Source organism: Psammomys obesus, unplaced genomic scaffold (genome assembly GCF_907164565.1).
Source record: "Psammomys obesus unplaced genomic scaffold, mPsaObe1.curated_primary_1811, whole genome shotgun sequence".
Taxonomy (NCBI): domain Eukaryota; kingdom Metazoa; phylum Chordata; class Mammalia; order Rodentia; family Muridae; genus Psammomys; species Psammomys obesus.
The window spans coordinates 6,575,282-6,703,701 of NW_026592548.1; the positions used below are offsets into that span (position 1 = coordinate 6,575,282).

Here is a 128,420-nt window from a genome sequence, read left to right on the forward strand (position 1 = left end):
CAGTGCACACCCAGAACCTCAGTCAGTCCTGGGGAAACACGGGCAGGAGGGCCCCGGGGCAGTCAGTCTAGCCAAACCTGTGAGCTCAGGTTCACTGAGAGACCCTGCCTCAAAGCTGAGGTGGAGAAGGACAGTAAAGGCCTTCAGCACTGACCTCTGGCCTCTGAACAAACATGCATGTGTACCAGCACTCACTTGTGCACATAAGTACACATACATGAACATGTGCACGCACAACGACAATCACGAATTTCCGTCCCACAACACACATAAGAAGCCAGGCTCAGGATCTGTGGTGGACACTAGGCGGCTCTGCCCACATTCTCTCCTTAAGCCATGCCCCCAACACATACGTGCGCACACACACACACATATGTGGTGGTGCATGCCTTTAACCCCAGCACGTGGGAGGTAGAAGGGGGGTAAGGGTTCAGTCTCTGTGAGTTCCAAGACAGCCAGGACAACATAATGAAAGCCCATTTCAAAGGAGGAAAAAGAAAAAAAAAAAAAAAGAAGGAATTCTGGTTCCTGAGTGGTCTCCACTACCCTACCCCTCCTGTGAAATCACCTTGGCTTTTGGAACAGCCTCACACCTCACCCAGTGGTTGGTCTGTAGGCAATTCCTAACTGATAAAATGTAAATCCCACTGTTCTGCCTTAAATTGGGGCAACAGTCAGGGGCCACGGTGTCAGAGCTGTCCCAAGGCTGGCTGGTTCCCTGGTGCACCAGTTTCAAGGACCAGCTTTCTCTGCCCAGTACTGTCTCCTTTACTGCTTACATGAGTGTCTCTCCAGCACAGTCCCCCGTTGTTGTGCCCGAATCGTGATACCCTAAAAGACCACCACCAGGAGCCAAGGCCATTGCAAACCACATGAGGATCTTTTTATTACAAATTATAAGCTGCAGCTTGGGCCCACACACCCCACTGCCAAAGTGGTGAGAGCCGAGAGCCCTGTGTTCAGGATAGGTAGGGGATTTAAAGATTCTGGTCTATCCCAGCATGCCCAAGGCAGGGGCAATTCCTGCCTGACAAGCATCTATTGGTCAAAATGCTACATTTTTAATTGGCTATAGGAAGGTCCCCAGACCTTTAATATCCTGGTGTCCCTCCCTAGGGGGATGGGCCAGTTTCCTAGCAACTGCATCTCTAGCGGGTGGGGAAAGAATGCAGTAAGGCTGTCCTTCCCCTCAGGGCATTACTAGACTTCTCCACCCACCTAGTTCAGGCCTTAATTAATAATAGCTGCTAATTTTTAATCTTTTGGTCTCTCACCCGTAAACAACCGACCAAGTCCCCACTTGTAGAAGGCCAGAGTAGGACATGAGTGTGTGTTACATCATATCATAACTTATCAGTGCTTTTTCTCTGTTCAGCCTGGTTGGTTTGGAGACAGGGTCTCATTAGTGCAGAATGGAACTCTAGGGAACTCCTGATTCTCCTTCCTCCACCTCCTGAGCATGGAAATCCCAGGCACGAATGGTCATGCCTGGTTCACACAGTGCCAGGCCCCATGTGTGCTAGGCAATCATTCTACCAGAGCTGTATCCTCAGCCTTCCCACAAAGATTTTACAAGAGACCTAGAGATGGAGGACTGAAGGAAGAAGACCTGGGAATGGCGTAAAGGACAGTGTGGGGATCAGGAAAAGAATACTGATGTGAGAGCCAGTGAAACAGTCAATTTTAAGAGGAGGGGCTGGTTAGCAGTGTTGAGTACCCACAGACATTAGACAAGAAGGAGGCCTATCAATTAGGCTCTATCTTCTCAATAGTCTCTCTGTTTTCTTAGCTTGATGATTCCCTTGGAATCATAAGTGCCTTGGATCCTTTGGATTGGTAGGACGAATTACCATAGATGCTTTAACAGTAAACATTAATTTTTTTTACAATTCTGAAGGCTATAAACCCAAGAGTAGGACACCAGCAGGATTGAATTCCATTGCAATGCATCTTGATCCCTTTTTCTCTCATAAACCTAAAATAAAAGCCACATCTGTAGCTGCTCTTTACAAAGAGCAGAAGCTAAAATACATCTGGAGAATAACAAAGGGCTGTAGAGGGACTTTAATCCAGCAACATGAGTACTCTGGCTGGAATAGAGACACACCCTTAGCATACACCTTTAATACCTGTGGCTGGATGCAGACAGAAGCAGTCTGCAAAAACAAGGAGCATTTACTCTCCAGAAATTTCCCAGCATGCTAGGGCCACCATTCCTTAGAATGGGACCATAAAGTGAGCACACAGGCTCAAGTTAGAGGCAATTAGGGAGGTTTCCAGAAGGAGTGAGGTAATCTTCATTTGTTTGGGTGACTCAGGAGGTATGGGGGTTGGGTTAAGATTGGCTAAACATTTAGAAACTTTGAGAGTTGCTAAGAACTTTTCCTCAGGTTGGCTAAATCATTATACTTAGCTCAAGCTCATGTGCTGACCTTTAAGCTCACTGGCTGCCTAAGAGCTTCGGTTTTTTTTCCAGAAATTGTTTTTCTACGTTCCAAGCATGAAGTGAGATTAGCCAAACAGACTGGGGTCTCCTGGAGGCTTCAGGGAGGCAGAGGCAGGAGGATGTACTGAGTCCAGCAGTCCTGAGCGGTACACATTATGACAACTGGGCACATGCTCAAATTCTGCATCAATATGGTGACCTCCAAGGGGAAGTAGAAGAAAGGAGGTGGCCAGGTAGACAAATGGCATTTGCTGAAAGGACTAGGCCATCTCTCTGAAATCCCCTCAGAAGAAAGTCCCTGGCTAAGGCATTAGGTAGAGGGAAACAGCTCTTCAGGCGCCTGTTCTTGTATAACCTTACAGCAGAAAGAATCAAAGTATAATCTCATAACAGTTTAGCGCCATACACAGAAAATTCTTCGCTTTCCTCAGGTTCTGCCTGTGGAAGAAGACTACATCCTAGAGGAGTTACACCCAGATGGTGAATGTTAGTCACTTAGTGAGTTTCAAAATTATCAAAGTCTAGCTGCTCAGGCCAGGAGCAAGCGTCTGTGCAAAGTCAAGCTCAATTAAAGTTTTTTGTTTTGGTTTTGTTCTGTTGTTTTGTCATTCGTGTTGAGACAAGGTCTTGCTCTATAGCTCAGGCTGGCCTCAAGCTTGCAATTCTTGGGGACTGGGGAGACGGCTCAGTCAGTAAAGTCTTTGCCATACAACCATGAGGGCCTAAGTCTGGATCTGGGCACCCATATGAAAAGCTGAGTGCACATGTTTCTGTCTGTAAATGCAGTGTGGGGGTGGAACAAGGACAGGAGGAACCCTGGACCTCACTGGCCAGGAAGGCTAGCTGAATCAGTGAACTCTACATCCAGTGAAGGTCCCTGTCCCCAAACATATGGCAGAGAACAAATTAGGGGTCACACCTGATGTCAACCTCTGGCCTATTCGGGCTCATACACCCACATGCACAAGAGCACATATACAGATATATAACACATACTCACACACACGAATGTGTGCAATCCTGCCTCAGTTTCCTAGGTGCTGAGATCAAATGTCTGTACCCCTGCTCTCAGCACACTTGGGTCTGAACCCAGAGCCTTGCATATGCTAGGCAAATGTTCTGCTCCAGAGCTATATGCCCAGCCCTCTGTCATTTCACAGAAGACTACTTAATGCCCCTGGCAGAGGAGAAAGCCACAATGGCAAGTGTTTGAGTTACTTGATATCATGGTACCAAATGCCTGGCAAAGACAACTGGAAAGAGGGAAGGCTTACTTAGATCATGGTTTCAGAGAGCCTCCATCCGTCACAGTGGGGAGGGCATGGCACAGCAGTTCAGTCATGGTGTCCAAGAGCAGGAACATGTGACAGAGGACATATGCATGCAGGACTGGAGGCAGAGAGCGGGGGAGGGCCTGGGGCTGAGTACACCCTTCACAGGCCTATACCTAGGGACCGACCTCTACCAGCCTGGCCCCATCTTCTTCTTTTTAATTAATTTTTTATATTAATTACAGTTTTTTCGTTTTGTATCCCAGCTGTAGCCCCCTCCCTCACTCCCTCCCAATCCCACCCTCCCTCCCTTATTTCCTCCCCTGCCCCTCTCCAAGTCCACTGATAGGAAAGGTTCTCCTCCCCTTCCCTCTGACCCTAGTCTATCAGGTCTCCTCAGGACTGGCTGTACTGTCCTCCTCTGTGGCCTGGCAAGGCTGCTCCCCGCTCGGGGGAGGTGATCAAAGAACCAGCCACCGAGTTCATGTCAGAGACAGTCCTTGTTCCACTTACTAGGAGACCACTTCAGGCCTCACCTTCTAAAGACCCCCAACTTCCCACGTTAGCACCACCAGCTGGGAAACCAGCACTCATACCATGAGCCTGCATGAGCCATTTCAGATTAAAAACCACACAAGCAGGACAAATCACATAAAACATTACACAAATATTCATGAGATTTCAGCTTAGAGCTTCAGCTTGTGGCAACACCTTGATGTTTTGTAATTATAATGCAAGAAAGAGCCATAAAGTCCAGACAATGCTCTAAAGACCTCCAGGATCATCTAAACATGTAAACATGGGCATTTGGGGACTCAAGTTCACAGAGTTGAACTGTCTAGACTGTCATCTTCTGGTTAGGTTATAATTTTCTCACAAAAGTCTTCGTTCCCTAAGTGTGACAATGAAAACGTTCCCATGCTTCACTAGGCAAGTTGCAGCAAAGTCTTCCAGTAATGGTGGGACTCAGAGCCAGAACGCTGGAGGAATAGTATGAGATTCCCCTTTCGAGCAGGAGTGTTCTCACCTGAACAAAACGCTGCCCCGGGGAATGGAGAAACAGCTCAACAATTTCTCCACAGAATACACACTGTTCTTTAAGTTCAGTTCCTTCAGCCACATCCCGCAGCGGATGACTGCTTGTAACTCTTGCTCCACTGATCCGACACCCTCTTCCAGACTCTAAGTGCTCTGCACTGCCACACAGACACAAGAATATACACATAACTACAGGCAACCCAGCACAACACACTCACATATGTACACAATTAAAAATAAAATATTGTAAAAAAAATAATAATCCTGCGCTGGCTGTGATGACATATGCTCAGAATCTCAGCGTAGAAGAGGCTGAGGCAGGAGAATGACAAACTTGAAACCATCCTTGGAAATGTGTGTGCTCATGCACTCGTGTGTGTGTGTGTGTGTGTGTGCGCGCGCGCGCGCGCGCACTCGGGAGTGCACACACAAGTGTCTGGAGGGCAGAGGTTGGCATCTGAAGTTTTTCACCACTGTTTCCACTGGATCCTTTGAGACAGGACAGCTCCTGAACCCTGAGCTTACTGACTGGCTCCTCTGAAATCCAGTCCTGTGTCCTTGCTGGTGCAACAGGCTCTTCACCAACTGGGGTCTCCCCAGCATGCCCTCGACCTGGATACCTCCCACCTCAACCTTCCAGGTGATGGGATTACAGGGAAGAGCTACACAGCCAGTTTCTGCAGTGCTGGGGCCTGAACTCAGAGCCTGCTGCACCACAGTGAGCACTCTACCAACTGCACTCATCCTGTGCTCCTTTCCTCCGGTTCCTACTCATCCTGTGCTCCTTTACTTCTGGTTCCTAATGTCCTTATTACAATTTCTTGTTGCATTCGATAATGTGTGATTTCTCAAACCCAAACAGAATTTACAGCAGGTAACTTTTTTTTTAAATTTTTTATTAATTACACTTTATTCATTTTGTATCCCCCCATAAGCCCCTCCCTCCTCCCCTCCCGATCCCACCCTCCCTCCCCTTTCTGCATGCATGCCACTCCCCAAGTCCACTGATAGGGGAGGTTCTCCTCTTCTTTCTGATCTTAGTCTATCAGTTCTCATCAAAAGTACAGCAGGTAACTTTACCTCAGACTCATATGGCAATGTTTCCATTTCATCAGTGTTTCAAATTTGCCACCCATTTTGGGTTTGGGTAGGAAACTTTGTTTTCCTAGTTGCTAAGACTTGAGTATTAGCTTTCATGAGTCACCTGTACATGGTGTATGTTCTATGGATGATGAATATTAAGCTACATTTAATCTGATCATGTAGACATGGTTACATTCATGGATTTGTGTGGAGGGGTCTTAACAGATTTGGGTAGTTTAATCATTTCTGCATTACTGTGGTAAATGCTAGTTAGTCATCGACATCTTATTTGCTGAATTTAATTCCTTCAGGAGGGAGGTGGAAACAGGGTCTCACGTAGCCCACACTAGCCTCAAATCTGCTTTGGACTGAGGATGAACTGGAATGTCTGATCATGCTTCCTCAGGAGTGACTGGATCACAGATCTCTCAGCAATTCCCAAAGTCTAGTCCTTTCTCTCCAGTTCTGAATGCGTTCTAGACTTAACCTCTGAAGGTCGATTCCATGGGAAGGTGGTATTTGCTAAGCAAAGTGTGTCTGATCTGACCCTACATACACTCTTTCTTTCCTTCAGTTCTCAGAACCCAAGATCCCCACTTCCACCTTAATGTGTTTTCTGGCTTTAGAGATTACACTGAACAGTGACATCTGTTTTCTCTCCTGATGGCTTCTCAGCTCCTTTACCCAGTGTGGTCGAAACTGAACTCTGAATTCATATTTCAGTCTGACCTGGGGAAACCAATGATTTCAAATTTTTGTTCCTGCAATGGTTTTTAAAATGAGAGTTAAACCAGGTGTAGGACATAGAGGCCTACGATCCTAGCAGCCAGGAGGCAGCGGCTGCAGAATCAGTTGTTCAAAACCAGCCTTGGCTACATGGCACCCTATCTCAACAAAACAAAACAAAACAAAGGAGCAAGAGCCAATGTGCGGTCTCAAGGTGATTATACTCACCATCCCAGCTAAAAAGGAATGTATATCCCTTACACCTACGTGAGGTTGCTGGTGTTTTGTTTTTGCCAGGCGCCAAACTCAGAATCTTGTGAGTGCTGAGTAAAAACAGAGCAGGAGGAGGGGGAAAGGTCACTAAGTATCATTTCCCGGGATTAGGGCCAAACTGGCTAAATCTAGAGCACAAAGTACAGCCAACAATTTCTAAGTGTGACTTTTGCTCTACAGACAGTGTGACTGAACGTGAGCCTGGGTTTTCATTGGCAAGGCCAACTGACAAAAACCACTGGAGGCTAGACTGAGGTATAACCAGTTCCCCCTTTCCTCTCTTTTCTTCCTTTCCTTTGAGCTCTACGGGGAACTGAACTGAGGTCTGCATTCATGTTAGGCACACACTCTACCAGGGAGCCATGTCCCTTGACCTGTCTTGCAGTTTTCACTTTTGACACACGGGTTTTGTCAAGTGGCAGAGACTTTCCTTCAACTTCCTTTGTCGCCAGACCTTGAACTTTCCACGCCCTACCTCATCCCCCGCACTACCTGCTGCCTTTGAACCATTGGTCCTCCTGTCCATGCCTCCGAGTGCTAGGGTCATAGGCATGGGTCACCAGGCCCATTTTGAACAGTCATTCTTAACCATCCCACCACTGAGGGGGTCTTTTCCTTCTGAGTTTCTGCAGACACACACAAGTTAGATCTAGCTGGGCATAAAAATTACTCCTGCTGAGGACACAGCTCTGTGGTTACTTCTGACTAGCCAAGGGGAAACTAAATCTTTGCCATAGAAAGAATTGTCTGTCATCACTTTTATCAAATAACCAAACAGCATCAGGAGACAAAAGTGACATTAATGGCTTCCTAATGTGAAGCAATACGAATGACACAGGAAGGGCTCAAGCCTCTAGCATCTTGCAACTTAAAGAGAATTCAAGATCTAGACAACAAAATCAATGCACAACACAGCCCATTCTTCATCGCAAGTGGCTTGGCCTCTTAAAGGAAAACAGAAGGGCTGAAGAGATGGCTCAGCAGTCAAGAGAAGAGGACCTGAGTTTGGTTTGAACACACATGTCCAGAGGCTTACAATCACCTGTAATTCCAGGGAATCAGTTCCAGGGAATCTGAGATCGTCTTTTGGCCTCAATGCACACAGAGACACACAGATATGCACATAGTTTTTTGAAAGATCGTATTGTTGAGAGAAGATTAATTAGATTTTTAAAAAAAGAAATTAAAACCAACCTTACATGGGACAATATTCTGGCTTGAAAACAAACGTAAAAGGCATGGAGAAATATGTGTATTGCCAGTGACTGGCTGATAAGTGACAGTAGGGAGTAACTGTGCAGACAGGTGTGATAATGGGCCTCACAAGTCCACATGTCATGTAAACACTTAGAATTGGAATGCATTATGTTCAAATTAGTTTTGAGACTAATCAAACTTTTAGAAACTGCTGTTGCCCAAAAGCTCCAACTCTTGGCTTGGGCCCAGAAGGTTACTGAAAAGGACAAAAGTCTGGTACCTTCATTTGCATCTGTCTCCTGACCGACTACACAAGCATGTTAATCTCTCAAATGCTGTATGATATTAACCCATGTTATTCCTGTTTGAGGATGACTAAGCAGAGTGAAGTGAGACACTGTACCAGAGACAGAAGGACATCCTTTCTAAAACATCTATCCAGGTTACCCCAAAGTCCATGTTCCAGTGAAGTGGCAGTATGAAGAAGTTTAACAGAAACAGAACAAAGAAAGACATACATATATCAACATGCTGTTCAAATACATTGGTGGAAACATTACAGAACAGGGGAAGTCTCAGCTACAGGCTTCAGATGCTATCTGACAGCATTAGCCTTTGGGTAGGTGTGTATGTCTGTACTTTCTAAAGGATCTACTTCACAGTCACAAAGCCCACATAGAGGAAGGCAATACATGGCTACCAAGGGGGTTAAACATGGCCCAGATAATGTTGACTGAGGACCTGGGATGTTCCAGTCTCTCCACACTTAGAGATCTAAATAGCTAGCCATTCAGAGGGAGGCCCTCTTTCCCGGAGCTGTGTCTCAGGAAAGACTATTATTACTGTTGTTGTTAAAAGATTAATCTTATAGACCTGACCATTTATGTCATAGTGAAATCCACACACTATCTCCAGGCTCTGCTGTGTGTGACAATGCTACAGGCACGGAAGAGAGAAACTGAGAATGTTTCCTTGTTCATTAGTGGCTCTGAAATAAGTTCTTGTGCCCCAGCTGTTTGAGGAAGGGGACTGACAGCAAATTTCACTTAAGCTTTGGCAACTGAGATGCCTGACCCCTTCATAACAGCCCAGCCACCATATCAGGCAGTAGGTCTAACTGGAAGACAATTTGATTTTAAAGCAAAATTTAAGAACTAGTGAGCAAAATGTTTACTCCCAGTGTTCACAGGCTGGGGAGCTTTTGGATACGCCCAGCTTGCGTTCCCAAGGACGCTTTCCACATCCACACGGGTGGATAAGTAACCTTGAAAATGTTGAGAAAAATAGAAGTCACGAAAGCTCTTTTGCTTTGGTTTGCTTAGGAGTTAGGTCTTGCAACTTAGCTCTGACTGGCCGCAAACTCTCAGTAATCTTTGTTCTCGGTCACCTGGCTTATGCCCTGCTGCGCAAGCAGTTAAATTCCTGCTCAAAATTTCAGAAGCACCGGCACTCTTTCGCTCTCAAGCAACGTTTGACGCTCAGTGTATACTGAAGCCATACGGATCTGACTCTCCGAGTAAAGGTCACAGCTGACTGCGGGGAAACGTCCGCTGCGCCCTCTGGCCTGGATTCGGGTCCAGCTCCCCCGTGGAGCCCTCCCTACAGACCTTTGGAGCTCGAGTGGCGCAGGCCGGCCAGCTATCCCAGGATGCCCAGGCTCCCGCCAGGATTGGGTCCCTCAGTCTCCTGGGCGGGGTCAGAGCCGGGACTTCCCTCCGCGGACACTGCCCCAGCCCACGCCCCCCGTGGGCGGGGCCGGGATGCACAAGGCGGGCTGCCTGGCGGAGAGCGGAGCTAGCGCAGCGGAGAGTCATCATGGCAGCGGCGTTTCGCAGAGGCTGCGGGGTGAGCGGGTGCCGGCCGGGCGGGAGCGGGGGGACGTGGATCCGCGCTGCCCTCCGGCCGCTGGCCCCTGCAGGCGTGGTCCTGAGGACCTGCTCCGCCCTCGGCCGGGGGTCCCTGTTATCCACCCTTCCGGACTCCGGTGGGAACCCGGCGTCAGAACCCTGCTCCAGCAGAGGGGAGTACTCGCAGCAAACTTTCAATACAGCCCCACCCCAGGAAGGCATCAGGGTGTCCTTCGGCAGCTACGGGTGTGAACAGGCTGTGGTCCTGGGTGTGCGCAAGCCAGGTTTAGGGTGCCCGCGTTTTGTAATGTGCGGGCACCCTTCCAGAAAACGGAAGGGAAGAGAACGCACCCAAGGACTTTTGTGAAGTTTGTCTGTACACTGCAGCATTTCGTCTTCTAAGCTCTGTTGTGCCACTAGATTCTTGATACCCTACAGGTTATCGATATATTCAAACAAGCATTCCATTCATGCCACCTAAAACTGGATTAAAATTGCCTTAGAGCCCCAAAGCAGTAGTTTTAGGATTTACAATTATTTTATTGTCTTGATTGACTCTTTTCCCCCATTGCTTTACAATAAGGAGAAATTGAAAGGTTTTTAAGTTTATGTTTAATTGTGACAACAGAACGAAAGGTTTCTTGGTACCTCCAAGGACAGGTGAAGGAAGCCTAGCCCCATAACTAATCAGAAAATGCGTATTCCTTTCTCTGTTTTTGCTATAAAGCTAAGACTTTATTTCTAAGGAAAGTGTTTAGTTGTGTTGTTGTTGCAGATTTGAGGACTAAAGTCAGTGTTGTTTCCATATTGGAAGTCTGTTGTTTTGGCAGACAGCCAGGAAGAATAATAGGCAGTACTTTTATGATTACAGAATGTCATCTTTACTGCCTGTTTATATCGGATCTCACCTTGTAGATCAGGCTGGTCCAGAGTTTACAGCTTTCCCTCTGCCTTCCAAGAGCTGCTACTTTGGCCTGGATATCTTATTTTAATAATATCTGAATTATCCACTAGGATTAGTGAGCCCTATTATTCAGGTGTGTATTCAGAACTGTTCTGAGATGGGTGTTTGCAGAAACTAGGACTAAATGTTGCAGCCCTAGTTTCTTTTTATTTTTTGGCATTTATTTTATTAATTACAGTTTGTTCACTTTGTATCCCAGCTTTAGCCCCCTCCCTCGTCTCCTCCAATCCTTCCCTCCCCCTTCCACTGATAGGGGAGGTACCATACAATGGAAAAAAGACAGCATCTTCAACAATGGTGGTGTTCTAACTGGATGTCTACATATAGAAAAATGCACGTAGATACATACTTATCACCCTGTACAAAACTAAAGTCTTAACTGGATCAAAAACTCAATATAAAACGAGACACACTGAACCTGTTAGAAGAAAAAGTGGGGAAGAGCCTACAACTCATTGGTACAGGAGACAACTTCCTGAACAGAACAGCAACAGCACAGGCTCTAAGGCTCTAACAATCAACAAATGGGACCTCATGAAACTGAAAAGCTTCTGTAAAGCCAAGGACACTGTTGTCAGAACAATGCTAACTTCTTAACCATGTGCTGTTTCTTTATTATTTCTATTAAGCCATCTCTACCCACACACTTGCACATGCATGCGCGCACACACACACATCAGGCGAGGGTTTCCAGTGAGCAACTGATTATGGTTTGTTCTTGTCGTTCAGTTTTTGCTACTCTTGCGGAGGGCCCAGTTTGCTTCCCAGTACTGAAGTTCCCAGCTCACAACTATCTAACTCCAGCTCCAGGCAATCCCACACCTTCTGGCTTTTTTGGGCACTCTACGCATATATGTAGACACATACAAATGACAATAAAATAGGAAGTTAAATAACAGTTCCTTCATGGATAGATGTCTGTCTAGCTGCTAATTGACATTTGAATTCTAATTTATGTAGCATTGACTTTATAAACAGAGCTCTTGAATAAAAGCAGCCGTACCAATGCCTAGCTCACTTGTGATGGACACTATAGGTAATAATTTGGGTGTGGGTGTGTCTGTGTGGACCTCTAAGTACATAAAGCAGGAGTGGTGGCTAGAAGACAGCAGTGTCAGGCGTTTTCCTCCCACTGCGTGGGTTCCAGAGCTGAAGCCAGGTCCTTGTCTACACAGTGAGCAATTTATCCACGGAGCCACCTCGGTGGCCTAGCCAGTGTTCTTTATTTTGGTATGAAGTTTATCAAATTTACTTGTGTGTATTTTTTCCAGGTCCTGAGAAGCGTTTCCTACTTTGAGCGCCGAGCACAGCACAGGAAAGCATCACTGAAGCAGGAGCCGGGAGTGGGGTTTAGTTTTGGTCCGCGCTCCATCCCATCCTTTGACTTGGAAATCTGTGTCTGGAATGTTTGTCTGTTAGTGAGTAGAGCCAGTCGCCGCCCACAGGTGGCGCTTGGTTGTGGCTCTTGGTTCTTCTGTTTATAGCATTCTTTCCTACAGCGCCTGTGCGTTCAGGAGTGTTGGCTGTATCTATAGTATTCCTCCTCTTTTTGCTCTTCATCTGGATAGCCCAGATAAATGAATATCTATCTATGAATATCTGTGCCTTGTCTTCAACTTACAAGTTAAATGTAGCCAATACTTTCTTTTTCTTTGGAGGTAGACTCACTGTATAGCTCTGCGGGGCTGGAGCTCTGTGAAGAGAGGCAGGCCAGGAACTCACAGATCAGGCAACCCCTCCCTCCCTAGTCCTGAGATTAAAGGTGTGAGTAGTCAGGCCGGCCTCAACAAATGCTTCTCTAAGCACGGTTTCAATTCAGTTATGTAACAAGATTAAAAAAAAAAAAGGCTCAATTTATCCAATTTATCAGCAGCTGATAGCATTAGTTTCTCGGGCCTGCAGCCAGGGAGAGTGTGGAGCTGCAGGAAGAGGCGACATTTGTCTTCCCTTTTATAAGCTGAAGCATTCAGGTTGAAAATGTGATGTAAATCCTTGTTTTGCTGTCCTTCACACCCTAAAGGGTTTTTGTTTTGTTTTGTTTTGTTTTTGTTTCAAATGTTTACCTTTCCTCTAGCCAGGAAATCATTTTGTCTGCTCACTTCATCTCTGAAAAGTTATAAGGCTGAGCTGGCCCCTTGGCAGTCTGAAGGCTGTCCAGGGTTATTGGATTATTTCAAGTATACTTGAGTAAAAATACATCTTAGATAGATATAATGTATACACACACGTGTATAAACCCAGGGAGTCACCTCCTCCCTCTGCCTTTGTCTCCTGCTCTTTTGCTCCTTCTTTGGTATTTGTACTCACTTTTACTAGCAGTGTACTGAAACAGCAACAACAACAAAAGCGCATGCCAGTCTTAAAGGAAGACTTTACGTTTTCGAGGTGTCTGGCTGTGTGAACAGCTGGCTGGAGCACACAGAGTGCCACCCTAGTCTCCTTGTCTTCCCGATGATGAGGGACCTGATCCTCCTTTTTACCTCCCGTGGCCCTACAAATGATAACTGCAGTCATAAATATTCCCCCTTTTTTTTAATTTTTTTTTTTTTTAAGATAGGGTGTATCCCTCTCTGGCTTGGAACTCACATGGTAAACCAGGCTGGCCTTGAACTCACAGAGATCCTCCTGCCTTTGCAGTCTGGGCACTGGGTATAAAGGTGCGTGCCACCCCACCTGGCTCATTCTTATATGCTTTGGCTCTTACTCTAATTGTCTGAAATACCCAATACGACCTTCAACTGCCCCCACCCTCGTGCAGGGAATGGAATCCAGGGCCTCGCACAGGATAGGTAGGCAGGTGCTTCAGCACTGAGCTTTATTCCAGCCTTACTTTTCACACACATGCACCCGCGTTGAAACGCTAGATAGCACAGCTCTACAAAAGTGCCCTTGGCAACCTACATTTACCCCAGGGGTCTACACAACATAGTCACCCCACTAATTTTACAATAACTAGTTTTATTTTGTATAAATGAATTGTTTGAATATGGCCTGTTGGTAATACAGAAGGTTTTTTAATGTGGTTATTATTTTTGGAGAAATTTCTCATTGATTTTACCAGTTTATGTGTGAGAACTTATATTCTTAAATCTGTTGGGGTTGAAAAGCAAAGTGAAACTTAAATTATGCTGCTGATGTTCTTCTGTAACTCTCTGAGACAAGTTTTATTACTGCGTGCTGACTGGGTGTGTCCCATTTCTTTAGACGCGCCCTGAGGTCAGAAGCGATCAGAAGCGTATCTCACGATGAATACAAACCTCCACATCCCAGCCTCGAGGGCTTGTTTCTTCAACCTGATTTCCTCTTTTTGATGTTCTCAAAATAATTTTCCCTTAGAGTTGACTGAACAGCAGAAGGAATTTCAAATAACTGCTCGAAAGTTTGCCAGAGAGGAAATAATCCCAGTGGCTGCCGAATACGACAGAACTGGTGAAGTAGGTATCACCGCGCAGGGAGAACCCGGGCACCGCGAGATCGTGTGACCAGCGGGGTTGCCGGTGCAGTATAACCGTGTTCCTTCTCCCTTCAGTACCCGTTCCCTCTAATTAAGAGAGCCTGGGAGCTTGGCTTGATCAACACACACATTCCGGAGAGTTGTGGTAAGCCCCCTTTACATGGTTAGTCCTAAAATTAAAGACCCCTCATTCTCTGAAATGCTGTCGCCGGTCAGTGCCCTCTGCCTCTGTTTCCCTCTTTGGAGAGCACAGTGCTTGCCTGCTTGGGAGCCTGGTCCTCGGTTCAGAGCACAGGCATCTTCCCCGCATCTGGCTGGTTTTGAGTGTGCTGAGTGTTTGTTCTTCACATTGTAACACTCGGCGCCGTAGGTGGTCTCGGACTGGGAACTTTCGATGCGTGTTTAATTACCGAAGAGCTGGCGTATGGGTGTACAGGGGTGCAAACTGCCATTGAAGCGAATTCTCTGGGGGTAAGTTACTAAGAAAATAATTAACCTGGGGCTGGTGAGGCCACTCAGTGGCTCAAGGCTCCGCCCCGGGAACCGTGTGATGGGAGGGGACAGCGGACTCCCCCCAGTTGTCATCTGGCCTCCATAATGAAGCTTGTGCACACATATATGTACACACGTGCACACATGTACAAAGTAAGTAAAATTACAGTTTAAGAAGATGTTAACGAGACACTAACAGTGAAGTTGGGTTCATCGCCATAAAAAAACGATAAGGAAGAATTGCTACCTAGCCTGGAGTTGTGATTGCACAGCTTTATCTCTGTGGCTTTGTTGTCACAAATGAGTTCCGGGTCCTTGGGAGGAAGCTGTACACTTTGGCTAAGTCCATGGAAATTCTCGGGCAAGGGCGAGGCCTGGGGCAGCCCAGATGCCATCCTGTGGGCCTGCTGCTCAGTTGCCATGCTGAAATGTACCAAGCATTGCAGGAGGTGTGCCATACATACGAAGGCACATAAGTTAATCTGTGAGCATCTTATGTCACCAGTCTTTGGATACAGCAAGCCACACCTGTAACTTTAGGAGGAGTGTATGATAGTAACTGTGTCTTCTTGCAAATGCAAGGCTTTGAATTTACTCCTTTCGGGGAGGCAGGTAGTTCTTTTTTACTTGTTGAACTGTGTTTCTGTAACTAATAAAATATCTTGCTCTTTTCATGTTGATTCTCCTTGGTAGCAAATGCCTGTGATTATTGCTGGAAATGATGAACAAAAGAAGAAGTATTTGGGGAGGATGACGGAGCAGCCAATGATGTGTGTGAGTATGCTCCACCGGGCTTCGCTCCCCTTTCCCAGTGAGTGGACCAGGAGCTGCTGGCTCTGATCTTCAGGGAAGACAGAAGTCAGCAGGCACTTAGGGCTGTCAAGAAAGTGTCTCTGCAATCCCCATAAGGGAGAATCCACTTGTTTGTGGATTCCAGAATGGTGTCGTGCTTGTCCTGCTGCTTGCTTTCAGAATGTGGTGGTGGCTGCAGCTCCAGAAGCGAGCAGTTGTGTGGGCTCCTTGTTTGCTTGCAGCTCAGGCTGTCCTTCAACTCTCCCAGAGAGAAACTGCTTCATTTATCATTCACAATGCCCTTGTCTGGGCAGGGTGGTGCACACCTTTGATCCCAGCACGTGGGAGACCGGAAGAACTCTGCCCCATCTCTGTGCTGTCACTCTGACTCCCCCACTCTCTCTTTCTTCAGTGCATCCCACTATCCTTGAAATCACTGTGTAGCCAAGATGACCTTGAACTCCTGTTAGTGCTGGGATCACAGATGGGTACTACTGCCCATATCCAGTTATGTTGTGCTGGGACTGAACCAGGGTCTCATGTGTGCTAGGCTATGTCCCAGCCCTATCCTGTTTCTTATCCTCATCTCATGCAGTTATTTCTAAAGAGAATACTTAGTTTCTCACTTTTTTTCTTTTTCTACAGAATATTCTTTCTGTTTGAGATTTGACTTAAGCATCAGCTCAGGGACGCGGTTTCTCAAATCCTGGGGTTTAATGCCTACACTTAGCACAGTTACCCTGTCACCCTGTGAAAATCTCAAGTGCAGGCTGCCTTTCAGCTCTGGTTTTCCTATCTTGTTTTAAAGCCTACTACACAGGAGATACTCAGCAAATATGCAAATAAATCAGCATATATTAAGTTGAATTTAATTATTTTGTTTAACTATTTTCTATAGTTCATTGGTATCCCATGAAGTTAAAATGTTTTAAAATATTAAATGTTTTAACATTTGAGCAATTTTTTGATTTTCTAAGAACATTGTGATTTTAGGCATTCATTTATAATACTGCCTTCAAAGACAAAATGCAGGGGCCAGGGTATAGCTCACCGGTAGAACATTTGCTTAGCACACTTGAGAACTGGAGTTCTATCCTAGAACCACAAAACAAATGAAATAATACTATTGCCAGATAGTCACAGTTTAATAAGTAACATTGAATTGTTTTTCTTTTGTCTGTGTATCCAAGGCCTACTGTGTTACGGAGCCCTCAGCAGGCTCTGATGTGGCTGGCATTAAGACCAGAGCAGAGAAGAAGGGAGATGAGTACGTCATCAACGGCCAGAAGATGTGGATAACCAACGGCGGGAAGGCTAACTGGTATGCTGCTTCCCGACGGCGCGTCTCCCAGGCTCCCTTTCTTGTTTTCTGTTTAAGCCTTCTCAGGTAAGGCAAGCTGTAGTGTTGAGACTGGAAGGTCCATCCGAGGTTATGAATGTCTCAGTGACTCAGGCTCTATTTTAAGACCTAGAGCTATTTCTTCCAGATTAACTTAAGTCTAACGTGTAAAGTGCAGTAAAAATAGCTAGTCTTCCGGACTGTGTCAGGCAGGCCCCGCTGCCCATCCTGCACTAGCCCTTCCTCACTCGAAGGGAAGCAGAAAGTGCAGTAGGGTGTTGTTCTGATTCTGGGTGGATTTGCAGCTCTGGGATTGAACCTGCAGCTCTGCATGCCAGGCAAGCCCTGTGCCGTAGTACCCATCCCCAGCAGAGGCTCGGGGTTCTGAAAACCCGGGCCACAGGGCTGGGGGTTAGCTCTGCGGTCACGTGCTTTTCTAGCATGCAAAGCCCTGGATTTGATCCCAGCATCATACAGAAATAAAAAAGCAAGCCATTGATGGTAGTGCACACCTGTAATTCTAGCACTTGGAGCAAAGGTAGAAGGAGCAGGAAGTTGAAGGTTATCTTCAGTTACATAGCAAGTTCAAGCCAGCCTGGGCCACATGAGACCGTCTCAAAAAAAAAAAAAAAAAAAAAAAAGACAAAAACATCAGTTTATATGCAAAAGAGGGCAGTGTTTGATGTTGGTAAAATCTAAAACTTGCAGATGTGTAGGTCTAAACATAACGATATAATGTTCCATTAAACATCAAAAGCCATTTACATAAATACAGAATTTTGAGAAAACTACTTGATCATTTGTTAAAGAGGAACGCTTAATAAGCCGCTATAAATTTTGTGGGAAGGCAGAAGTAGGGCGGAGATGCATGCATGGACGGTGATTTCAGGCTGAGGAAACAGAAGCACAACCCCAGCCAGGAGTGAACACAGTTGAGACCAAGGACAGTCCAGAAGCTGCTAAGTGATCTGTTAGGGGAAGCCTCTGGAACATGCGTAGACACATTTTGTCTGGGTCAATTTGAAATAAGCTTAGAATGTAATTATTGAAATAGTTTGTGTAAAGAGGAGCAGAGCTGGGGCAGTGGCACGTGCCTTGGAGCATCAGCACTTGGGAGACAGGTAGGGATATCAGAAGTTCAAGGCCACACTGAGAGATTGACAGGTCGGTAGGCAGATAGACAGACAGACAGATAAACAGGTGGATAGACAGAGCGATGGACAGATATATGATAGACAGACGGTTAGATAAACAGGTGGGTAGATAGGCTGAAGGAAAGATAGGGGATGGATAGGTGATAGGTTCCATTTGACTAAGATCAAATGGAGTACACTTGAATGGTTACTTCAGAAAGATGGTTTAGAATTAATTTAGAATGAAAGTTAGAAAAATGTAAGCCCTGACTAATTATAAGGACAGTCATTCCAGTAATAGGACCCACATGCATTGTCTTAGAAAATAGTGTTTTTACCTACTGTTATAAGTACATGACACAGACCTACGAGGGTCAGGGGCTGACTTAGTTGCCTCCATTCCTGTGAGGAGACCATTACCAAGACAACTCTCAGGAAAAAGCATTTCACTGGAGGCTTGCTCACAGCTTTAGAGGCTAGTCCACAGCCATCATGGCAGAAAGCAGACAGGCACAGTGCCGGAGCTTAGCTGAGAGCTTTACAACCTGATCTCAGGCAGCAGGAAGACAGAGAGAGGCTGGACCTGGCTTGGGCTTCTGAACCCTCAAAGCCCATTCCCAATGACACGCTTTCTCCAGCAAGCCAGCCCACCAATAAGGAAGACCTTTTAATACTTCTCACTCAAACAGTTCCACTCCCTGCTGGCTAAACATTCAGATATGTACGCCGATGGGACCGTTCTCACTAAAACTACCGTAGGAGATTACGGTACTAATTTTCCTGTCTGAAAAGAAAGATTGTCTTTTGTTTGTTTTTGTTTTGTTTTGTTTTGTTTTGTTTGATAGTTTCACTCTGTAGCTCAGGTTAGTCTGAAAATCACTGTGGAGCATAGGTTGGCCTCACACTCATGGTGATCTTGCCTTACCCTCCCAAATGCTAGCATCATAGGTGTGACCAGCACAGCTGTGACCCAGCACAGCTGCCTCTGAAGAAGTTCTCCATCTGTATGTTTCTGTGACGTGCAGTGGGAAAGGCATCCCACCTTGGGGGAAGAAGTTCTCCATCTGTATGTTTCTGTGACGTGCAGTGTGGAAAGGCATCCCACCTTGGGGGACTGCACAGCTCACCAAATGGTAGCTCATGGTGCAGAGACACAAAGGCTGGGGATGGGATTAACAGAATTACTTAGTATCCTCACATCAGCAAGTAATAAGCAAGTAAAAAAGCCATGACAATTGAACAAGACAAATATAACAATGCAACTAAATAATAATAGTTTTAAGAACTGACTATAATTCTTCCCAAAAAAGACAAGTTCAGTGATTCATGAAATTAGAAAATAAATTTCTGTCTTTCTCTATCACTAAATAAAACCATAGTCGATGATAAACTAATAAATTACTGGGGTTTTTAGCATAAAAATAAATTCATTGCATAAGAAAGAATAAAATACTCAGTCTCTCTCTCTTTTTCAGTACTAGCACGGACACAAGGCTCACTGTGGATTCTACCTCTAAGCCATTTGGCTTTTTTGTCCTTTTTTATTTAGTTTTATTTATATATTTATTTATTACAATTTATTTACTTTGTATCCTGGCTGTGACCCCCTCCCTCATCTCCTCCCAGTCCCACCCACCCTCCTCCCCCTATGCCCCTTCCCTAGTCCACTGTTAGGAGAGGACCTCCTCCCCTTTTATCTGACCCTAGCCTATATGGTCTCATCAGGATTGGCTGCATTGTCTTCCTCTGTTGCCTGGCAAGGCTGCAACCCCCAGGAGAGGTGATCAAAGACCCAGCCACTGAGTCTATGTCAGAGACAGCTTCTGTATCCATTACTAGGGAACCCACTTGGAGACTGAGCAGCCTATGGGCTTCCTTTGAACAGGGAGTCTAGGTCCTCTCCATGCATGGTCCTTAGTTGGAGTATCAGTCTCTGCAGGGCCCCCTGGACCCAGGTATTTTGGTTCTGTTGTTCTCCTTGTGGAGTTCCTGTCCCCTCCAGGCCTTTCTATCTCCTTCTTCCATCAGGATTCCAGCACTCTGCCCAAAGTTTGGCTATGAGTCTCAGTATCTCCTTCGATACCCTGGTGGGTAGAGTCTTGAAGAGGTCCTCTGTGGAAGGGTCCTGTCCTGTTCCTTGTCTTCTCCTACTTCCAATGTCTATCCTGTTTGCCCTTCTAAAGGAGGATTAAGCATCTTCCCTAGGGTCCTACTTGTTGTTTACTTTCTTTAGGGCTATGGATTTTAGTACATTTATCCTTTTATAAGGGCTCCCAAAAACTCAGTCTGTATCAGGATATAAAGAAAAGTAGTTTGGATATGGTGGTTCAGAAAAGGAACTTGCTTTTTTTTTCTCCCTCATACTTCATTTCTTCTAAATCTTTCTGGGAAAAGTCTTTCTGCGGGAGAGCCAGTAAATATTGCTAATAATTGAGGCAGAGCTTGAACACTGCTGTGCTGCCAGCCCTCACAGCAGCAGGAGTGACGTCTGTGCTCGGCTTGCTGTTTGCTTGTCCTGTGGGACCTAAGACTGGCCCAGAGAGGAACATTCCAGCTCCAACACACAGTTTACTGCTACATTGTCTCTGCAGAAGGAATTTTTACGAATAACTCTCCCAGACCCCAAAGTTAAGAACCACGTTAGTTGGGGAATAGATGTTTGAGTGCTCTGGTAAAACTGGTACCTGTGCAAGTTTAGAAGACCATCTAACTCTTCATCCTCTCTTCTGTCAAGTGGGGATAGTGACACCGGGGTTTGGGGGTGGGGGAGTACTGAGAGAGCAGTTACCGTGTGGTGTGCCTTATTATAATTGCCTTCATTGTGGGTTTGTGTGCATTAGGTATTTTCTTTTGGCACGCTCAAACCCAGATCCTAAAGCACCTGCTAGTAAAGCCTTCACTGGGTTCATTGTGGAAGGTGACACCCCAGGGATACACATTGGAAAGAAGGTAAGCAGTCCGTTTCTTAACGGTTACCTCCATAAGTACAATTTCAGCTGTGTCAAAATTGTTTCCGTTAATGAGAATGTTTTTAAGTTGGAATATGAATCCAGTTGCATCTTGATGATATCGGGACATAATTTCTATGTCACTGAGAAATCTTTGAAGTCATTTAGAAAGATGAGCTCTCTAGAGGCAGACCACGTTCATGTCGGCTGTAGGTGTGCATGGAAGCCAGGGTGCCATGACACTGCCCCATGGTGGAGGGTAGAACCCGGAGGACTCCTCCCTCCTTCCCACTGCATCGGCACAAGCTTTGGCTAGAACAGGTAGAGCCATGGGATATAGGTGGATTACTCACTATCCCACAGCCTTAACAGAAGCGTCTGTAGTTTGAAAGCACGTGAGGGTGTCTGTCAATGGCATGGGATGTGGGAGGGAGAGAGTGTTAAATAACCCACTGAGCATCCAGTCTCATGGGAGCAGAGGGTAAAAGATGTCCCAACAAGTGAAAGAAATGGCCTAAGTCGTCCTGCTGAGAGCTCACAGACGCGGCTTAAGATTGAAACGGGGAACGAAGTGCTTTCGCAAAATGAAGTTTTCAGAAAAAAATATCAGTGATGAACAATGTCTGCGTCTATGGCAAAGAGGAAATTGTAGAAATCAAGCCAGAGTCCCAAAGGTTACTGGAACAAATTGTCTTCCTCCTCCATATGGAAAGGTGAACTACCTGGTCAGATGCTGGAGCTGGTCTCCTCAGGCCGAACTGGAAAGACAAACTTTAGTTGCTAGTTAATATGAAACAGATTTCTAAGGAAACGTCGATGTTTACAGAACCCTCTGTTGTGACTAGATCTCTTTAGAAATGTGTTGCTTTGGTTTGTAAAATGTGTATTCGCTTCTGCCAGGCATGGTAGTGCCCACTCTTTGTCCCAGTACTCCAGAGGCTGATGCAGGAGGATCACAAATTCTAGGCCAGCCTGGACTAGGTACTGAGAGTGTCTCAGGAAGGGAGGCTGGGGCAGGACTTCGTTAGGTCACAGCAGTGTAAAGGCTGGACGCCAGGTGCTGTTTACTTCAGTCTGATGGTCACCGACTACAGAGACCGAGATCTAAATAAATGATTTACCGAGTCCCAAAGGCAGGAGGCAGCCTGAGATCAATGCTGGGGTGTGTTACTGACAGACTCTTGTAGGACTGTGGCCTGGGCAACTTCTGGTGCCACAGCATGCTTTATTTTAAGGAGAAAATGTTGAAGGCAGACTTCACCTTACAAATAGAGTACTGACTCCCACGTATATACAGAGTAGAGTGCTGTGGGCAGTCACTCTTCTCCCAGAGACTGGTGTTCGTGTGTTTGTGTGGCAGATCGTGTGCTCCCCCTTAAGAATGGTTCCTGGCAGCCTCAGGCCCCACCTGTGCCCGTCTTCCCTAAGTGGAAGGAACCTCGGAGCTTGTGCTTCACCAGTGGCAAACTGGTGACAACTAATGTTGTCTTGCTGTTTCGAATCTCATTTGCACTTAGGAAAGCCTATCTGAATCAATATTTATTACTGAGTGCACACTGTATGCTGGGTAATGATAAAAATTTCTACCCCTGCGGACTTACTTTCCAGTGGGAGGGGGTCGCAGATATTTTATTAGCCACTTAGCCTCCTAAAGTGTTCTTTTAAACAAATGGCTATTTGTAAATCTGTGAGATTTGGTTTGTCAAAAGGTTTTGTGTCTTCGAAACTATATGCTTTGAGATGAGTCTAAGAAGCATTTTGGGTTTTTTGGTTTGTTTGTTTTAGTTATTTGGTTTTGTACTTTTAGCCTATTTGAGATAGGGTCTCGTTGTGTAGTTCTGGCTGTCCTGGACTCACTGTAGACCAGGCTGGCTGGAACTCACAGAGATCCTGCTTACCTCTGCCTCAAGAGCACTGGGATTAATTAATGAGCCGGGTATATATATATATATATGCATTGCATGTAAAAGACCCGGCACTATGCACAGTTTCCAGGGTCCACTAAAAATCTTAGAACACACCCCTCAGAGGGTGCCTACACAAAACAGGGCAGGGTTGGAGTGTGTAAGGGCGCTTCTCATCAAATGTGATGCCTTGGCTTCTGTTCCCAAACCCACATGGTAGGAGGAGAGAAGCAGCTCCCATAAGACATCCCTTGATGTCCACACGTGTTCTGTGCCAGGATTATGCCCCCCCCATACCATAAAAAGTAAATACATGTCCCCGCAAAAGTGGGAAAGCAAAATCCATAATTTTCTCAGTACATCATTTTGCTGAAGATTACATTCTCTAAGCTTGTTCACAAAATGACGTGACATTCCACTAAGCAAAGGCAGCCTTCAGACCTCGACAAAGTACAGTCGTCATACAGAGCTTTAGGTTAGTGCTGTTCCAGTGTGTGAGATACTCTTTTGATCAGGGGCTGGCACATACTTCTAGAAAGATCCTGTTTAGAAACCTACCAGGCTTTGCAGGCCTGCGATCTCCCACACAGCTCAGCTCTGCCACTCTAGTCGAAGGGCGGCTGCAGAAGATGGGCAGAGACAGGAGTATTTGGAGTCTGTGGAAGCTCAATTCACCGAGCAGGTACTACAGGCTCAGCTTTGCGGCCCTGCTTTAGGTAACTGCAAAAAGGCACAAAGGAATCTCTGCTTGAGTCCCCTCAAGTCCTCCCAGGAGCCTGCCCTGACTTAGGTCTCCAGTTTGTTACAGAGACGCCTCCACCCTCAATCTTTCTTTTCTCTGCAGGCCTTCTGTCCTCTCACCCTTGCACTCCTCAGCCTTGTTCTCCACCCTCTTAACTCTTTGTGCCCCTTCTCCTATCTTGTTCCCTTTCTTCAGCTACTGTCTCTGTCTATTCTGGATAAAGATAGAGCAGAGATTGAGGGAATGCCCGCCCAATGCCTGGCCCAGCCAAAGGCCCACTGTATCGGAGAGTGCCAACCCCTGAAACTATGAATGATACTCTGCTAAGCTTACAGACAGAAGCCTTACAGAGTTGTCCTTTGAGAGAATCTACCCAGCAGTGCCTCAAAGGAGATGCTGAGACTCACAGCCAAACATTGGGTGATGCATAGGGAGGCTTGTGGAAAAGTGGGAGGAAAAAGAAAAGGATGTGGAGGTGACAGGAGCTCTACAAGAAAACCAACAGAGCCAACTAACCAGGGCCCAGAAGGGTTTGCTGAGACTGAAGCATCAACCAAGGATCGTGCAGGAACTGGGCCTAGGCCCCCTACAAAGATATAGCAGATGGAAAGCTTAGGCCTCATGTGGGTCCTCTAGTAGGGGAAGTGGGGACTGCATCGGCCAGGGTCTCACTTACCAGTTACCAGCTTTTTGATCACTTCCTCCTGGTGGGACAGCCTTGCCAGGCCACAGGGGAAAGGACAAGATCAATCCTGATGCAACCTGATGAGGTGGGGTGGATGGGAGAGGGGGAGGATAGGAGGGTGGAACTGGGAGGGGTAGAGGATAGGGCTACAGGAAGGATATAAAGTGAATTTTTTACAAAAAATTTTTAAAGACCCAAAGGAATGATCAACACTAACAGTTTCTTATGTGATCTTCCTAGGAATTAAACATGGGCCAGCGATGCTCCGACACAAGAGGAATCACCTTTGAAGATGTCAGAGTACCTAAGGAAAATGTGTTAATCGGTGAAGGAGCTGGTTTCAAGATTGCCATGGGGGCTTTTGATAGAACCAGACCTACAGTAAGCTGATCATGTTGGTAGGAGCTTTGGTTTGTAGTTTTCAGCGAGTAGATTCATTCTGACATTGTATGTATGGTGTTGCTGCTTTTTTAGTAACAGTGGAGAGGTTATCACTTGTCCTATGTATAGTTCAACTTCTTTTGCTGCTCAGAGTGGAAACTTTTTTAGCAGATGCTAAAAGGTTCTCTGCTAGATTTCTAGGAAGTTCACCCCTACCTTGACTGTTCCTGTTGATTGTGGGTCGCTGTGTATTCTGCTGCACACTTAGCATGTGTGCGTGGAAGGCTCCCTGGTTAAACAGAAAGAACTTGTCTAGGCTGTGAGCCCGTTTATTTGTTCACTTACTTATTGCATGGGGCAAACCCAGGGTCTGCTGAAGACCAAGCATGCGCTCTATACTGAGCTGCGCTCCCAGCCAGGTTCTCTCTCCCACTTGCGTGACACTACTGCCTGTTTGTGTTGTCCTTCACCACACAGAGAGTCAAGCCGTGTGGCTGATGACAATGTTTGCTTCACACAATATTAATATTGTAGGTAGCAGCTGGCGCTGTTGGGCTGGCCCAGAGAGCTCTGGATGAGGCTACAAAGTATGCCCTGGAGAGGAAAACATTCGGAAAGCTGCTCGTAGAGGTAATAGTTTGTTCTCTCGATTTCTCTCTGTGAGAGTGTGTGTGTGTGTGTGTGTGTGTGTGTGTGTGTGTGTGTGTGTGTGTGTGTGTTCACCAGAGAGTGTGCCCTGCATCGAGACCAGATTATTATCCTGGGTGTCCTTCTGCTGTCACTGCCCTGGGGCTCACAGGTTTGGTTAGGTGAGCTCTGGGATCTTCCTGTGTCTGCGGCTGGTGCCAGGATTCCTGGCTGGCGCCTCTGAACCCAGGTTTTTCATAACAGGTTCTGGGGAGCTGAACTCCGGTCCTCATGCTTCTATAGTAAGCATGTTGCTGACAGCTACCGACCCTGCTCGAGGAGGAAATCTTATCAGTGTGCTTGCTTGGTTGAAATTTGAAGACACTCATTTCATCTAAATATTTAGAAATTATCTTCAAAGAATAAAATCTTCTTCTCCTTTTTGTTGGGAAGAAGATTCTATGGTCTCGTCACTCTTGCCTGTGAGGGTAGATTTCTTTTGGCGGCAGCTCACAGTTGTTCACCCTATAAATTATATTAGGAAAAGCTTTTATCTAAGAAGTGCCTTCTGTATAACTGAACTATGTGATATATTTTAATATATGTTCTCAGTAAACATGGCTTTGTTAGGCCAGGCAGGCCTGTGTATAGACCAGGCTGCCCTCAAACTCACTTGAGATCCACCTGTCTCTGCTTCCCGGGTGCTGGGCTAAGGCGTGTACCATGTACCTGGCTCCATGATTATTTCCCTTAGTAGTGACTGACCTTCCCTTCACTTCTTTCTGCCTCAGCTCTCTCTTCAGTGAAGTTGGAGTGGTGAAAGATGATGTTGTCTGATTTCATCCGGTCCTGTGGCTCTGAGCATTTCTTTGTGTTCTCTCTCTAGCTTTGGCTTCCGCACTGGGCACCATGCTAGGATTTAAAGATGGCTCCTTAACTTTTGTTGGTGATTCTCAAACCTAAGCTCACTTCCAGTCCCTCTTCTCTTTCCTTCTTCATTAACATTTTATTCTCAAAATTCAGGAGGCAGGTGGGATTCATTTTACCTTTTGTTTGTTTGTTTGTTTGTTTGTTTTTTGAAACAGGGTTTCTCCATGTAGCCTTGGCTGTCCTGGACTCACTTTGTAGACCAGGCCGTCTCAAACTCACAGAGATCCTCCTGCCTTAGCCTCCTAGGATGCTGGGATTACAGGTGTGCGCCACCATGCCCAGCTGCAGGTGGGATTCTTAAGCCTGCATAGTGGTCTTCTATCAACATTTTGCTGTCCTCTCTACCTTATTCTTTCCCCAAATCTGCTCTTTCATCTCTTTTACCTCCTCATGGATTTCAATCAAACACCTCCCTCCATTTGTTCTACGCTGTGACACCTCCAACGTACAGCCTCCCCAGCGTTACATTGTACATGGGCTGTTGCCCTTACTGTCTCATCAGAAGCTGTTCCGTGTGACATGCAGTTTCTGTTTTTAGCTTTAGTCTTATTTAACAAGTGGTCACTGAATATCTACTATATTAACACTTTGGGTGCTTTCTTCATTGCAGGCATGGAAAAAGTGTGGTGCATGTACCTACCAGCTCATTTCACTGCCCCCCAGTACAGTGGGGTAGATACTGTCATTTCCCTTTATCACATGTGAGAACATTAGGCTCAACTAATAAATGACAGAACCAAGAGTGTAATCCCGGCACTTGGGCAGAGGCAGGCAAATCTCCTAAGTTTGAGGCCAGCCTGGTCTATAAAATGATTCCACAATATTCAGGGCTACACAGGAAAGCCCTGTCTCAAAAGACCCAAAAGAGAAAAAAGAAAAAAAATAGATACAGAAACAGATAACAGGGTATTGGTGGGAAACTTGGCCAATTTGCTCAGGGTCTGTTAGTTTTGCAGATTCATGCTGATTGTCCTGATCACAAATTGGTGGCCATATATTGTGTTAACGTTAGGGAAAGCTAGCTGCAACTTTTCTCCAAGTTCATAAGTAGTGCAAAATAAAATGTAAAAAAAGTTTCAGAAAACAATTACAAATACTGCCAATAGATACCCTTTAACTGTTTTTCCCCCTTAATTCTAGCACCAAGGAGTTTCATTTCTGCTCGCAGAAATGGCGATGAAAGTTGAACTCGCTAGACTCAGTTACCAGAGGGCAGCTTGGGAGGTTGACGCCGGTCGCCGGAACACATACTATGCATCTATTGCGAAGGCCTTTGCCGGAGACATCGCCAACCAGTTAGCTACGGATGCTGTGCAGATTTTCGGAGGCTACGGATTCAACACAGAATACCCTGTGGAAAAGCTGATGAGGGATGCCAAGATCTATCAGGTGAGCTCTACAATGTTGTTTCTGAGGCAACAGATATTCACAAATGACAACAGTAGACTTCAAGCCATTGGTAATAGTGACATTTGGACCTGCGAAATGGCTCAGGGGGGAAAGGCACTTGCCACCAGCCTGACAACCTGGGTTGGATTCCTAGAATCCACATGGTTCAAGAAGAGAACTGACTCCTAAAAGTTGTTCTGTGAGCTTCACATGAATGCTTAGCATGTATTCACCTAAACAATACATGTAAAAGTACTTAAATAAGGGCTAGAGAGAAGGCTCAGCGGTTTAGAGCACTGGCTGCTCTTCCAGAGTTCCTGAGTCAATTCCCAGCAGCCACATAGTGGTTCCAAACCATCTATAGTGAGATCCGGTGCCCTCTGCTGGCCTGCAGGCAGAACTATGTATATATAATGAATAAATAAATCTTTTTTAAAAACAAAATCATTCTCAAAACAATATTTAAGTGTGATAAATGATAGTTATAGATTGGTGTGAGTCACATTTTATAACTAATCAACACATAAAAAGAATGTTGTTTCTTATTAATTGTAGCTGCTAAGAGGGAAAGGGCTGGACCAGTAAATGACAGTGTATCACACAGGCGTGTATCGCCAGTGTAATGCTACCTTCTTGGAGTCTTCAGATTTCAGCCAATACAATCTACATTTTTTGTCTCTGAGAAGTCTACATGCTTGTATTGTCTTGTGTGTTGGTCTGACATCTCTTGAATTAATTGAAACTGTACTTACAGTCAGAAGTTGATACTGATACTTGACTCTGAAATTAAATTGGCCATGAGAAAACCTGAGGGTGACTCTGTAAGAAAGACAGAGATGTGCACCTTCTCTTGTGGTTAGTTGTGGCCCAGAATTCCCGATACCCCACCTTGTCCTGCGCACCCTGGCAGATGATCTGACAGATTTGCTCATTGGAAGTCTGAGGAAGAGGCAAAATGCTGGAGTGAGGCATGTGGGCAACTGGTCAGTTTTTTGCTGCTGTTTTAATTCTGTTTTTTTGTTTGTTTGTTTTGATTTTAATCAGGATTATCCAATATTTTACCTTTTCTTTTCATGTCTGCCTTTTCTGGATGTCTATGACCTAATTTTCATACAACAGAAAAGCCTGTGTCATTAGCCCTAGAAAAGGAAAGCCCAAGAACAGTAACTATCAACACGGAAGACTATAGGGCTGGCCAGGCACTTTGGCAATTATGAGCACTGGCTGCTCTTGCAGAGGACCTGGGAGTATTCCCAGCAGCCACATGGGAGCTCACAACCATCTATAACAACAGTTCCAGGGGACCCGAGGCTTACAGGCACCAGACATGCATGTGGGCCACATCCATCCATGGAAGCAGAACATTGACATACGAAAATTAAAATACGTCACTCACAGTCTTGTCTTCCGAGTGGTCTGTCTCTACAGTCTAGTCCTTATTCAAGCACAGGAAAGCTGAGCACTGCGTTTGCACCCTATCCCACCTCGCCAGCCTTTCTTGAGCATTTTGCCTCTCCCAGAGGCTGAGGCTGTCTCTGTAAACCACTGGCTTGCCTCTACCACCCAAGAGTGAATGAACAAGCGAGGCTGAAAGGTTACAGCAGGAATGAGAGTGGGATACCAAGAATGAAAGCTGGCAGCCTCCAGTGTCTTGATTTCTTTAACAGTTCGTTAGGCAGCAGGGGAAAATCTTGTTTAATATGAAGAACAGAGAATGACTAAAGCAGATACGGCTAGAAACAGCTCAGAAAAGTTAGATAATAAATACTCTGGTAACACTAAACTTTAGATTTCCCAAACATTTTAAAATGAATACCTTTCTTTGATGTCTTAAGTCTGCCTCCTGACTTTGTAAAATAAAGTTTTATGACTTAATCTGTCCTCATAAAAGAACATTTTGCTTGTCAGCAGTGGTGCACACCTTTAATACCAGCACTGGGAAGTCGGAGCAGGCTTAGCTCTGTGAGTGTGAGGCCAACATGGTCAATAGAGTGCATTCCAAGACAGCCTGGGCTTCACAAAGAGAAATGCTGTCTAGAAAAAGAAAGAAATAAACAGATGCATGAATAAATAAATATATTACTTAAGCCGGGCAGTGGTGGCACACACCTTTAATCCCAGCGCTTGGGAGGCAGAGGCAGGCCTCTGAGTTTAAAAAAAAAAAAAAAAGTGAGTGAGTCCAGGACAGTCAGTGCTACACAGAGAAACCCTACCTCAAGAAATAGATAAATAACTTAAATAACATTTAAGTTTGGTGCAACCATAGGGCTGAAACATCAAATTAGTCCAGGTGTTTAAACTATTTTGTGTTTTTCTTGCAGATTTATGAAGGTACTGCACAAATTCAGAGGCTGATCATAGCCCGTGAGCACGTTGAAAAGTATAAAAAGTAAAGGAAAATTGCCACTGAAAGATGCTTCGTTCTCAGTAACTAAAGCTCAAGCACTGTTTATGCTTCAGAGAAAAACTAAGGCTTTTCTGTCTCCCCGAGGAAATCAGAAGAAAGATGAGTATTATGGGTCTGTACAATTTATTCCACTGGTGGAGTACTCCTCTCTTGAAGTTGGAGACTCTCTCCCGATGGCTTGGGCCTGTTGAGCGGCGAGTTGTCCCCAGTGCCGCTACCCCTCAGTTGTGTTCATTGGCTGTGTGATCTCCTAAGCACAGTGGAACATTCATGCTCATGCATGTGACAGGACTCTAACACACACTGAGACGTGGGGCAGATTTGGACCCATCAGACTCCAAAGACTAAGCAACATGTCCATGCTGATGTGTTCATTTTATAATGATTTAAAGTAGATTTACTTGGTTTTGCACAGAAGAGTAAAGAATCATATATTCATTTTCTTCCATTATAAAACTAAAAAATTTTCTGGAAAATCTTAATACTGAATCAACATTTCACCTGTCCTGTTTAAAATAAAGCTAACCTTAAATTATTTTTCTGTGACTCTTCAGGTTTATGCAAACCCTTGGGCTGTTGTACACAGTTGGGCTTCCCACACATGACTTTAAAAAGGAGCTGAAATAAAACAGTCATGTGTATGTGTTGTGTGTATGGTGCCATGTATGTGTGTGCAGTTTTATTCGATCTTACTATTAAAGACCACAGAAGATATAGACAGGAAATAATGGCCACAATTTGTGAGTATGGTATTGAGTGCTACAGTGGTATTAAGCTAAGTAGGGATGTTCTCTGATTCTTCTGTTCTTTGATGTCACCATGCATGGCGGCATCCCATATAGCAGAATACCTCCAACTTGCTATGTAGCCTAGGACAACCTTGAACCCCAATCCTTCTACCCACCCATACCTTCCAAGCACTGGGGAAGACTGTATTTTTAAAATGTTTTTCTTACTCCCAATTTCACCTTTAAAAGTATTAATGGAGTTAGAATTTTACTTCATCCTGAAGCATGAAGTCCTACACTAGCTAAGGTTTCATTCCTGGGCTGGTAAGATGCATTTGTGGGTAGGGAGGGCACTTGCCACTGTGCCTGGAAACCTGAGTTCAGTCCTGAATCCCATATGGTAGAAGGAGAGGAGAGACTCATTCAGATTGTCCTCTGACCTCCACAAGCACACTATGGCCTGCACAAGTGCACATACACACCACAAAATAAACAAATGTTAGAGACAACGACATCGTGGGCTGCAGAGATGGCTGAGTTTATAAAGTACTTGCTGCATAGCCAAGAGGAGCCAAGTGGATCCTTAGTTCCCACAGAGAAGGATGGTTTGGCTGTGTGTGTGTGTGTGTGTGTGTGTGTGTGTGTTCCTAGAGTTAGGGAGGCAGAGAAAGGTATATCCCTGGCGATGGCTGATGTAACATCTACTCCAGCAAAATCTATGAGGTATAGGTTTAGTGAGAGACTGTCACAAAAAAATAAGGTGGCATTACTGAAGAAGACACCCAGTGTTGATCCCTGACCCTTACACATGCATATAAATGTATGTGCATTCACATACAATGTACACATGTAGACACACATACACAAAAGGATTTTTGTATTAATCAAGGTTCTTTAGAGGAGCTGAACAAATATGATGAATACATATTAAAAGGAGTTATCAGGCTGGCTTACATGATATGGTCTGGGTAGTCCAGCAATGGCTTCTTCAGCATGAAGAACCCAGCAGCTGCTTACTCTACAAAGCAGGATGCCTCAGCATTTCAACCTGGTGCTGGAGTCCTGCTGATCCTGGAGATCAGTGGTCTTCAGTCTTAGAAGCCTGAAGAAGCTGGACTGTGGTATCAGTGGACTGTGGCAGCTGCAGGTGCCAGCGGCTGTGACAAATAGCAAGATAAGGCATTGAGCCAAAGAGCAGAGCTGACCCTCTTTTGTCTTGTGCTACCACTGAAAGGTGCCTCCATGTTTAGTGTGGTCCTTTCCACTTCCAATAATTCAATTAAGAAAATCCTCTCAGGAGTGACCAGGGCTTGTCTCTTAGTTGATTTCTGATCCAGTCAAACAAGATTTTCACAGTCTCCCTCTGTTTAAAATGAATGAAAAATGAGGGGATAAAGAAATCAGAAATCATAAACTATTAGCCAGTGCCTTTTTTTTTTTTTTTTAAGTACTGGAGATTGTACCCAGGGTCTCACACAGGCCAAGGAAGCATCTTCTTTTGAGCTATCTACTCCAAACCCCAAAGAGCAGTTTTGAATGTACTGCTTCAGAAACCATGCCATATTTATTCCATTTCATCAATTCAGAAACACAGTTCTTCATAATAGCATCCCAGAAGTCTGGATAATTAATAGATACTGGCTACTCTTCCCATATTTCTCATCTTTGCAGCTCACTGTGCAATCGGTGGCATCGTAGATGAAGTATTCTTGCCCATAGCAACGCTGTTCCACAATACAGTCAACATGCCAACTAGGCGCAGCCTGTGTACTAAACGCTAGTGAGGCAGGTTTACCGTTCCAGCAGTTCACAACATGAACTGTTAACACTAGGGTCTGGACAGGTGGTTCAGTGGCTAAGAGCAGCAATGTGCAGGTACAGAGGACCTGGCTCCAGTTCCTAGCACCCACATGGCAGCTCACAACTGTGTTACAAGTTAACAAAATGCGTGACTCCAGATCCTGGAGACCCTACATTGTCTTTTGCCCTTTTCAGGCACCAGGAACACGCACATATATGCTGGCAAACTGTCAATACTAAATAAAAATTAAAAGATCTTTAAAAGTGTTGTTAATTAAAAAAAAACGTTTCCTCCTTTGTTTTGAGTGGCAGAGGCAAGCTATATAGCCCAACTTGGCCTTGAACCTACCAAACAGCCCAGGCTGGCATCCAATTTATGATCCTCTTGTCTCAGCTTTCTGGGTGCTGTGGTTATAGACATTTTCTACCACTTACAAAGTGGCAGGTGCTTCTCTGGGCATGCCAAAGTAGATCTCCATTAAACAAGGACAACATAATATGAACCCTGCAAATCGTTTAAATTTTTTAAATTACATTTTAAAAGTGAAACAGATTAAATTTTAAAATATAGTTTAACCCAAAATATCATTGCAGCCAACAATGCTTCTTTATCTTGTTCTTTGACCATTTCATACACGTATATGATGCATCCTGATTATTCTCTCCGTCGACCCTTTCGTATCTCCATCCTCCTTACAACTCTGTTCTCACATTCATATCTTTTGTGGCCTACTGAGTTTAACCGGGTGGGTTTCAGCAGTCCACTGAGGCCTGGTCAGCTTACAGCAGGCCCGCGACAGAAGATGGTGACTTCCCCTTTCCCACCACGTGTGTGTACCCAATAGGTCAGCAGAGAGGGCTCAAAGCGCCCGCCCCATCTTTGAGTGACTGTTGATAAGGCCAGTTGTGAACAAAAATACCAGTGATAATACAGCTGCTCTGAGGTCAAGGCGGCAATGGCTGTTGTACCGTCTTCCATTATCCTCCCTAAGGTTGTGTGCCCCTCTTCTGTGAGGGCCATTAAAGCTTTATGTTTTTAGAGCTCAGCCCTCAACATCATATTCTCCTCCGAACCTTGGGCAGTCTAGAGTCTTTACATTCCCCATTGTTCACTGTATAGAAAGGCTTCCCTGGTTAAGGCTGGGAGTAGCTTTAGTACTTGGGTGTAAGCAAAGAGATTTGGAAGGCAATCAATCAACAAACAAACTGCAAAACAAGCATTATGTTACACAATTGGTATTTTACAACTATGGCATTTTCCAGTATAGACTTGCCACATTCAAATCTCTCACGTGGCTGTACCTGACATTTTGGCTAAGGGGGGTGGGGGGACGAACTTATAAATTAGTATTGTTCCAGCTACGGTTCTCTGAGGTGGGGGGCATGTTTTATTCTTTGAAGAGGCAGACTGGGCAGTGGAGACCGCTTGGTGACAGATCACTTGCCTACCATTTTCGAAGCTGAGTTCAATCCTAGGACCTTTAAAAAAAAAAAAAAAAGTTAAAAGTGAAGGGGTTAAATAGTACTAACATACCAATACAGACTGAAAACTAAGCGTTATTTTAGTGGTCTGAAGAATCAGGAACAGGGACTAGGCCATGCTAAATATGCATTTTCATATATCTTTTGAGGATCTTTCCATAGCAACATATCGTGGAGCCTTCAGTTCTTTTCAATAGCTGAGTAACAGATGTACTATAATTTTATAAAGCTTTTTTCTTTCTTTCTTTCTTTGGTAGGGACTCTGGCCCAGGATGGCCTCCAAATGCTGTTTGGACTGATCCTCCTGCCTCCACTTCCCCAGTCCTAGGACTACAGGGCCGCACCACCACTCTGGATTCTTCCGCAACGACTGAAATCAATTCCCAGACTCCATAGACGCTGGGCAAGCACTTAAACTGAGCGATATGGGGTCCTTCAGGCAGAAACGTGGACCACTACACCGTGACCGCAGAGTCCTTCAGGCGGAAGTGCGGCCGCTAAATCGGGAGCGCGGGGTCCTTCGGGCGGAGCGCGGTCGGCTGCGTAGGGCGTGGGCCGGCTAGTGCGCATGCGCGCGGACCTTGACTCCCGCTCGCCCTGGGACTTTCTGTCTTTCGGCTGTTGGCCATGGTGAGCGCGGCAGCTCTGCGGTGAGGGCCGGGGAGGCCTGGGTGGCGGCGGGGCAGCGCTCGGGTCTGCAAGGCTAGCAGTCTCCTGAGGCCTCGGCTGGCCGGGAGCGCCCAGCAGTGGCCTTCCTCTCGCCTCCTGAGGCCCTGTACGGACGGATTCTTGAGCGATTGCTCAGCGCTTTCTGCAGTTCCCGAGGCGTGATTGGGCCGCTTGATTTTTTTTTTTTTTCTTTAACCCCCGTCCGTCTCTCTCTAAATCAGGGACTCGGGCGAGAGGAGGAAAACAGGCATGCCCAAGTCGCTGATGTTTAAGGATATTGTTTCAAAGTTAAAAATTTGAACGGGATGGAAGAAAGTCGGCCTTTGCCCACGCCTTCGATCTTGTCACTCCCTAGGCAGAAGCAGGCAGATCTCTTGAGAGCAGCCTGGGTTACACTGGCAGTTCCAGGCCAGACTGGGCTTTATAACTGAGACTCTGAATCTAAAATTTAGTAAATTACAGTACAATGCTTATTTTGATAATAATAGCTTTTACCCACTTACGGGGTGATTGGTACGGTCGTAGATATGAAGGTGGGATTTGGAGCATATGGGGACTGATTACTTGGTAATGGGAATAATATTAGAACTGTAGGAGGTGCTCAGAAATCTCAACTTATTTAGCAAAAATGTGTCCATTGCAGTCGTCATAGGTGAGTGATGACAAAGGTGATTTCAGGTCAATGATGAACCGGCATGTATTCTGAATCTAAAGTTGATTATTAACCACTTTAGCTCTAGAATTACTCTGAGACCTGAAAAAAATACCGGGATCTGGTCATATAGATTTCTCATGTGTATATTGGCAGGCAGGCCACGTAAGTAACTGGTCTTTGCTTCACTTCTGCAAGGGCACACCACAGAAGGACGTGACTATCAAGGCTGATGCTCCTGGCACCCTGCTGCTGGAGAAACATGCTGACTATATTGCCTCCTACGGGTCAAAGAAAGATGACTATGTGCGTATGGCTGTCCAAGACAACGGGCTAAGTAGATTCTAACTTCGGGGGCTTAGGGTGCCCTTTGAAGTTCATTGTGATAGGCGTACCTTGTGTGTCAGAGGTTCATAAAGGGCTAAGCCTGAAGGGTTTTTGCTCCTTTCTCGCTGGGGTATAACCTTGAAGGTCAGTGATGTGTTGGCATGTATTATCTGAGTTTGCTGATGTGTAACACTTTAGCTCTAGAATTACGCTGAGACCTTGAAAAGGTTTTACCTAAACGTGATGTACCTGATGAAATTCTGCCAGGAAGGTACTAAGTTGGGGGCAAGTAGGCTCTCTTTGAGTATGGGAAGACCCTCCCCAAAGAGGGATCACTGTAAATTCTTTGCATGTCCCAGCTGCCTTTCTGGGTTTTAGAACATGTGATATTGGGAGACACTTGGCATTTTCTCTACTTTTATAACTTTAGACTCTCCTTAGTTTAGGGGGAGCCATAATTTTGCTGTTATCAGATCTGTTTCCCAATGGACTTAGGAAGCCTGTGGTATTCAGAACCTACCCCCTTCTCCCAGAACTTTCTGAGGTTAACAACCACTGCTCTAAAAGCCAAAAAAAATAAGGTGGGTGGGAGTTCAGCTTGACATTTAAGAAACTTCTCCCAGGAATACTGCATGTCTGAGTACTTGAGAATGAGCGGCATCTATTGGGGCCTGACAGTGATGGACCTCATGGGACAGCTTCATCGCATGGACAGAGAAGAAATACTGGTGTTCATCAAGTCGTGCCAGCATGAGTGTGGGGGGGTGAGTGCCAGCATTGGGCACGATCCCCATCTGCTGTACACACTCAGTGCTGTCCAGGTAAATGTTTGGGGGGTCACTGTGCTCTTGCCCAGATCCAAAAGAGACAGTCTTTGGGAGTGAAGCCTATCCTACAGGGTCAATGATGTCATGGCATGTATTAGCTGATGCTAACAGGATGAGTGTTCTCATGATACTGAGACCTTGGAGGGTAGTGAGGAGCCAGAGGATGTAAATCCTGCCTCTGTTAGACTGTCAAGGGTTCATGTAGTAGAATTACATTATGTTCTGATTACTAATTCAAGTGTTAACAAACTGTGCCTTTGAGTGTAGTCAGGTGAAAGGTCATAATTGGTGGCATTGAGCAGATCTAGAACAACTCTTCGCTGCCCACCTGTCTTTCAGATTCTTACTCTGTACGATAGTATCCATGTTATCGATGTAGACAAAGTTGTGGCGTATGTACAAAGTCTACAGAAGGAAGATGGTTCATTTGCTGGAGACATTTGGGGTAAGGCCAGTTTTAGTCAGCTACTCCTTACTCAGAACATCTTTGTCTTGGTAGTAATGAGAAGATCTCAAGTTGTTCCATCTTTTCAGGTCCCACTAAGCAGTTGGTCTAACTGGAATAAATGGCCTGCTGGAAGCCCCAGCATGCCCTGTGCTGGTTTGTCAGCACACCACACTCTAAAAGATAAGGTAGGTTCAATTTTTATCCCCAATATTTAGCTTTGAAGGTCTGACCTCCCTGAGGAGAGGACATCTTTAAAATATCTCTTAAAAGACGGAAATTTTTTTTCATTTGATTGATGTAGATAATCTATTTTGGGGTGGAACAAAATGCAGGCCTAAGACCAGCTGCTTTGTGGGATGTGAACCTTTTTATAAAGTAGGGAGCTTGATTGCATTCTAAGTTATTAACTAGAATCCTTGCCATATAATCCATGTGTAGTTTCCCTGTGTTTGTGGGCTCCCTGTAAGCTACTAAGAAAGGCTCCTTCCTGCTTTATAATTTTCTAGCTGCTTTCCTTGGATGTTTGGGAGGGCTGCCTCCTGGCTGTAAAGCTAGCCTGGGCTGTGGGAAATTTAATGTGTACTGGGGTTTTGTTCTTAGGTCAGTTGTAGCATTTACATGACTGCCTTTGCTTTTTTTGTCTTTTAGGAGAAATTGATACAAGATTCTCATTTTGTGCAGTGGCAACTTTGGCTCTATTGGTAAGCTTTGAATGTTATGTTGAAGGGCCTGATTAAACATTTGTGAGTGCTGTAGGTAGTTGTAATAGTTTTATTTCCTTTTATAGGGCAAGCTTGATGCTATTAATGTGGAAAAGGCGATTGAGTTTGTTTTGTCCTGTATGAACTTTGATGGTGGATTTGGGTGCAGGCCAGGCTCTGAATCTCATGCTGGACAGGTAATTTTGCAATTAAAGTTCAGTAAAATTTAGAGGGGATAGCTGCTATGGAAGAAGTTTTACAGTTTTTTGTTGTGAATGGCCACACCGTAGTAGCTGAGGAAGGAAAATGGGTTTTGTATACACTGCTATGTACAGAGCTTCAGTCCTCATAAGTAATGATCACTGGCGTTTATATGGGGTGTACATTCTGTACTGTTACTATGTAGTCCAGGCTGCCCTTAATTACGTGTGCTGGGATGGCAGGCATGAATCTCTAGGTGTATGCAAGTAAACACATTTATGCTTGTCCTAGAGAACACTAAGTTGTAAATGAATAGATTCTAAGCTACAAGATGGAGTTTTCATAATTCTGGTGGTATTTGTCACTATTGAATTACACCTGTGTACTTTATGTCTGTAATTTTAGATCTATTGTTGCACAGGATTCCTGGCGATAACTAGTCAGTTGCATCAAGTGAACTCTGACTTACTTGGTTGGTGGCTTTGTGAACGACAGTTGCCCTCAGGTGGACTCAATGGAAGACCTGAGAAGGTATTGTAGTGGTTCTTTATGCTACACCCTTGGGTGTCTGGTACTTCGCTTAAAACTGAGCTGTTTTTCTTGTGCAGTCTTAAGATATCTTAGGAGAGAACTTAGAATTCTCATTGACCATGGGAAATGTGGGTGGTATCTTTCTAGCATTTAAGTGATGCATAGAAAGAGATCTTTTTGAGTTTGAAGCCAGCCTGGTCTCCTTAGTGAGACCAGGGAAAGTAAATGTGCCTGTGGTCATCCTTGGAGCTCAGTGAATGTAGATTGTTCAGACCAAAGGGGGAATGTAGGGTCTGCGGCTTTTGAATTCTCAGCAGGTGAGTTGAAATGGTCTGCCTAGAAGCTCTTCTCTCCTGGGTTTCACCAATAACAGCTGAGGACCAGTAGGATGTTGTTTATTGTAGATGAGTAAGTGTATCTTTGCTGACTATACTGAAGTGGTATGAGTGCCAATGTGGGAGATGGTCTTTTTCATTGTTACCATGTGTACATGGCTGAAGTGAGCCTAAAATGTAGCAGTTTGCTGCCTCTGTCTATATTGTGTCCACTATACCCTGACACACTTTTTGCTTCCTTACTGTTGTGACATGAGATTAGACATTAAAATTTTCCATCAAATCTAATGAAATAGAGCAGTAAATCGTGCCAATGTCCTCCCTGATTTCTACACCTCCCCCCCCCCTTTCTAGTTACCAGATGTGTGCTATTCCTGGTGGGTTTTGGCCTCCCTAAAGATAATTGGGAGACTTCATTGGATTGACAGAGAAAAGCTTCGGAGTTTCATCTTAGCTTGTCAAGATGAAGAGACTGGAGGATTTGCAGACAGGCCAGGAGACATGGCAAGTACAGTTATTTCTGTGGTTTTGCAAATTTTCACTGTTGGCTGACATTCGTGCTTAACCCAGGCATTTTCCATGTGGTGGGAATAGTGCCTTGTTAGTAATAGTCCAAAGGTTGCTCTGAACCTTTTTATAAAAAAGGCTAGAGTGTATAGAGGTTTCTCACAATACTACTGTTAGTGAGGTTGGACAGGTGTTTTGGATTTCTATCTTAACTGTTAATTAATTTCCTGCAGGTGGATCCTTTTCACACCTTGTTTGGCATTGCTGGACTGTCACTTCTGGGAGAAGAGCAGATCAAACCTGTTAGCCCTGTGTTCTGCATGCCTGAAGAAGTGCTTGAGAGGGTGAATGTGCAGCCTGAACTAGTGAGCTAGAGTCATATGGGAAGATGTCCAAATGTGTTTGAACTTTATCAAACCTAAAAGTGACTTAATATTTTATATGTTAATGATAAGTTATACAAGTATTGTAAAATGTTGTATTTAGATGTTCTGTGGTGTTCTTAGTACAGTTTTTGTCTATATTTGAAGTTTGTTTTTGATGTCTCTAACAACAAACTTGGAGCTGTTACTGATCCCTTCCTCTGTCCTGTTGACCTTTAACAATGATGGGAAATGATTTAAGTGAGGAAAACTCATGATTTAAATAAAAGATACATGAAAGTGGAGTGGCTGTCCAGCTGTGCATTCCCCTTGGAGACAAGATTCAAGAGGATTTCCCTGGAGGCCGCAAGCCCTAAACAACTGAGGAAAGGTGCAGACTGGGGCCAGGTAGAGCCGAATCACGAGTCACCGGAATCCTGGAAGTCACTCAGTGGATGGGTTTGCTTGAGATGGGTTTAGGTGGGATTGTTTGAGTCTGTTAGGGTCTCGCCTGAGGGTTTGAATGTGGGTTGGCTTCAGACTGGGTGAATAGTAATAGTAAATTTACACTGTTGGTGTTAATTTGTAATTTGAACTTACTTTTTTATGTAGTTGCTTGTGGGTAAGAATTCTTTTCCTATTCCTGAGGAAACCTTAACATGCAAAGGGAGGAAACAACGCGCAATATTTAAGATAACTCTCACATTGCACTAGAATTCCGTATCACAAAGTGCTACGATTCTGGGCACCTGCCTCCATACCATGCAAGCAGTTGGTGTGTCCCCAGATAAGCATATCTGATCTTTCTACAGGTTAGTATCAAAGGCTGTAAAAACAAATCTCTTAAATCCTTACTAAGAACAATGGCGTGAGCATTTCAGCCACAGATACTGAGACACCACACACCTGGTATAGCTGGCATGCTTTAGTGCTCTTTGAAGAGGTACCATGACCAACAAAGCGCTTAGCAGGGGCTTGCTTACATACAGTTTCAGAGGTGTGCTCCAACAAGCAGTGACCCACCCTAAGCATTCAGACCTGAGTGTGGGGTCATTTTTACTCAAACTAGCACAGGACATGAATGTCCAAATACATGGAGAACACTTATCCCCAGTTCTGCCACCTGGAAGTAAATATATTTTAAGGATTGTAAAGAGCTACAAGACTGTATGTTTCTACCCTGAGTATGAAAGTACAATTCTAAAGTAGGATGGTTCTAGCTGCTGGTTTTCACTCCATGCTATCTCACCGGCTGGTATGTGCCGTGTATGCAGCTGTGAGCACAGACTCACAGCTAGGCACTTCAGGGCTAAGTGTATTGGGGATGTAACTAGGACATGTTAAAGTATTGCAAGACGCGGGGGTCAGTGCCCCGCGAGGTCCCTCCCTCCTTCAAAATGAGCTGAGACAGCTGACATTCCAAGTTGTTGGTGCTCCTTGATTCCTAAGGAGTGAGAAGGCTTACACAGGCTCCCGAATGACCGGAACAAAACTGCTCATCCCTAGGGTCAAATGTGTGAAACTTTAGCGGCCTGGGCCTTCGCATTGTCCGCAGCCGTGTCCGTGCGCCGTAAGGGCACTGCGCCTGCGCAGGGCCTCCCTCCTGCTCCGTGAACACACTGCGCCTGCGCAGGGCCTCCGGCCGTTCCGCTGCCTTGCCTTAGTGTGGTGGAAGCCGCCCTTGCGCGCAGTCAGCACAGCCTGAGGGATGCTGAGGCAGGAAGCCATGTCCGTCTCCAGTTCGCCTTCGGGGAGGGAGGCCCAACGTGGGCCCTGGGCCTCTGCGTCCAGGCCCAGCACGGAGGGCGTTGCTGCAGACAGGAGCAGCAGCAGCAGCCTCGCGCGGCCCACACCAGGCAAGGCGCCTGTGACAGTCCATGGTGGGAGTGGTTCGTGCCATTAATTCGAACACTGGCCACTACAGCTCAAGGCTAGCCTGGGCTACAGAACGAGCAGGTCTCACAATTTCAAACAAAACAGGCGGGAAAGCCTTGACTCTTCACAACAGTATCATTACGACACTGAACGGAAGGGTCCCCTCCCCTCCCCCGCTCTGCTAATATTCCTATGTAAAGCTGAAACGTGAGTTAACACAGGCCCTCTATGGCCCAGACTGCCCTGAAATTCATTGCTAGGAAATCCTGCCTGCCTTTAACTTTTCTCCTTACAATTTTGTTTCACATTTTCCCCGCTCTGTGAGTATGAGTGTGGGTCAGCATTCAAGGTATGGGTGTGGAGTTCCAAGGATGACTTTCTGGGAACAGTTCCCTCCAGAACTGGAGAATTAAGTCTCAGGTAGCCATCGCGTCGTCTCACTGGCCCCCCACTTCTTAAAGTATGTGGTGAATGGGAGATTGCGTTGCGTTTTCTGATAGTGGAGGTCTGCTAGCTTTGGCTAGCAGATTTTAGTCTTCAGGTTCTAGAACGGAATGAAGATAGGTTGAAGTGAACACCCCATCTAATTCAGATGCTTACCATATTAAGTCCTGGGGCCGGAGAGAGACGCCTCATTGGTTAAGGGCGCTAGCTGCTTTTTCGAGGTCCAGTTTCAATTCCCAGCACCCAATGGGGGGCTCACAACTGTCTGTAACTGACGCCACAAGATCTGATGCCCCCTTCTGGCCTCTGGTGTACAAGTCGGCAAAACACCCACATACTTAAAGGGGTAAAAAAAAGTCCTTCAGGATGAGTTCAACTCATTCAAAGGATAAAGACAGAATCGATTGACCCGATTTTATGAGTGAAGAAATATTTCAATTGTTGAAGTCTTCTATGTTTGTTATTAGATAAAAAGTGGTTGAGAAAAACAGGCTTGAGAGTCATGAGTATGCCCTATCTGTCTGACATTCCGAATGGGGACCCAGCAGAGACCTGAGCCACTTCGAATGTATCTGTCTGTGTGTCATGTGTGTTTGTGTGCATGCATGTTTGAGTGTGTGGAAGAGCCTGAAAAGGCCCCAGGTTGACGTTAGTTTGCCTGACGTTAGTTAGTCAGGCTCACTGAGGTAAGGTCTTTCAGTTGATTCCTGAGTTCACTGACATGGCTAATCTAGCCAGGCAGTTTGCTCCTAAACTCTAAGAACTAGAGTTACAGAGGGATGGCCATACCCATCTGCCATTTATGTACATTCTGGGAGTCAGAACTCTGGTGTGTGTACACCAAGTGTGTCACCTCTGACCATCTTTCCAGCCTCAGAAACGTTTTAAAAACTTTTTTTTTTTTTTTAAATGTGGGGTGCACCTGTGATCTCAGTGTTCTGTATTTAAGAGGCCAAGGCCAGGAGGTTTTGAGGCCAAACTGGGCCACAGATAAAGACCCTGTAAAAAAGAGTACTATCTGATGCATTTATAAAATTTCCAGAGAGAAGTAAAGTGGGTGAATAAAAAGCTCAACTTGGCTGGTAATACAGTGAACACTGGGGAAAAGAGTTTACCCTTTGATATTTAGAAGTTCTAGGAAGGGATATAAAAGTTTATGTCCAAGAAGTAGCAAGATACAGTGACATTCTTTATTTGTTTCTACTTTACTGAGTTATTTACTTTTAGTGTATGTTCTCTGTGTGTAGCCCAGGAGCCTGGTCTCACCTCAGGCCCTTGAAGTTGTGATCCTTCTTCAGACCCTCAGCCCACAAACTGCACACAGGGGCAGATATTACCCCGATGGTACATGGTCTTGAATGTTTAGCATGGGTGTGTGCTGTTTTCCAGATGGAGACAAGGACTCCTCCTTTACTGCTCTCTGCCTTATCCTTTTGAGGCAGACTGTGGCAGGCGAGACCTGAGCCCTGCTTGTTAGCTGGGTAACAGCTGGGATCTGAGCTCGGTGCATGGCAGGCCTGGCTTGCTGCATGTGCTCTTAAGCACTGAGCCTTATCTCCGACCTCTAATTTCTGCACTTTTCTTTGAGATTGGTCTCTGCATGCAGCCCTTACTGACCTGGTGCTGGCTATGTCAACCAGCCTGGCGTTAAGCTCACTGAGTTTATTTTGTTTTTGTTGTTTTGGGGCGTTTGTTTTGTTTTTCCAAGACAGTTTATTCTGTAGCCCTGGCTGTCTTGGAACTCAGAGAGTTGCCTTATTTCTACCTCCCACATGCTGGGATTAATAGTATGAGCAACTGAGTCCAGATACTTTTGATTGAATTTTTAAAGGGCTTAAAATATTTATTTGTTTGTTAATAAATAAACATTTATTGAAAATATAAACATTATATATTTGTGGTTTTCTGAGACGGGGGGGGGGGGGGGTGTTCTGTGTAGCCTTGGCTGTCCTGGACTCACTTTGTAGACCAGGCTGGCCTCAAACTCACAGAGGACCGCTTGCCTCTTCCTTATGCCCCACTGCACCTGGCTTGAAAAACTTTAAAAGACAATGTTATTTTTGCCATATGGAATTACATGACGTTCAAATTTCAATATGTAGAAATTATTTTGAAAAAGATATAGCCATGTTTGTTTCACTTAATATAGTACCTAGGCTGCACCTCTACTCTACTGCCAGAGTTGAATATGTAACAGTGACCATGCGGTACACAAAGCCTCAGACATTTGCCCTCTGCTCCATCCCTGGCAATCTTAACAGCCATGCTGTGTGGTGTGGGAGGCGAGGCAAGGCTATAAATGAAAATCTGAAAGTTGTCAGGAAATGGATGTCAGTAGAAAACAAGAGGACAGATGAGATGCCTAGAGAAAACAAAATGTTGATTTAGTAGTGAGATTTTAAAAGTATGGAGGCCAACAGTTAACAGGAAGGCAGCAGACAGGGACGTGGTACAGAAAGTTATACAGGCGCAGGCGGAGAGCAAAGACTCGTGTGTGGAAGTCAAAGGGTGCAGAAGAGCCTGGTTTTCTCATTTGCTTGTTTGTCTCATTTGCTTGTTTGGAACTTCTTTCTGTGTTATCAGACACTGCTAGACTATGTACACTGTGAAATGTTCTGACATGACTGTAAAATAGGTAACATGCTGCTAAGCAAGTGTCTGAAAAGTACTGAAACCAAGTGAGTCTGAACCAACTTTATAATACTGCACAGGGGAGACATTCAGGTGAGGAAGCTAATGAAGGAAAAGACACTTAATTATAAACTGTTCCTCGTGACTGAAAGGAGACTTCTGATTTTAGTTAAAGTAGTCTTGAGGAAATCATACTCAAGAGCTATATCAGAATATTTCTTAATTTGTTTTCAAATCCCATGTAGCTCAGGCAGGCTGACCTCAGCTCACTCTGGCTGAGGATAACCTTGAGCTCCTGAAATCCTTTCCTCCACCTCTCAAGTGCTGAAAGTACAGGTATGTGTCAGCAGGCTTGGTTTATGCATGCTGGAGATGAAAACCAGGCCCTTAGCAGTGCTAGGCAAGCACTGTACCCACTAAGCCACGCTCAGCTCTATATCCCCATCAATAGTGCATGATTATCAAGCCAGGTATGCTGGTACATGCTCCTGAGTCAACCTCTCAGGAGGCTGAGGCAGGAGAATCATAAACTGGAGGTTAGTAAGTTCAACTACAGCCAGCCTGAGATAAAACAACAAACAAAAATTATCACTAGTCAAAAACGACCTGAAAGTAGGAGGGGAACTGATTGGAAAGAGGAAGGGGTCAATAAGAACAGGAGAGGCACAAGAGAGGATACTGACAAAGGATGAGTATGATCAAAACACAATGTATACATGTATGAAGATGTCATAATGGAGCCCATTATGATAATGCAGACTAATAAAGACATTGTAAACAGAACTGTTGATAATTATTTAACTTATTTGTTATAAGTTTTCAACTATCATATTTAAAAAAAAAATTAAGGGAGGATTTCCTTTGTGTAACAGACCCCTGGCTGTCATGGACTCAGTAGACCAAGCTGACCTGCTTCTGCCTCTCAAGTGCTGGGATTAAAGACATGTGCCACCACATCCAGCCTACCACATTAAATTTTATAGAAAGTAGATATGTTGGAAATTTTAGGGGAATTAATGCATAATTCTGGATTGCTAATAATCTAGAATTAATAATAATTTTTTAAATTTAGGTTCATCATTTGAAAAAAAGAGATCTTATGCCACACACAAAGTTGCATCCAACTTTCCTGTTGGTACAAGCTCGTCTTCTGCAGGAAATTTCAGTTATCCACAAATATTTAGAACTCCGTTATCTGCTGGAAATCCCCAGAGATCAGGTTGTAAAAGCAGGACACCGCAAATAGGATATTCAGGTAAAACTGGTGAAAGATTAACCCTGATGATGTTTTGAAAAATTTAAAGTTTTGTGAACTATAAATTGGGTTAACTCATTTGACATTTATCTGTCGCTGAATCAGAGGACTAAAAAATGCACCTGTGCACCTCAGGGTAGGCTCACATGACTAGGTACTTTATCATTGTTTTTAAATAAAGCAAACTTGCATCGTTTGAACCACTATGACACAAAAGGAAAAAATCTCATAGGATTTAGGTGAAAACCTTGATCCTAATAGTACTTTCTTTTTTTTTTCTTTTCTTTTCTTTTCTTTTTTTTTTTCTCAGACAGGGTTTCTCTGTGTAGCCTTGGCTGTCCTGTCTTGATTTGCTTTTTTAGACCAGGCTGGGCTTGAACTCACAGAGATCCACATGCCTCTGCCTCCCTGAGTGTTGGGATTACAGGAGTGTTTTTTCAATTCTGTGATGTGTGTGTGTGTGTTTGAGAGAAAGAGAGAGGATCTCTGTGTGTGATGTGTCTTTCTCTTTTTTTGGTGGAGCTCCCTACTCCACAGCAGGCAGCTGCACCTCATGTAGCCTCCTCCCACAGGAACTGCTTGATCCTGCTTATACCACCTGAGAAGAAATGGAGCCTCCAGGAGGGAATGCTTCATCTAGAAAAAACAAATACAGCGCATATGTGCATACAATTTAAGATGCTACTTTTTGTTGTTGTTTCTGTTTTTGAGACACCGCCTTTCTGTGTAGTCTTGGCTCTATGGACCAGGAATTTGCTCTATGGACCAGGCTGGCCTCAGAGTTCCACCTGTCTCTGCCTGGAAAATGCTGGGCTTGAAGGCATGCACCATTATGCCTGGCTGCTACATTGCTTTTGAAAGCACATAGTGATACGTAATGGCATTTCAGTGGGACACGCTGCATATGTGGTGGTTGCCCCACCATGTTATAAAGGAGGTGAAGGTTCCTGTTGCCTAGTGTTGTCATTACCTTTTGAAATATTTAGATGTGTTTAGAAAGCAAACCCAGCCAGCATCTCAGTAGTACTACCTGCTGGGGCCAACTCATCCACTCATGGCTGGGGATCATTTCACATCCAACCCGCAGTCTTATGATATTTATATTTTTTGTACTTTCTTCTAGAAAATATGTGTGGGTTTGATTTTTCCACTTTGTGTTTATTCATTACATTCAATTTTCTGGGCCTTTTACAACAAATACTACAAGTTGATTGTCTTAAACAGCAAACATTTATTTTCTTATCTGAAGCCTCTCTACTTGTCTCAGTCTTGGCCATTTTTTCTGGTCTGTTCCCCAGTTCTTGTATGTCCTAAACTTCTCACATTTGTATCGTAGTGGACCAAATCCACTCAGTTGGCCCCACTTAATACTAATTACCCCTGTAAAGGGCAAATATGGTTTTCAGATCCAGGAAAATAAAGTCACATTCTTAGCTGCTGGGGATCAGAACTTTAGCATGTGAATGCTGAGGGTTCCATGAAGCCCATAGGACACCCCCCCCCGCCACACACACAAACACACACTCAGTGTTTCTAATGGTTTTGCTTCTCCATTGCTGTCAGATGGAGTGTAACTGTGTGGCCATCATCACAAGGGCTGCTTGACATTCCCCTAGCCACTGCTTCCAACATCTCCCAGTGTCTTCTCACTGTCCCTTTGCATTCCTGCCATCCAAAATACTTGTCTGTACACCAAACGTAGACATGTTTGTTTTACACTTGAAATTTTATACATGCTATTCATTTGTTCCTTCACTCCCTCATTCATATATTTACTAATGCTGGTGATCAAACCCAAGTTCTCACACATGGTAGACACTACCACTGAACTAATCCTTCGGTCTCCTTTAAAGTAAATTGAGTAAAGAGAAGTACCTATTTGATAGAATTTTATAACGACTAGATTAACATAAGTAACTTAAGATGTCCTTGACACATGAGAAGCACACACATGGTGAATGTTGGTGCTCGTAGCTACCACTGTGATAGTTGCACAGTGCACTTATGTGCATGCACTTCCATCTGCTGCTTGTAGCCAGCTCATGAGTTAGACAGGAAATTATAGTTGCTTTTTAGGAAATAATTTTAGCACTTCAGGCTGAAAAGATGGCTCAGTGATTAAGAGCACTGTCTGCTCTTCCAGAGGTCCTGAATTCAATTCCCAGCAACCACATGGTGGCTCACAACCATCTATACTCTCTACTTCCCTCTTCTGGTGTGCAGGTGTACACTAATATGCATAAAATAAATACATAAAATCTTTTTAAAATTTTTAGTACTTATATGGTAGAGTAGGTGAGCAATATGTATTTTAACCCCAAATTCAAATTTTCCTTAATATCTTTATTCCAATAAAATTCAAAATAAAAGTCAGGTGGTGGTGGCATATGTCTTTAATCCTAGCAGCTAAGAGGCAGGGGATCTCTGAGTTTGAGACAAGCCTGGTCTACAGAAAAAAAAAAAAATCAATCAAAACAAAGAAAAACAAAATTCAAAATAAAACAATGTATAAATGTATTATCTATGTGTAAAATTAAGGCGTGGCATGCAAGCTTAGCGCAGGAATTACAAACCTGTAGCCAGATTTAGGGACAAGTTATCTCTGCTTTTGCCAAGACCTCATAAGGGAGCAGGCAGCAGTTGGTAGTTAATGTCTGTAATCTTAGCACTTCTTGAGAGGCAGAGGCAGGAAGACTGCCAAAGTTGGAGGTCAGCCTGATCTCCCCAGAAAGTCCTAGGAAGTCAGGAATATGCACCCTATCTCAAAATCAAGGCAAACAAACAAAAAAATCTTAATGTAAAGTTAAGTTTGACATAATACTTGAACTTTAATAATTTTTTGTTATTGTTTTGGTAGTGAAGCTTTTACTTTTGAAAATAAAGGTTCCGGTTTGGTATGTCATTAACTAGCCATGGTGCCTGAACAAGACCTGCACAGGTTAAGGCAACAGATCAGCTGCCACTCCTGCAGGCAGCACTAGCTGTACTCAGTAGGAAAAAAAGGGGATAACATGAATGTGAAAGGAGACATAAGGGAGGGGGGCATGACCAGTGATCAGTACATATTGTGTACATGTATGAAATTACCAAAGAATAGGTAAAAGATACAAAATAACTAGACTTAGGACTCTGAGGTCTTCTAGAAGGAACTGTAAACAACCCAACATTTGTATGTTTCTGCATTGCAAACTATTGCCAGCCACCTCCTCAGCAGTGTCTGCACATGCCCCCTCGGTCATTGTGGCAGTGGTGGAAGGAAGAGGGCTGGCCAGAGGTGAGATAGGAATGGCAAGCATCGATTTAAAAAGCCCTCAGATTATGCTGTCACAGTTTGCAGACAATACCACATATGCAAAGGTAAGTTTTTTACAACTTGTAGATTTGAAGTAATTCTAGATCCATACTGTAAATGTTTTAATTTCTTCTGATGGGATGATGTACCAGCTTTTGTATCCATTCTTCAGTTGTTTCTTATTTCTGGCTATTATGATTAAAGCTGCTATGAATAAGGTTGAGCAAATATCCTTGTTTTATGATGGAACAACATACAACAAGGTATATGCCCAATAGTGGTATAGCTGGGTCTTGAGGTATGGCTATTCCCCTTCTGAGGGGATGAAATGATCCATACCGAAGCTTTACTAATACATGGCTTGGGATGAATCTAGGGCATTTCTGTCTCTTTTTCATCTGTCCCTACACCTAGGCCTGAAATCTTCAAGCCTCTGTATAATCTAATCCTCTGTAAGCCTGGACCTTAAGGGCTTCAGCTAACTTCTGCTAACCTAGGCCTAGAGTGTTTTCAGCCTCCAAGACTTACTGCTGAATAAGCTCACCCTTTCTGGTTCTTTCTGAACTCTGGTTGGCTGGTTCAACTCAGCTGCGTAGCTCAAAATGTCTCTACAAGTTGACTGATTCAATCTGGCTTCTCACTGAATTGTTCTGCATGAAAAAAAAAAAAAACTGCCTCTGAACTCCATGAACTGAACTGCACAAACCCAGCTGAACTGCACTGAACCTACAGACTCACTCTCTCTGCTCTGCTCTTAAGTAGCCTCTCCTTCCCGTCCTGAGAGTTGGGGCATCCTATCTCATTCTGTCAAATCTCTCTCTGATTTGTCACTTTGCCTGCTTCTCAGTTAGACATCATTTTCAAACATGAATGCTTCCTTCTTTAAACTAATCTTACTTTTATTGTTTGGGATTAAAAGTGTGTACTAAAGGCATGTCTGAGTTCCAGCCAGATTATACTGTAATCCAGGGCATTGTCTACATTCCAGCTGGGTCACAAAGACCTAGAAGGGATTTGGATGTGACCCCTTGCCAGAGCAGTCATGTTGCTGGATTAAAATATCTCTACACATATACACACAAATTCATTAATTGAAAAAAATCTTGTATTGGGAATAAATATTTGGTAAACTCAGGTTAATTTTGAGTTTAGACTGCCAAAAACCAGCGAGTAAAATATGGTCTATGTTTTTGATATTTTATATTTGTATTTAGGTATAGATGTTTAATATATGAGCATTTGAAATACATTTTAACTGAAACATTCAATTAAGAGTATAGGATTTTATCTATGCACTGTAATGATTTACTTCTTAACACTAATATACAATTGCTTTGGAAACTGCTTATGTTTAGAAAATTATTATTTCAACAATTTCAGGTGATCACTAAACTCAAAGTTTTATCACCCTTGGAGATAATAATGTCAAATACTGCTTGTGTTGTGGGAAATTCAACGAAGTTGTTTACTCTGATCACAGAAAATTTCAAGGTAAGAGATTTTATTTCTGGTAACATTCAAAATGTAATTCTTTTTTAAAACTCATAATATAAAAAACAATTATTTGACTAAGTATTTAAGGTCTTAAGGTAGTTAATTCATGTAAATTGTAGTCTAAAATATTATTAAAACATCATAAAATGACTAAGAATACCCTTGATTTGACATCCATGTTCTACTTTAAGCAAAAAAGAAAAATGTATCAGGCAGTTAAGAGGTGTTGTAGTTTGAGTTCTTCTGCTGTGATATAAAACTTTGGCCAAAAAGCAGCTTAGGGAAAGAAAGGGTTTATTCAACAATTGTAAGGTACAGAATGGGTGAGGTGGCACACACCTTTAATCCCAGGGTAGCAGAAGCAGGTAGATGTCTGAGTTTTAGGACAGCGTGGTCATAGTGAGTCCGATGACATCCAGGGCTATGTCTCAGAACTAACAAAATCTAAAACCACTGCAGAGGACAGTCCATGATTGCAGGGACATAAAGGCAGGAACGTAAGCAAGTAGTCGTATTATATCTACAGTCAGGAGCAGAGTGCAGTGAGTGGGTCCGTGCTTCATGCTTGCTTGTTCCCATCTGGCTTCTCCTGTCCTTTGGAGTTCATGAACCACTGCCTAGGGGATGGTGTCACCCAAAATGGGCTGGATTTTCTCACATTAGCAGTCAGGATAGTCTCCCTGTAGACATGTCCACAGGCCAACCTAATAAAGACAGTTCTTCAATTGAGCTCTCTGCCCAGATGATTCTAAGTTGTGGAAAGTTGGAATTTAGACTCAAACAGCACAGGAGATTTCTCAGAATATACAAGGGGAGACTCTTGGAGACAGCCCTACTTCCTTGGAACTGATGAGTATGCTGTCAGGTGAGCTGAAACTGGTGTTCTCGTGGTTTCAAGGGGTAGCAGCTGTTGGCGAGTGCTCTTTCCTCCGCACAAGGTAGTCTGCTCGGGAATTATGTTAGCTTGCTCTAGTGGCGCATTCACCTTCACAGCCTGCCATTCCAGCCTCCCTCTGTGGGACTGTGACAGCTAAGCACTAAGGACAGCTCAGTTAGAGCCTTTTAAGGTGTGGTTTGCCTCTTCCCTTGGTCATCTGTTTGTCAATTGTGGTTGTGCTTCTAAACAACAGGCAGCATTGTAGGTAGAATAATCCCTAATGGTGCAACTTATTGTCCAAATGCAGTGTTTTGTTATATTTGCAGATTTCCCACACTGAGGCTTTGGTCTGCTCTGCTCACCCAGCACCTGCAGTCCCAAGCACCCTTGGAGCTCTTAAAGCTCTAATATGGCTCAGTTGTGTCGCCGGATGCTGTTGTTGTTGTTGTTGTTGTTGTTGTTGTTGTGAGACAGGGTCTCACTATGTAGCCTGGCTGGCCTGGACCTTGCTTTATATTCCAGGTTGGCCTCAAATTTGCAAATCTGTCAGTCTCTGCCTGTAGTGGGATTAAAGGCATATGCAGCTACGTACAGCTTGTTTTGATTAGGCCTTCCAAGTCTTGGCTGTAAGTAGCAGAAATCCAACTTAAGCTAATATAATCAAGAAAGAACATTATTAGTCTTCTTACCTGGAGTCATTGGTCAGACAGATCTTTCCCCTGTTGTCAAAGATAAGGCAGACCCATGTTAGGGACAGACTCTCCATCAGTGATAGACTGTTAGATTAGGAGGAGGAGCCCAGTTTAAACCAAACTCAACTGTTTTTGTTTTGTTTTGTTTTGTTTTGATGTGCAGAGGTGAATGGGAATTTTAATAGGAAAATAAAGAACCCAAAGAGGATAGTGAACATGGATAACAAGAATCAAGAAGTTAAACAGAGACAGCAGAGGCTTGATTCCTGTGAAATACCTGGTAGCTGGAGAACCATTGACTTGATCGTGGCTGTTGAAGTTAGACTCTGCTCTTAGAGACAACAGGAGACAAGGACTTCTGAATGAGATCTGAAATAGTGAATGCTGGGGACAGGCTTGAGTGTTAGTCATTGTTGGATAAAGATGAGGCCTACTAGAGTAGGGTCCTCAGAGGAGCCTAGTATTTGGTAAAGAAATCTTTATTACCATCTTACTCCAAACATCTTTTTCTGTTATGGATAGGTGACTTTCGTGAGGTTTAGGAGCATGAGTATTGATGACTTTAGCCTGCTGTTACCAACAGAAAAGATACTTTTGTCCAGGGAAGGGTGCTGACTGGCCCTGCTTTGTTTACCCTCACTGCACCCCGAAGCTGCTAGAGTGGCTCACCACTGTGATTTAGTGCTCATGGGTCTTGCTTTTTCCTATAGAATAGTATGCTCTAACCAACAGGCTTCCTGTAGTCACATGGAGTGTGGAATAGCTATAGCAAATCTCCAAAGAACAATGCAACATATACACAGCACATTTGAGACAGGTCAAGAACAAAGGAGACAGACTGCCCTGTTTACAAGACTATGGTCTAGAGACTTAGTACAAGTGAATTTGCTGACCTCTGTGAGCTTCAGGGTTTTCTATCAGCATATGAATTGGTATTTCATGTCAAGTATTTGGGGATAGTATCAGGGATGTGATTACATACTAACAAAATCCTGAATGGAGTAAAGGAGCCAGCCACGAAAATATTTCAGCCAAAAGTATTACAAGAGAGAAAAGTCAATGTGTATTACTGTTTCTATTATGACCTCTTAGCAAACAGAGTGCCTCTTAAGTCAGAAGCAGTGTGGAGAGGGAGGAGCACGAACCTCAGAACAGAAGTCTAACTAAATCATATGACAGGTGAACAGTTGCTTGCCTTTTCAGAATTTTACTTGCAGAACATTGGAATAAAAAGACTTGTGCTGTGGAGTTATTGTGAAGATTAAATGAGACACTTAAACAAGCTCTGGCTTATGTGTTCCTACCTGCTGAAGGAAAATAATAAATAAATTGTTTATTTTGCTGAAGACAAAATAAACAATAAAATACTCAGGAGCTACTATCTCGCTTTTGAGTGAGTTTGCCCATATAAGCCCAGCTCCTGGACTTGACTGTGGAGTTGCTGTGTTTCTACCATTGCACTACCTAGATCTAGAGGCGTGCCTTCACTCAGTTCCTCTAACTTACAGAGGACCTGAGAAACCTGTGTGATGTTTTCCTGGAATACAGTTCCTAGATGCCAGAGACTCTCATGCTTATTATTTTATTATTGTCCTTAACATATTCAGTTAAATTCATGAAAGTAATTTCTAATTGAGAACTCTAGATTGTACTGTAATTCACACAGAATGGAGAGTCATTTTCTTTCTTTCTTCCTTTTTTTCTTTTTTCTTTTTTTCAAGATAGTGTCTCATGGCATTAGTTCTAACTGTCCTTGAATTCACTATGGACCAAGCTGGCCTTGAACTCACAAAGACTTACCTGCTTTTGCCTCCCAAGTGCTGGGATTAAAAGTATATGCCATTACTTTGGGCTTCCATTTTCATTTTATAAATGGAAAAAAAACTTTAATTATTGGAAAGAGTAAAAATAACTTTCTACAATATTTAATATACATACTTATATACTATGATGTGTTTAAGAAATCAGAGTTATTTTTGTGCAGGTTATGTTGTTCTTAAGACAAGTTGTTATTCTACTTTGAACTCATGAAAATCCTCCAGCCCCAGCTTCTTAAGTGTTGAGATTATTGGTATGTTCTGGTAGGCTTAGATAAGAGATCAGTATTGAATGACAGCATGACATTTAATAATTTACTTTAAAATTAAAATCTTTTTTCAGAATGTTAATTTCACTACAGTCCAGAGGAAATACTTCAATGAAACAAAGGGCTTAGAGTACATTGAACAGTTATGCACAGCCGAGTTCAGCTCTGTCCTGATGGAGGTTCAGTCCAGGTGAGAGACAGCAGCTCCCTCAAGGCTGGCTCCTCAAGGGGAGATCTTTTCTCTGTCTCCTCTTTGCTCTATTCTGCCTACCATCTAGGAAAGTACTTGGCCCAAAGTACACATCCAGTTACCACTGAAACTTACATACAGGTGTGTGCTTCTGATTTACTTTATATTTTCTCCAATTGAATTCTCATTTATTGCTTTGATAGTAGCTTCTCATTTACCCCATAGTGAAAAATCTTGATTAGCTATGTACCCTGGCTGGGCTGGAACTTGTGTAGATTTGGTTGACCCCTGCCTTTTAAGTGCTGGAATTGAAGGCATGCACCACCCTACCTGGCTGAATGTTGTCTTCTAATAAGCAGCTGTTGAAGTGGTGGGAAGTGACAGACTTCAGAAAACTGCCTTTCATAGCCAGTGTGACCACATCTGTAATCTCAGCACGTGGAAAAATGATGCTGAAGATCACAGAGGATTCTAGGCAGCCCTAGGCTGGAGAAGACTGCTTCAAAAACAAAAATTTATCCATTGTTAAATCAGTTTTATAAGATTATTCACTTAGTTTCCAAAATTGGCATTATCAATCTCTGTTTCCCTTTGGATTTAAGAAACGCTGTCTAAGTGGTTCTAATTTTTCAGATATTCGAGTGAGTTAAATGTCTCTTTCTGAGTAGCAGCTGCCTGTTTGTCCTGAGTTCCACCACTGAACCGTGCTCCTTCACAGGTATTACTGCCTTGCAGCTGCTGCAGCCTTGTTAAAATATGTCGAATTCATTCAAAATTCAGTCTATGCACCAAAATCGCTGAAGATTTATTTCCAAGGTAGTGAGCAGACAGCCATGATAGATTTGTCATCAGCCCAAAACCTTGAATTGTTAGTTAATAACCAGGACTACAGGTAAGACAATCTGAGTTTTTCTTGTAAGATGGCTTATTAAATTTCACATCATCAATTTCTATGATTAGTTACTTGAAAGTTCTTTAAATTATTAGTGGAGAAACAGTAAATGAACTGTTCATTTAAATCACTGCCGTGTTGCTGTTGAACCCAGATTTTTTACAAAATCAGGTTTTCAAAAGAATTGTATGAACTAAACAACAACAAAAAAACAAAACTTCAATTGCTAAATTGGGGGAAGGACCATAAGCAAAGAAGGTAAGCAGATATGCTGTGTGAGCCCAAGTCCCCAGGAAGACACTGTACCTTCTGCTGTGCTGGCTGATCGACTGATCAGGCAGCAGCGGCAGTGGAGAGCCAGGGCTATTACAAGTGCAGAGGCTGATTACAGTTTATCTTGGGTTATCTTTGGCCTTTAACAGCCATTCCATGCCCACTTTTGTACCATACCTAACACCCTGTGACGAACAGATAAAAACGTTTGTAATGTATTAACAGACCCTCATTTTTCTACCAATGGAAAGGCCAAGAGTCATCAGATAGCCTCTGGGGCCTGTAGATGAGATTGCCGTGCTCTACTGTTACTCCCATGTTAAGGTTCCACCAGCGTATTACACAGTGCACACTTTCGCTGTTCTGCTACAATAAACATTTTATGAAGCCGTGTCCATGTCGCGGTTAACCTAACCTGCATTCCTAACCTAAATCTGGGCTAACCTAAATCTGCATTCCTGGGCCATGGTCTCTCACATTTGGTAAGGGTGTGTTTTTGTGTGGACACCAGTAAGCTGGTGGATAGCTCACTGTCAGCAATCATTTACATTTACATTAACCTGCACTGGCACATCTGTTGAAATTGCTCCACAATTGATTTTCTGTTACCCTCATTACATTATAAGAGATAGAAAGTCAAAGACCAATTCTGGTAATTGTTTAAAATTTTTTAGTTTATCATTGATTTAATTGTATTTGAGGTCGTGCCTGCTGACGCGCATGCTAGAGTATATGTGTAGCAGTCAGAGAACGTCTGCAAGAGTTGGTTCTCTCCTTTTTCTGTGTGGGTTTCAGGGATCAAACTCAGGTCACCATTCTTGGTGGCAGGCACCCGTACCCATGAGTCATCACGCCAGACCAAGATCATTTCTTTTTGTTTTCTTTTCTTTTTTAGAGTTTTGAGACAGGGTTTCTCTGTGTTGTCCTAGCTGTTCTGAACTCAATTTGTAGACCAGGCTGGCCTTGAACTCACAGAGATCCACCTGCCTCTGCCTCCAAGGTCATGTGTACCATCACTGCCCAGCCTCCAAGATCATGGCTTATATGATTAAGATTATTGTCTGTTTCTCCTACTCTGTGTTTTGTCCTTAGTCATGACCAGTAGATTCATAAAAATTATTGACTATCAGTAATTGTCCTGTAAACCACAGAAACTTGTCTGCATAGCCTACAGATACGCTTGATCCTTTCTAACCCTTGTGGTTCAGTGATGTCATATTTGGGATCTAGCAAGAAGGCTTTCAAACCAGGCATGGCTGCACACCAGCCCCCTGATACCAGCATTTAGGAGATGGAGTTAGGAGGATCCTGGGTTCAAGGTCATGCTAAGGTATGAAACAAGTTCGAGGACAACCTGTGCCACAGGAGACTGTCTAAAATAATCAACCAAACATAAACATAGGTTTTAGGCCTTATCTCAGACTTGTTGAATTAGGACCCACATGTGATTTGTCTGTATAGGAAAGTTCGTGAATCACTGATGTAGATGATAAAATATTTATTTTCCAAGTTAAGAGAAAAGTCTTGGATTTTTCTTTTTCTCCTTAATGAAACTTCCAACTTGTGTTTTGGAAGGAATAATCACACTCTCTTTGGAGTTTTAAATTACACCAAGACTGTGGGAGGGAGCAGAAGGCTGCGCTCCAACATCCTAGAGCCACTGGTTGATGTGGAGACCATCAACATGAGGCTGGACTGTGTCCAGGAGCTACTTCAGGATGAGGAGCTGTTCTTTGGACTCCAGTCAGGTGAGCACACTTTATCATTTATGTATCTAGACTCATGGGGTAGCCCAGGTTGGTCTTGAAATTCAGACCTTCCTGCCTCAGTCTCCCAAATGCTAGGATTATAGGGTGCACCACTGTACCTGGCTTAATGAATTTTAAACTAGAATGCTGTCAGTTTATTTAAGCTTCTTTGTTTAAGTTTCTGAAAGGTCACTAAAGGTATAAATTCTTGAAAGGTTTTTTGTTTTTTAATCTTTAAAATATCTCATGTATGGGTGTTTTGCCTGTGTGTATGTCTGATGTCTGCAGAGGCCAGAAGAGGGCACTGGATGACAGGTAGCTATGAGCTGCCATGTGGGTGCTAGGAACCAAACCCAGGTCTTCTGAAAGAGCAGCCAGTGCTTTTAACCACTGAACAATCCTTCCAGCCCCAGAAGAGGACTTTTTTTAATTAAATTTTTATTTTTTATATTAATTACAGTTTATTTATTATTGTATCCCAGTTGTAGTCCCCTCCTTCATTTCCTTCCAATCCCACCCTCTCTCCCTCATCTCCTCTCAAGCCCCTCTCCAAGTCCACTGATAGGGGAGGGCCTCCTCCCCTTCCATCTGACCCTAGCCTATCAGGTCTCATCAGAACTGGCTGCATTGTCTTTCTCTGTAGCCTGGTAAGGCTGTTCTCCTCTCAGGGGGAGGTGATCAAAGAGCCTTCCACTGAGTTCATGTCAGAGACAGCCCCTGTTCCCCTTTCTAGGGTACCCACTTAGAGACTGAGCTGCTGTGGGCTGCAAGAGGACATTTTAAATGTTAGCCCTTTCTTTATTGTTCAGAGCAACATCCTGTTAGCTCTTTGTCTAGCATTAGTATAAAACCCATGTGCCAAAATTATGAAGTTGTTTCACACTGTGAAGTGGCTCGAGCTCCAGCTATTAAATGATCTAAACTTCCTGAAGCAGCTGTAGCATGTGCCTTTCCTGTCCTTTTGTTTGCTTAGACGCAGTACTCTCTCCACTCCTGTCTGTTGCTAATTCCTTCACCTGGCTGCATATCTGTCACTGGCTTGTCTCCTGAATTTTTCTTTCTGTATCTATGGACTTCTTCCACGAAGAAATGAATTCTCCTTGGCCTTCACCTTCACTGGCTCTCACCATATTTTTTCTTTCTGTTCTTAACAAACTTTGTGGAAGACTCACTGTCCTTTCATCACATCGCAGTCAGCTGCCATTTTGTTTCTGTGCTCACAAGAACACTGAGATGCTCCTATCAAAGGCAACATTTCAGGTGTTGGTTTGCTCTCTGAGCCCTTTGGATCCCTTTTACATTACTGTGTGCTTTTGCTTCTGTCCTACCTAGGCTCTTCTGGAGGCTGGATTTGGGAGAGGAGAGCCCTTTAATGCTGTGTGAAAGTCCAGTGTTCTTACACTGACTTAATATAACTGAACTACAAAATTCCTTTGCAGGATCAGTTGAGTCTTCTACAGGATTTTTTCCTGAAATTATTTCTCTGCTCCCTCCCCTTCCTTGCCCCTCCTTTGTCCCTCTCTCCTCCTCTTTTTCCCCTTCCTCTCTTTTCCCTTCCTTTTATTTCTCCTCTCTTTTCTCTCTTCCCCCTCCTCTCTACTCCATCTTTTTCTCTTCCTCTATTTCCCTTCTTAAAGGTGTATTTTTTTTTTATTTCTGTGTATGTGTGTGTACCAGCATGAATTTATGTGCACCACATGCATGGAGGTGTCCCCAGAGGCCAGAGGTGTGTGTTCTTTGGAGCTGGAGTTACAGTCCCTCCCTTCTCTTTGAGACAGATCTGTTATATAATCCAGACTGGCTTCAGATGTGCAAGTCTGCAGAGGGCCTGTATTATGGGCAAGCTTGTGCCTCCATATTCAGCTGAAAGTACATTCTTGTCATTGTTCTTTTCCCATTCTGTCCCGTTCCTCTGATGAACATCCTTGCACATGAAGTTACTTGGACATCAGCCTTCATATGTTAACATTATTACTAAGAAGCTTGTTGTTAAATTTAGTGGATTCATACTAGATCACAACTTGGTAGTGAACATCTTCCTAATCACTCTTGAGTTGTAATATATATTTATAAAACAAAGCAAAGTTCTGCTCTGCTGGGCTGGGCTGGGCTGGGCTGGGCTGGGCTGACCAGTGGGTGTTATGGAGCTTATAGCAGGGATTGGAGGAAGGCTGACTGAGGTCATGTCTATTGGGGCTGCTCACTTTGTTTTGGCACATTGAGAGCTGAACAAGTCACATGTCTGTGGGCCTTAATGTATGCTTCCCTGACCTAACTTTACTTGTTCATTTAGAGTATGGGGTTATGTGTGCTACTCGGGTAGCACATGACCATAGGCGGCTCCTCATGATCCATTGTGGGCCTGAAGCAGGCCAGCTGTGATCAGTCATGACTTAGCACTGTCTGTGGGGGACTGGTCACAAGACCACAAGTCTTTCCTGCCCCATGATTCTATGGAATGTACACATCTAACTGGGGTTTGCCTGTGCCTAAGTCACCACTGACTTCGCTGAGTCAGTGGCAGAGTTGTCTTACCTTGTCTGTGCCCCTGTGAGTAATCCCAGAGTACTCTTGCGTTGATTGCTCCACGAAGTTCACTCACTCACTTTCTGTTGCAGTCATAGCAAGATTCCTGGATACGGAGCAGCTGCTTTCTGTTTTAGTCCAAATCCCAAAGCAAGACACGGTACGTGTACAGAGCGCCATGTGCTGTTTTTGCCCTTATGAAACAGCTCATCTTGATGGGTAGTGATGAGAAGACATAAGCATGCCCTGGTAAGCACTCCTCACCGATGCCCACAGTAGTTACCCTTAGGTGGCAACGCTTTAACAGTTCTGCTTCATAGTTTAGTAAAAAAGATCTTAGGTAGTTGAAGAATTCGTATATTTAAGCAAATCAGATATTTGCTTAAACCTATAACCTATATACTTTTCAACAAACAACGTATACTGTTTTCCTACTATATAAAAAACCTGTTAGTTCTAAAGGTTATATCTATGTATACATATATATGTATACACATAACACTCTGATTCACCTGCCTTTTCTTCCTGTGTGCTGGGATTAAAGGTATGCACCACCATGTCCAGCTATATTGTTCTTAAAAGCAATTATCAAATGAATTTTTATTTCTCTTCAAATATGCTTAATATTAAAAAATAAAACCTTTCCAGAAAAATTTCAAATTTAAGTAGCTCATACAGATGAAGGTCCCAATAGATTGTTTGTTTACATTTTTCTTTCAGGGTGAACTGAAGAATATTTAATTACGTACATGTATATTTGTCCACATATACCTGAAAAGAAGCAGTGTACATTAGTAAATGTTGAGTGTGGTGACTTGTGTAAATTCATTGGTACCTAATGCGTATTTTGGGAGTTTCTCTGTGCTTTAGAGATCAGAGTCCTTTTGTAACAGAAGCATCAGGAGATAGGAAATGTTAGCAGCTGACAGGCACAGCATAGCTGGGGCCTCCTGAAATGAGAGAAACCTTTCTAATCCAGTCTGTAGGGTGGAGGAGCATCAGCCAACTCTGTAGCAGGGTCTTGGAATCATCCCTCCTCAGTGTGTGGCAGCGTTGTGTGGAGCTTCAACTTGCTTCTGTGTTTGTGAGCCTTAACAAGCATGGCCATCAGCATCCATGCTCTGCAGAAAACTTTAAGATCTCCCAAAGTTGATGAGGTGTAATTAAAATTGAGTGATCCTTGTTAAGTTGTGCCTCTCAAAGGCCTTGTAAACTTACTGGCATACAGTTGTCCACACGCCCCCTTCTTATCCTGTGTCTGTGGAGTCCTCAATGGTGTGCTCCCACAGTTGATACAGGAACTTGCCTCTGCCCTTCCCTCATCTGCTGGGGCTTGTCACCTCCATTGCTCTCCTCGGGATACTAGCCACTTTAGTTCAAGTTTTAACTAGTGAACAAAATACTGTACATTGGGATGTGCTTGTACACACATGTCACTGTGCTTCGTTCATCTGTGCTCCTTATTGCCCACCTGTCCTCTGTCACTTTAGGACCCTTTATAATCTAGATTCTGAATGTGACAGAAAACATGGCATTTGTCTAACATTAGTTTATTTCTTTTACTTAACATGACCTCCAGTTTCATTGATTTTCCCGCAAATTTCACTCATCACAGCTGAGTAAACTTTTACTTCTACCTCAGTTTCTTTGTCCATTCTTCTGTTGGTGGACACCAAGGTTAGGACCACCTGTGGATAATGTCAGCTTCTCTGCTTTTCCCTTTCTTATTTAATTTGGTTTTGCTGTTTGCTGATCCTTTCTTGAACATTCTAATGATGGAAGCCAAATTCATTTGATTTAAAAACCCTTATTTTCTAAAATAGATAATTAGTGACAAATTGCTCATGAATAATGCTTTAGCTTTAGCCCACAATTATGACTGAATGATGATTCAGAGACACCAGTGCCAAAGGTTTTGTTATCACAAGAGAAGATAGTTGAGTCTGGGCCACACAGTGAGGTACCAGGAGTGTGAAGAGGAGCCAGAGCATAGAGCCTTATGACTGCAGTGCCAGCAAGTCCTTGAAGCTGGTGTCTCCATGAGAACGATGCAGGTATCTGTGACAAGAGGCTTTGACTTTGTGCGCCAGCAAAAGCGGACTACAGAGAGGATTCATCAATGTGTGCTGTTAGTTTGGCATTATGACTGACTGCAGAGAAGACACACCAATGTGTGCTATTAGATTGGCATGATGACTGATAGGTACAAATCAGTTCCCAGTCAGAGAGGATTCTTGGCACTCCAAATGTTTCATGGCTTTACTTTTTTATTTAGGTCTGTAAATCCATTTTCATTACTTTGTGTGTAGGACAAAGAAAGGGTCAAATTTCTTCTCTCCAGATGGCTTCATAATTGTGCTGTTGCCATTAGAAAGGTTGTTAGGGACTGCATTCAGCAGTGAGATTGTTGTGTGTCCTGCTGTGTCACCTATAGTTTGTCTCTTCTTCCCTCCTCCCCTCCAGTGATAGGAAGGATGGCTTTCTCCTGTTTACCTGTATTCATTTTGATCTTCTGTTAGTGTCAGGACTCCATTGTAGGAGAATATGAGATTTCGTCTGACTAGTGTGATGTTCCTTGCACACTGGGTCCAGGTCCTTTGAATGAGTCAGGTGAGGGCACCCTGGAGAGCGGCAACTTCATATCAGATTCAGCTCATAATAGCTGTGGCGTCTGACACCCGGCTCCTGCCAGGGTTTGATTTGCCCATGCTGCTGCTCAGCTCTAGAGAGTATGCTTTAATTTCTGTGAAGTTTATTTATGTCCCTTTTCATGCTATTTTCTGAAAGGCTATTATTAATTTGAGACATTGAAATTAAAAAAAAATTGCTTGCTCAACAGGAACCAATGGGAAATGTTTTTTCTTTTATTTATTTTGGTTTGGTTTTTTTGTTTGTTTTTGAGACAAGTTTCTCTGTATATCTGTATATCTGGACTTGCTTTGCAGACCGGGATGGCCTCACAGCAATCTACCTCTGCCTCCCAGATTGTGGACATAGCAGGCTTGTGCAGGAAATGTTTTTCTAAGTCACCTGGGAAACTGAGATTCAGCCTGTTTATAGGAAGCTTTGTGCCCTTATTCATTAATGTCAGTCTTTTGCTGCTGCTAATTACTGCGCTGTTTCCTTTGACTATTGCAGTTTAAATTGCACAATTATCATCGTATTGAAACCTAGGGTGTTCACATTGTCTTTTATCTTGACAGGTTAATGCAGCTGAATCAAAGATAACAAATTTGATCTACCTGAAGCATACTTTGGAACTTGTGGATCCTTTAAAGGTAACTCATATATGCACTGCCCAAAACATATAAAGAATTAGTTTTAGACTTTTTTTGTAAAGAAAAAAGTAAACTTGGAAGTTGTAAGAATATATTTTTTCTCTTTGCATATATAAAACATACATATATAAATACACATTGTTGCCCTTGGTATTAACTGACCCATTTGAAACAACTTATAGTACCTAAGTACTAAACTCCATCTTTTCTATGATCAAGGATGTTCTCTTACACAACATACTGCTGAGCATGGTGGTGCAAGCCTGTTATCCCAGCACTCTGGGAGGCAGAGTCAGGTGGATTGCTGTGAGTTTGAGGCCAGCCTGGTCTACAAAGTGAGCTTAGGACAGCCAAGGCTATACAGAGAAACCCTGTCTCAAAAAACCAAAAACATTTCCCATTGGTTCCTGTTGGGCAAGCAAAACAATTTTATAAACTTCAGTGTCTCAAATTAGAATATTTAACATTATATATCCCGCATTCATTTTTCAGTTATCATAATAGTTTCTTTGTAGTTTTCTAAAGGGATTCTGCCCATAACTATACATTAATGTTTTTAAACTTCTTTTTAGTATGTTTTTAAATTTTTATTTATTGAAAAAAAAAAAACATGTATTTTGATCATGTTTTCCCCTGTTTAGTTCTTCCCAGATCTCCCCGCCTTCCTACATAACTAACATTATGTTCTTTTTTTTTTCTCTTTAAAAAAAAGACAAAACCAAAAGTAAACTAACAACAAAAATAAGAAACACACACTAAATTCACACAAAAATAAAAATGAAAACGAACAACAGGGGCTGGAGAAACAGCTCAGCAGGTGAGAGCACTGGCTGCTCTTCTGGAGGGCAGCATTCATTCCCAGCACCCACAGGGCAGGTCACGCTGTCTGTAACTCCAGTCCAGGGGATCTGACACCTTCACACAGACACACATGCACACAATGCACATAAAATAAAAATAAATCACTGAAATTTTTAAATTAAAAAAAAAAAACAAACAAGCAAAAGACTAGTAAGACAACAATAAAAGCCTAAACAAAGCACAGTGAGACAAAAAGTCTATAAAAGTACTATTGACTGGGGAATTGGAGAGATGGCTCAGAGGTTAAGAACACTGGCTGCTCTTCCAGAAGTTCTGAGTTCAATTCCCAGCACCCACATGGTGCTTACAAGTGTCTGTAACTACAGCCATATGGGATCAGATGCCCTCTTTTGGTGTGCAAGTGTACATGCAGACAAAACACCCATATAATAAAACAAATAAATCTTAAAATATCATTGAGTTAGTTTTCTGTTGGCCAGCTGCTCATGGGTGTGGGGCTTGCCCTGAGGTTAATATACCCAGTGACACTCCATTGGGAAAAACTGCCTTTCCCTTTGCTAATGGGCGTTAGTTGCAGATAGCTTCTTGGTTAGGGTGGGAGCTCATGTCTGCTTCCCCTTCTCAGTGCTAGGACCCCACCTAGCCAGAACCTGTGCAGGCCTGTGCATATTAGCATAGTCTCTGTGAGTTCATCAGTCCTGTTGTGTGGAAGACCCTGTTTTCTTGGAGTCATTCATCAACTCTGACTCTTTCAATCTTTTCTCCTCCTCTTCTCTTCTGTATAGATCTCGGAGCCTTGATGGGAGGGCTTTGATGCAGAGCCCATAGAACTCTCTGCACACTGAACACTTGTGGTTCTTTGTGTTAGTTCCCACCTATTGCAAGACGAAGTTTTACTGATGACAGCTAAGGGAGACCCTGGTCTGTGGGTATGCCAGTATGGCATCAGGAGTCACTCCCCTCGGCCTGTGGCCTGTGTTGTCTCAGGTTCTTGGCTGCTTTAGCGGTGTCAGGTATGGGTTCTATCTCTTAGAGTGGAACTTACATCCAGTCAGAAAGTACTTGGTTACTTTCTTAGGGTTTCTGTTTCTGTGAAGAGACACCATGACCACAGGAAATCTTACAGAGGAAACATTTGATTGGGGTTGGCTTTCAGAGGGTTAGTTCATTATCGTCATGGCAGGGAGTAAGGCAATGTGCAGGCAGATATGGTGTTGGAGAGGTAGCTGAGAGGTCTACATTCTGAGCCACAGGCAGAGAAGTGAGTGCCGCCCTAGGCTTCCTGTTAGTATCTGAGACCTCAGAGCCCACTTCCATGGTAACACACTTCCTCCAACAAGGCTATGCCCAAATAATAGTGCCACTCCCTGTGGGGAAGCTTTCAAACATTCGAGTCTGTAGGGCCAAACTATTCAAACCACAGTTACTCCTATAATATTTGTGCCAGTGTTGCACCAGTATATCCTGCAGGTGGGTCACTGCTGAGGTCGCAGGGATTGAGGCTGGATATACTGATGGTTACTCTCCCCTGGTGGCACACAGAGTACCTTCCAGTACTGTGGATGACAGTCAGTAGTGAGACCTCAGGTTAGGCACCAGCGCAGCTTCTCCATGTCAGTGACACATGTCACTGCTGGCTTCAGCAGTAGGGCCTTACTGTCAGGCTTTTATGGAGTAACCAATAGTCTTGGCAACTGTAATGTTTGGGGATTCCCATTTGGCTGACAACTCAACCAGACTTAACCCATTCCTGGCAATGGAAGTATTGCTTTGTGGTATAAGATGTCTAGTTGGGGCACGGTCTTCCCTAATTTGGTGATTTCATTTAGATTCTTTTCATATGTGCATTTATTTTGGGATGCCTCCAGTACGTTTCCATATGGTTTTTCAAATGGCCTTTAGAGTTAGTTGTCCTTCCCCACATTCCCTCCTTTACCTTTCTGTACTATCCCCTTTCCTATTTAATCCCCCTATTCTAGTTCACCCTGGTCTCTCCATAGCAATGCACCTTATTTCCCCTTTCTTGGGAGATTCTCTCCTCCCTGCTAGTCCCTTATGAGATACCTAATCTTTATTGCTATCTGGATTCCAGCATACACAGTAATGGCTTGAAAGCTAACATCCATATGTAAGAGAAAACATACAATATTTGTTTTTTGGGGGTCTGGGTTACTTCATTCAATATAAGTTTTCCCTAGGTACATTCATTCACTAGCCTATTTCATTTTTCTAACAGCTGAACAATAGTCCATTGTATAAACATTTTTATTATCCATTCATCATTCGATGAAACTACTTCTAGTTTCTAGCTATTCTGAATAGAACAACAATGAACATGGATGGGCAAGTAGCTCTGTAGTAGGATGGAGCCTCTTTGGGTGTCTGCCCAAGACTGGTATAGCTTAATCTAAGGGTAGATCTAGTCTCAGCCTTTTGAGGAACCATCACACTGATTTCCATAGTAGTTGTACAGGTTTGCACTTCAACCAGGAATGGATATGTGTTTTCCCTTATTCCACATCTTCACTAGCATGAGCTGTCATTTATTGATTTTGACCAATTTGATTGCTTTAAGATGAAATCTCAAAGTTTTTTTATTTGTGTTTCCCTGATAATTAAGGATATTGAATATTTCTTTAAGTGCCTCTCAGACATTTGTGTTTCTGTCTTTTGAGAACTCTTTATTTAGTTGTGTACCTTGCCTTTTAATTTGGTTATTTTTCGTTTGATCTCTAGTATTTTTTCTTTATGTATTTTGGATATTAGTTAGTCCTCTACTGGATGTGTAGTTGGTAAATATCTTTTCCATTCTGTAAGCTGCAACTTGTGCAAAAGATGGTGTCATTTGCTGTATAGCTTTTCAGCTTCATGAGGTCACATTTATTAATTAGTTAATATTAATTGTTGGTCTTAATGCCGGTGCTACTGGTGTTGTGTACAGAAAGTCTTGTCCTGTGCCAATGAGTCCAAGTTTAAGATTCTTCCCACTTTCTCTTCTGACAGTTTCAGGGTTTCTAGCCTTATGTTGAGGTCCTTGATCCATTTGGAATTTAGTTTTGTTTGCATTCTTCTATGTGCAGCCATCAAGTTTGTCCAGTACCATTTGTTTAAAGTAGGAAAGTTTCTCAGCTTTCTGATGTTGTCGTGTTGTAGAAAAGAGAGATGAGTGAAATGGGCAGCTTCTGCAATACCTGGTCGGAAGGCAAGCTGCACTTATCTTAAAGGAGACACTCACAGTGTGCAGCTTCTTTTGGAAAGATGTATTAGGGATTGAGCCAGGGGCCTCGCACATGCTGAGCACAGAGCTTCCCTCCCCCTCCTGCAGCACTCACATTTAGATATTGTAATGCTAGTCCCAGGAGTCTGTTGAAAAGTCATTATATCCACTGCAGTTCATTTACATTAGTGAGAAAGTGCATGAAGAATAGAGCTGCAGTAATTAAAGGAGCTCCAGTAATTAGAATTCAAAGGTGAAATATTGGAAGTTTAAGAAATTGCTATTGGGCTGGCAAGATGGCTCCATGGGTTAAATACTTACGCCTGGCCCCCGGAGTTTGGTTCCTAAGACCCAGATGGCGGAGGCAAGAACTAATTGTGCATGTTGTCTTTGACCTCCATACATGTGCTGTGGTGCACATATGCGCACACATACACACTAAATAAATAAACACTGCTATAAAAAGTTTCTGATGTTGACATTGATGTTCTGGTGACATTGGGAACATACAATTATATCATTTTTAAAATTTCAAATAGAGACAAGAAATGTACTGTTATACTTAAATCTTTGGAAAGGAAATTGACTTAGGAGTGATTGAATTTTTCTATGGTTCTGTGAACTGTCTTACCAGCATGCATATGTTATTTTTCCATCCAGAAGCAAATCAAATTATATCCATCATGTCCCCCCAAATTGAAATGGCCAGTGAAAGTAACTGCTTTGTATCCTCCTTGCATCCCTTTGCTCAGTTGGTGACCGTTTAGAGTTCCCATTAGGTAAAAGAGAGTTTTGAGTGCCATTTTTGCTGTATGGGAAATTGCTCTGTATATAAACCCACATCTTGAAATTATCATAGGGTAACTTTGGTTGTACAGCAGTGGCTGTTTCAGTGCCTACCTGTGTAAGAAACTCGATGCTGCTTAGGAGACAGAAAAGCAGAAGTCCTCACTTGAAGTGGTGGACGACTTTATTACCTGTGTGCATCTCACCTGCAAAGATGCAGTCTGTCCTCAACTCCATGTGTGTCTGAAATCTCGTGAGAATGGAGTTGAGAAAATGGAGAAAGAACATTTGATCAAATGTTAAATATAACATGTTGATTTTGAATAGTACCATGACTTGCTAACTTTTGATTTTGTTTCTTATCAGGTCACCTTGAAGAACTGTAGCACACCCTTATTAAGAGCTTACTATGGCTCATTGGAAGACAATAGGTTTGTCACCTATTAATATTACTGATTGTAGTTGATTTTAACAACTCTGTCTTTCAGCCCAGCGATAGTGGCACTGACTGTAATCCCACCACTTGGGAGGCAGAGGCAGGCAGATCTCTATGAATTTGAGGCCAGCCTAGTCTACAAAGAGAGTCCAGGACAGCCAAGGCCACACAGAGAAAAACCAAAAACAAACAAACAGAAAAAAAGAAAAACCAAATTACTTGACTGAGGTGTAATGATACTTCCAGTACTTGGGAAGCAGAGAGAGGCAGGCAGATCTCTGTAAGTTCAAGGCTAGTCTAGTCTTCATAGCAAGTTCCAGGAAACTGGGGCTCCATAGTGAGGCCTTGTCTCAACAATAATTACTCAAGTTTCTTCAAAGTATTCATTAAATATCAATTACATATTCTGTGGGTACGATAATAGGATAAAAACCCAATGGCTGTTTGTACTAATGTTGCCTTTCTAGCCATTCTCCATGAGGACACTTGCTGGTATTAAAATACATCCTTCTCTTTTGTTAAATCATGGAAGGCCTGAGGTAGGGAGAAAAATAGATATGAATGTAGAACAAGTTCTAAAAACAATTAATATTGTTAAATTACTAGTAATAGCACCTTGGTTCTTGACCAAACATGTTATCAGGCTTAATAATTGCGTTGTTGATTGAAGGTTTGCATCCTATGTTATATTATAAGCTGAACTTGCTTAGTTAAATGTGATGTCCAAGAACAGAATAGTAGGAAAGTTAGGAAAATTGATGTCACCAGGACTACTGCTTGTATAGTTGGACTACTGTGCTTGGTAACTGGTGGTTGTAGGCTCCTGTTTGTGTCCCACAATACATATTCCTTACTGAGGGGGACGTGTTTGGTAGATGCCTGTGCCTAATGCAGCTCTTGCTGCATGGCCTGAGGAATGCAGGAACATGCACTTAGATTTGTCTGTCATTCTTGAGGGTCATGCTGATAGTGACTCCATGATTCACTCATAGCCATAGTGAGCATGTGTAACCTGGGAGAAGTTCCTATTAGCAAATTTTAGTTTTATTTGGTGGTCTCACACTATTTTTGAGTAAACCTGACTGCCAGAAAAAAAAATATAGTTTTAAGTTCAGGCAATGATAACTCTAACCTCGATAAATATAAACATTAATTATTTATTGTAAAATAACCCTCAACAAAGGTTTACTCTCGTAAACTGTGAAAGTAGCTGTTTGCTTATTACCTGTTTTGTTTTGTCTTAATGCTAGGTTTGGGCTAATACTTGAGAAAATTAAAACAGTGATAAATGATGATGCAAGATACATGAAAGGTTGCTTGAACATGCGGACTCAGAAGTGCTATGCAGTGCGTTCAAACATCAGTGAGTTCCTAGACATAGCTAGGAGGACATACACAGAGATAGTGGACGACATAGCAGGTAATTATTTTAGCGTGTTTCCATGGCTTTCACTCAGAAAATATTTTACTACATGTCTTATTTTTTTACTGGTGGTAGAAATTAGTTCCCTCTCTGTATTATATTACTATATGTATATGAAACCTTATTAGGTATATAATACAATATATATATTTTATATATATTCAGCAAGGCTAACACATATTGCTCTTTAAGAAGCTTCTTCAAAAGAAACAAACAACAACAACAACAAAAACATTTGACCATGCTTCAGTGAATAGATGAGCAATACAAATTGGACTTGTTTTTTGATTTTGCTTTTGTTTTGTTGTTGGGTTTTGTTTTTGTTTTTGTTTTGAAGTGGAGTCAAAACAGTAGAGATGTTGACCTAGGAGGACTGGGAAGTAAGTGTAATTGAGGTGCATTATGTGAAATTCCCAGATAATAAGTAAAAATATTCTGTTAGAAAAAAAAAATTATGTTATCAGGCCTGGTGGCACACACCTTTAGTCCCAGAACTCTAGGGCTGGAGGAAACTGATTTTCATGAGTTTGAAGGCAGCCTAGTGAATTCCAGGTCAGCCTGATCTGCGTGATGAGATCCTGTCTCAGAAGAAAAGGAAAAGAAAGACAATGATGTCAGAGTGTTGGAGAGTGGTCTCATATACCCTGGGAAACACTTGAAGAATGAAGAGGATTGATACTACAGTGCTTTAGCTGGGAGTGGCACCATTTTCTCAGAGGATTAGCCTCTGAGTCTGGAAATTTTTCAGTGCATACTTACAAAATTCCTGCAGTGTGCACACCGACCTGAGTCAGGGGTGCATCGTGAAAGACAGAAGAGGTCAGTGTGAGTGCTGGGTGTGCTGGCTGCTGGAAAAGGAACCTCTATTTGCCTGTTTCAGTTGTCATCTTTAATGACCTCCTTCTGTTAACCCAGGCCTAGTCCTGGAAGCTTCTGGCCTCTATACCGTCTAACGTAGGCCTAGAGTGTTTTCAGCCTCTGAGACATATGCTTAATAAGCATAATAACCCTTTCTTGTTTCTTGTTCTGAGCTCTGTGCTGGCTGGTTCAACCCAGCTGTTCTGGCTCAAACTCCTCTCCCAGCGGACTCATTCAATTTGGCTTCTCCCTAGGCTCTTGAATTGTTCTGCTTGGCCCTCCAACTAACTCCAGCAATCTTTTCTAATCTGTTGGCTCCTTCTCATTCTCTGGCTTGTTTTGCCTTTACCTGTATCTAGCTTGTTCTTCCTTTCTCTCTCTCTCTCTCTCTCTTTCTGAAACCTGTCTCTTTATTACTGGTAAAATTGCCTCTTCTCCCTCATTCTCAGTGTTGTTCCCTTAAGCAGCTTCCCTTTCCTCCCTGTTCTTGTAAAAGTTAGGTGTATCCTATTCTGTCAAGTCTTTCTCTCATTTGTCACTTTTTCTGCCACTCAATTAGATATCACTTTCAAACATGGGTGCTTCCTTCTACAAACCAATTTTACCTTCATTTGGGATTAAAGGACTTAAGCTTTTCTTTACTGAAACTTGCTCTTTACCAGGCTGACCTTGGACTGAGATCTGCTTGCCTCTGTCTCCTGGATTAAAGGTATATTTGTATTCCAGCCTGATCACACAGACCTAGAAGGTCTTTAGATGTGATCTCTTGCCAGAGCAGCTATGTTATGAATCAAAGTTCCTCTACAGGCTGCCTTATGTCATCTCCACATAGGCTGGAGACACTTGGGAAGAAGGGACATCAATTGAAAACTGTCTCCACCAGACTGGCCAATGGCAAGCTCAAGGGCCCATTTTCTTGTTTGGTGATTGATGTGGGAGGGTCCAGCTTACTGTGAATAGCAGGTGGTCCTGGGTGCTGTAAGAAAGCAAGCTGTGCAGCCAGTAAGACCTCCAAGGTCTCTCTGTGGTTCCCGCCTCCAGGTGTCTTCCCTGTGTCCATCCTTGCGCTGACTTCACCCAGTGACAGAATGTGACCTGAGCGTTGTCCTTTCTTTCTCCCCAAATTGCTTTTGGACATGGTGTTTTATCACAGCAGTTGAAACCCTAACTAGGACACAAAGTTAAAGAAAAAATTGTTACTACTTGACAAACTAATTATTTAGCAGATAGGCCATGGTAAAGAGAAATGTAGCCTCAAGTGCAAGTGGAATTTCTAGACCCCATGTGGTAAAACCACTGAGAAAGCAGGAAGGCCAGGAGGAGCAGTGTAAGAACATGGTGTTGATGTTTTATAAGTAATGTTCATGATCAAGTGCTACGGTAGTGACACAGACTTAGCCTTTGTAGTGTGTGGGATTGACAGAAAGTTTAGACATACTTTTCAGATTCTAAATTATCTGATACCTATTTCATTCTGGGAACATGCTGGTAAAATTTAAGCAATTTAGGTAACTTCTGTTATACTAAAAAGTTGAATGAATAATGACCCAGAACTCTAATATTCCTAATTTTCAGAAAAAGTATAGTTCTTGTTCTTTCTTGTTTTAATTTTTACGATTTCTTTTCTTTTAAAATACATATCAGAGAATATCATTTTAGAGGGTGCTTATCCATATCTTTTGGACATTAGAATTTGTTACTGTTTCCTGTTTCTGTATAAAATAATAAGCTTATTATTTTATGACTACACAGAAATTTCCCATCAGGAAATTCTTGTTTCCCTTGCTCCTGGTCCCTAGGAATGATATCACAGCTTGCAGAGAAGTACAGCCTTCCCTTACGGACCAGCTTCAGCTCTGCACGTGGCTTTTTCATCCAGATGACTACAGACTGTGCCGGGCTCTCTGCTGAGCAGCTTCCCTCGGAGTTTATTAAGGTGAACTTGGCTGGGCGCAGGCATGGCTGTCCCTGGCTTTGAGGCATTGCATGGGCGGGGCTTCCAGCACTAGTTTGCCATCTGTCTTTTTGGTGTGTGGCTTCGCTACTGTGCTCACTGAGCAGGCACACCATAGTGACAGGCTTGATGGGACAGCAAGAGTAGGCAAAAGACAAACAAAGAAGCCAGTCCAAAAGATGCTTTGACAACAGAATTGAAGAAAACACTGCAAAACATTTTGTTTAAGAACTTTTAACTTCATTGTTTTATATGTGGTCAGAGGTCAGAGGACAATGTGGGAGTCAGTTCTCTCCTTCCAACATGGAGGTCCCAGGGACTGAACTCAGGTCTCCTGGTTTAGCTGTGTTCTTTTACCTACTGAAGCATTTCTCCTGCCTTTGGTTTTACATAGTTTTCCAGATGCATTTTCCTATCAAAGATTTGACAGTTTCTGCCGTAAGGAAATACGTTTGTTTAATATAGCGTTTGCAAGCCTGTGAATACATTCACTCCTCAACTGTGTACACAGACAGTATATATCAACACTGTCTTACTGGACAGTGAGGAGTACATGGAAGAGCTGTGGAGTGAGAGACGGGGAGTGAGGTTCAGGTCGGGGACAAGGGAGAGTGTGAGACAGTGAGGGTCATGGAGTGCCCACTACATGCATCACCTGCTGATGGGTGTCATCTTCTAACCTTTCTGCAGGCCATGTCAGAACTTAACAGCTCGTCTCGCTGGAGAGATTGCCTTAAAACATCTTCCTTTATCTTTGACGTAGTCTTGCTCTTATTTTTCACAGGCAGTACTGAGGACTTTCTTTGTAATACTTTATCTCAGAAATTAAAGTGATTAACTCAGTTATCTTTCTGTCCTATGAACTGTATGTTTTATCTCGTTTGCATGTACACATAGCTTGACACCATTTTTAAATTTCTGCAGATTGCTAAAGTGAAAAATTCATATAGCTTTACATCGACAGATTTAATTAAAATGAATGAAAGATGTCAAGAGTCTCTGCGAGAAATCTACCACATGACCTACATGTAAGAGCATTTGAATACTGAATTAAATTGATTTAATTTGAGGAATTATAATAGATTTAATTAGTTGACTGAATTGTGAATGTTAGAAAAGAAAGTATGCCATGTGAGAACGAATGAGTCTGTGGACAGTGTGAGGGAGACCTTGTCGGAAGGGTCAGCTACTCCAGGACTTCCGCACTGTGCAGTGTGCCCTTGTGTAAAGCTCATGTGCCAGGCTCATCTTGGGCTTAATTCTGCTTATTCCTTTCCTGTGCTCTGTGAGCATTGGCTTCTCACTCTCTGGCATTCCTAAGGCAGCATCATTACAGTGCCAGCTCTTTTCTTGTTCATGGGACAGTAGCCTTGAGATTAGGAGAGACAGAATATTCAGAATTGGTAGGCTGAGATAGAGGGGGAGGAGAGGCTTTCAAAACAGTTTCAAGTCCTGGACCTCAGAGACTATTAACTTAATGTAAACTTTGGGTACATATTCATCCTTGAGAGGGAAAAAATTCCTGGAGTGTATGTAGAAGAATTTTAATTTAGAACATGGCTGTTGTGGCAAGAGATCGAATGCAAAAGACCTTCTAGGTCTGTCTGATCCGGCTGGAATACAAACATACTTTTAATCCAGGAGACAGAGGCAAGCAGATCTGAGTTCAAGGCCAGGCTTGTATAGAGCAAGTATCTGGTAAAGAAATGCTTAGTTCCGTGGTACACACCTTTAATCCCAAATAATGAAGGTAAAGTTAGTTTGTAAAAGGAAGCACCCTTGGGGGCGGGGCAAGATGGCGGCGCCGGGAGGACTCTCATTCTGAGGAGCAGCACAGCAGGATTGGCACAGTGACTGAAAGATCCCCGGAGGGTATCTTCCGTCAGAGAGACCCCCTCCCAAGGAACAACGAGGCCATTCGGATGCAAACAGCAAGAGGCTTTTATTTTGATACACGAGTACTCGGGGCAGCAAGGTCACTCGGGAGAACTTTGCGCGCCCCCTGGGTGAAAGGTGAAAGACCCCAGCCTCACACTAAGTTAAACATAGCTAATGCCATTTTGTGAGACACCACTGTTTTGTAAAACTCTGAAGGCCAGATGAGAAACTGGAAAATTACTGAAAAATCCTAGCTGTGTCACCCACTTGGGATATCTGTGGTCAGGCTGCCCCAGTCATACTAAAAACAGTTTGTGTTAATCACTCTCATAGATATCTGTGAGACTGTTTCAGCTAAGATAGGGAAAAACAAAATAACAGGTGGCGGGCCATGTCAAGGGGTCATCCTACCCCCCTTGACCACCCAGTTCCTGGAATCTTGGTGCCCCTGCCAAACTTTGATGCAAATTGTGGTCTCGTGTAAACGTACCAATCAGCCCCCTGTAACCATGCCCTCTCGTGTCTGTACCAGTGCTACTGCCTCTAAAACCCTATAAAAACCCCAGCTTCCCATCTAGGGGGCGCGGAAGTCTTCCAAATGACTTTTCGCCCCGGGTACCCGAGTATCAAAATAAAAGCCTCTTGCTGTTTGCATCCGAATGGACTCGTTGATCCTTGGGAGGGGGTCTCTCTGACGGAAGATACCCTCCGGGGATCTTTCAAAGGCTGGGGTTTTTATAGGGTTTTAGAGCAGAAGCGTGGGTACAGAAGCGAGAAGCATGGTTACAGGGGGCTGATTGGTACGTTTACATGAGACCACGGTTTGCGTCAAAGTTTGGCAGGGACACCAAGATTCCAGGAACTGGGTGGTCAAAACAGTCATGATGACCCCCTGATGTGGCCCGCCACCTGCTGTTTTCCTTAGGACCCTTATCTTAACTGGAACAGTCTCACAGATATCCATGAGGGTGATTAATACAAACTGTTTTTAGCTCAACTGGGGCAGCCTGACCACAGATATCCCAAGTGGGTGACACAGCTGGGGGTTTCTTAGTAATTTTCCAGTTTCTCATCTGGCCTTCAGAGTTTTACAAAACAGTGGTGTCTCACAAAATGGCGTTAGCTATGTTTAACTTAGGGTGAGGCAGGGGTCTTTCATGACCAGCAATCAGAACTCTCGGCCATAAAACACAAGTGGTTGTGTTTCTCAGGTGAGAGGATACCCCACAGTGGGAGATTCAATCAGCTTTAACTCACCCGGCTAAACCTCGGAAGAGATCCCGGTTGTGCCAGGCGCTTGGTCGTCAGCCCGGGGCTACACGCCACCGCGATCTAGTCACGGTCCCAGACTGAACTGTGGGCCCACAATACCATAGACTAGATTTCCCAGTCGAGAGATAACCCCATGGAGCAGGAAACAATTGGGACCGACCCCAGGTTACCCAGATATCCCCTGGAAAAGACTCAGGTTCCACGGGTACCCCAAGAGCCAGCGCAGACCCAGAGCCGGGAACCCAGGCTCCTCCACGGAGCCCTGTCTGCGCACGTGATTCGCCGCCTCAGGTAGAACTGTGGGCACCAGGCCACCAGGGCACCAGACTGCATGTCTCTGGTAGGAGGAAACCCCCTGCAGAGGGGGTCAGCAGCTCTAACGCTTAGGACACCCAGCACCAAAACACTTCCTGGACTCAAACAGACTCTAGTGCAGGCAGGAGCGCTGTGCTCTGCCGCCATTGTTGAGTTCCCCTGGGGCACTGGGACACACAGCTGCATCCTCAGACCTGCAGGAGCCAAAGAGCCATTACAGCAGCCCTCAGATACTGTGCCAGGGATCGGACAGTTGTCCCTGGCTGGACTGTCAAAACTGTGGGAATCCCTGGTCCTTCAGGGGGGCTGCACCCACAGCGTCTGGACCAGAGCGGTGCCTGCAGCCACCATCCCAGAGACACACAGCTTCTGGTCCAGAGTGAGGCACCCAGCCTCCAGACCAGAGCAGTGCCCCCAGGCGACAACTCAACCTAGGTGCACATTCTCCAGGTCCAGAGCAGAGCAATCAGCCTTTGGCCCAGAGACTTGCTGAGTGCACCTCCCACTTTTCCGGACAGAACTGTGCGCCCCAGGATAACAGACTGAGTTTCCCTGTTGGGAGAAAACCCCACAGCTAGGGAATCAGCAGTTTCTTCAAGAGGACTGTACATGGAAATTTAGTGAGCAGCAGCACACTAAATTTATAACAAGAAACCCAGCAGTGGGGCAGCTGTCTTGAGAAATTCTATGGGTAAGAGGAGATCCCCCCCTGCCTAACATAAACCACAGCTACTACTCAGGGCTATAAACCTGAGGTGAGCAGTGGCAACTCCGGAGAAACACTGGCCATACAGTGACCATAACCAAAAAGCAGAGAAGGACTCCTTCAGGAAAAATCATCTTCCGGCCAAGGGGATACTCCCTACCTCAGGACTCCAGGAAGCATAGAAACTAACAGCCAACACCTAAATCAGCCCAATGGGTAGAGGTCAGCGTAAAGGCTCAACCAACAAAAGACAGAGCAATATGGCATCTCCAGAACCCAGCCATCCAGAGGCGAACAGCCCTGAACAATGCAGCATAATAGAAAATCAAGAAGATGACCTTACATCTATGTTGATGAAGAGAATAATAGAGGAAACAGATAAAATACGTAAAGAATTAGAGGAAGATAAAACCAAACAGATCATGGCTATCCATAAAGAAATGGAGGAAGATAAAGACAAGCAGATTAGGGTCATCCGTGAAGAAATACGAGAAGATGCAGCCAAACAGCTTGTGGCCTTGAGAGAAGAAATAATTAAATCACTGAAAGAAATCAAAGAGACAGAGTTGAAGGAACTAAAAGAAAAAGAGGAAAATACAAGCAGACAGGTGAAGGAAGTAAACAAAACAACTCAAGACCTGAAGATAGAACTAGAAAAATTAAAGAAAACACAAATGGAGAAAATAATGGAGAGGAAGAATTTAGGGAAGAAAACAGGAACTACAGAGGTAAGCATAACCAACAGAATATAAGAAATGGAAGAAAGAATCTCAGGTGTAGAAGATACAATGGAAGAAATCGATGTATCTATCAAAGAAAATGTTAAATCCAAAAAATTCCTGACACAGACTGTCCAAGAAATCCAAGACAATATGAAAAGACAAAACCTAAGAATAATAGGAATAGAGGAAAAAGAAGACTCCCTTCTCCAAGGCCCAGAAAATATTTTCAACAAAATCATTGAAGAAAATTTCCCCAAGTTAAAGGAGAAGCCAATAAGGATACATGAGGCCTACAGAACACCCAACAAATTTGACCAGAAAAGAAAATCCTCCCGCCACATAATAATCAAAACAGTAAGTATACAGAACAAAGAAAAAATACTAAAAGCTGCAAGGGAAAAAGGCCAAGTAACATATAACGGCAAACCCATTAGAATCACACCTGACTTTTCAACAGAAACTATGAAAGCCAGAAGGGCCTGGACAGATATCATGCAGACCCTAAGAGAACACAGATGTCAACCCAGGCTACTATACCCTGCAAAACTCTCAGTCCTCATAGACGGAGAAAACAAGATATTCAATGACAAAAACAAATTTCAACAATACCTACACACAAATCCAGCATTGCAGAAGATACTGTGAAGGGAAAATACAACCCAAGAAAATTAGCTTCTGTCAAGAAAACACAGGAAATAATTAACCTTACTACAGCAAAACAAAAAGCAACCAAGCACACAACCTTATGAACACAGCCAACATCAAAATCAAAGGATCTAACCACCACTGGTCATTAATTTCTCTCAACATCAATGGTCTCAACTCTCCAGTAAAAAGACACAGATTAACAGAATGGATACGTAAACAAAACCCAGCAATCTGTTGCATACAAGAAACATACCTAAGACACAAAGATAGTCATTACCTGAGGGTAAAAGGTTGGAAGGCGACTTTCCATGCAAATGGACCCAAGAAACAAGCAGGATTAGCCATTCTAATATCTGATAAAATAGACTTTCAACCAAAATTAATAAAAAGAGATGAGGAAGGACACTTCATACTCATCAAGGGAAAATTCCACCAGGAAGACATCACAATCCTGAACATCTATGCCCCAAATACAAGAGCACCCACATTTGTAAAAGAAACATTGATAAAATTTAAACCACATATAGATCCCCACACATTAATAGTGGGAGACTTCAACACCCCACTCTCAACAAAGGACAGGTCAACAAAACAGAAATTAAACAAAGAAACAATATCTCTGACAGAGGTCATGAATCACATGGACCTCACAGACATCTACAGAACTTTACACCCAAACACAAAAGAATTTACCTTCTTCTCAGCACCCCATGGAACCTTCTCCAAAATAGACCATATAGTTGGTCACAAAGCAAGCCTCAACAGATACAAGAAGACTGAAATAATCCCTTGTATCCTGTCTGATCACCATGGAATAAAGCTGGGCTTCAACAACAGAAATAGCAAAAAGTCTACACACACATGGAAACTGAACAACTTGTTACTAAATGACAGCTGGGTCAGGGAAGAAATAAAGAAAGAAATTAAAGCCTTTCTAGAACTCAATGAAAATGAAGACACAACATACCCTAACTTGTGGGACACAATGAAAGCAATGCTAAGAGGAAAGTTCATAGCACTAAGTACCTTCAAGAAGAAATTTGAGACAGCTCATTCAAGCAACTTAATGGCCCACTTAAAAACCCTAGAAAAAGAAGAAGCAGACACACCAAAAAGGAGTAGACGGCTGGAAATAATTAAACTCAGGGCTGAAATCAATCAATTAGAAACAAATAAAACAATTCAAAGAATCAATGAAACCAAGAGCTGGTTCTTTGAGAAAATCAACAAGATCGACAAACCCTTAGCCAAGCTAACTAAAAGGCAGAGGGACACCACCCAAATCAACAAAATCAGAAATGAAAAGGGGGACATAACTACAGACACTGAGGAAATCCAAACAGTCATTAGGACTTACTTCAAAAGTCTATATGCCACAAAATTTGAAAATCTAAATGAAATGGACAATTTTCTTGATCGATTTGACTCACCAAAGCTGAATCAGGACCAGGTAAATCAATTAAATAGTCCTATATCCCCCAAAGAAATAGAAGCAGTCATCAAAAGTCTCCCATCCAAAAAAAGCCCAGGACCAGATGGCTTCAGCGTAGAATTCTACCAGACCTTCAAAGAAGAGCTAACTCCAATTCTCTTCAAACTATTCCACAAAATAGAAACAGAAGGAACATTACCAAACTCATTCTATGAAGCCACAATCACCTTGGTACCTAAACCTCACAAAGACTCAACAAAGAAAGAGAATTTCAGGCCAATCTCCCTTATGAACATTGATGCAAAAATACTTAACAAAATACTTGCAAACCGAATCCAAGAACACATCAAAGATATTATCCACTATGACCAAGTAGGCTTCATCCCAGGTATGCAGGGGTGGTTCAATATATGGAAATCCATCAATGTGATCCACCATATTAAAAAAACTGAAAGAAAAAAACCACATGATAATCTCCCTAGATGCTGAAAAAGTATTTGACAAAATCCAACATCCATTCATGTTTAAAGTACTGGAGAGATCAGGGATACAAGGCACATATCTAAACATAGTAAAGGTGATATACAGCAAGCCTATAGCCAACATCAAACTGAATGGAGAGAAACTTAAAGTAATCCCACTGAAATCAGGGACAAGACAAGGCTGCCCACTGTCTCCATATCTCTTCAACATAGTGCTGGAAGTCCTTGCTAGAGCAATAAGACAGTCGAAGGAGATCAAGGGGATACAGATGGGAAAGGAAGAAGTCAAATTATCACTATTTGCAGATGATATGATAGCATATATGAGTGACCCCAAAAACTCTACCAGGGAACTCCTACAGCTGATAAACACCTTCAGCAAAGTGGCCGGATACAAAATTAACTCAAAAAAATCAGTAGCACTCCTGTATACAAAAGACAAAAGGGCTGAGAAAGAAATTAGAGAAACAACAGCCTTCACAATAGCCACAAATGACATAAAGTACTTTGGTGTAACCCTAACCAAGCAAGTCAAAGACTTGTATGAAAAAAATTTCAAGTCTCTGAAGAAAGAATTAGAGGAAGATATGAGAAGACGGAAAGATCTCCCATGCTCATGGCTTGGCAGGATTAACATAGTAAAAATGGCCATCTTATCAAAAGCAATCTACAGATTTAATGCAATTCCCATCAAATTGCCAACACAATTCTTTACAGACCTGGAAAGAAAAATTCTCAACTTCGTATGGAATAACAAGAAACCGAGAATTGCTAAAACAATCCTCTACAATAAAAGATCTTCTGGAGGTATCTCCATCCCTGATCTCAAGCTGTACTATAGAGCAACAGTTATAAAAACTGCATGGTACTGGCATAGAAACAGAATGGTGGATCAATGGAATCGAACAGAAGACCCAGAAATAAACCCACACACTTACGGACACCTGATTTTTGACAAAGATGCCAAAACCATACAATGGAAAAAAGATAGCATCTTCAACAAATGGTGCTGGTCCAACTGGATGTCTACATGTAGAAAAATGAAAATAGATCCATACTTATCACCCTGCACAAAACTGAAGTCCAAGTGGATCAAAGACCTCAACATAAAACCAGACACATTAAATCGGCTAGAAAAAAAAGTGGGGAATACCCTAGAACTCATTGGTGCAGGAGAAAACTTCCTGAACAGAACACCAACAGCACAGGCTCTAAGAGCAACAATCAATAAATGGGACCTCATGAAATTGAAAAGCTTCTGTAAAGCAAAGGACACTGTCATCAAAACAAAGCGACTACCTACAGATTGGGAAAGAATCATCACCAACCCTTTATCTGACAGAGGACTCATATCCAATATATATAAAGAACTAAACAAGCTAAAAAGCAACAAACCAAGTAATCCACTTAAAAAATGGGGAACAGAGCTAAAGAGAGAATTCTCTGTAGAGGAATATCGAATGGCAGAGAAGTACTTAAAGAAATGCTCAACCTCATTAGCCATTAGGGAAATGCAAATCAAAACAACCCTGAGATTTCACCTTACACCCATTAGAATGGCCAAGATGAAAAACTCAAGGGACAACACATGCTGGAGAGGTTGTGGAGAAAGGGGAACCCTTCTCCACTGCTGGTGGGAATGTAAACTGGTACAACCACTCTGGAAATCAATCTGGCGCTTTCTCAGACAACTAGGAATAGGGCTTCCTCAAGATCCAGCCATACCACTCCTAGGCATATACCCAAAAGAGGCGCAAGTACACAAAAAGGACATTTTCTCAACCATGTTTGTAGCAGCTTTATTTGTAATAGCCAGAAGCTGGAAACAACCCAGATGCCCCTCAACTGAAGAATGGATGCAGAAACTGTGGTACATCTATACAATGGAGTATTACTCAGCAATGAAAAATAAGGAAATCATGAAATTTGCAGGTAAATGATGGGACCTGGAAAGGATCATCCTGAGTGAGTTGTTCTAGAAGCAAAAAGACACGCATGGTATATACTCACTCATATAAACATACAATATAGAATAAACCCACTAAAATCTGTACATCTAAACAAACTAAGCAAAAGAGAGGACCCTAACTAAAATGTTCAATCCCCATCCTGAAAGGCAAAGAGGATGGACATCAGAAGAAAAAGAAAATAGGAAACAACCTCGGAACCTGCTATAGAGGGCCTCTGAAAGCCAGAAGAAAACAGGAAACAACCTTGAAACCTGCCACAGAGGGCCTCTGAAAGCTTCTGCAGTATAGACTGTCAAAGCAGATGCTGAGCCTGATGGCCAACTGATGGGCAGAGTGAATGGAATTTTATGTAAGAAGTGGGAAATAGTAAGAGCTGGAGGGGATGGGAACTCCACAAGGAGAGCAACAGAACAAGATAATTTGAACACAGGGAACTTCCCAGAAAATCATTCTCCAACCAAGGACTATTCGTGGAGATGACCTGGAACCCCTGCACAGGTGTAGCCCATGGCAGTTCAGTGTCCAAGTGGATTACATAGTAATGGGAAGAGGGACTGCCTCTGACATAATCTGATTGGCCTGCTCGTTGATCACTTCCCCCTGAGGGGGGAGCAGCCTTACCAGGCCACGGTAGAGGACAATGCAGCCACTTTTGATGAGAACTGATAGACTAAGACCAGAAAGAAGAGGAGAACCTCCCCTATCAGTGGACTTGGGGAGTGGCATGCATGCAGAAAGGGGAGGGAGGGTGGGATCGGCAGGGGAGGAGGGAGGGGCTTATGGGGGGGATACAAAATGAATAAAGTGTAATTAATAAAAAATTTAAAAAAAAAAGAAGCACCGTTGTTTGGAAATGAGATCTAATTGAGTGCTGAAGGGAACAACAGAGAGAATGAGGGTGAAGAGAAATTTTACCAGGACAGTAAAAAAAGAGACAGGTTGCAGAGAGAGAAAAAACAAGCTAGATACAGGTAAAGGCAGTACAAGCCAGAGAATGAGAAGGAGCCAGCAGATTAGAAAAGATTGCTGGAGTTAGTTGGAGGCCAAGCAGAACAATTCAGGGACCGAGAGAAAAACCAGATTCAGTACTTCAGCTGAGAGATGAGTTGGCAGCAGACAGCTGAGCAGAACCAGCCAGCCCAGAGCTCAGTAAGAACAAGAAAGTGTGAGCTTTTTCAGCAGTAAGTCTCAGAGGCTGAAAACATTCTAGGCCTAGGTTAGATTGAATGGAGGCTAGCAGCCTCGAGGACTAGGCCTGAGGTAGCAGAAGGAGGCAGTAGTCCTCAAAGACAACAATTGAAACAAAAGAATAGAAGTTTCTTTTATAAGTTTATTACATTATAACACTGCATGAAAAACCTAAATAGTCAGAAATAGTCATGAAAACCTAAATAGTGACATGATTTGACATGGTATGCATCTGTATGTATGTTTGTATTTCTGCATGTGTATGTGTCTCTTTGTGTGTCTTGGTTTCTCTCTCTCCCACTCGACCTCCCTCTTGTTTGGGTCATTGTATGTGTGTGTGTATGTTGTGTCTCTGTTTATATGTGTCTGTGTTTTTGTGTGAAACAGATTATTAGCAGATAAGATATGTGTGAAGTATAGTGAGTGTTTGATTGCATCTATATAAAATATTTTATATTTTCTAAAATAGAGCATTTTATTGAAAATGTCTTTTATTTATGTTTAATGAGGCTGTCATTTCAGCAATGAATATAGAAGAAGATGGATTATTTTTTACCTGGTAATGTGACATTGAGCTGAGACATCAGTATTTTATCTTAAATGAGCCAACCAAACAGTAGACTTCTTTATAGTGTACAAGTGTGAATATTATTTTTCTCGTACGCTTAAAAACCAGTACATCTTCTTTTAAAAAGCATCATCATGTTTTGTCCAACGTGTGTTTTCAGGATAGTGTGCAAGCTCCTTAGTGAGATTTACGAGTACATCCATTGCTTGTACAAGCTCTCTGACACTGTATCGATGCTGGATATGCTGCTGTCTTTCGCCCATGCCTGCACCCTTTCTGACTATGGTGAGTCACTTTCTTTGGAGAGAAGAACACGTGGCTTATTGAAATGTGTACCTCACTCAACTTTATATAAGGGAGGTGAATATTTTACTGTTTTTACTTGAAATAGTTTCTTGCCTGTGACCCAAACTAAGACGCACAAAGGAGATAGTAAAAATAACCTTAAAATTTTAGGGAGCTGGAGAGGTGGCCCAGTGGCTGAGAGTGCACACTGAGTTTGACTCCCAGCACCCACCCCTGCGTGGAACTAGCTCCATGGGACCAGACGCCTTCTGGCTGCCTCATGCGCTGCCTTCACATGGACACACCCACACACAGACACACAAACACACGGCTTCAAAACAAATTAATCTTCACAAAATTTAAAATCAAATAATATTCATTTAAAAATTGGCAAGTCAGAAAGAGCAGAGGCGCAGGAATCTTTAAGGGTTTCCCAGGCGAGACAGACCGCGGAGCTGTGTTGGCAGGGGTGCAGGAGTGTCTCCCTGGTGCAAGCCCTCTTGGCTCTGGGCACCAGGGGCTGTGCCACGCACTCTCACAGCCATGTCTGTTCAGGGGCGTCATTTCCCAGTGTCACATGGCCTCTTCAGTTGTGTTAGCCCCTGAAACTTTTTACACAATTGATCGATTACCTAGGACTGGTGTGTGATAATTATGGTTGAATAACTGCAATATGATAACCTTAAAATTAACATTTATGATTAAAATTAGCAACGTTTCTGATTTGTTACATTGATTGATTAATTTCTAGAGATTATTTTTGTATTATGTGCCATGCCTGACTCTATTCTAATAGTTGTTTTGTTAACTATTAAGTGACATGTTGCTTTATTTTAATTTGAGAACTATTATATCTTTATTTTTGTCTGGACCAACCTTAATTTGTGATGAACATTTTGAAGTTTGTTTCTTAGTATGTAATATTTTAGTTCCCCTCAGATGCTACCCATAGAGATATTTCAGTGAACCAACAGATTCTTTGAACTTGGTTTTCTCCAAAATTGACTTTTAGATGTATTTTTTTCCAAGGGTGCAGGAGAGAATATTACGTCTGTGTTTGGTTCTGCTTTCTAGTTGCCTGTTTAGTTGCATTTCACATTGAGTGCTAAGTGTGTTAGCTGTTAAGATTATTTAGGGTGCAGTAGGTAAACTTTCTATAGGAGTCACCAGTGATATTGAAGTTGTTACCAATGGCCATGTGGTTCTTTTTAATGTTTACAGACATGAACATTTCATAATCTGTTTTGGAACCAGGGCAGTGAAAAGGAACTACATTCTAGAGTTCTCTAGAAGTAAATAAAAATAATGAGTACACCCATTACAATTAAGGCAGGTTTAGGAGTATGTTTGGGATAAAAGAGTAATATACTCTCCCAAATTGGCCTCATAAAAGGACTAAGGTCAGCCCATATGTACACTCCATAAGGTATTTAGATATAAACATATATACTCAGCTTTTCCACCCCCCCCCTTTTTTTTTTCAGTTCGACCAGAGTTTACTGACACTTTAGCAATCAAACAAGGATGGCATCCCATTCTTGAAAAAATCTCTGCAGAGAAACCTGTTGCAAACAATACATATATTACAGAAGGGAGTAATGTTCTGATCGTAACTGGACCGAATATGAGTGGGAAATCCACGTATTTAAAGCAGATTGCACTCTGTCAGATCATGGCACAGATCGGTAAGCTACACTTTTACTGTATGGTTACCAGTGTGGTGGTTTGAACAAGAAGGACGCCATAGGTCATAGATTTGGTTGTGAGCCTAGCCTCTAACAGCCGAGCCGTCTCTTCAGCCCCAGATGCATGTGTTTGAATGTACGGTCTCTGTTGGTGGAGCTGCTTAGGAAGAATTAGGAAGTGTAAGTTTGTTGGAAGAGATGTCTCCCTGCGTGGACTCTAAGGTTTCAGTAGCCTGTGCCATTCCCAGTAGTCCTCTCTTGTCTCCAGCGAGAGGTAAGATGTACAGTCTCAACTTCTGTTCCAGCACATGTCTATTCTTGCCATGCTCTCCATGGAGGTCATGGACTCCCACTGGAACTGTAAGCCCTCGTAAATGCTTCTATAGATTGCCTTGCTCATGGTGTTTGTCATGGCAGTAGAAAAGTAATAAAGATACCAAATCCCGAGTAGGATAAATTTCTGTCTTTAGTGACCAAGTGACATTTTCTAAACATTACAAAAGTGGGCATAGAAACTTTCCCCTTAACTTGGGGTATCAAAACCAATCAGGAATAGAAAGAAAGAAAGAGAGAAAGAGGTAGAGATATATAGTGTGTGTGTGTGTGTGTGTGTGTGTGTGTGTATGTGTGTGTGTATGCACATGGATGTAAGTGTCTGCCACTGCTCCAGCACTGTTACATATGTCTTGTTGTTCAGCTCTAACATAACTCCTATCTATGATATCTAGCTTTCCTGAGAACTGACTGCCAATTGTTGGAAGCCAGGCCTGGCAGCTCACACCCTTATACCAGCACTAGGGAGGTGGAGAAGCAGCAGGTCAGAAGGTCACCCTCAGCTACATTTTAGCTTGCAGCCTACCTGGGCTGTGAGAGACCCTGTCTTCAGGAAGTGGGCCCTGACTTGGTTCTTGTATGGATCACAGAATGAGCTAGTCTTCTTAATGCTAGTTGTCCACCTATCTGAAGGGCATTAGTATCCTTGTCATCACTGTCTAATTAAACCCTGAAATATGGCTACATATATGTGTGTTTCCTCAGGCTTGAGTGCAGAGTAAAGTGAAGCTTGATGGCCTGTGAGCTAGTGTAGGGACCATGTAATCTTCTACAAGTTACATCACTTTTGACTCTTCTCTTTCCTACTTGCAAATGGGTATACTAGTGGTCGTTGCTCCTGAGAAGTGTTATGAGGACTGAGAGAGATAATGCTTATCAAATCAAGCTACAGATGAGAAAGAGGACAGGCTGGAGCCTGCCCTAAAGCACAGAATGGAAACAGAATGGTATGCTCAAAGAACTGCAGACAGCAGAGGCTTCTGAGAGCTTTGCTGAGCAGAGGGCCTGTGAGGAGTGACAGGACATAAGGCTAGAGGAAAGGGGAAGGCTTAGATCACAGAGGGCCTTGAATGCTTCACCGGGGAGGCTGGACCTCAGTCAGTAGACAGGAGCTGCTGGAAAAACTGAGATAGACACACATAGGTAGGCCACCATGTTGACTATAGACAAGAGCCAGAGCAGAGGCAGGGTGCTATCCAGGAGTTCCTGTAGCCAGTAGATGGGAGATTTTTGAGAACTATTTTAGTGGAGGTTGAGATAATGGCCAACATAAAAGTATGCCAGAATAATACAGTGTGTGCTGTATTCTCTACACTGCCCTTTGGCCTAAATGGAACTTTCCATTTACTCATTTAGAAAACTCTTAGAGGCTGTTTTTAATAGATAAATGATTTTTTTTGTCTGAGAAAGTCCTTTTTTATATTTGTTTTTTCATGTGAACACATAGTAGGCCTTTAAAGAATATCTGCTCATTGTCTGAATAATGATGGTCAGGCTCAAAGTGCAGCCTGCAGTCAGCCAGGATCAGTTCTTGGCTGTAGGCTCCCACACTGTCCTAATGGCTGATCCTGGGCTCAGATGGTGCTGTGCTTTCTCTGCCCTGTGCTTAGTACCATAAAGCCTGTCTTCCTTGTTTGACTGAGTCAGAGTCTAGAGAGTATTATTGTAGCCTCCAAATCGTGAGGAAATGGAAGCGCTGAGAGTGACTTGTCAAGGCTCTCAGCCTCTGAGAGGCAGTGTCCCGACGCACAGCTGGCCAGTGTGGCTGCAGTTAGCGTCCTTCCCAGTTAGCACCCTTGCTGGAACACAGGAACACAGCAAGGTACTCTAGCGTCTTAGAAAAAGTTTATATTTTGTTTTGAGTCAAATTCTAGCTCCATTCCTTCATTATTTACTTTCAGCACTATTGATCGTATGACTGTGAGATGTTAGAGCTTGCTCTAGATACAAGTCTCTGCTGTATGTGTGTTCCACGCATGTGGGTGTGTAGGTACACACAAACACATGGGAAAGCTAGAGAACAGGAGGATGTTGGCTGTTTCCCCTCTCCTGTTTTGCCTTGTTGTCTTGAAACAGAGCCTCTCACTGACTCACAGTTTGCTCTTTCAACCTGGCTGGCCAGCCAGTGCACCTGCAGAACCTGCCTGTGCGTGCTCCGCTGCTGGAGTGACAGGAACCAGGTTTCCCAGCTCTCACGTGGGTGCAGTGCACTCAGCTCAGCTCCCCACACGTGTCTTTCAGCTGTGATCTCTCTCCAGCTCCTAGTTTCCACCTTTCAGCTAGTTTAAAAGCACAGTGGTGGGGAAGTGGTGGAGCTCTGTGACCCTGATCCCCATGTTCTCTTTGCTAAGATGAGGAAAGCCACAACCATTTTAGTGTGTCATGTAGACAAGCAGAGGTTAGCCTAAAGATGCCTAGTATGAAGAGAATGAACTGCTGGTACTAAGAGTACTCTAGTGTGAGACCGGGCACCTGAGCTAGGCATGGTGACACAAGCCTGTAATCCCAGCACTTGGGGAGGCAGAGGCAGGCAGGTAACTGTGAGTTCGGGACAAGCCTGGTCTACAAAGTGAGTCCGGGACAACCAAGACTACACAGAGAAACCCTGTCTGGTATAACATAACAAAACAAACAAAAGAGCAGTCACCTGATGGTTGCTTATGGACCATGAGAGTCCTCATTCTTTAGCCAGGCCCTGTTCTCCATCTTTCTTTTTTGCCCTAGATCCAGCAATACTCTCACTTCTTTTCTTTCTTCTCATTACATCAATTTTATCTACGTAGGGCTCTGTGAGATGCATTTCCTCTTCTACGTTGCTTATTTTGTCTTAGGATGTTAGAATGACTTTCATGTCACATTATGTAGAAAATTGGGGTAACAGTCAGATCCACTATCAAATAGGGAGCATTTTAGATAGTTCCGTAGCATAAGAATAGTCTCATGGAACATAACTCATTTTTTCTTTTGGTTATATGTTTTCATTGCCCTTCTGCTTTGGACACATTTCTGCATGTTTGTAGAGACTTGTATTTTACAGTGATTTTCATCAACTTGACCCTTCGTACACATTTCCTTCAGATTTTGTTGATGAGCTGCATAAGCATGTCTTCAAGGTTTCTCTTTTGCAGGTTCTCACTTAACTGTATACCCTAATCATTTATGAAGTGTAAAATGATCTCTTTCTCTTCGGTGTAGTTGAGCATCAGATCAAATACATCATCATTGGGGCTTTTTAATAACTTTGTACTGCAGGTACCAGAGGCAATTGGAGCTTAAGCGCTAGCTTATACAGTGTGCATGAAAGCCTGGGCGTTGCTCCATAATGCCACACGCATCACTCTGTCCATCACACACTCCTGCCCTCATATAAGTACAGTGATGGTTGGCGCCTTGTTTTCTAAACACTTCAGTTCCTTCTTTATTTCACAGGCTCCTATGTTCCAGCAGAATACGCTTCCTTTAGGATTGCTGAGCAGATTTTTACAAGAATCAGTACTGATGATGATATTGAAACAAACTCATCAACATTTATGAAAGAAATGAAAGAGGTAACTAAACAAAACTTTCCTTGTATTAAAAGCATATTAACTATCCTGGCATCCAGAGTTGCTGGTGCACTTTAGTTCCTGAGAGCCAGAGGGCAGTCAAAGACAGCTTCCTCGTGTGTGTCAGGTGAAATGAAACTGGTGCTTCACAGAAAATCTCAGAAAACATAGCTCTAGACAGCTCATGTGGGCTTTCATATTTCTATATGGGACATCTGACAGGCTTTCAGAATGCAATGACTGTTTTACATAGAATCAGTTGTTCTTCTTTGGCTTTAAAAGTCATTGATTTGCCCTTATAAATAAGAAGAATGAGAACACTCATTTCCCATAAAAGTGTGCATCCTTCCACTTCTGATCTGAGCAAACAGCAACTATTTTTGAGGCAGAGAAGTTTGAACATCTGTGTTAGGAAGGATGCATGGATCACTGTGCAGTTAGATCTCTTTTCTGTATGTGTCATGGAAATGGGGGAAATAAACCTATATTTGCTTAGCATATATAGAATGTCTGCAGGGATTCTATCAATATTCTAGATACATGAAGTTATGTTTTATTTTATTTATTTACTTTATCTTTGAGAAAGGATAACACTGTATATAGCCCTTCTAGGCTTGCCACGAACTCAGAGATCCACCTGCCTCTACCATTCTATGTGCTGACATTTATAAATGGATGCCATATATCTTTTAAATAGCTCCCTTGTTCCATAAAAAGCTACTATGCTTTAATGCAGTTGGGTGAATTCTTTATTGTGAGAAAGAGGTTGATATTCTCCAGAGAGAAAGATTAATTTCTATCAATTTAAGCCTTGTTGTTTGTTGGCCATGAATTTAAATTTGTTAAACAAGTATATTTTTCTCAATATTTTGTTCTGTTTTTAGCAAATATAAGTAAGTTGTGAAGTAAATACAATTTGAGTTGGTTTTCAACGTTTTATGATGATGATTGGGCCCTTGTAGAGAAGAGAACGGCCATCTTTGTGTTTTACTTAAGCTTTTAGTTGACTGTTCTGCTTCTCCATATTATAGATAATACTGTTTTGTTGTCTCATATGTATGTAGATATCTGTTTTTATATATTAACTATTCGGGTGGAATTATTAGTCAGGAGAAGAAAAGCAATGTGTTATTTTCTGCTCAGCAGGATTTCTCTGTTAACATACATTTCAGAAAGCTGTATTAATAAAGGTACCAATTTCATTTGTTTTCTAAGAGAGTAGCATCTGCTTTGTTACATTGAATAGTATACATAGTTATATTGTGTTTTAATATAATAGTCACATTAAAATTATGTCTTCCAGGTAGCTTATATTCTGCATAATGCTAATGACAGGTCACTCATATTAATTGATGAGCTTGGCAGAGGCACTAATACAGAAGAAGGCATTGGGATTTCTTACGCTGTCTGTGAGTACCTGCTGAGCATAAAGGTAAGGTTTATTCATTCTAGATGGTGTGCTTCATATATGAGACATGATTGGATCATACAAGCACTCTTGTTTTCTAAGTGTCATGTTTCATATATGTAACATGATTACACTGTTCTAGCACCCCTGTTCATACTAGATGGTGTGCTTCATACATGTGACCTGATGGGATCATACAAGTACCTTTGTTTTGAAGTGGTATGCTTCATCTATGTAACATGATTGCATCATACCAGCGCCCCTGTTCATTAGATGGTGTGCTTCATATATGGAACATGAATGGATATTTGTACCAGCACCCACAAATAGCTCTTTAAACAATTTTGGGTAGAAAATAGACACTACAGGAATTTCTGTTAGTTCTGGTGAAACTAGAAATAATGACTATTGTGTATACATGATACAAACAAGGAGTAAAATTCAGAACTACAAATAATGCATCAGTCATTTGGCTCTAATTTAATCAAATTGAATAACAATTTATGAAGATATTTTCAGAGGTATTTCTACATATAATATCTGTGGCATTATAGAAAAAAATATGATGAGAACACCATCCTTTAAAGAGAACATGTTCTCACAAATTATGTAAAAATAATTTTTGCTCTGCTTTTAAGATAATTTGGAAAATTATTTCTTAGATGACCACTCAAAAAACACACAGGTATGAGAAACATAAAAAACACATTCTCCTAATTAAAAATGTCTCTAAGGAATTTTTTTACCTAAACAAGAGCCCCCAGTGATTTATTATACAGAATGAGAAACTATTTTGTATTTAAATAAAATGTTACAAGTCAAAAGTGATGTTAATTCGCAGTATTTTATATAATTTCAAATGTTAGCTAAAATTTCTCATAGGAACAAGATGTGTGTATCACTTAAGACAAAAAACAAATTAGTATTTGTGATGGCTGTTTTATATGTCACTCTGACTAGCTGCAAGCACTCTTACATTTGGTCAAACATTGTTTTATTATGTGTGCAGAGCATTTCTAGAAGAAGTGAGCGTCTGAACTGTAGACTGAGCCCATAGCCCTCACAGAGGGCATGGCAAAGGCTAACTCTCCCAAGACTTAGAGGAGCTCTTGTCTGCTGCCAGAAGTCTACAAAATGGTTCCAGATTCTGGCATGTCCTTTCCAAATTGAAGCCTGGTGACATTCAGCTAGAATCACTTCATAGCTCTTACCACCTGTTGGTTGTGGAACTCGTTAGAGTCTGTGACCACAAACCAAATCTTTATAATGAGTACACATGCATAAACACATACACACACACCATCACCCTCACCCTCCTGGGTCCAGTTGACTGATACAGTATCTATATCCTGACTGAATATTTTCGTGATATTGTGCAATACATAAGAATACTGCTTCGGCACTTTAAGAAAGCCCCTTTCTAGCAGAGAATTAGAAGCTTGTGTTGCTTCTTACTTTTATGATGCTGAAAGTTAGTTTTCTAACATAGAACCAATCCTTGGTGTCTGCCACAATGTTTGCAATCTATAGGCCTTGAAAAGTCGTTTTTCTGTTGAGTTAACATGATAGAGTTTATAAAGGTTTTGTGTGTATATGTGTGTATGCTGATAAGGATCTAAGCCAGGGGCTGGCACATGAGAAGGAAGTACTGTACCACAGAGCTGTATCTGCAACCCGTTGATGCAGGTTTTTTAGCACATTGTTGTCAAACAGTCATTAGCTGCCAAGCAGTTTACCCCAGAGGCTAATGAGTTGCCAATCTTACTCTTTCATATTAATTCCCCCATGAGACTCACTCCACAAAACCAGATTAACTCCTCTCAGGAGCTGTGCCCAGTGACCTCTCACTAGGCCCTTCCTCTTATGGGCCCTCAGCTCCCTGTGTTGTCACACTGAAGCTCAGGTGTCAGCAGGTACCCTGTGCAGCACACACCTCAACTCCATCTAAGCCACAGGTCATGGACTGTGCAGAATTTCCATGTTTAGTCATAGGTTATGTCTTCCCTCTCTTTGCTGTTATCTTTGTTTGAGACATCTCGTTCTTCTGAGACAGACTCTTGGTATATGTCCCTACCAAGTGGGTGACCTGTTGTTCTCTGTGCTGCCCAAACTGGAAATTCTGCCATGTTAATACTTAAATTTTAAACAATTCTCTCAGCTTGTCATGTGTAATGTCTTTTTATTTTCTTTTTCTGAGACAGGTTTCTTTGTGCTGTCCTGACTGTCCTAGGATGTGCTCTGTAGACCAGGCTGGCCTCAAACTCATAGAGATCCACCTGCCTCTTCCTCTCAAGTGCTGGGATTAAAGGCTTGCTCCACCACCACCATCTGGCTTATGTATAATATCTCAAAATATGACCAATTATTCAGATCTCTCTTTGCCTTAGTAAAACTGAAAACTTAAGGGAATTTTTCCTTGGATTTAATCCCTGCCACCGAAAGAGAAAACAAGAAAAAACAAACACAAAAAAAACCTTTGAGGATTCAAATGCCTAATATAATTCATTAACCCCATGTTTCAATACTCCTATAGAGGGCCTCAGGGTGAAGTGTGCACAGTGTTAAGGGAATGCTGTTAGTATGTGGGCAGGAGAGCTGTGGGGCCTGCCGAAGAGTGGCCACCGTTGTTAGTAGCTTCATCTCTGGTAACCTTCATCTCTTTCACATAACATACTGTGTATGCACAAACAAAGTTGACCTTTCATTGGATATAAACTTCAAACGCCATGAATTGGTCATGTCAGTAGCTGGGATACCGGTTTCATTCCTGTGTCTTTGTCAAGCTAGCTGGCAAGTTAAGCTACTGTGTTATATTTACATAGTTAAAACAGGGTTTTCTAGATAATTTAAAAGCACTGATTCTCTTTGTTTGTTATATATTCTAGGCATTTACACTCTTCACTACCCATTTCCTGGAACTGTGCCATATAGATGCCCTATATCTTAATGTAGAAAACATGCATTTTGAAGTTCAGCATGTGAAGAACACATCAAGAAACAAAGATGCAATTTTGTATACTTACAAACTTTCCCGGGGACTCACAGAAGAAAAAAACTACGGTACTGTATATAGAATTTACACAGAGACATCAATAAGACAAACTGCCTTTCCCCTTTATTTGGTGGCTCTTCACCCTTTTCAGTATTTATATGCTTTCTAAAATACTAGTTTCTTTGTCAAACTCAGATTGTATAGTTTATGTTCTTTGCTTTTCATTTGTATCAGTTGAACTGAGCCAGTAACTATAGGATTAAAATAATGCATGAAAGTACTGGAAGAATTGGCTTGTTAGAAAGATAGCAGTTTTTTAAAAAAATATTTACATTTGATGTATATGAGACCTTTGCCAACATGTATGTCTGTGTACCAGTTGAGTGGCTTGTCCCTCAGGAGATCAGAAGAGAATGTCATATCCTTTGGAACTGGAGTTATAGACAATTATAGGCCATCATGTCAGCGCTGGGAATTGAACCCAGGTCCTCTGGAAGAGCAGCAGTGCTCTTAACCACTGAGCCATCTCTCCAGCCCCAGCATAACAGTCTGTATTTATAAATTATATAATTGAATATATTGTATTTTCTATACACTCATTGTCACAGTCATTTTATTTTCAAGGCATTTTATTATTAAATCTAAAAATCTTGAAATGGAATATAGCAGCCAGGCAGTGGTGGTACACACCTTTAATCCCAGCACTTGGGTAGCAGAGGCAGGTGGATCTCTAAGTTTGAGGCCAGCCTGATTACAGAGCAAGTTTCAGGACAGCCAGGGCTACCCAGAGAAACCCTGTCTTGAAAACCCCCGAAAAAGAAATATATTACCAAACCATGGTACTCTTAAACTCTTGTCAACTATTTTCTATAAAAATCATTATGTGGCATGCAGATTCTCAGGTTGTGGAAATTTTCAGCTTTACTCATACATTGAAGTCTCCAAAACTCTATGGATATGACTGCTGTGGTAAAAGGCTGCTCTGCTGTTTAGAGGGGAAGTGAACTGGACAGCCTCCGTCACCAGATACTTATCCTTACCATTCTCAGTTCTGCTCTCTGTGGATCGGGTGAGAAGGGGCAATCTGTCCTGTCATCAGGATTCAGGGAAGGTCATGTGTCAGCCTTATTTTAGTAAGCCTAGCAACCAATAATTTCATGGTGAGCATGGTGCTGCTTCTGCTGCTCTTAAAGCCACAGACATGGTAGACTGCTGGCACACATAGGAAGCCTGTGGAACAGCAGCTGCACAGCGCACGGCAGTTGACACTTGTCACCTGTATAAGGTAGTCACAGAGGAATCTCATCATCACTGGTCTGCTAGATCAGGGAGCACACAGCTGAGATGAGACAGAAATACTGATTGATGTCTGTTTTCTATAATTTTAGGATTAAAAGCTGCAGAGGCCTCCTCTCTTCCACCATCAATTGTCTTGGATGCCAGAGAGATCACAACACAAATTACACAGCAAATCTCGGTAAAAAAACAAACCAAAAAACAAAAACAAAAAAACTCCTAGCCCTCCAAGCTTTGTAGAAATAAGACAAAGTCTTTTCACTTTCTTACTGTAAGGCACACTTTATTGTAAAGAGCTTCCATGCAGGTAGCTGCTCCAGTGAACCCTTGCCCCGACCAAGGTCTGTGTACACGCCAGGGAGCTCTTGTAGCTGCTCTGAGGCTGCGAGGGCTTTACATTTACACTCTCGCTATCCGTGTTCTCCACGCTCTGACTGCAGCCTGTTCGATGCCTGTGTGTGCATGTACTCGCGTGTGTGTATAGATGCAGTTTAGGTTGCAGAAGGAAGGCGACATTAGGTGAAGGGAGGGCTGGGCTACAGGCAGAGAATGTCACTCAACAAAGCATGGAAACCAGTCCAGATTGTTTCTCTAGTTTTAACTCTCTCATGAAATTTTTTTTTTGGCAGGGATGTGGTAGATTAGTACATAAAATATTTTAGTATACATTTTATTAAGTCTTAATTTAAATATTTTCATAAACAAAAATATTTAAGGTAGAAAACCCAATTCTTCAGTAAAGAAAAAAAATTTTTTTGAGACAAGGTTTCTCTGTGTGGTCTTGGCTATTCTGCACTCACTTTGTAGACCTGGCTGGTCTTAAACTCCCAAAGATCCATTTGCCTCTACCTCCCCAAATGTTGGGATCACAGGTGTGCACCACCGTGCCCAGCTTAAGAAAAACAATTTTAAGATTAGGTTGTTACAACTGATAACAGACAAAATTCTGTTTCTGTAAGTATTCTCTGGTAACTTTATTTTGAGAAAGTAAATCTATCTGAAATAGGCATTAAAAAAAGCAGTCTGCAACATTTGAATCTTTTAGCTTTCCGAGCTCTTGTATCCATTATCATAAATTAAATCTCATTTTTTTTTATAAAGTAAATGGTCCTATTTCTAAGTGGCAATTTATAGAGGGAGTATTACTTTGCTTTCAGCTCTGCAGGGTCATAGAAGTAACATGCTAACAAGTTTCAGAAGTTCCAGTCTTCTTCATGAGTTCTTTTGAAATTCCCATACAGTCCTGTAGAATCTCTGTCTTACATTCATCTTGCACCTGACCTAGTTGTTCCTTCATATTTTCTTCTAATATCTTTTTAGAGAAGCAGCATTTCAGATATTTTAAGTAACTCTTTTACGCTTTCATTATCCACTAGGATCCACCCCCTTAGCTGCCTTTCTTCTCTTCTGCCTCCATGTTTTCTTCACCTGCGGTTCTCTCTTTCCTCCTCTTGCTCTATGGCAGCGGTTCTCAACCTTCCTAATGCTGCAACCCTTTAATACAACTCCTCATGTTGTGGTGACCCCAACCATAAAATTATTTTCTTTGCTACTCTATAGCTGTAATTTCAATACTGTTGTGAATCTTAATGTAAAAATCTGATATGTAGGATATCTGGTATCAATTCCTGTGAAAGGGTTCCTCAGCCTCCACAGGTTGAGAGCCGATGCTCCAGAAACTGCTCTTTCCTTGTTTCTCTGATCTACCTACAGACTGGCACCTTCAGCCTGCAGCGGATCAGAAATCACCTACCCTTTGTGCTCCCGCACCCCTTCGTCCCCACAGTCCCTGAGCTCTGCTTCTTTTCCCAGCTCTGTCCTGGCAGCTGTTGGTTATTCTCCGCAAAGTCTGACTCTTGAGCCTTTCAGTACCCTTCTTCTTCTTCACTAAACTTCTGTCTTTCTTACTTATTCAATATGTCCGGAAGGTGTTTACCTCCAACCACCTCTTGTATAATTTGTCGTGTTAGCAGTCTTCTTCACACACACCCCTGCCGCTCCAGCTTCCATTTTCAGTTCTGCTAACACTAGATGTATTTTCTACTATTTACATAATATTTAAAAAAATTTTTTAAGTTATTATGTTCATTTATTGTGTGTGTGTGTGGGGGGAAAGTCAGAGGACAACTCACAGGAGTTGGTTCTCTTTATCATGTGGGCCTCAGAGATTGAGTCCAGGTCATCAGGCTTGTGACCAGCACCTTTACATTTTGAGGCATCTTGCCAGCTACTCTTTAATATATTCATCTATTTTTAAATAAAAAATTGAATAATCATCTGTTAAAAAGCTCTGTCTTCACTTCAAGTGCCCTCCTCGTCATAAGCATACGTGACTCCTTCCTCTTAGGCAGAGCTCACTAAGACTCCTGCTAATTCTCTCTTCTTAACCGTCCTGTGCTCTTTCACATTGTGTTTCAGTACATACTGGTCAGGCCTAGTCAGGAGCTGTCAGTCACTGCTTAGCATGAAGGTGGGCCTTTAAAGTCTTCGGTAGTCATTTCACAGAATGCAGGTTTAAGGCCACCTGGGTCCTGGGCACTGCCCACATTTCCCGAGTCTCCCTGGATGGCTCAGGAATTTGCCCTTTTGCCTATTTTTGCTTTAGGGTCTCCTCACATAAGTCCACTTCATTTAACTTGCATTTCTGTCACTTGTCATTTCCTTGATCATGCTCCAAGTCACTCCTATGTCTGCGTTAGCTGTTCCTCTACCCTGAAGCCTTCCTGGGACTCTACCAGTCAGGGCTGCTTCTAGTTTCTCTGTCTTCTGTAAGCTTTTCCTGATCTGACCTGGAAGTGAGCTTTCCTCCTCTGAGCATAGTGTGTCTCTCTTCCAGAACTCTCCATAACTGCCATAATCAGTGGATTGCAGACAGGCCTTTTGTACTGGAAGACATAAGCTGTCTTCTGAGTTCTATCATCATATCTGGTAGACATAGGCACGTAGACACAAGCTTTGGTGCCTGGAACACCAAATCCTCTATGGCTTTTATAGAACCAAGGGTAATTAATTAAGGTACCAAACAAATGATTAAACATGATTATCATGTTCCACTTCATAGAATCTTATTCATTTACTGTAGTGAAAAAAGCAAAAATTTATTTACAGAGAAAATTGTCTGCCATTGAAAAAGAGTTTCGAAGATACTACTTCTGGGAAACTTACTATGATTTTCTAAGTAGTTAGGGTTGAAAATGTTGATTACGTTATCTAGCTCAGTCAGAGATGTAAATTAGAAGTTTAAAAACAATTCTAGCTTCATGTCTAATCTTTTAAGTCCTATTGAAGGGTAATATATTTTAAATATTATTTTTGGATATTCTTAAGTCTAGTTTGTTAAGTCTAGTCATAATTTTAGATCTTAACTTATGTTCATTTTTTAATTGTATTTTACTCCTCAGGCAGTATGTTCTGATAGGCTCCAACAGTTTTTATATCTTTTGGGCAAGTGGTTTTCTAATAACTTATTGTATTCCTGGGTGACATTTAAAATTATGGTTACTGCAGAGCAGTAAACAGTGTTGTTCCACACTTTTTAAAAACAAAATGTATTTGTAGACCCATTATTTTCTGGATTTTCTGTTACTTTTTGTTATTTTGCTTATGAATTTGGCTGATTTAGCAGGATTTTTTAAAAATATTATTTGCAAGGATATGAGTCTTTCATAAAGTAGTAAGTGTTCATGAGAAATTTAATTCTCCAAGGTAGATAGTCTTCTTTAAGTGTGTGTGTTTGACCTTGAGTTCCTATTTCTATGAAAGGAGATAGGATAGTACCAATATATGAAGGAGAATGCATTTATATTTTAATTTCATATCTTTCAATAACAGCAAAATCAGAGGAGCTCCCCTGAGATGGACAGGCAGAGAGCTGTGTACCATCTTGCCACACGACTCGTGCAGGCCGCTCGGAACTCTCAGTTGGAGCCAGACAGGTTACGGACGTACCTGAGTAATCTTAAGAAGAAGTATGAAGAGGACTTTCCCGGGGAAGTGGACCTCCCAGAGAAGACTGAAGAATAATCAGCTTACCACTGACAGTGACTGCGCCACAGCTGCTTAGTGTTCTCTTTTAATGAAAACTACACTACATTAACCTCAGAATTTTCACATATGAATTCTACATGGAAAATATTCATTAGAATAGCTTTAAAGGGTGCCAGAGAGGTGGCTAAGAGCACTGGCTGCTCTTCCAAAGGTCCTGAATTCAATTCCAGCAACCACATGGTGGCTCACAACCATCTATAATGAGATCTGGTGCCCTCTTCTGGCCTGTAGGTATACTTGCAGGCAGAACACTATATACATAAAAATTAATTAAATTTGAAAACTAGCTGTAAAAATGACAACTTTTTAAAGAAAAGTTTTTGTTAGAAAAATCATACAGTAGTTTTCATTTATGAAGTCATGTTAAATTTGGACTGCCTTATATAAAGAGTATGGTTACAAGTGATAGTTCAGAATATTAACACGTGTTTTACTTTAAAAACAAATAATAAAAAGATATGTCTGAAAAGCTGCTTCAAGCATTTGTATTTTGTTCTGACATGATCTGAACTGGCTATCTCCAAACTCTAACATTAACTGATTCTGAAGTTCACGAGAATGGTGCTGGGAATTAAAGCAAGTCTGTGGCAGTCAGTCCAATCCTCAAGGTGACAACATACACTTGATAATGCAGCGAGGAACAGTGGCGTGAGTCAGCAGCAGCCCTGCTCCCAGTGCTCGGGGGTCTGGCATTCTCCTTGCTGGCTCCTTCTGAATTTCATTTCGGCCACCCTTATTATATAAAAGCAACAGGAAGAAAATACACGCTTGCCTCCCATGTGTATCCTAGGGAACATTTTTCTTTTGTTTAAATTTCAGGCCAGCAAGATGATCCATTAGGCAAAGGCACTTGCTACCGACCTGACAACCTGAGTTCAGTTCCTGAAATCCATATGCTAAGATGAGAGAATCGATTCACACAAGTTGTCTCTAACTTCCACATACACACCATGGTTTACATGTGTATGTGCATACACATACAAAATACAAAGAATTAATTACTGGAGATTATTTTTACTATCTACTGCAATGTAAGTTCTTTGTGACTACACACTGAGGAAATGAGAACTATGTATACAGTCAAATGAAAGCCTTTAATATAACAGTCTCCACAGGCATGTGGCTTTCACTATAATATCAGTTTATGAAAGGTCATTGTTGTTTCGTAAAAGAGCAAAAGAAAACACTGCCAGATACTTGTTAATTGGAAAGGGCCCTTCTCTTCTTAGATACATCATTTTACAATGATGTATTGTAATCTCAGTGGGTGACCTATGCATAAAGTTGTAGCTCAAAGGCCTACCCTATAAGTTTTTGTTTTCTTTTGCTTTTTTGCAATTTTAATTTTTATTCATTTTACAAACCAGTCTCCCCCCTCTTCTCCCCATCCCACCTTCCCTCTCTGTTTCTCCATTCCTCCTCCCCACCCCTGTGCATCCACCCCAGGATGTCAAGTCCCATCTGAGCTGAGCACATCCTCTTCCCCTTGGCCTGGTAGCCCTGCAAGGGGGGAGTGATCAAAGAACAGGCAACAGAGTCCATGTCAGAGTCAGCCCCTATTTTCCTAACTAGAGGACCCACACAAGGACAGAGCTGCGTGTCTGCTACATCTAGGTCTCGTCCATGCATGGTCATTGGTTGGTGCTTTAGTTTCCACAGCCCCACTCCCCAGGCCATGATTAGTTGGCCTGTTGCTTTTGTGGAGCTCCTGTGCCCTCTGGGTCCTTCTATCCTTACCCCGACTCTTCTACAAGACTCTCTTGTGCTCCACCCAATGTTTGGCTGTGAGTCTCTGCATCTGGGTGCAGCCACTCAGAGGACAGCTGTGATAGGCTCCCATCTACAGGCATAGCAGAATATCATTAAGGGGTTGGCTGTCTCCCATGGGTTGAGTCTCAGGTTGGGCTAGTCATTGGTTAGCACAGGAGACAACTTCCTAAACAGAACACCAACAGCTCAGGCTCTAAGATCAACAGTCGATAAATGGGACCTCATGAAATTAAAAACCTCTAAAGTGAAGGACACTGTCAATAGAACAAAATGACAGCCTATAGATTGAGAAAAGATCTTCACCAACCCTATGCCTGACAGAGGGCTAATATCCAAAATATATAATGAACTCAAGAAATTAGACACCAACAAACCAAATAATCCAATTAAAAATTGGGGCACAGAGCTAAACAGAATTATCAACAGAAGAATATCGAAAGCCCGAGAAGCACCTAAAGAAATGTTCAGTGTTCTTAGTCATCAGGGGAAGGTAAATCAAAATGACTCAGGTTCCATCTTATACCTATCAGAATGACTAAGATCAAAAACTCAAGTGAAAACACATGCAAGGATGTGTAGCAACAGGAACCCTCCTCCATTGTTGATGGGAGTGCAAACTTGTACAACCACTCTGGAAATCAATCTAGCACAATCTCAGAAAATTTGGAATAGCTCCACCTCAAGACCTAGCCATGCCACTCCTGGACATATACCCAAAAGATGCTCCACCATACAACAAGGACACTTGCTCAGCTGTGTTCATAGCATCTTTATTCATAATAGCCAGAATCTGGAAACAACCTAGATGTCCCTCAACCAAAGAATGGATAAAGAAATTCTGGGACATTTACACAATGGAATACTACTCAGCTATTAAAAACAAGGTAATCATGTAATTTGCAGGTTTTTGTTTTCTTAAACAACTAAGTCCCTGAACTTGGGTGCACACTGAACCACATTTATTTAGTAATTGCAATATTCATAGTAATTGGATCAACAAAATTATTCACAGGCTGCATATGCTGTGGTTTGTTTATGTGTCTGTGCTTGTGTAAGCCACATGTATGTGGGTGCCTGCAGAGGCCTGGAGAGGCACTGGACATCCTGGACTGGAGTTATCAGATGGCTGTGAGCTCCCAAACTCAGGTCCTCTGGAATAGTAGGAAGCACTCTTTTAACAGCTGAGTCATCTTTCCACTCTTCACATAGTTTTTTTAATATGTGGATATTTTACAGTATTTATTGGTAATATATTGACTTTACTAAGCTTGGTTCAGTCTTCCAACACTAATAACCAAATATATTTAAAAATCATAATTCAAATGATATACATAATTTTGAAGAAGTAAATTAATATCATGTATTCAGTATATACAATATCTTGTTTAATTACTTATACATTTCCCATTGCCATGTATTTGGAGGAGTATCAGTGTGTGTATGTGTGTGTATAAATATGCGTGTATTTGTTGTTTGATTTGTTTTGTTTTTATTTATTTTTTTGTATTTTGTCTTTTCAAGACAGGCTTTTACTGTGTAGCCCTGGCTGTCCTGAAACTAGCTTTGTAGACCAAGCTGGCCTCAAACTCACAGAGATCTGCTGCCTCTGCCTCCAGAGTGCTAAGATTAAAGGCATGCGCCACCACTGTCCAGCTCCATTAACTACAAAATTGTTAATTAACATCTGAAATGGATTATTTCATGAACACATTCCTAGAACCAGATCATTCAGGTTTGTGGCAGCTTTGTGAGAGAGCACTGAAGAAGGATAGGTGTTAGCAGATTGGGAAAACATTAATGAAAAAGGAGACATGAGAGGCCGGACGGGAATGGGGGCACAAGGAAAGCAGTCCAGAAGCAAGGGGCAAAATGGATATGCTCTCAAGACCATTCCTCAGACACAAGCCACTTGCTTCACTTTTAACCCCAGTGTTCAACTCCATTAGATTTCTAAGAGGTTCACATCATTTAAAGCTTTTGCTGCAGAACCTTTAGCCAACTAATCAATCCATTTTATTTTTATTTTAGATACTGAGTTAAAAATAGGTTTATTAAGCCAGGTTGTAGTGGTGCACACCTTTAATCCCAGCACTCAGGAGGTAGGGGTAGGTGAGTTTGAGGCCAGCTTGGTCAAAGGTTATCTCTTAAAATTACTTTCTCTTAATCTATTTTATGTGTAGCAGAAATATACCACAAAGCAAGTGAGATAAAGACCACTAAAATGTCATGACTACAGGTGAATACTGGGAAACAGTCCCTTCTTGGTTTGATGATCTATCGCTATGTTGGCTATTTTTCCTTGGCCTCCTTTTATGTTATAGATAAGTATCCCACAATCCACCCTTTCACTGTAATGACCCACAATGTCTTAGGAAGCTGCTTGTGGTCTTTTGAATGAGAACTATCCTCCATAGGCTTATGCATTGAGCACTCAGTCCCTAGTTGATGGCATTGTCTGGGAAATTTTTAGAACTTTTTGGATGAAAAAGGGCCATGAAAAATTCTATTCTTGCTAGAAGTATGGCACTGGGGATATACTTTAAGATATAGATATAGATATATCTATCTATCTATCTATCTATCTATCTATCTATATATATATATAGATATAGATAGATATAGATATAGATAGATATAGATATAGATAGATATAGATATATAGATATAGATATAGATATACAGATATATATATAGATACATATATATATGCTTTAATATCCTACTGGGTAAAATCTTTCAGAGGCCACCTGTGGTATGCTCCTGTCCTGTTCCCTGTTTTCTCCATCTTTCGAGGTCTATCCCGTTTGCCTTTCTGAATGAGAATTGAACATCTTACCCAGGGTTCTCCTTCTTAGCTTCTTTAGGGGTACAGACTCCACCCAGCAGAGAATTAAAGCAGATGCTGAGGCTCATAACCAAACTTTGGACAGAGTGCGGGGAATCTTATGAAAAAAGGGGGAGATGAAAGACCTGGAGGGGACAGGAGCTCTACAAGGAGAGCAACAGAACCAAAAAATCTGGGCACAGGGGCCTTTTCTGAGACTGATACTCCAATCAAGGACCATGCATGGAGATTTATCTAGAACCTCCATGCATGGAGGTTCTAGATAACCTAGAACCCCTGCACAGATGTAGCCCATGGCAGCTCAGTCCCCAAGTAAGGGGAACAGGGGCAGTCTCTGACATGAACTCAGAGGCTGGCTCTTTGATCACCTCCCCCTGAGCAGGGTGTGGGGGAGCAGCCTTACCAGGCCACAGAGGAAGACAACGTAGCCATTCCTGATGAGACCTGATAGGCTAGGGTCAGATGGAAGGGGAGGAGGACCTTATCAGTGGACTGGGGAAGGAGCATAGGAGGAGAAGAGGGAGAGAGGGTGAGATTTGGGAGGCAACAAGGGAGGGAGCTACAGCTGGGATACAAAGTGAATAAATAAAAAATTTTAAAAATTAAAAAGAATTTATATATGGCCCTGCCCTTTTTGCTATTCTTTCTGCTTCCTGTGTAGGCTGAATGTGATCTGTCAGCTTCGCCTTCCCACAATTGTGGACCCATAGTTTACAGTTCTCTGGACGTGTAAGCCAGAACAAACCCTTCCATAAGGTGTTCTTGGTCATGGTGTTTCATCCCACTAACAGAAAGGTAACTAATACACCTTCTTAATTTCACCTTGGCAGTTTTATTGGTTATTATCTTTTTATCCCACAGAATACATCCCTACATAGTAAGGCGATGTCCAGATCTTAATATAAACACAAGGGGATGGGAACAAAAGGCAGCTTACCGTCAGGCCTAAGAGCCATGTGCTTTTTAAACCAGCTCTGTGGTGCACAGCTTCCTGAGTCCTAGCAATCTTAAAGATGTGTGGCCACCACAGTTGGGGGGAGCAGACTCCCCTTGTCCCCAGGGACTGCAGTGCTGTGGCCAGGCACAGAACTATGTCCTGGCGAGGCTCTTCTTCGCAATGCCCAGCATTTCCTGAATATGTAGTGTGTAGCCTTCTAAGAACGGCTGTTTTCATTTTGAAATGAATCCTCTACCTTTTACTGCTGATAAGTGCCCCAAGGGGAATGCTGTAGCTTGTTTGGCCATTTATTACTGAAGGGCTTTTTGGTTTAAGTCATCTTTTTAATTTTTTTTTCATTTTTCTGTTTTATGTGTATGGCTGTTCTGTCTGCCTAGATGTCTGTATTCCTCATGTGCACAGTGCCAGTGCCAGTGGAAGCCAGAAGAAGACATTGGATCTCCTGGGCTTGGAGTTGCACATGGTTGCGAGCCACCATGTGGATGTTGGAACTCCAGCCTGAGTCCTGGAAGAACAGCCAGTGATCCACAAAGTCCATGGAGAACAGCTGAGCCATGTCTCCAGCCCCACTCTTCAATAATCTTGAGTAAAGTTTATTCTTATCCTTCTTCAGAGGCCCTGAGGTGGCGTTGCTAGTCTAGGTTACATAGGAAAGAGTTCTCTTGTATGGGAAGTGTATCCTAACATCATCCACAGCTTCAGCCTACATCCCAGAGTTGTACCAGCGATGTGTCCACTATTCTTGCTAGTTCTTGGTACTGTTAGTTCTCTGTTGCACATTTAGAAATGACAGCAGGTGTAGGTGGTGACATCTCTTTCAAGTTTGGGGTTTGCATCCGTTAGCCAGCAGTGGTATTTGTTTCTCTCTCTCTCTCTCACTTGCTCTTGCTCTCTCTTCTGAATTTTAAGTTTCCCCTTTAGCCTACTTTCTCTAAAAGCAAATTTCTAAATTTGTTCTTGGAAGCAAAAATGTTGAGAGTAAGTCTTACTTTTAGAAGACTAGAACACATGGATCAGGGACTGGTGAAGGGGCTGTCAGTGCCTTGTCTAGCTGCGAAGGTGAAAAAAAGAAGCCCCTAAAACAGCCCAAGAAGCAGGCCAAGGGGATGGAGGAGGAGGATAAGGCTTTCAAGCAGAAACAGAAAGAGGAGCAGAAGAAACTGGAGGAGCCAAAAGCCAAGGCCTTGGGGAAGGGGCCTCTGGCCACAGGTGGAATTAAGAAATCTGGCAAAAAGTAAGCTGTTCCTCATATCTGAGGTAAGGGTGACCCTCTTCCATTCCTATTTAACAGCTGGATCCCTGCCATAGCATCTTTGCCACCTACAGCTAGAATGAAGTGTTATCCTGGAGCCTACTGTACATTGTAATAAACTTTTGTAATAAAATAAATTAAAAAAAGAAGACCGGAGCACAAGTCTAATTCAATAAATATTTACTCTGAGGCAGTTAACATGTTAGGAGAATGACCACAGGGGACAGTACCTGCTATACAGGAATGTATTAAGATATATTGCACAGTATACAACCTTTTTGGTCACAGGAAGTTTAAAGGATGGCATGACAGGTGTTTAGAAAGGGCGTTTTAAGCAAAAGGACAAACCTGTAAGAGCAAAGCAACATGAGGTGGTAGGCAGGCTGGTGTCCTCGGTGGATGGAGAGCACAGAGGGCAGCCAAAGGCAACGGCTCAGTGCTTCTTCAGATTTGCCTGAAGAACAGTGCGGACTTCAAAGAGGGTTTTTGTTTGTTTGTTTGTTTAGGTTTGTTTGTTTTGCTGGAGAGAGACGAGGGGTTGAAGTGGTGATTCAGGTTGTCAGATGCCTCCACTACCATTTTACCGAGACTGTGAGTGGCAGGATGGATTGGTCTGAGGTAGCTGTGGACCAGCTATCTTCTAATAGACTGTCCAGTGCGACAAACGTGTGTGAAGTTAAGGGTTTATTAAGTTCTGAATTGTACAGTGCTATCATCCTAAAGAACAGCATGCAAATGCATGTTAGCTTTCTAAATTCAGGAAGCTTTGTAGACGACCAGGAATTAGAAGTGAAAATATTCCGTTTGGGAGCATATTGTTGGCCAGCAGTTGGGTCCTGATGGTTATTCTGCAGAGGTGGGTGAGTTCACATGGGTCTTTGTATCTTGTTGGAGGGATGTAGTCCAACCAGTTTTGAATAATTGGACGTCTTCCCAAGCTCAGCTGTGTCTGAAGAAAAGAGAAATCTGTTATTTCTAACAGTATTTGGTACTTTTATTTATTTTTTTTATTTCATTTAAATTCAGAAGGGAGATCATGAATTCATATAACCCTTACAACCTTTATCTATGCATGGTCCTTGATTGGGGTATCAGTCTCAGAAAAGACCCCTGTGCTCAGATTTTTTTGGTTATGTTGCTCTCCTTGTGGAGCTCCTGTCCCCTCCAGGTCTTTCTATCTCCCCCTTCTTTCATAAGATTCCCTGCACTCTGACCAAAGTTTGGCTTTGAGTCTCAGCATCTCCTTTGATACAAGCCTTTTTGTTTGTTTGTTTTACTTTATTGGCATTTTATTCCGATCTTATTTCCCTAGTGATAAAATAGTATGTGGGAAGGTACTAAGCAAAATTTAAGCCATGAGCAGGGAAGTTCTTCACATCAGATGGATCTTACTTCTGCTGTGTCTTCCAGAGACACTGCCAGCACAGCCACATGCAGGCATCATCTGGAAAGCCCAGAGGTACCAGTGCTCGGCTCCTCTGTCACATTCTGATTCTGTCGGGTTCAGAAACAGGTGATGTAAATCACACATGCTCCCCAGTTGGACCTAACCCATGTGGACTGCCAGGACCTTGAGGTCTTCTTAAAGTTTTAGGAAGCCATCTGCTTAAAGGTTCTGTTCTGGAGGTTAAATGCTAAGGAGAGGATATTGCTGCATTAAGAGTAATTTCGCTAGGGAGAGAGAACTACCACAAAACTGCCCTCTGACCACAGGCCTAGCCCCTTGGCACACATAATAGGAAAAGAAAGATAAACAAGACAAAACACTGTCCAGGCCTCTAGGCACTTATCCAGCTGTATTGTATATGCATATGTTCATTATTTATGCAATAAGTAACTGTTTAAAGAATGTCTTCTGCACATTCATCTGTGGTGTGCGCTTGGGATAAATACTAGGTCTGCAAAGTAGATGCTCTGTCTGTGCTGACTAGGGTGTGGTAGAGAGATGCGTCTAAATACAGCAGTGTGAGACGTGACAGAAACGCAAAGGTCACTAGCCCTTCAGTGTGAACTGACCCCGCCTCTCCTCACACAGCATTATTCTGCTGTAGTTTATGAACTGTTACTGTTTGGAGTCTGGATGTTAATGCCTTGCCTCACAGGTGACTTTGACCAATTCTATCCTAGTACTTCCTGTTCTCTAGTTTTACTTGGGGGATTTTAGGCTGGTCTAAAATTCATGTGTTCTGCAATAACCATGCAGGGCAGTGACTATGAAACAAAGATGTGAAAAGAAAAGAGGCATTAAAACAACTTAAGCATGTTCTCTTTTAAAAAAGAGTTGTCAGTTCTAATCAGAACAATTTATTTGCTTTACAACTGGCCCACACATTAGTATTTATTATCAAGGTGTTTAAAAACCAGCAAAGTTATGTCTCTTAAGAGTCTGTTTCTAAAGTTACACTTATGGAGACTAGAGAAACTATGGGCTTATTGTTAAACTGGCTGGTTAAGTTTATAGGACTTCTCTTTCCACAGATTCGTTAACCTCTTGCTGTTAATGGGCATGACACAGTTTGCTACCGCAATTTGTATTTCATTTTAAAGAATGAGCATCCCAACTTATGGGTGATATATGGGTGATTTTCTTCTCTAACATGGTCTAGTCCCAAAACCTTATTTAGGAGATATTTTGAGATATATTTTCAGTTGAATAAATATTTTATGTCTTTATATTTCTGTAATGCTTAAAATTGCTTTGGGATCTTGAATGGAAAAATCTATTTCTTGGTGTGTGATTGTATTTGTTGGGAGAAATGGAGCTGTCATTTTGAAATATTCTACTGGCAAGAAGACCTGTTAAAATTTAACTTATTTTGTTCTTAAAAGATAGAAATTTTAATACATAGTTTGTTATTGAAATATAACAATTTGCATCTATTTAACACTAAAATAAAGTTTAAATTTATCTTTTGAAGTTCATGGTAACAAAATCAACATTTGATGGACTAATTTTAGCTAATTTGGATTTTGCCTCATTTTTAATTACTGAGCATATGCACAATTAATTAGCCACTGGAAATAATGCATAAATTAAAAATACTTCACGTTTGCCCTCATTATTAGATCCTAACATTCACTAATGTTGGAATGTACCCCCCCAAAGTAATACTTCCCTCCCCATGGCACAAAGCTCTGCTCACCTCCCTACAGCAAGTGATGCTCTGCTTATCTTGCCCCAGGAGTGATGCTTGCTTCTCCTTCCCCCACCTCCCCAGGAGCAATGCTCTGCTTCCCCTCCTTCAGGAGCAGTGCTCTGCTCCCCCTCCCCCCCCCAGGAGCAGTGCTCCGCTCACCTCTATCTCCGTGACTGAGATTGAAGAAAGCACTCTGGAGCATAGCATTAAGCATGTCTTGGCGTCTTCCTGAATGTCAATCAACTCATGATCAACCATTATCCTCACTCTTGAAGGGTAGAGCAGTATCGTCAGAACAATATTGATGGGGTTTTTTTCTCTCTCTAGGATCCCATACTGCAGGAGAATCTTTAAGATATTGGACTGTCTTGTCTGAGCCACGTAGAGCAGCGGTGTGATGCCGCTCAGGGGGCTAGGGCAGTACACGGGTGTGAAGGTTCTGTGGGAAAAAGGCAGGGTGAGTGGTGTCACAAGCACAGTCAGTAACAGGAATGTTATAATATAATGTTAACTGCTATAACAATACAATAATATAATGTATAATAATGTCTATAATATCAACTGTTATAATAAGAAAATATATTAATAAGATATCATATCAATTGTTCACATGTGAGCACATGTAATTCATATTTACGTGTGCTGTCTTAAGAATCTGACATTGTAACTGCAGACCAAACTGAAGGAGGAACGGGAACTCCCACCAAGTGCTGGAGCCTCCTCCACATCTGTGAAAACAGGCACGGTACGGGTCTGCTGTCAGTTCCAGCAGCCCTCACCATGGTGTTGCCCACACTGGTGGGGTCACAGAGCTCACCAAGCTCCGGAAATACAAAAACGGAAATGAAAGAAAACCGATTTTCTAGCGCCTGTTTTTTAAAGATTGGACTCTTTTGTTATGTGTGTCTGTGTTCTGTGCGGGCGCCTGAGAGGCCAGGAGAGGGCTTTAGGCTGTCTGAAGGCGGCGTGGCAGGGCGGCAGGGCGGCAGGGCGGCAGGGTGGCAGGGTGGCGGTGGGACGTAGGAAGGGCAGGAGGTACGGTTAACTGCAGAGCCATCACTCCCGAGCCGTGGACTGGATTAATAGAAGTACTGATCAACTTGCTCTCCTTTTGTGTTTGTTCTTGATCGCATTAGACATGAGGTTGAATTGAGAGTGGAGATTCCATGAAAAAACAAGTATAAACACCTTAGTCCTAGTTTTCCATTTTAATACAATAAATTAAACTTTCATTTAATAACATAAGAAGTGTAAGTTATGGTTAGACATGTCTGAGGGCCTCAGGATAGAATTTTATTTTTCTCCTTCAAGAGTAAAGTGTAGCCCCGGAGAGGAAGGTCAGCCAGGGGCGTGCTTGCCATGGACACTGAGGGCCTGAACCCAGCCTTAGAACTGATGTTTAATAAATAAAAGCAGAGGTCTGGCAGAGTGTGCTTGTAAAGTTCGAGCTGTGGGGAGGGACATAGGAGGCCATGGGGGGCTCAGCCCCTGGCCAGATACACAGCTGCCTGACGAGTTCTGGGTTCAGTGAAAGATCCTGTTTCAAAGATGGCCACATTCAAGTTTGCCTGTGCGTCCCCTCACACACACAGAATCAGACACACACACATACACTCGCACACATATACACACGGACGCGCACACACACACACATGCACACACACAGAAAGATACTCACACACAGACACAAACAGACACACGCACACACACACAAAGACACAGACACAATTTTCATATGGCATGTGAAATTGTTTCATTTAGTACTTTTATTTTCCTTGCTAAAATAGTTACTATAAATGTAGAGAAAGTGGGGTCTCTAACCAAAACAGATCCCTAATTTTGAAAAGTAAGATGACTTTGAGAGTAAAGCAAAGAGGAGTTTTATTAATATACTTGGCCCTGAAATTCTCTTGTATAATCTAATCAACTATTGACTCAGTCTGTAGACAGTATCGATAGCATACAAAACGTAAGTGTTGGTTTTAGACAACTATGCCAAACAAGTAGAGAATCGGGGACTGCATGTGTTGGTTCAAGAATGTTCTCTGTAGGCTCCCGCATTTGAGCATTTGGTTCGCAGTCGCTGGAGGAATATGTCATGGAGGCAACACTTCCGGCTGCTCTCAGCTTCTTGTTCCAGCTGCCAAGCCTGCAGCTTGCTCCCATGCTTGACTCTTAATCCCCTGGAACTGTAAGCCCAAATAAACTCTCTCTTCTGGAATGTGCCTTGGTTATGATGTTTGAATAACAACATCGGGAAACTAATAGAGACCAGTGAAATGGAAGGAACCCAGAGTCTGATCCCTGGAGCCCACCCGTGGAAAGAGAAAACCTACTCCTGCAAGCTGTCCCCTGACCTCCACATCTGTGCTGTGAAACACACGGACCCTCCCCTTCTCCCCGTCACCCCTGCCACACACGCACACACATATGCAGGTACAAAATAAAGTTTTTAACAATTGCACAGATTGGATAAGGAGGAGCCAGCATGGTGTGATGGGACCTGTCTGGGCCTCTGCAGTCCGCATTTCAGGCTTAGGCAGCTGTGTGGTCGCTCAGCAGTCTGCAAGTCTTCGCAGACTGACAGTCAGAGAGAACCACACCTTTCACTTCAATACCTACTCTTCTGCACACCCTGGATATGTGACACTTAATTAAGAAGGGGCAAATGCAGAAGAGTAGGTATTGAAGTGAAAGGTGTGGTTCTCTCTGACTGTCAGTACAGCAGACAGTAAGTATAACAGGATGGCCACTGCTGTGGTGAAAGTCTGCTCGAGGCAGCAGTACCCAGAGGAGCAGCTATTCACTGTCCCGGGTGGTCATTTCCTGTCAGACACCTAAGACCTAAGGCTTGGAGGATTGGCAAGTGTTCTCCCTGGGGAAATCTTGGAGTGCTCGGGTACAGCATATGCTGGCACATGCTAGTCACTAAAGGCTGAGAACACCCTGGGAAATGTGGATTGGGGTCCTAGAGCCCCCTTCTTCCTGCCTAAATCCCTAGTCAAGAACTCCAGAAAGCACAGTTGGAAGATCATTCTCCTAATTCGGCTCTAAAGCTTCGCAGAGCTCTGGAATGCCAGAGCTTTCTTTGTCAGTTAAGGGAGCAGTACGCTGTAGTGTTATGTAATGTTTTAGACAACAGGATGTGGCCCTATCACCACCCTGCTACTAGCATTGTGTGTGTGTGTGTGTGTGTGTGTGTGTGTGTGTATGTATATGTATATGTATATGTATATGTATATGTATATGTATATGTATATGTATATGTATATGTATATGTTCATCTGCCAGTGCTCTTTCTCTCCTGAAATCAGTATTTTGTTTGGATTTATTTTCACAAGTAATTCCAATATGTATCAAAGATTGAACTCCACCTGTTTTGTTGTTTGCTTGCTAGTTTTTCCCTTTCCCTTTTCCTTTTCTTTTGGATTATTTTTTTATTGCTACTCTGATTCCAAGATCACTTTTTCATTTTTGTCTTGAGTGTGTTCTCTCCTCCCATTTCAATCTTGTGCTAAGTACGGATCATGTTAGGAGAGACTGTCCAGTAGGCTATTTGAGAAGAGTCCCTTGGTCACCCTGTGCCTACCCACGAGGTCCTTTGTACTTTCAACTCTTGTGCTTTCATTATTTTATTTTTGAAAACTTGCTTAGCACTTTTATATATTCATTTTTTTTCTTCAAAATAAAATGGTTAGGCAAGGTAAATGCTGAAAATTTTACTGTCCAGTAGGAAAATGTTTTCTTTTCTCTCTCTCTGCATGTTTGTGTACACGTGCAGGTGTGTATGCACTGTGTGTGTAAATAAGATGACAGCCTGTAGGAGTCAGTTCTCTCTCTGCACCATCTGCCATCCAGGAACTTGGGTTGTCAGGCATGGCAGCAGCTGCCTCCGCCAGCAGAGCTCTCCCTCATCCAAACCCACAAAACTGTTGTGGTTTTCACTCCGCAAAGTGTGAGAGCCCACAGTACTGAATCTTTAAGGGTCAATCAATGCTTTTTATTGGAGTTTGACTTCAATCCTAATAAGATTTGGGGTGCTTTATACTCATTTAAACCTTTAAAAGACAACGTAACTCTTTCATCTTGCTAGTTCTTAAGAAGGTAGTTGGCTTGGCTTTCTAAGTCAGGAAACCAGAGAACAAAGCAAGCGGTCGTTGTTAAGATTTAGTAGATTCAGATATGTGAAAATTTATATTACCTCTAGGAGATATTTAATGAGTATTGAAAAATATTGAAAACATGATTAAAACTCAAATAGGTTTAAAATGAAATGCAAATATCTAATCTGTACCCACATGATGTGTGATTAATCCTTGGGTTAAAGAGTATGGGACTGTAACCCAAAATTTGCTCATTATGTCCCGACAGTTAATTATGACATTACTTACGTGGATGGAGGGAGGCAAGCAAGGCAAGGGTGGCTTTTCAAACGCGAGGTTAATGAACTGGGCTCTCTGAAAGCTTGTCACACATGCTTAAGAAAGGAGGCATAATGTTTCCGTACACACATGGAGGATGACCCTGCTGTGTAGATATACATATTTCTAATTTCCCCCTTCTCCTTTTGCTGACAAATTGAATAAACATTTTCTCACAGCAACATGATCTCTGCTACCTAACATGATGTGCTTTCTTGAAGTTTTGTGTTCCTGCTCAGACCAGTCTCCGGCTCCTGTCTAGCTTTCCATCTGTTCCCTGGGCTCTCGGTGTCTAACAAGGTGCACTTGCCTTGTTGGCCAATTTCGATGGAACCATTCTCATGCAATTTCATCCGTAATCGTAATTTCAACAAATACTAAACACGAGCTAAGTGACAGCCACCGTTTTAGGTACTTGTATTGGTGAACAAAATAAAACCCTTGCTGCCTTTCTTAATGTTCTGTCAATTCCTAACAAGTCAGGATCAACACAGCAAATGTGCACACATTACAGTGTATGAAGATGGTAATCCATACATTACAGTGTATGAAGATGGTAAATTCTGATAAAGCAGAACAGAGTAAGTAGTACAGGCAGACCAGGAAGTGCAGGAGTGCCAGCTCAGGGGGTTACTGAAAGGTTCCATCTGGACAGTGACCAGGAGACACATTCACTTGGTTGTGTCGCTGTGTCAGAGTGTCTGCATTGGGAAGGAAGAACAGGGAGTCAATGTGGATCAAAGGGTAAAACTGAGGCCAGGGGAGATGGGGAGCCATGTTGTGAAGGTGTCACAGTCCATGTGAGAAAGTCTTTTGGCTCCAAATGGAACGGATCTGTACCAGGGGCCTGGGCTGTAGGAGCAGCATGGCCTGCCCTTCGTTAGTTGCACAGCAGAAGGAAAGATGGCACCGAGCTTAGGACAGGTGATAGTACAAGCAGCCATATTCTGCCACTGCTTGCAGGTAGACAGACTAGATGGAGCAACAAAAACAGACATCAAAGATGGCACTATGTGTCCAGCCACGTGCTGTGCATCTCCATCAGACTACCCCCTGGGCAGCTCAAGCTGTTATGCCCAAAACCAATTTAGTAGGTGTCTTGTCATACTTGATAATTTATATCAGAACCATTTAGGCAATCTGAACAATAGCCGATTGGTATGACAAAGGGGATTTCTAGAGCTGGACGGTGTAAATGGCCAGCAAACACATGAGATGTAGCAAGAAATTGTCATGTTAAGTCAAATAACCCACCATGAAAGTCAAATGTCATGTTTTCTCTCTTATCTGGAATCTAGACTCAAATTGTATACATTTATATGTATAGGCACATACATACATACATATTTGAACAGTAATGGGAGGAAGACAAAATATTACATGCTTTCCTAAAGAATTTAGATTTAATCCTATATGTTGACGTTTTTCGCTCTTTAAAAACCCATATCTAGACTGGACATACAGTTTAAACGGAGAACACTGGTTTCTATACTTCAGAGACCAGATTTTGTCTATGCATTGTTAATTTTCTGTCTCCACTGAAGGAGGAAGGCCTGGGCTTTCTGTTCTGTCGTTACTCTGACATCATACTGACATAGATGCAGAAGGGGAACTACTTGGAGACAGGAGAAGGCACAGGAGGAAGCCAGGAGGGGATGAATATGAGAGGCACAGTGAGAGCAATTCATGAATGTGTCATAATGAACCCATTATTCTGTGTACTAGCTTTTAAAAGTTGACACATTAAGAGAGTCTATTGCTGTTGTCTTGGTAAGAGATAACTGGCTCCACCTGGATTAGACATGAGATACCATGGAACTAATTAGGATGTTTTTATAGACAGCCAAAAGGACTCATTGATGTGATGGGAAAGCAAGAAAAGAATCAAGAATAAATCTCAGATCTCTGCCTTGCGTAATGGGGTTGGGGTCTTTCGGAGGCGAGAACCAGACTGGCTTGGAATGGATGAGCCCAGTGGGTACTCTGTCTTGTTCCATGTGGCAGTTTCAAAAAGCAGCAGCAGGAGAGGTCAGAGTTGGGTAATGCCATGGAAGTCACTGGGGTGTACATAATACTTTAAGTCATGGGGCCAGGTGAATATCAGAGAAAAAGTATACAACCCCACGGGCCATGGGCAAAGGATAATTTTACACCAAGAAGCGGGTAATTTGGAGACCGGTAAGCTGGTGGCCTGGCGTGCCTCACATAAGCTGCCATGTATAGAAAAGGCACCAAGAGATTGCGGGGCTCCTTTAAAACCTTTGGTTCTAAAACCTCCAAGTGAGGTTTTGTGATAATGGAATTGCCTGTAATGACTTTAATCCTGTCCCTGCATCCACATCAGAATTTATTCATGTAAGAACTGTCCCCCACAGAGTGGAGAGAGAGCAAGGCAGCTCGGACTGCAGCATGCACACCTGGTGAGGGTGTGGGCATCGCCATGGCAGGCTTGGAACTCCGGCCCAGCACCGCATAAGGATGTGGATTTTCCTATGTCAACCATGGTTCACGGTTTTGTTTTGCATTAAAGTCTCCTCCTTTTCTTGCCCATGCTTGACTCTTCATTTCCTCTATTTTATTACGCTTTGCTTGTCCACTGGCCTGGCTAAGGATTCCGCTGGGCTTTAAGCCTAGTTAGTAGAAATTGTAACTCCATAAAAACAACATATAAAATGGCAGAAAGTCTTACTGGGGGTTTTATTTACCTTTTCGAGACTCAAGCTGCCTGTTCATGCGCTGGGGTGATGACTCAGGAATACAGTCATACAGGCTCAGGAGCCAGGAAGCATGGCTACTCCAGGCAGAACCTACCCCGCCCAGTCCCTGACCTGGGTTTCGGGGTTCACTGAACACCTGCTCCTGTCACTGTGCTTGCAGACTGTGCTGGATAATGTTTTGTTGGTGAAGGAGTCAGTGCACACCTGTTCTAATCAGGCTAACCTGAAGCCAGAGAATTAATTGACTTTGGATCAAACCCTCGAGCTTTTGCTTTTGCTGTCCTAAAATTTCCAAATAGATTGATTGACAGGTTTGGGCTATAAAAACTTTGCCTGTAAGAAACATGGTTTTCATTGAGCTCAGTTGTGGAAGACTTGAAATCAAATATATTAACACTTGACACAGAGATAGGGGCTCCATGTTGACTGGGTCTATGAGGTGATGGCTCTGTTCTGAGTTGTTCTGGGGGCAGGGGGTGGAGTAAATTATGCACACTCAATTTACAGTTATGCAGTCTCAGTATGCATGCTCAAAAGCACCAAAAGAAACGACCACAGAATGTGCTAAGACAAGGTCTGTTTCTTTTCCAGGAATTTTCAATACATTTGCTGACATCCTCTAACTGAAGCAGAACCACTAGGACTTGATAGTACAGACTGCACGGAAGATTCAGGCTCCTAAAGAAGGCAGTGATCCCGCCCCACCACGCAAGCTGCTCTGAGAAAGCAAGACTGCTCTCTGCAGGCACTGCGCCAGAGCGTGAGGCTTACCTCCATATCAGCGCCAGGCTGCAGCTTCGGTCCTGGACATAGTCCTTCGTCTTCTTGAGAAGCAGTTCCACAAAGTCAGGATTGCCTTTTCTGGCGAAAACCCAGTACAGAATGGTATTCACGCATATTTCAGTGAACTCGAGGTTGAAATTGAGTTCAAAACGGTGTCCTGACTTTTCCACAAATGCAATATAGTCAGTGAGGAGTATGTCAAAGCCATCCAAGTCAACATACCGCAGAATTTTTGCTAAGGTTCTGTAAATCCTGGGCTCGTAGCAGTGGTATCCCCACTGGCCCAGAAACTGCAAAGAGGGCCTCTTAACTATCTTGTCAATGAGGTTGCAGAATATATTGCCTCTTGGAAAAGAAGTCTTACGGCATAATTTAGAAGAGTTATTCATTGCTTCTTAGGGGTCGGAGAAAACCACGGGCAGTCATCCTGTGAGTCTTCAGTTACATATTTTGATAATGCTCTACTGCACACCCAGACGCCCTCCAGACCAGAGCAAAGGCAGCACAGGGTGACATCACAATACTTGCAGAGCTGTCATCGGCCGGGTCAGAAAGTTGGGACAGTTGTGCAGTTGGTAACATCTGAGACAGCAATGGTGTGCAAGAGAGCTAAGAAGAAATAATTTGAACCCGCCAAGGACTCCGCTCAGTCTGTGCTGTGTGTCTCTCAGCTGTAAGAAGCATGCTGTATACCTCACACTACATAGTAATGTTAATTAGGATGTGAGCCTGCACTTAAGCAGCTCTGTGCCAGTGTTAGAGACTCTCCCAGGCTGGAGCAACGGCTCAGAGGTGAGAGCAATGCTACTGTCCCCAAGGAGGCAGGCTCAGGCCCCAGCACCCACAGGGGGTGACTCCCACCCAGACCCGCACCTGTGCATACCTGCCTACATATACAGATAAGTAAAAATAAGAAATACTTTAAAAGCAGAAAGAATAGCTCAAGGTACATGACAAAGTGACTTGTTGAAGCTGAATTTTTTACTTTCCTATTTATGAGTTGACCCAAGTTTTAGGGAACGCTAGGCAGAATTCCCGCAGAACAAGTTGGTCAGATTTGTCTGCTCCTCATGATGTTTACTCACATTTGTAACACAATTTCTGAACTTAACTGAGACTCAATTAAAAAAAGAAAAGATTCATTTTGTTTTATGTTTTACCTGCACTGCCTGTGTGCCTGGTGCCCATGGAGGCCAGAAGAGGGTACAGATGCCTGGGACTGGAGTTAGGCAGCTGTGAGCCACCACGTGGTTCTGGGAAGCAGAGCCAGGTGTTCTGGAAGAGCAGCCAGTATTCCTGAGCAGCGAGTCATCTCTGCAGGCCCTTGAAAGTGTCACATCTGAGTTTTCCTTGCTATCATATCTTGGGAGGCAGAGGCAGGTGGATCTCTGTGAGTTCTAGGCCAGCCTGGTCTACAAACCGAGTCCAGGATAGCCAGGGCTACACAAAGAAACCCCATCTTGAAGAACAAAAAGAAAGAAACTAACAAAAACCCAGATTAGAAATACTTAAAATTACTTAGATAATATAAGGACATGGCTGAAATTTTTAGCCCTTTAAAAATCCAAATCTAGGCTGGGCATTTGTTTAAATGGAGAACACTGGTTTCTATAACTCAGGGACCAGATTTTGTCTAAGCATTGTTAGTTTGCTGTCTCCGTGGAAAGATTCTGTCATTTCTCTGACATTATTCACTGTTGCTGTATCTTAGATGAAGCTTATTACACAATATACCAGCTCATGGGGCCAGTGAGACGCCTCAGTGAGTAAAACTGTACTGAGTTCCATCCCCACAGGCCATACGGTAGGAGAGAATTGACTTCTGCAAGTTATCCTCTGACCACATGCATACGGTGATGCGTATACACACAAACACACACACACTCACAGTCACACACATACACCAGCACAGAGAGACAGAGAAACAGAGAGAGAGCATGCATAAATATAAAAATAAAATACAAATCAATATTTCCGGGGACAAACCCACAAGGTTATTGAAATTACCATTTAAAGGCCTTACTGTGGTACTGAGTTTTGAGAGACAGGAAAATCCATGGATGGATTAATTGGTACTTACTTAGTTGGTTTGTTTCTGCAGTTTTCCAGTGTTGAGTTAAGCCTTGGTCATCCGGCTCCTTTTATCATTACTTTTACGTCAAGCTCCTGCTTTTATGTGAAGCTCTTCACAGTCACAGTAACCATACTTGATACATGAGTCAGGGTTTCTTTGTGTAGCGTTGGCTGGCTTGGACTTGTTTTGTAGACCAGGCAGGTCTTGAACTCACAGCGATCCACCTGCCTCTGCCTCCCTGAGTGCTGGGATTAAAGGTGTGTACCACCTCGCCTGGCTGAACTGACATCGTTTAAAGGATGTTAAATGTTGGACTTTTCCATCTAGAAACTTAAGATGGAGACTCATTTATTTAAGTCCCCCCTTCAGACTAAGCAGTTAGGATTTCTTACGGGATTTATTTTTATTTAACTGTGTGTACATACATGCAGAGGCCAGGAGGAAGCAAGTGTCCTTGCCTATTACCCTGAGCCTATTCCTTTAAGTCATTCTCTCCCTGAGCCCCAGTGGCCTCCAGACCTGACGACTGTGCAGCCGACCCTCCTTCTGGTTGAACCTTCTCTCCAGCCCCAAATTTTCGTTGTTTCCTTCATGACAACCTTGTTGCGTTTCTCAATACATTTGTTTGTTTCTATGTATTTTATATTGTTGGTTTATGTTTCAAATGGAATGTTTTCATTATTTTATATCTAGTTATTTATCTTTGAAATGTTAGAAAATTCTTATGGATTTTATTACTAGAAATTTTATTAGACTTTCTTATTAGCCATGTCGTTTTCTAGTTTCTTCTTTTTCATATTTCCCAGAGACAGTATCATCTGAAACTCAAAATAATTTTGGCATTTTGAGTGCAATGAAGCTTTATATCCACTTTGGTTTCCCACCTTGCTTACCGGCTAGAAATTTCTTTTTTAAAAATATTTTTAATATTTATTTGTTTATTATGTATACAGTATTCTGCCTGCATATATGCCTGCTCACCAGAAGAGGGTACCAGATCTCACTATAGATGGTTGTGAGCCACCATGTGGGTGCTGGGAATTGAACTCACGACCTCTAAAGGAGCAGCCAGCGCTCTTAACTACTCAGCATCTTCATTGGTGCTCAGGTAGATGCTGCCTGTCGGTGGGGAGGGCAGGAGTGGACGGTCCTGTGTGTCACCCCTGCGAATGCCATTTCTTATCAGCTAGGCCTATTAATGAAGCGATTGTATCAGGTACATGTACTAACTTACAGACATACATACATATGCACCGACATGGCATGATGGTACTACATTTCTTAAATCTTCCTCTCTTTTAATGTGATATAAACCCCACTCAATTAAAGGACTTTATTCTTTTTATAATTTCTTTTTTATTCATCTGGGTGTCTTGCCTGGATGTCTCCTGGGTGCTGGTACTGTGCCTGGGGACCAAGGAGGCTAGCAGAGGACAGGAGGAGATGTAGGCTCAGCGGACGTAGGCAACATGTGGTGCTGGGAGCTGAGCCAGCATCTGTGGACGAACAGCTGGTGGTCTGACGGCAGAGCCATCCCTCCAGTCCCAGGACATGACACTTTGAATATCCTCTTAGAGTTGATAGAATTCCACTCAGTATTTTTACTGCTATTAAAAAAATGAGATTAGTAGCTGGGCAGTGGTCCTTTAATTCCAGCATTCAGGAGGCAGAGGCAGGTGGATCTCTGAGTCTAAGAACAGCCAAGGCTACACAGAGAAACCCTTTCTCAAAAAACAAACAAAAATATATATAAAATAAAAATAAAAGGGACATACACAGAGAGAGAGACACATAGACACACACACACAGACAGATTCGTTTGTTAAGATTTTTTTCTATCATTATTACATTAATTAATTTATTTATTTATATGGAGAAGCACTTTACCCATTAAGCCATCTGGCTGGCCTCAGTCTTCTTTCTGTACTGTCTTTGTCATGTCTCGCTCGGTTGGAAGTGATCTCTCTGGTGGCGGTCGGATTATAAACTAATGCAGGAGACAGCCTACGGCGTGTCAAGTGCTCTGCTCGGGTGTTGCAGACACACACACACAGCAGAGCAGACAGGACTGAGCACTGATGACATCTCTCCAGAGAAGCTACCCCCACACCAATGTCTAACAAATACCATTTTGAGGAGACGAGAGGAGGGTGCTTCTTCACACAGAAGACACTGGAAAGGGACCGCTAAGGCCAGAGCATTAGAACAAATCTAAACAAAACAAAACTATTGTCTTATCTCACTGGTATTTTCATTTCTGACTTTACTAATATTCCACTTTACTATTAGTATTAGATTTTTGTTTTGATTTTTTTTTCTTTTGGTATTTTGAGGTACAGTTTTTCTGTGTAGCTTTGGCTATCCTGGACTCACTTTGTAGATCAGGCTGGTCTCAAACCCGTGGAGACAGTATTATTTAACAGTTTCTCAGCTGCTAGCTTTTTTTCTTTTACTATCCTTGAGCTCAGTTTAATAAAAATATTTAGGAAAAATATTTAGGGTTATATGATTTCTGCTGGGCATCTTTTAGACTATGGTCATACTTCTTGGTTTGCTCTCTCTCTCCCCTAGCCCCCTTACTCGTGCATGTGTGTGTGCAGCTATGTATGCTTGTGTGTGGTGTATGTACGTATTCATGTGTGCGTCTGCTTGCCTGTGCATCTGTGCGGCAGCCAGAGTTGGCATCCAGTGTCTTCCTCTATCTACCTGGTTTTTGAAGCAGGTTCTCTCGCCCTTTACCTGAAGCTCAGTCATCCCTCGATGACCTCAGCCCTGTAGTGTTAACAAAGAATGTACTACAGTAAGGTACAACTCACCTACCCAGAGAATTTTAGCTGGACATGCTAAAACTGGGAGAGAATGCTTTGGAAAATTATGTTTGTTTGTTTGTTCGTGTTTGTTTTTCCAGGCTGTCTTTACTTGTTAGCATACTTCATACTTTTATTCACAAAAGCTTTCATTTTGCCTCTTTTAGATAATTATTAACTAAAATCAGCTTGCCAATCACAATAATTAGATGTTTTTAAGTCCCTATTTTTAGCAATTAATGTGTCTTATGTAGAAGGTATACCTAATTGTATTAGCCATTGGGAAGTTTTTTAGGGTCCAGTTCTCCAGGGAAAAGCTGTTCCGTCAGGTAGATTAGTGGACTGGTCCTGATGCAGGGGCCCTTCCCAGGGTTGGGCAGCAGTCCAGCACTCCCTTTCCAGTGCAGAGGAGGAGATGACTTCTGTGACTTTTCCATTACACTTCAGTGTAAAGCTATCTTGAAGCAATCTTTAAATACAGCTCCATGAGATGTACCTGCCCCAGGCGGATGACATTTCAAATTGTGGTTCTTTTCACCTTCAAACCGAGAAGGTCTGCTCTTCCTTGTACTTAGAGTGATTTAAATGAAGTTAATTCATCAGGTCATGATCTAACTTGTGACTCCTCAGATTCTTTCATTTCCATCACAAATTAGGGGAGGCAAGGGCCCTCTGACTAACTGACTCTGAAGAAAGACTAGAGTAAAACATTATTAATTTGAACTCTCTTGTTTTTGAATTGCTGGTCGTGTAGGCAAAGAAATTAATACCACTGGGGAAAATAATCTGCAATGGAAATCAGTGTCTGTGAGGAAGATCAGCAGATGGACTGGCCTCTCCCATCAAGCACAGCCCCCACAGCGCCAGTACAGGAGCCCAGACCACGTCAAGACTGCAGCTTCCTAGTTTTCAGACAGGGATAAAAAAGTGGGGCCATCGAGTGCTGGTCCTTGTCCTCGCCATCCCTGTAGTGTGCCCCTGCTTTCCAGGAACCCTGCCTCTTTGTGTGTCCCTCCTGGATTTTGAGATTAAAAGGGCCCCCAAAACAATGAAGTCAGCATTCCAAAGACACCCACTTCCTTGTCCTCACATCTACTTATCTATCTATCTATCTATCTATCTATCTATCTATCTATCTATCTATCTATCTATCATTTTCTTTATTCTTATCTCCTATAGCAGAGAATGACCTTGGACCTTTGGCTCTGAGGATAACCTTGAGCGTCTCACCTCTCCGTCTCTGCCTCCCTAGTGCGTGGATCGCAGGCATGTGTCACCCCACCTACTGTGTGGTGCTGCTGACAGACCCCATGGCATCATGCAGTCTAAGCAAGTATGCTTCCAACTGAGCTGCATCTTCAGTTCTCATTATCTTTAAACTGATACATAAAAACATATCAATTTGTTGGATGTTTATATAATATTTTAGCATACAAATGCATTGTATGAGTTTAAATCAGGCTATTTATCTCTGTATCCTCTAGACATCTTAACTATTGAAACTTCAGACCCAAATCCCTGGTCCACCTGATGTGTATTTAGACTTCAAATTTCCAGCATGATTGTGAACTCAGGTGTTTGAAAGAGTACATGTGTCTGAATTCTTCTGTTGATGATGTGGCAGCTAATGAGTTCTCGTGGGAGAGCATCACCGCTCTCGACTCCCTGTGTTTCACATTCAGATGTTCCCATGTCTCAGAGTGTTTAGCCATCTTAGAAGGCTTTCTCTTGTTTCACAAATTAGGGTATCCACCTAGAATTAATGTATCTTATTCTTTTCACTCTGCAGACTTCAAGCTTGAACTTTTATGCCATCCACATAAACTTCCAGAATCTGGGTCTCCAGCCCACATTTCTCTTCTGAAGCTGAGTCTCAGTGAATTCACATTACCCATGGCTCTTCCATTTTTCTCACTCCCATAATAAGCATTCCTATACAGTATTGTGGTGGTTTGAAGAGATATGGCCTCCAAAGACTCAAGTGTTTGAATGCTTGGTCCAGAGGGAATGGCCCTGTTAGGAGGTGTGGCCTTGTTGGAGGAAGTGTGTCACTGTCGGGGTGGACTTAAGCTCCACCCAGGATGAAATTCAAGCCTCCTTCTGGCTGTCTGCTGGACAATTCCTCCTTGCTGCCTTTGGATCAAGATATAGAAATCCCAGCTCCTCCAGTGCCAAGTCTGCCTGCATGGTGCCTGCATCCCACCAGGATGATAATGTACTGAACTCTGAAACTGTAAGCTAGCTCTAATTAAATGTTTGCCCTCATGAGAGTGGGATTGGTCATGGGGTCTTTTTAAAGCAATAAAGCCCTAACTAAGACAAGTATGTTCCATGATGTTTTCAAAATCAGCCCTTTCTACTCTAACATCTCATGAAACTATTTAAATTAGGCCCCTTGTCTTCTTCCTGGATTCTTCAGTTATACCTTTCCTGATGCATTTTTTACTTCTGCAATCAAGAATGCAAAACCAGGTTAGTTTGCTTTTGAAACAATCATTAATTTTCTCGTCACACTGTAGTACATAAACAGAGTTGTTTGAAGTGTTCCACAGTGGTATGTAGTGAGTGAGTGAACAGCTGGGGAAACACCAAACCGGGCAAAGTTGATGAGAAGGCTCCCCCTCCTAACGCCCCCTTACATACAACAAAAACAACTGAGGACTAGATAAAGCAGAAGTAAGGAGACAGAAGAATGTCCAGGATAATGAAATACAGTCAGACATGAAATGTGGAATGGGCTACTGCAGAAAGGAAGGGGGCCAGCAAAGGGGTATAGGGTGTTGGGAGGAGGAATGGATTATAAGGATCAACAACCACAAAGCGTGTTTGAAAATGTCATAGTGGAAGCCATTACTTTGTATAAAGGTCACTACCTGAACTGTTTAAGTTCTTGTGAAAACAAGGTACATTCATGCCACTAGCTAGGGTCAAGATGGCTGCAATGAAAGAACATGAGCCGTGCATGTGGGTGTTGGCATAGAGTGCAGAGGTTAGAGTTTTTTTTAAAAGATCTTTATCCGTGAGGGGTGGGCAGGAGCACCAGCCATGACAGCAATGAGGAGGACGAGAAGACTTTGTAGTGGGATAGTGTTGCAGGATATTTGATTGAGAACCCCAAGATTGTGAACTGAAAAACCCTGTTTCTTGTTTGGTGTGGTTTAGCCCTAACATACACCTTTAATCCAAGAACTTTCTGTTTACTGTAACAGGTGATTGTAGTGTGGCTCAGCCCTAGCATACACCTTTAGTCCAAAGAGGTGGGGCAGGTGACCAGATGACAGGGAGTAAGCAGAAAGGAGGAATTTTGAGAGAAGAGTATTTAAGATAGTATGCAGAAGTAGAAAGAACTTTGGGAGTTTTCCTCCTGGGCAGCTAGCAGGCCTTTTCCTTCTGGGCTGTCAACTGAGCTAGCAAGCTTTCGGCCTGGGGCTTTTGGCTTTTTGGCTTTTTCCTTCTGGGACATGAGCTGTGTAGGAAAGTTAGCTGGGTGCTTTCCTTGCCTCTCTGTGCTACTAAGCTTTCATCCAATCTCTGGCTCCTGAATCTTTGTTGGGATTTTTTTTTTAAGATTTATTTATTTATTACGTGTAAAGTATTCTGCCTGCATGACAGAAGAGGGAACTTGATCTCATTCCAGATGGATGCGAGCCATCATGTGGTTCCTGGGAATTCAACTCAGGACTTTTGGAAGAGCAGACAGTGTTCTTAACCTCTGAGCCATCTCTCTAGCCCCAGGATTTTTACTCTTTGTGCCAACAGCATAGCTTAAGTTTTAGATGACTGAATTGTCTATCCATATATATATATATATAATTTAGCAGTTTATCATTTTATATAAAGTTGTATTTATTAAATCTCATTTTAATTAACCTTATTTACATGTCAATTTATCTATGTATTTTTGTAGGTGCAGTGAACTTAATTGTTGGTATTCAAGAGAGTAGTGCTCCCTGACCCCTCCTGCTATTCTGGGGGTCTTACAGATGGAAACTGTGGGACTCCTCAGCAGCTGAGGGCCTCTCTTTCTCTCGTGTCCTTGATGGGGTGGGTGGTCCAGGGCTTTTACTCCTGGGAGGCCATGTAGGCCATGAGGCCCACCACCCTGTTGCTGTAGCTGTATTCGTTGTTATGCCAGGAAACAAGCCCCACACTGTTGCCATTGAGGACAATGCCAGACCAGCATCAAAGGTGGAAGAGTCACTGTTGAAGTCACAGGCGACAACCTGGTCCTCAGTGGAGCCCAGGATGTTCTTTAGTGGGACCTCAGGTGCCTGCTTCACCACCTTCTTGATGTCCTCATACTTGGTAGGTTTCTCCAGTCAGCATGTCAGATCATGTTGGGGGTAGGAACACATGGCCATGTCAGTGAGCTTCCATTCATCTCTGGGATGACCTTGCCCACAGCCTTGGAAGCACCAGTGGATGCAGGGATGATGTTCTGGGCAGCCCCATCACATCTAAGCTTTCCAGAGGGGACATCCACAGTCTTCTGGGTAGCAGTGATGGCATGGACTGTGGCCATGAGTCCTTCCACAATGCCAAAGTTGTCATGGATGACCTTGGCCAGGGGCTAAGCAGTTGGGGTTGCAGGAAACATTGCTGACAATCTTGAGTGAGCTGTCATACATCTCATGGTTCACGCCCTCACAAATATGGGGGTATCAGCAGAAGGGGCAGAGATGATAACCCTTTTGGCCCCAGCCTTCAAGTGGGCCCCTGCCTTCTCCATGGTGGTGATAACACCATTAGTCTCAGCAACATACTTGGTACCAGCATCGCCACATTTGATGATGTTGGCGGGATCATGCTCCTGGAAGATGGTGAGGGGCTTGCGTTGATGACAGGCTTCCCGTTCTCAGCCTGTGCCGTTGAACTCGCCCTGGGTAGAGTTGTGCTGGAACACATAGACGGTGATGTAGTTGATGAAGGGGCCAGTGATGGCAACAAGCTCCACTTTCCCCAGATGAGCAGGCAACCCTGGTAACCAGGTGCCAGGAAGGCCAAATCCGTTCACTCTGACTTTCACTGTGTCTAAGGGACCAGGCTGGGGCTGCATGGAAAGATGTGTCTGTCTCTGGACCAGGGAGGAGCAGAGAGTTACATGTCAATTTATAACATAAAGTATAGAAATAAATTATCTGTGACACAAACTTTTAAAGAAAATAAAGTTGGTTTTAAAAATCCTTAAACTAACCTACTAGAAGCACTGCAAATGTCTTAGGTCTTCAAAGAATAATTTGCTTTATTTGACTCTTTCTCGATTTCAGTACCAATACATATTTCAATGGTTTTATCTAAGGAATCCATCCATATGTTGAAAAGAAAGTCTTAGTAGAAATGCATGCCAGCAATATATGTATCTAGCATATTCCAGGGTTTTGTTAAACCTGGGTATTGAGCACTGAGGACTCTGCTATAGGGTACAAGCTTTCCAGCATAGCCCATGCTCCCCACCTGTCTGTGTTCCAGGTCCTCAGTTAATCAGTCAGTCTTCAAACTACTTATTCAGTCCTATTACAAGCCTTGCTTTGTAAAGGTGAGCTTGTCCCAGCGTAACTGGTATAGCAGGAGATGATTTGAGCAACTGTGTTGTGAAATTCAACTTTACTCCCCTGTGATTTTATCCATATGAAACCCAGCCCCACTGTCTAGACACCTTCCCGTCACAACCACATTCCTCCTCAGCCATAGCAGTCACCCATCCTCTCCCGAAGGGTTGCCCTTCCCCGCTCCAAGTCTCATCCCAGCGTTAGCTCCAAATCCTGGCTCCCACCCCATGCTGAGTCAGGCCTGGGTGATCTGCACCACATGCGAGGCTCCTTGCTTTGCTCTGTTCTCATTTCCCCAAAGATCCATGAATTACATTCCCCTCCGCTCTGGCCCCCTCTCATATGCAACACACAAGGCAGAGCAAGCGCAGGACATTCCCACTGAGACACAGCAGCCAGTCAGCACACAGCAGGCCTGGTCCACAGCAGTCCCGAAGCCCAGCCAGCCGCATGCTGCTGTCACTAGAACTCAAACAGACTTCCTGAAGCTGTCCTCTGTGATTCTTGGCTCTGTCCCTGGATTCATGGGCTTACTCCTCATGCTGTCTGTTTGCAATCAGAGGAACCCAGAAGGCACCAGACTCTGGTGCATGCAACACACACACACACACACACACACACACACACACACACACACACACACACACA

At 42.9% G+C, this 128,420-nt stretch overlaps 5 protein-coding genes and 4 non-coding genes across 12 annotated transcripts; 7 read left to right on the plus strand and 2 right to left on the minus strand.

The window, feature by feature from the left end:
• The first annotated feature begins 9,767 nt into the window (after window positions 1-9,767).
• Window positions 9,768-30,603, plus strand: Acadm (acyl-CoA dehydrogenase medium chain). 3 transcript variants are annotated; one of them, XM_055614290.1, is made up of 12 exons: window positions 9,768-9,879; window positions 12,117-12,204; window positions 14,182-14,279; window positions 14,375-14,444; window positions 14,670-14,770; window positions 15,485-15,565; window positions 16,774-16,904; window positions 20,896-21,004; window positions 24,575-24,715; window positions 25,250-25,345; window positions 27,413-27,661; window positions 29,983-30,603. In XM_055614290.1, exons 1-12 carry the CDS (start codon window positions 9,850-9,852, stop codon window positions 30,052-30,054), a joined length of 1,266 nt encoding a protein of 421 aa, XP_055470265.1. In that variant the 5' UTR covers window positions 9,768-9,849; the 3' UTR covers window positions 30,055-30,603. The 3 variants fall into 3 exon arrangements, with proteins under 3 accessions (XP_055470265.1, XP_055470266.1, XP_055470267.1); XM_055614291.1 differs by lacking the exon at window positions 9,768-9,879 and having other exon boundaries at window positions 12,123-12,263; XM_055614292.1 differs by lacking the exons at window positions 9,768-9,879; window positions 12,117-12,204 and adding an exon at window positions 12,270-13,502.
• On the minus strand, window positions 13,141-13,280 carry LOC129682201 (small nucleolar RNA SNORA15). The gene has a single exon (XR_008720947.1). It is a non-coding gene; the product is annotated as a small nucleolar RNA SNORA15 (small nucleolar RNA).
• Window positions 30,604-34,619: 4,016 nt separating the features above from the next.
• Window positions 34,620-39,943, plus strand: Rabggtb (Rab geranylgeranyltransferase subunit beta). Of its 2 annotated transcripts, none has more exons than XM_055614411.1 (9): window positions 34,620-34,708; window positions 35,598-35,705; window positions 36,350-36,547; window positions 36,893-36,998; window positions 37,650-37,702; window positions 37,789-37,899; window positions 38,309-38,434; window positions 39,124-39,273; window positions 39,510-39,943. In XM_055614411.1, exons 1-9 carry the CDS (start codon window positions 34,706-34,708, stop codon window positions 39,648-39,650), a joined length of 996 nt encoding a protein of 331 aa, XP_055470386.1. In that variant the 5' UTR covers window positions 34,620-34,705; the 3' UTR covers window positions 39,651-39,943. The 2 variants fall into 2 exon arrangements, with proteins under 2 accessions (XP_055470386.1, XP_055470388.1); XM_055614413.1 differs by lacking the exon at window positions 34,620-34,708 and adding an exon at window positions 34,709-34,728.
• Window positions 35,425-35,504, plus strand: LOC129682197 (small nucleolar RNA SNORD45). Its single transcript, XR_008720943.1, has one exon. It is a non-coding gene; the product is annotated as a small nucleolar RNA SNORD45 (small nucleolar RNA).
• On the plus strand, window positions 35,870-35,947 carry LOC129682198 (small nucleolar RNA SNORD45). Its single transcript, XR_008720944.1, has one exon. It is a non-coding gene; the product is annotated as a small nucleolar RNA SNORD45 (small nucleolar RNA).
• On the plus strand, window positions 36,625-36,693 carry LOC129682199 (small nucleolar RNA SNORD45). The gene has a single exon (XR_008720945.1). It is a non-coding gene; the product is annotated as a small nucleolar RNA SNORD45 (small nucleolar RNA).
• A 1,403-nt stretch (window positions 39,944-41,346) lies between the features above and the next one.
• Window positions 41,347-99,435, plus strand: Msh4 (mutS homolog 4). Its single transcript, XM_055614384.1, has 20 exons — window positions 41,347-41,518; window positions 45,661-45,843; window positions 49,043-49,200; window positions 50,516-50,626; window positions 54,359-54,474; window positions 55,193-55,366; window positions 57,215-57,387; window positions 60,006-60,073; window positions 63,117-63,191; window positions 68,383-68,447; window positions 69,703-69,872; window positions 72,533-72,669; window positions 73,612-73,715; window positions 84,029-84,153; window positions 85,638-85,838; window positions 89,601-89,719; window positions 91,020-91,148; window positions 94,010-94,184; window positions 95,505-95,593; window positions 99,244-99,435. Exons 1-20 carry the CDS (start codon window positions 41,347-41,349, stop codon window positions 99,433-99,435), a joined length of 2,736 nt encoding a protein of 911 aa, XP_055470359.1.
• Window positions 99,436-105,759: 6,324 nt separating this feature from the next.
• On the plus strand, window positions 105,760-106,270 carry LOC129682104 (translation machinery-associated protein 7-like). Its single transcript, XM_055614312.1, has 2 exons — window positions 105,760-105,792; window positions 106,028-106,270. The coding sequence occupies exons 1-2, from the start codon at window positions 105,760-105,762 to the stop codon at window positions 106,268-106,270; spliced, it is 276 nt and encodes a 91-aa protein (XP_055470287.1).
• Window positions 106,271-107,026: 756 nt separating this feature from the next.
• Asb17 (ankyrin repeat and SOCS box containing 17) lies at window positions 107,027-117,731 on the minus strand. The gene is made up of 3 exons (XM_055614427.1): window positions 117,331-117,731; window positions 109,581-109,860; window positions 107,027-107,233 (listed from the first exon to the last, which is right to left on the minus strand). Exons 1-3 carry the CDS (start codon window positions 117,729-117,731, stop codon window positions 107,027-107,029), a joined length of 888 nt encoding a protein of 295 aa, XP_055470402.1.
• Between the last annotated feature and the right edge of the window lie 10,689 nt (window positions 117,732-128,420).

Bases quoted from the DNA above. Each gene is read 5' to 3' on its own strand.
- Acadm (XM_055614290.1), top strand. From the start codon at position 9,850: ATGGCAGCGGCGTTTCGCAGAGGCTGCGGG. The intron at 14,445-14,669 runs GTAAGCCCCCTT...TCGGCGCCGTAG, and splicing joins ACACATTCCGGAGAGTTGTG to GTGGTCTCGGACTGGGAACT. The intron at 24,716-25,249 runs GTAAGCTGATCA...TTAATATTGTAG, and splicing joins TTGATAGAACCAGACCTACA to GTAGCAGCTGGCGCTGTTGG.
- Rabggtb (XM_055614411.1), top strand. The intron at 36,999-37,649 runs GTAAGGCCAGTT...TTTGTCTTTTAG, and splicing joins ATTTGCTGGAGACATTTGGG to GAGAAATTGATACAAGATTC. The intron at 37,703-37,788 runs GTAAGCTTTGAA...TTCCTTTTATAG, and splicing joins TGGCAACTTTGGCTCTATTG to GGCAAGCTTGATGCTATTAA.
- Msh4 (XM_055614384.1), top strand. From the start codon at position 41,347: ATGCTGAGGCAGGAAGCCATGTCCGTCTCCAGTTCGCCTTCGGGGAGG. The intron at 50,627-54,358 runs GTAAGAGATTTT...ATCTTTTTTCAG, and splicing joins TGATCACAGAAAATTTCAAG to AATGTTAATTTCACTACAGT. The intron at 55,367-57,214 runs GTAAGACAATCT...GTGTTTTGGAAG, and splicing joins GTTAATAACCAGGACTACAG to GAATAATCACACTCTCTTTG.
- LOC129682104 (XM_055614312.1), top strand. From the start codon at position 105,760: ATGTGTCCACTATTCTTGCTAGTTCTTGGTACT. The intron at 105,793-106,027 runs GTTAGTTCTCTG...TCTTACTTTTAG, and splicing joins TCTTGCTAGTTCTTGGTACT to AAGACTAGAACACATGGATC.
- Asb17 (XM_055614427.1), bottom strand. From the start codon at position 117,731: ATGAATAACTCTTCTAAATTATGCCGTAAGACTTCTTTTCCAAGAGGC. The intron at 109,861-117,330 runs GTAAGCCTCACG...TTTTTCCCACAG, and splicing joins AGCCTGGCGCTGATATGGAG to AACCTTCACACCCGTGTACT. The intron at 107,234-109,580 runs GTGAGCGGAGCA...TCTTTTCTTCAG, and splicing joins TCTCAGTCACGGAGATAGAG to ACACAGCTGAGCTTGGGAAG.